The 123,603-nt window shown below is 53.4% G+C and overlaps 11 protein-coding genes and 1 long non-coding RNA gene across 17 annotated transcripts; 7 read left to right on the plus strand and 5 right to left on the minus strand.

The window, feature by feature from the left end:
* Positions 1–7,834: 7,834 nt before the first annotated feature.
* DHDH (dihydrodiol dehydrogenase) lies at positions 7,835–17,824 on the plus strand. Its single transcript, XM_028529680.2, has 7 exons — positions 7,835–7,981; positions 8,362–8,473; positions 9,621–9,784; positions 12,945–13,197; positions 16,139–16,263; positions 17,279–17,432; positions 17,675–17,824. Exons 1-7 carry the CDS (start codon positions 7,892–7,894, stop codon positions 17,782–17,784), a joined length of 1,008 nt encoding a protein of 335 aa, XP_028385481.1. The 5' UTR covers positions 7,835–7,891; the 3' UTR covers positions 17,785–17,824.
* A 6,702-nt stretch (positions 17,825–24,526) lies between these two features.
* BAX (BCL2 associated X, apoptosis regulator) lies at positions 24,527–28,383 on the plus strand. 2 transcript variants are annotated; one of them, XM_028529557.2, is made up of 6 exons: positions 24,527–24,632; positions 25,198–25,249; positions 25,349–25,498; positions 25,866–26,001; positions 27,612–27,716; positions 28,122–28,383. In XM_028529557.2, the coding sequence occupies exons 1-6, from the start codon at positions 24,599–24,601 to the stop codon at positions 28,224–28,226; spliced, it is 582 nt and encodes a 193-aa protein (XP_028385358.1). In that variant the 5' UTR covers positions 24,527–24,598; the 3' UTR covers positions 28,227–28,383. The 2 variants fall into 2 exon arrangements, with proteins under 2 accessions (XP_028385358.1, XP_035868408.1); XM_036012515.1 differs by lacking the exon at positions 25,198–25,249 and having other exon boundaries at positions 24,549–24,632; positions 28,122–28,326.
* A 3,718-nt stretch (positions 28,384–32,101) lies between these two features.
* On the plus strand, positions 32,102–33,607 carry LOC114511166 (ferritin light chain). Its single transcript, XM_028529844.2, has 4 exons — positions 32,102–32,410; positions 32,576–32,722; positions 33,025–33,150; positions 33,320–33,607. The coding sequence occupies exons 1-4, from the start codon at positions 32,309–32,311 to the stop codon at positions 33,470–33,472; spliced, it is 528 nt and encodes a 175-aa protein (XP_028385645.1). The 5' UTR covers positions 32,102–32,308; the 3' UTR covers positions 33,473–33,607.
* Positions 33,608–34,343: 736 nt separating this feature from the next.
* Positions 34,344–46,005, plus strand: LOC118497599. Its single transcript, XR_004900133.1, has 3 exons — positions 34,344–34,354; positions 37,870–37,879; positions 45,934–46,005. It is a non-coding gene; the product is annotated as an uncharacterized LOC118497599 (long non-coding RNA).
* On the plus strand, positions 40,732–42,447 carry LOC114511167 (ferritin light chain-like). Its single transcript, XM_028529845.2, has 4 exons — positions 40,732–41,247; positions 41,414–41,560; positions 41,869–41,994; positions 42,161–42,447. Exons 1-4 carry the CDS (start codon positions 41,146–41,148, stop codon positions 42,311–42,313), a joined length of 528 nt encoding a protein of 175 aa, XP_028385646.1. The 5' UTR covers positions 40,732–41,145; the 3' UTR covers positions 42,314–42,447.
* On the minus strand, positions 43,850–59,044 carry GYS1 (glycogen synthase 1). Of its 2 annotated transcripts, none has more exons than XM_028529577.1 (16): positions 58,688–59,044; positions 57,029–57,210; positions 54,423–54,614; positions 53,412–53,597; positions 53,033–53,177; positions 52,043–52,160; positions 51,660–51,780; positions 51,289–51,395; positions 50,303–50,362; positions 50,133–50,211; positions 48,359–48,472; positions 47,943–48,069; positions 46,699–46,794; positions 46,406–46,569; positions 45,467–45,547; positions 43,850–45,319 (listed from the first exon to the last, which is right to left on the minus strand). In XM_028529577.1, exons 1-16 carry the CDS (start codon positions 58,803–58,805, stop codon positions 44,999–45,001), a joined length of 2,211 nt encoding a protein of 736 aa, XP_028385378.1. In that variant the 5' UTR covers positions 58,806–59,044; the 3' UTR covers positions 43,850–44,998. The 2 variants fall into 2 exon arrangements, with proteins under 2 accessions (XP_028385378.1, XP_028385380.1); XM_028529579.2 differs by having other exon boundaries at positions 44,132–45,319; positions 57,029–57,184; positions 58,688–58,986.
* Positions 59,045–59,233: 189 nt separating this feature from the next.
* RUVBL2 (RuvB like AAA ATPase 2) lies at positions 59,234–74,425 on the plus strand. 2 transcript variants are annotated; one of them, XM_028529494.2, is made up of 15 exons: positions 59,234–59,522; positions 62,875–62,929; positions 64,708–64,763; positions 65,044–65,185; positions 66,760–66,889; positions 67,053–67,119; positions 69,751–69,857; positions 69,950–70,043; positions 70,381–70,504; positions 70,872–70,966; positions 71,058–71,176; positions 73,261–73,380; positions 73,645–73,774; positions 74,078–74,192; positions 74,311–74,425. In XM_028529494.2, the coding sequence occupies exons 1-15, from the start codon at positions 59,511–59,513 to the stop codon at positions 74,334–74,336; spliced, it is 1,392 nt and encodes a 463-aa protein (XP_028385295.1). In that variant the 5' UTR covers positions 59,234–59,510; the 3' UTR covers positions 74,337–74,425. The 2 variants fall into 2 exon arrangements, with proteins under 2 accessions (XP_028385295.1, XP_035868410.1); XM_036012517.1 differs by having other exon boundaries at positions 74,314–74,425.
* Positions 74,426–74,563: 138 nt separating this feature from the next.
* Positions 74,564–75,742, minus strand: LOC114511641 (lutropin subunit beta). The gene is made up of 3 exons (XM_036012854.1): positions 75,632–75,742; positions 75,137–75,322; positions 74,564–74,841 (listed from the first exon to the last, which is right to left on the minus strand). The coding sequence occupies exons 1-3, from the start codon at positions 75,740–75,742 to the stop codon at positions 74,599–74,601; spliced, it is 540 nt and encodes a 179-aa protein (XP_035868747.1). The 3' UTR covers positions 74,564–74,598.
* Positions 75,743–81,879: 6,137 nt separating this feature from the next.
* LOC114510891 lies at positions 81,880–85,065 on the minus strand. The gene is made up of 5 exons (XM_028529395.2): positions 84,681–85,065; positions 84,185–84,385; positions 83,909–84,070; positions 83,090–83,217; positions 81,880–82,599 (listed from the first exon to the last, which is right to left on the minus strand). The coding sequence occupies exons 1-5, from the start codon at positions 84,834–84,836 to the stop codon at positions 82,245–82,247; spliced, it is 1,002 nt and encodes a 333-aa protein (XP_028385196.1). The 5' UTR covers positions 84,837–85,065; the 3' UTR covers positions 81,880–82,244.
* A 1,077-nt stretch (positions 85,066–86,142) lies between these two features.
* Positions 86,143–89,157, minus strand: NTF4 (neurotrophin 4). Of its 2 annotated transcripts, none has more exons than XM_036012519.1 (3): positions 89,024–89,157; positions 88,039–88,162; positions 86,143–87,463 (listed from the first exon to the last, which is right to left on the minus strand). In XM_036012519.1, exon 3 carries the CDS (start codon positions 87,449–87,451, stop codon positions 86,819–86,821), a length of 633 nt encoding a protein of 210 aa, XP_035868412.1. In that variant the 5' UTR covers positions 87,452–87,463; positions 88,039–88,162; positions 89,024–89,157; the 3' UTR covers positions 86,143–86,818. The 2 variants fall into 2 exon arrangements, with proteins under 2 accessions (XP_035868412.1, XP_035868413.1); XM_036012520.1 differs by lacking the exon at positions 89,024–89,157 and adding an exon at positions 88,557–88,719.
* Positions 89,158–90,655: 1,498 nt separating this feature from the next.
* Positions 90,656–96,788, minus strand: KCNA7 (potassium voltage-gated channel subfamily A member 7). The gene is made up of 2 exons (XM_028529915.2): positions 94,790–96,788; positions 90,656–93,802 (listed from the first exon to the last, which is right to left on the minus strand). The coding sequence occupies exons 1-2, from the start codon at positions 95,339–95,341 to the stop codon at positions 92,987–92,989; spliced, it is 1,368 nt and encodes a 455-aa protein (XP_028385716.1). The 5' UTR covers positions 95,342–96,788; the 3' UTR covers positions 90,656–92,986.
* An 8,082-nt stretch (positions 96,789–104,870) lies between these two features.
* SNRNP70 (small nuclear ribonucleoprotein U1 subunit 70) lies at positions 104,871–119,702 on the plus strand. Of its 2 annotated transcripts, none has more exons than XM_028529320.2 (10): positions 104,871–105,100; positions 105,862–106,018; positions 107,633–107,695; positions 107,807–107,861; positions 111,874–111,938; positions 112,100–112,162; positions 112,745–112,826; positions 115,996–116,097; positions 118,723–118,810; positions 118,919–119,702. In XM_028529320.2, the coding sequence occupies exons 2-10, from the start codon at positions 105,872–105,874 to the stop codon at positions 119,544–119,546; spliced, it is 1,293 nt and encodes a 430-aa protein (XP_028385121.1). In that variant the 5' UTR covers positions 104,871–105,100; positions 105,862–105,871; the 3' UTR covers positions 119,547–119,702. The 2 variants fall into 2 exon arrangements, with proteins under 2 accessions (XP_028385121.1, XP_028385120.1); XM_028529319.2 differs by having other exon boundaries at positions 104,873–105,100; positions 118,892–119,702.
* The last annotated feature ends 3,901 nt before the right edge of the window (positions 119,703–123,603 follow it).

A 123,603-nucleotide genomic window follows, 5' to 3' on the forward strand; every position in this document is an offset into this window, starting at 1 on the left:
TGTTGTGTGTGTTGTTTTTTAAGATTTTCTTTTTAGAGAGAAGGGAGGGAGAGAAACAGTGTGTGGTTGCCTCTCATGTGCCCCCCCACCAGGGACCTGGTCTGAAACCCAGGCATGTGCCCTGACCAGGAATTGAACCGGTGACCTGCTTTTTGGGGTGACACCCACCCACTGAGCCACCCACTTCAGGGCTACTATGGGTTTCTGACATGTTGACATCTGGGGCCTTGCAGACACAGGAGGGACTGCCCCTCCCAGAGTTAGCCAGTTGCCGGACATAGTAAACTACTCACCTGCCTCACCTCCTGGGGAGTGAGCCTTTCCTATGCTGACGGACCAGGGTAGAGCTCAGACCCCGAACCCCTGCTCTGCTGGGTTCCCACACACTTGGGCCACACTGACCTGCCCTCACCACCCCGAGCTAGGCACCAGACAACTCAGAACAGCCCCTGCTTTGTGGGGCCTGCAGGAGTGATTCAAACTGGCCAGGCCGGAGCCTGCTTGCAGCTCCTTCCCACAGGAGGGCAGGAAGGCTCTGCCCCACGTTCCCCCCACTCCCAACCAACCCTGGCACCTCCCTGCGTCTCCCTGTGTCACATGCCTGCCCCTCCTCTTGGGAACTGTGAGTGACAAACTATCTTTCCTAAATTTTTGTATTATCCTCACCCAAGGACTTTTTTTTTTCATTGCTTTTTTGAAAGAGGGGGAGGAGGGTGAGAGAGAGAAACATCAACGTGAGAGAGGAACATCCATCAGTTGCTCCCCACAGGTGCCCCAGCCAGAGATCACCGGGAAGCTACATATGTGCTCTGATGGGAATTCGAACCCCCAACCTTTTGATGTAGCAGACAACACTCCAACCACCTGAGGCACCCAGCCAGGGCACAAACTATCTTTTCAATAGCAATTGTCTCCTGACCCATGGGCCTTAGCATACCTGGACAGTAAACCCTGCATTTGTTAAACGTTCTCCCTGTGCGGCTCTGTGGTAAACAGGATAGCAGCTTCTCATGCATATCTGTGTCCCAGTCCCCAGAACCTGCAAATACGGGGCCTTTTACAGCAAAAGGGACTTCGCAGATCTTATTAAATTAAGGGCCTTGAGATGGGGAGATGATACTGGATTAGGATCACTGAGACCGACCCGGTGTAATCTCAAGGACACGCATATGGGGGAGACAAGGGGGTGACAGAGAAGGGCGTGTAACCACACAAGGTCAAAGTGATTCAAGGCCATGGGAGAAGATGTGGGTGCCGTCTAGAAGCTGCAAAAGGCAAGGAAAACAAATCCTTCCCTCAGAGCTTCCAGAAGGAATGCACCCTGACGACCCTGGGGTTTCTGCCCAGTGAGACCCATTTTGAACTTCTGATGTCCAGACGTGTAAAAGGGTAGGTTTGTGTTGTTTGAAGCCATGGAACATGTGATTTGTTACAGCAGCTGCAGGAAACTAACGCACTCTTTCCCCTTATCTCTTCTGGAATCTGTCCCCCCCACCTCCCTTCTCTGAGTCTGCATCCATTCCATTCGCTAAAACATCCTAAACTCTCTCCCATGTGTGTCCTCTCTGTTTTCATGGTCAGAGCTCTGGGCAGTGAGTATGAATACTACTAACTCTCCTAGTATTAACACTACTGCTACTGACCGGTAATTCCTTACAGCAGCAACGGGAAACTAATACATACTAATACATAGTAGCTAACAGTTGTATAGCACGTAGAAAGTAGCAGGTGCCATTCTGAGCACCTTATAGATTATAAATAACAATTAGTTTCATCCTCACAAAACCCCTGTGTGGTCATTACCATCACTGTCCCCACTTTATAGATGAGGCAAATAAGAAAAGCTGAGTGACTTGCCTGAAATCTCCTGGCCAGGAAGAGGCAGAGCCAGGATTTGAACCCTGGCACAGTGGACTCACAATCCTCACTCTGCAGCTCATTCCATGCTACTTTTTGGCAGTGAAACTAAACTCCAAAATCCTGGAGAACAAACGAGTTAATGGATAACCGCTGTGTTCCCCTCCTGGCGTGCTCTCCAGCTTTCCCTTGCACGGTCGACAGTTTATGTGTGACCTTTAACTCCGCAGGTGTTTTTCTGACACTTGAACATGACCCTGCTCCTTCATCGCCTTCCCCCTCCTTCACGCCCCACCGCCTGCAGGGTCGGCTCCTTGACCCTTCACAAACGGCCCAGTCGTCTCCTCTAGGTTCTTCTCCCATGCGCTCCCCTCCCACGCTGGGCCCCGGGTTCTCATTCCGTATAGACCTCGCTTTCTCTCGCGTGGGCTGTTTCCTCTGTCTGAAAGGCCGCCACTCCTTCCAGGCCTGGAAAACCTCCACCGAAATCTTTCAGGCCTTGGCTGGTGTGGCTCAGTAGATGGAGCGCTGCTTTACAAATGGTTCGATTCCCAGCAGGGCACATGCCTGGGTTGCGGGCCAGGTCCCCATTGACGGGCAAGTGAGAGGCAACTGATTACTGTATCTCTTGCACATCAATGTTTCTCCCCCTCTCTTTCTCCCTCCCTTCCCATCTCTCTAAAGATAAATAAATAAAATCTTCTTAAAAAGTCTTTCCAGATGCAGTTTGATAGTCTGCTAATGTGCCCAGTCCTCCCCCGTCCCCAGGCTGGGCTAGAGGTGCCCCCTCGGTGGCCCTGGCACCCCGGAGGGTCCCCACCATCTGGCACAGCTCACCCAGGGCTGCAACTGCCAGAGCAGAATGTTCAACTCCTATTGCGGCTACAACAAAGTATCGAACACTTAACAGGGGTCAGAAGTACAAAACGGTCTTGTTTGTTTAAATCCAAGGTGTGGGGGGATGGGCTGTACTGCCTCTGAAGGTTCTAGGGGACCATCTGTCTCCTTGCTTTCCAGGCTCCATAGGCTGCCTGCGTCCTTAGGCTCACGGCCCCTTCCCCCTGCTGCAAAGTCACGGCGCAGCGCCTCCCAGTCCCTCTGACTCCCCTCTGTGGTCCCCCCTTGTTCTCTGACTCTGACCCTCCTGCCTCCCTCTCCTAAGGGCTTTTGCGATCACACCAAGCCCACCAGATAGTCCAGGGTCATCTCCCCTCCTCAAGGTCCTTCCCTTTATCACACCCGGGAAGTCTCTTTTACAGAGTAAGGTCCCATCTCCACATGGTCTGGTGACTTGGACATGGGTGCCTTTGGGAGGGGGAACTAACATGCCTACCCCGTGTGGTGTCTGTCCCCACACCAGGGGGGCAGGAGTAGGGTGAGGTTCATCTGTGGGTGCCCAGCGGAGCCAAATCAAGAGTCAAATCATGTCCTGGCTGGTGTGGCTCAGTGGATTGACCACCAGTTTGAGAACCAAAGGGTTGCTGGTTCGATTCCCAGTCAGGGCACATGCCTGGTTGCAGGCCAGGTCCTCAGTAGGGGGCGTGTGAGAGTCAACCACACACTTTCTCTCCCTCTCTTTCTCCCTCCTTTCCCCTCTGTCTAAAAATAAATAAATAGTTTTTTTTAAAAAGAGTCAAATTCTTTGCTGAATGAGTATTCATGTGTTCCCATGAATAATGCACACGCTGACAAGAAACTGCACAGATTAGGTCTTTGTCCCTGCTGCTGTGCTAAAAACCCTTCAGTGTCCCCTTGAAGCCCTTCAGGACTTCTCTTCTGCCCACCTCCCCAGCCCCAGCTCCCACCGCCCTTACTCACTGTCTCTTTTCTCAGGCCACGCTGGCCTTCATTTCAGCCCTTAGAACACACCCAGGTCTCTCCCCGCTCCGAGCCCTTGCTCGTGCTGCCACTCCATCGCTGCTCCCCACGCCAGCTGCCCCACTGGCCCGAGAGCTGCACAAAGACATGGAAAGCGTCTGTCTCCATCCTGTTGTGTCCCCAGGACCTGGCATCGGTTAAGATGCTCAATAAATATTTGTGTTCCATCAGGCAGCCTGTCTGCCAAGTGACCCTGGATGCTCTGTCTGGAATTCCTGGCTGTGAGCGGGCTGGCACAGGGCCTTTGGCTCTCGCCGTGACTCCCGCTGCCTCCGAGGTCTGCCGATGGCATTGCTGGCAAGGCCTGTAACGGGCTGCCACCCAAACTCATGCAAGTTAGTACCTGAGCTCAGGCTGTTAGTTAGTTTGTTTGTTTGTTTACTAAATGTTTCCTGCATGGTTTGTCTCCTGAGTTCAGGCTGGTTTTGCTCCACTTCCAACCTCACTGTTCTGCTTGTCTCAAAAAGAGAGCAGGAGAGTTAGAAAGTGGCCCTGGCTGGTGTCGCTCAGTGGACTCAATGCCAGCCTGCAAACCAAAAGGTCACCGGTTCAATCCCCAGTCAGGGCACATGCCTGGGTTGCAGGCCAGGTCCCCATTTAGAGGGTGTGTAAGAGGCAATTGATCAATGTTTCTCTCCGTCTCTTTCTCCCTCCCTTCCCCTTTCTATAAATAAGTAAAATCTTTTTAAAAAGTGAGAGAGATTTAGAAAGCTGGCGTCTTTCCTGAAGTAAAGCCCCACAACACAGCAGGCTGAGCCCCGCCAGGCAGCCCGTGTCAGAAGGCATCACAAAGGCATTGGCCTCTGAATTCCACTTCACGGTCTGTGCCCGCTGTGAATTCCCTGCCTCTCACCCTGGGTCCCAGAAACCCTGTCTTGTATTTAATCCTGTAGTCAGCCTCCCAGGGACAGAAGGCGCCTCCTGACCTGCTGAGCAAAGGGTTCCCGTCACAGGCCAGCGATTTCCCCCACATAATGGTGAATTAAATCGAACACAGCGGACACAGTTTAGTGCCTGGACCGTAGGGCAGGCTAGTTGGGTTTCCATCCCAGCCCACCCGCTTCCTGAATGTGTGACCCTGGGCAAAATCCTTGGAGCAGTCTGTGCCTCCGTTTCCTCCTCTGGGAGAGGAGGAAACACGAAAAGTGAGACTGAAAACACAACAGAGGGTGGCGTGAGAGTCACGTGGGTTTGTACACAGGAAGCCTTTGGAGGAGAGGCAGGCATAGATGGCTGGGTACAAGAGCTTTGTGGAATTGATTCACAGACATGAAAACACACAGCAAAGCACAGAGGAATGGCAAACACTCTTGGACACGCTGCCCGGATTCCCCAAGCCTTAATGTAGTGCCATCATGGCTTCCAATCGCTTTTCTTAAGATATAAAACATAACCCTGGCTGGTGTGGCTCAGTGGATTGAGTGCTGGCCTGCGAACTGAAAGGTCGTGGGTTCGATTCCCAGTCAGGGCGCAAGCCTGGGTTGCAGGCCAGGTTCCCCAGTAGGGGGCGTGTGAGAGGCAACCAACTGATGTTTCTCTCCCTCTCTCCCTCCCTTCCCCTCTCTCTAAGAATAAATAAAAAATTTTTTAAAGATACAAAATGTTGCCTATAGAATGGAAGCCCCTATACCTTTCCCCCATTGACCCTCTTCCTGACCTCAGGGGAAACCACTGTGCTGAACTTGGAAGTTTTTCATTTTCATAAATATTCCCAGTTCTTTATTTAAACAGGAATGCACCTACAAACAGTACAGAATACGCATTTACGTGCAAAAGGGCAGAAACCCGGTGATGTCACGTGCTTTTCACCACCAAGACTGGAGATTCCACGTGAGCACCGTATGGAGTTCATGCACCCATTTTCCTTGCTACACTGTATCCCGTTGCCAGAATTTGCCACAGTTTATCTGCCACTGTTTTGTTACTGATGGCTGTTCCTAGTTCTAAGCTAACATACCCAATGCTCTGGCACAGCTTTGGGGGGTTCTCAAGAGCAGAGACCTCCTGCCCAGGCTAGAAACCGCTGGACCATGCGATATTGCAAAATGATTTTCTCTGGGTACAGGAACTCACTGCCAACAATGTTAAATTATAAGTTCTTAGTTGAAATCATTTAAGAAGTTGCAAAAAAATGGCACAGAGAATTCCTTTGTACCGGACAACCCTACTGCTATCTTAGGTAACTATAGCATGTCCCCAAACCCAGGAATTAATATTGCTACATTATTCAATCTCTTACAGACCAGATTCGGATTTCATCATCACTTCTAAGTTCTGAGGAATGTTGTCAAATATGGAGATTTGAGTACCCATCCTCACAGTCGGGATACAGAACGGTTCCATCCCGCCGAGACACTCCCTTGCGTTACCCCTAAATTATCTGCACCCTCCCCGGGCCTTGTCCAGCTGCAGCAGGTCTGTCCTCCATCACCGTAACTCTGTCACTTCGAGAACGTTCTACAAATGGAATCATACACCAGGCAACCCTTTGAAATTGGTTTATTTTCACTCTCCACAATGCTCTTGAGATTCACTAATGTTGTTGCTTGTATCGATTGCCTACTCCTTATTGCTGAGTGTTGTTTCACTGTATCTATATACCAGTTTGTTTTTCCAGTGGTTGGTTAAGAGACATTTGGGTTGCTTCGGGTTTTAGTTATTATAGATAAAGTTGCTGTGAACATTTGTGTAAAGGATAAATGTCCAGAGCATCCATTTTTGGCTTTTTTTTCTTTTTCTTTAAGAGAGGGAAACATCAATGTGTGGTTGCCTCTCATGGGGCCCCCACTGGGCACCTGGCCCAGGCAGGTGCCCTGACTGGAAATTGAACTGGTGACCCTTTGGTTCATAGGCTGGTGCTCAGTCCACTGAGCCACACCAGCCAGGGCTCTATTTATAAAAATTATTTTCTTTTTTTTTTTCATAGTGGTGATATTGCATACTCCATGCAATCCATTAATTTTTTAAAAATTCTCACCCAAAGATGTTTTTATTGATTTTAGAGGGAGAGGAAGGAAGAGAGAGAGACAAAGAGAAACATTGATGTGAAAGAAAAACACGGAATGGTTGACCCCCCGCCAACCCACACACACCACAACAGGGGATGGAACCCACAACCTCGGTTATGCACCCTGACAGGGAATCGAACCCTCAACTCCCTGGTGAATGGGACAATGTTCCAATCAACCAAGACACCCGACCAGGGCTCCATTAATATGTTCATTCAGCAGTTCGTGTGAACTTGGAACCTGTGAGTCCCTGTGGGAAACTTAGGTCTTAATTAAATGTCCACAAGGGAAGGGAGATGGATACATTCGCTGCAGGTGACAGTGTCCAACTCTCTGCCGATGGACTAAAGAATAATCCACTTGTTATATTCCTTCTGCTAGACCCCGAAGTTCAGTTAATCCCCTTAGCTCTCTACAGGTAGATGCGATTGCGACCTCTGTTTCCCGAAATAGGAAAGTGAGGCTCAGAAAGGAAAACCCCTTGTGCAAAGCAATGCAGCCAGGAAGTGGCAAGGAGGGTTTGGGAATATGCCGGCCAGGTTCCAGGGTTCTTCAGAAGCACTACTGGTTTCTAAAACCACGGACTTTGGAGGCAGTGAGTTTGCAGGTCTTCCTATCTTAGCGGTGAGACCTCGAAAAATATGACCAAGACATTCTGGGTCTGTTTCTCTCTCTGTAAATAGTGGGGGAAGCTGGGGCCGGGGCTACAGTAGGCGTTCTGTACATATTAGTAATTATTATCTTTGCTATTACCATACTTTCTTGCTGGACAAATTCCTAAGCGTATGCAACGTTCTCTGCAAAACAGTGTGGGGGAAGGAGGAAATGGGACAGACCCCCGAGAGTCCAAATGGACAAGAAAGCGCTCGCCCCTTCTGTCACGTGGTTAGAAGTCCAGAGGGGGCGATAGGGTGTTTCTGGTCCCACTCAAAAGGCGGAGCCAACGGTCTGTTCTTCCAATGGGAACGCTGGTATTAGAAGAAACTTCTTGGCGTTAGGAAGGGCGCGCGGGCCCAGTGGCCAATGAGAAGCGTCGTAGGGGCAATGGGGATGGAGAAAGGGGCCCCGCCCCCCGGTGGGCGAGGCCTCCGGGCTTTAATTAACTCCCGCGAGACAGGTGCAGGGTGTTGGGACTCAGGGTTTCCGCGATGGCTGTGCGCTGGGGTATCGTGTCCGCCGGCCTCATCTCCGGCGACTTCACGACCGTGCTGCGGACGCTGCCTCGCTCCGAGCACCAGGTCCGCGCTCCCTCCCGAGTGCTGGCGGCAAGAGCTGGCGGGACTGCTGGGTCTGAGGGTGGAGGGAGTTAGGGCTCCGGACTTCCGAGTCCCCAAGGCAGTGAAACAACGTCTAATTCCCTCCGCACTCCTTTCTCCGCTTCTGTCTTGTGAGCGCGAGTTCCGTGACGTTTGAGACTGAAGAGAAGAAATTTAGCTAGCAGGGGATTTAATAATCGCTTGCCCAGATCTCTCTTTCCCAGGACCCAAGTGTCCATCCTTCGGTCACTTCCTCTCCTAGGACCAAATCCCTCCTCCCCTCCCTTGGGGTATGTAATTTCTGCTTACACCGGGGCCTTCTCCATCTCCTCCCATGCACAAGTCTTTCACTCTTGCCTCAGGTGGTGGCAGTAGCGGCCCGCGACCTGAGCCGGGCCAAGGAGTTTGCACGGAAACACGACATCCCCAAGGCCTATGGGTCCTATGAGGAGCTGGCCAAGGACCCGAACGTGGGTGAGTGACAAGGGCCAGAGGGGCCACGGAGATGCTGCCTCCAGGCGTTTCTTAGGAGATGCAAAGCTCCACAGGATGGGCCAGTCCATTTGGGCTTCTAACTCCCGCTGGGAGGCAGAGCTAAAGGCATAGAGGGGCCCTGCTGGTGTGGCTCAGTGGATTGTGCAATGGACTGTGAAGTAAAGGGTCGCGGGTTCAATTCCCAATCAGGACACATGTCTGGATTGTGGGCTTGGGGGTGTGCGAGAAGCAACCGATGGATGTGTCTCTCGAATGTCAGTGTTTCTCTTCCCTTCTTTCCTCTCTCTAAAAATAAATTGAAAAAAGAGAGAGAGGGAGAGAAACATCAGTTGTCTGTGAATCGAACTGGGGACCTTGTGGTTCACAGGCCAGGACGGGTTTCCCTTTCTTAAGAGACTTGATTCAGGCTTAACTCTGTCCTGTATCCGTGGCTTTGTGTTCCGGAGTGGCCTGGTGGGCAAGCCAGGACAGCGAGGACAGTGTAGCTGTACCTTGAACCCTGGCTCTGGAATTGGGCTGCCTGATGTTTTTCTTGTCTGTTTGCCCTTCTCGATTTTCCTGTGGGATGCCGCTCTATTCAACTGAGCCAGACTGGCCAGGGATCCTTTATTATTATTACTATTAGTATTATTATTATTTTATTCATGTATTTGTAGAGGGAGGGGAAAGAGAGGCAGAGAAACATCAACATGGGAGTTAAACATTGATTGGCTGCCTCTTGCACAACCCCCCCGAAGGGGACCTGGCCCACCACTCAGGCATGTGCCCTGACTGGGCTTTAAACCAATGACCTTTTGGTTTGCGGGATGACACCCAACCCCTAAGACACACTAGCCAGGGCCAAGCCTCCTTGTTTTTAAAATGGGCAAAATAATAGTATCTCCCTCTTGATGTTGTGAGGATTAAATTGTTTGATGTGATTTCAGAGGGCTAGAAATGATTTGAGAAGAGAGTGATGGTAGCGAGTGGTTAGCTCCTTCCCCAAGGGGGACTAGGGTCTGACCGGTGCCTGAGGACTTGGCCCCAGGTTGGGGGGTCCCCGGGATCCTCGGATGCTGGAGGTGAGGCCTGGAGTTCTGGTGCGAGTGCAGCTTCTGATCTCTTGACTTTCTTCCACCCACCCTAGAGGTGGCCTACATTGGCACGCAGCACCCCCAACACAAGGCCGCGGTGTTGTTATGCCTGGCAGCGGGCAAGGCCGTCCTGTGCGAGAAGCCCATGGGCGTGAACGCCGCAGAAGTGCGGGAAATGGTTGCTGAGGCCCGATCCCGAGGCCTCTTCCTTATGGAGGTAAGGGTGGAGGGGCCCTTTGAACACCCAGCACAGCACTTCTTGCCATTACCGGCCATGCTTGCCGGCAGGCTTTTTTGGAGGGACCCAAGGGGAGGGTTTGCCAAGAGTGAAGATGACCGCAAAATGAGCTGGGGATAGGGGTGTGTGCCATGAGGTAGTTGAGCTGTGCCAAGCCATCTCCCTGTGACATCATTCCTGGGTGGGAGACGCTAGGGGCCCTCCGCAAACACGGCCACCAGAAGGGTCATTTGTCAGAGTCTCAGGATAAGATGCCAGCAGGGAAAGTGGCAATGGGTTCGGTCTGCGTGAATTTCCAGGAATACAGGTCAGCTCAGAAGGATCAAGGAACACCCTACCGGCCCTCAAAGTTAAGCAGCCTTTGTTTTTGCTCTCATCAGGGGTGGATATCTATAGGGTCCTTGCAGACTGCTGGTAATTAAATAAATAAACATCTTTTTTAAAAATTGTGGTTTCTCTTTTTTTTAAATTTTATTTATTTATTGAATTTATCTTTTTTAAAATATTTTATTTATTTATTTATTTATTTAAGAGAGGGAAGGAAGGGAGATAGAGAGAGAGAGAAACATCAATGTGCGGTTGCTGGGGGTTATGGCCTGCAACCCAGGAATGTACCCTGGCTGGGAATCGAACCTGGGACACTTTGGTTCCCAGCCCGCGCTCAATCCACTGAGCTACGCCAGCCAGGGCTGAATTTATTTTTTTAATAATCTATTTATTTAATTATTTATTTTTAGAGAGGGAAGGGGGGGAGAGAGAGAGAGAAACATCAATGTGCGGTTGCTGGGGGTTATGGCCTGCAACCCAGGCATGTACCCTGACTGGGAATCGAACCTGCGAAACTTTGGTTCGCAGCCCACGCTCAATCCACTGAGCTGTGCCAGCCAGGGCTTGAATTTATTTTTAGAGGGGAAGGGAGGGAGAAAGAGAAGGAAACATCAATATGTGGTTGCCTCTCGATCGCCCTCTACTGGGGACCTGGCCCAGAATCCAGGCATGTGCCCTGACTGGAAGTCAAACTGGCCACCCTTTGCTTTGCAGTCCAGCACTCAGTCCACTGAGCCACACCAGCCAGGGCAGGGCATGTAGGTTCTGACAGTAACATAGCTGCCTCTTACTTGCCCATTTTCTATTTAACTATCATATGCATAATATTGCTGAGCCTCCCAGACTGTAAAGTTTAGTAAGCCGTGAAGTAGGTTGTCAAGATTTATTATGCTTACTCAGTGCCTTCTGGTTCTCACTGCACCCATCAGTGCTAACATTCCATGAGTTTATTGCTTCCTCATTTTTTATTGGCACTTAATATATACCACATCCATTCCTAGGAACTGAGGACTCATAATGCAGAAGACACGGGCTCAGTTTTCAAGGAGTTCACGGAAACGGGCAATCCCAAGGCTCAGGTGTGGGAACATTTGCGGACATAGTGCTGGGCAGGTGACAGAGCACAGAGGGCCCGGCCCAGTCTGTGGGTCTGCAGGACGGGCAAGCAGGTTTCCTGCTGGCAGGGACTGACCTGAGCCTTAGAGGAAAACTAAGTTGCACGGTTAAATAGGCCAGAGCAGAGAAGCAGAATTAAAACTTAAAATAAGAATGGGCAGCCCTGACTGCTGTGGCTCAGTGGATTGAGTGCTAGCCTATGACCCAGAGGGTTGCTGGTTCAATTCCCAGTCAGGGCACATGCCTGGGTTACAGGCTGGATGCTCAGTAGGGACATCCAGCCTGTAAGAGACAACCACACATCATAACACATGATATTAGGCTGTGGGGAGCCATGTTCCTCTCCCTCTCTTTCTCCCTCCCTTCCCCTCTTTAAAAATAAATAATTTTTTTTAAATGGCAGATTTCATGTATTTACTGAGAACTTGATCTTGGATAGGTCAAGGCTTTAGAGTCAGAGGATACTAGGCTCCAGTTCCTAGCTCTGTGACCTTGGGCAACTAACTGGACTCAGCTGAGCTTCACTTTCCCTGTGTATGAAATGGACTAATGGCAGCTACCTGGGAGGATTCGTTATGCAAAAGCTCTACAGTGTCTTGTGCATAATATATAACCCAACAAGTGGGAGCTGATATTAGGCCATGGGGAGCCATAGAAGGAGGTCATCCCTGGCTGGTGTAGCTCAGTGGATTGAGCCCCAGCCTGCAAACCAAGGGGTTGCCGGTTCGATTCCCAATCAGGGTACATGCCTGGGTTGTGAGTCAGGTCCCCGGTAGGGGGTGTGCCAGAGGCAACCGCACATTGATGTTTCTGTTCCTGACTTTCTACTTCCTTTCCCCTCTCTGTAAAAATAAATAAATAAAATCTTTTAAGAAGAAGAAGGGGATCAGCTCTGGAAAAAGCAAAGATCTGTCTGGGCTCATGTGGGGCTGGGCTGGAGGGGAGAGGCTGAGAGTAAGAGTTTGCTGGGGCTGCCATAACAAATACCACCACAGACTGGGGCCTTAAACAGCACAGGTTTTCCCCTCATACTTCTAGAAGCTAGAAGTTTGACATCAAGGTGTCAGCAGGGTTGCTTTGTCCTGAGGCCTCTCTCCTTGGCTTGTAGGCCACCAACTGCTTCCTCTGCCTTCCCATAGTCTTGGCTCTACATGTGTGTGTCCTCATCGCTCTCCCCCACACGCCCCCTACTGGGGACCTGGCCTGCAACCCAGACATGTGCCCTGACTGGGAATCGAACCAACAACCTCAGGGTTCACAATCTGGCACTCAGTCCACCGAGCCACACCAGCCAGGGCTCCTCATCTCTCCATATAAGGACGCTAGTCCTACTGGATCAGGGCCTGCCCTAATGACCTCATTTTAACCTAATTAAGTCTGTATACTTACCTCTGTTAAACCCCATCACCAGATACACTCATACTGGGCGATACTGGGGGGTTAGGACTTCAACATGAATTTGGTGGGGACCGAATTCAACCCCTAACATTGAGAGGCTGGGGTACTGATGCAGATGAGAGAAGACAAGGCCAGAGCTGGGGACATGGGTGTGGAGGGGAAGGGGGAGGGCCTTGTTTGGAACCTGGGGAACAATGAGTACCCCTCAAGACTGAGCCCTGGAAGGGAGAACTGGTTGGTTAACTTCTGACCCCTTTCCTTCCCTTTCCCACCCTACTGCCTTCCCTCCGGTCTGCAGGCCATCTGGACCCGCTTCTTTCCCGCCGTAGAGGCTCTGAGGGCTTCTGTGGCCCAGGGAGCTCTGGGGGACCTTCGAGTGGCTCGGGCAGAGTTTGGGAAGGACCTCACCCACGTACCGCGGGCTGTAGACTGGGCCCAGGCTGGCGGTGCCCTACTGGACATTGGTATCTACTGCATCCAGTTCATCTCCATGGTCTTTGGGGGGCAGAAGCCAGAGAAGATTTCAGCTGTGGGAAGGCGCCATGAAACAGGTATGTTCCACTGGGGACTACGTGATGGCGATGAGAGTGACCCTCTCTTGCTGGGTGCACTGACTTGGGAACACGTCTCCTAGCCCATGAAAATCTGGCTACACAGCTGCAGAAAATTCTCTCAGGAAGTCGGGATCCAAGTGTAGGCTGCTCTGTGTGATCTTAGCCGAGGAACTCAACTTCTCTGGGTCTTAATTGGTTACTTATAGGTATAATGTCAATAGTAGAGTTGTCATAAGAAATTAATGAGCCCTGCCCTGGCTTGTGTGGCTCGGTGGATTGAGTGCTGGCCTGAGAACCAAAGGGTCGCTGGTTCGATTCCCAGTCAGGGCACATGCCTGGGTTATAGGCCAGGTCCCCGGTAGGGGACACGTGAGAGGCAACCACACATTGATGTTTCTCTCTCTTTCTCCCTCCCTTCCCTTCTCTCTAAAAATAAATAAAGAAAATCTTTTAAAAAACAGAAGAAAGAAAGAAATTAATGAGCCCTGACTGGTGTGGCTCAGTGGATTGGGTGTCATCCTGTAAACGGAAAGTTTATGGATTTGATTCCTGGTCAGGGTGCGTGCCTGGGTTGTGGGCCAGGCCCCCGTTTGGTAATGTGTGGGAGATCAATGTTTCTCTCCCTCTTTTTGTCACCCATCCCCTCTCTCTAAAAATAAGTAAATAAAATTTTAAAACGAAAGAAGGAAGAGAAGAAAGAGAGAAAGTGAGAGAAAGAAGCCCTGGCTGGCGTAGCTCAGTGGATTGAGCGCAGGCTGCAAACCAAAGCATCGCAGGTTCGGTTCCCAGTCAGGGTACATGCCTGGGTTGCAGTCCTCGGCCCCCAGCAACCGCACATTGATGTCTCTCTCTCTCTCTCTCTCTTTCTCCCTCTCTTCCCTCTCTAAAAAAATATAAATAAATAAATAAATAAATCAGTGTTGGAAAAAAAAAGTGAGAGAAAGAAAGGAGCCCTGGCTAGGAAGCTCAGCTGGTTAAAGTGTTGTCCCGATATGCCAAGGTTGCGGATTCAATTCTCAGTCAGGGCACATAAAGAATCAACCAGTGAATGCATCAATAAGTGGAACAACAAATCAGTGTTTCTCTCTCTCTCTCCATTCCTCTTTCAAATACGTCAATGAGTAAATAAATAAGTTTTAAAAAAGAAACGAATGAAGTAACTGTGGAGGCAAATTAAGTAGTTAATAAATATAAAGGATTATTATTTTTTGAAGTCTCAGTTACCGTTGCTGCATGGCAGGCTACCCCAGAACTCAGTAACCTCAGGGAACCATAATTTCTTCGCTTGTGGTTCTGTGGGCTGGTGGTTCGGGCTGGGCTCAGCTGGCTGGTTCACCTGCTGGTCTCACTTGGGTGGCAGCCACCAGCCACCTGTGCCACCAGAGCTGGGTGGTCTAGAAGGCCTCGCTTGTGTCTTACGGGTGTTGGCTGTTGTCTGGAGAGCCTGGTCCTCCTCCACAGGGCGTCTCCAGCTGGCTAGCTCAGGCTTATTCGCATCTTGCGCTCAGCGTTCTGGGTGCAGCAAAAAGCAGGCAGGCCCCAATGTGTTTGTTAACTGCCCCATGGCCCAGAGCCAGCTCAGGTTTGGGGGGGTGGCTGAATAGACTCTTCCTCTGGATGGAAGGAGCTACAGAGGCATATTGCGAAGGGACGCTCATTGGGAAGGAAGATCTGCCATGGCTGTCTTTGGGAATAGAACCACAGAAGGCAACGAATAACCAGGAAAAGAATACTCGGGGTGAAGGTCACCCTTTAGAAAGCTGTTTCAGTCTACTGTCTGGCCAAGTTCTAGGCAAAATAGTAGCTCTAACCACAGATCCCATTTATTGAGGGCCTTCTCTACAATACGGTCACTACAGGAATACGGTCTCTACAGGAATGCGCTCCCTGAGGCCGACGTATTACCGTTGTCCCCATTTTACAGATGAGCACACTGGGCTGCAGAGAGGGGACGTCCCTTGTCTGGGCTCCCATAGCAGATCCAGAAGGAGATCTTGGCCTTACCTGAAACCAGAGAGAGCTGGGCCAGTACGTTCTTCCAGCCACTGCCTGCCCAGTGTGTCCCAGAACGAGGCTAGGACTTTACTGTATCTCATTTTTTAAAATATTTTATTTATTAATTTTTAGAGACAGGGGAAGGGAGGGAGAAGGAGAGGGAGAGAAACATCAGTGTGTGGTTGCCTCTCATGCACCCCCACCGGGGACTCGGCTTGCAACGCAGGCATGTGCCCTGACTGGGAATCGAACCGGTGACCCTTTGGTTCACAGGCTGGCAATCAATCCACTGAGCCACACCAGCTGGGTCTGTATTTCATTTTTAATTAATGCTCACCTCTCTCTTATTGTGATCTAAACAGACTGTTTGGTGTTTTATGCATTCCACATCATTTAATGTAACACTTACAGCAACCCTCTGAAGCAAGTTCTATTATTAGCCTCATTTTAGAGAGGAGGAAATGGATTCTCACACACCTATACAACAACTATTTATAGAGGAAGAAACGAAAGCTCAGAGGGACAAAGTCTCTTTAATTTTTTTTATAATTTATTTGTGTATTTCAGTAACAGCTTACTGAAATAATTCACATGTCATACAATTAATTCATTTAAAATGTATAAATCCATGGCTTTAGTGTATGCACCAAGCTATGCATTTATTGCCAAAACCAATTTTGGAATATTTTCATTACTAAAAAACAAAACAAGTTATATGTACAGCCAGTGGAAATGAATCAAGCAGGGAAGGAATGCTGGAGGGAATGGGGGCACTAGGTGGAAAGGGAAAAAGGGGAGAAAAAATGGGACAGCTATACTAACACAATCAATAAAATATATTTAGCCCTGGCTGGTGTGACGCAATGGATTGAGCGCAGTGGATTGAGTGTTCCATTGAGGCAGAATTTGTGACCAGGCCTGCCCTTGTCCGGCCTCTCCCCAGGTGTGGACGACACAGTCACCGTGCTACTCCAGTACCCAGGAGGCGTCCACGGCAGCTTCACCTGCAGCATCACTGCCCAGCTCTGCAACACGGCCTATGTGAGCGGCACCAAGGGCATGGCCCAGGTGAGGCACCCCCAGCCGAGCTGGGATGGACCCAAGTGTGGGGAACCATCGCCCTCAGCAATGGGCGTGGGCCAGATGTGGCTGCTGGACCTGCACGTGGGCTGGACTGGGCTGAACTGGTCTTTTCCCACACCATTATTAAGGAATCCATCCTCACCCACCAGGCTGTAGAGTGGGGTTTGGACCTCCAGGCTCCTTCCTGAGGGGACCCTATGGGTCTTTCCAAAAGCCTTCAGTCTTCCCTGGCTGGTGTGGCTCAGTGGATTGAGCACCAGACTGCAAACCAAAGCGTTGCCAGTTCGATTCCCAGTTGGGGGCACATGAAAAGCAACCACGCAATGATGTTTCTCTACCCCTCTTTCTCCCTCTCTTTCCTTCTGTCTAAAAAATAAATATTTTTAAAAAATCCTTAAGCCTGAGGAGACACCAGTTCAGAGGGCACTGGTGACCTTTGGAATTGCTTCCAGGACAGGCACTAGGCGTTACCACAGAGCAGTTCCAGCGAGCTTCCTTGGGCCAGGAGATTGGAGAGAAATACTATTCTTAGCAGAAGAATTTGGACTTTGCCCAGGCTGCATCTCTGGATTGTCCATGTTGGCCTACACTTGGGTATGGGAATAGTTTAGGCTTTCCTGGTCTCTGGAGCTAAAAAAAAAAAAAAAGAAAGAAAGAAAAAAGAAAAAGAAAAGGGAAGGAAAAGGCCTCCTAGTGGATAAGAAGGTGGATGCTGGATTGTCTCCAAGGGGAGATGGGAAGGTAAGCAAGCCACCTGCATTAGGCCTACGGATCTGCATCCAGTCAGAGAGGGACTCGCCCCTGGGGACACAAACAGACAGACTTCTAACGTGGTACTGTGCTGCCAGCGAAGGAACCCCCAGCAACGAAGGAACACCTTTAAGGATGGGGGCAGCCAGCCCTTAACCACTGGGTGAGAGCGGGAGGCTCCTGAGCACCATCAGGCAGGGGCCCCCAGAGCCCTGGTGGTGACTGGTGACCACCTCATCTCTCCCTCCAGATCCTTGACCCCTGCTGGTGTCCAACAGAACTGGTGGTGAAGGGGGAACACAAGGAGTTCCCGCTGCCCTCAACCCCAAACAAGGAGTTCCACTTCACAAACGGAGCGGGCATGACTTATGAGGCCAGGCATGTCCGGGAATGCTTGCGAAAGGGTAAGGAGGACAGCGGGGTGCAGAAGATGGGGGATGGCAGGGCAAGCCTGGTAAGGGAGGTGGGACCCTCCCCACTCCTCAGCACTCAAGCAGCTGTTTAGAACTACATCTCCCAGGACCCCCGGGGATATCCTGTGCCTGATCTATATGTTACTGTGCCTCATGGGATTCTGGGAATTGTAGTTTTTTTGGTCTTCGGGAGTATGACAAGAAAGGGTTCCCTCACTGTCCTCTTCCCCTAGGCCTGAAAGAAAGTCCTGTGATTCCCCTGGCGGAGAGTGAGCTCCTGGCTGACATCCTTGAGGAGGTGAGGAAGGCCATTGGAGTCACCTTCCCCCAAGACAAACACTGATGAAAGCCCTAAATAAATAAAGACGTGGCTTCCACAGAGATATTGGCAGTGATGGTTTGGCGGGAGCTGGAGAAAGCCCACCATCTCAGGGGTCACTAGAGAATAAATTTCCTGGATGGAAGTGGTGAGGGGGAGGAAGGCAGGGTCAGGACCACGTTTCCCGCAAGCTCCTGGAGCAAACACCTGTTGCCAGGTCGCCGGTTGGCCCGTGTGGCTTTGGGCAGGAAATAGTGGGTGGGTAGAAGGTGTCGCTAACTGCATTCACCCCTGCCTCTCTGTCATTGTCTCCTCATCAGTAAAGGGGACAGACAGTACTAACCACCCTCTGGTGAGGATTAAGTGGGATGGTACGTGAACAGCCTGTACCACACAGCAGGTTCTCAACACACGTTAGCTGTTGGGCCTTTGCCCGAAGGTTAGGCCTCTCCCATATTGGCCTCCAGAAGCTCCAGGCCTCTGTTAAGGTACAGAGAGTTATTTCAACAGGAAAGAAGGGATTTGCCTTCACAAGTATTTCAATAGCCTTGTTAGCAAAGCCTGGGTCGCATGTCCCTCTGCATAGCAGGGATGAGGGCATTTCCACCCAAATTACCAGCAGTGTAGAGGCCATAAGTAGGTGCTTAGCCAGCCAGTGAGGGTGAACTCTGTGCTCCAGGCAAGATCTAACTTTTCCTGTTTTCAATAGGAGTATAGGTTAGGTTAGCTGCAGTAAGAAACAGCCCCCAAATCTCAGCATAACAAGGGTTGTTGTTGTTGTTGTTGTTGTTTTTTCTCATTCATGTTGTGTACTGGCTGAGGATTCTGAGTGGTATATGTCTGGTACCCAGGCTGACAGAACCATTATAATCTGGAATCTTGCTTGTCACTATGGCCAAGGAAAGAATGCCCTGGAAGTTCTTATACCAACACTTAAATGATCTGACACAGAAATGACATACATAGCCTCTTACAATTTCTTGGCCAAAACTAGGCATATGACCTCAATGAACCAGAGTGGGTCCGGTAAGTGTAATTCTACCAGGTTCCAGAAAGGAAGATGAATATATTGGGTTTATGACACTAATAGCTCACACTTTGAGCCCATAAGCAATTTGGTAGAAATTACAGAACATTGAGAGACTAGACATCATCAAAAGAATTTCCTATTTGCTTGCTATTCTTTTTTTTTAAGATTTTATTTATTTATTTTCCAGGGGCAGGAAGTGAGAGGCCTGAGGGCCAGGGGAAGAGAGGTAGAAAGATATGGAGAGAAACAGCAGTGTGTGGTTGCTTCTCATGTACCCCCTACTGGGGACCTGGCCTGAAACCCAGGCATGTGCCCTCACTGGGAATTGAACCAGCAATTGGACACTCAGTCCAGTGAGCCACACCAGTCAGGACTATTGCTTGCTATTTTTCTGTCCCCTAACACATCATTCACCTACCACCACATTGGTTTCAGCTCTCTGCTTGCTTGGTTTCAATCTTTAATGGAGTGGCAGAGATGGCTAGATGTCCCCTTAAAAATCATTCACCAATGAGAAGGAAGCTACACTGGACACATGGCTGCACAGCTGAAAACTACATCTCCCTGGCTCCCTTGCAGCTAGTTTCTTGCCATGTGACTAGCTTCTGGCCAATGAGGTATGTGCAGCATCTGCGTTATGGCCGTAAAAGGCAAGAAGGGTGGATTCCCTTCCAACCTCTCACTTCCTGCCCCTGGAGTGGGGTGTGATGTTGGGCACTGGTGTGACAGACATCTCACACTGTGAGAAGGGAGCCATGTGTTGTGGATGGTGGAGCCAAAGGCCAGAAGGATAGAAGAAAGACATCACTGTGGAGGTAGGCGTGCCCCGAGGTATGCAGGCTGAATTAGCAAACTGGAGACCCAGAAGAGCTGATGTTTAGTTCCAGTCTGAGCCTGAAGGCCTGAGGGCCAGGAAAGCCATTGGTGTACTTCTCATCTGAAGGCCAGCAACTCAAGACCCAGAAAGAGCCGATGTTTCAGATTGAGTCCAAAAGAAGGAAGCTGATGTCCTAGTTCTAAAGCTGCCAGGCAGAAAGAATTCTTTCTCATTCAGAGGAGGGTCAGCTTTTCCGTTTTATTCAGGCCTTCAACTGATTGGACAAGGCCCACCCACATCAGAGTGTGCAATCTGCTTTATGCAGTCTACAGCTTTAAATGTTAATCTGACCCAGAAACACCCAAAATAAGGTTAGACCAAACATCTGGGCACCCTGTGGCCCAGTCAGGTTGACACATAAAATTAACCATTTCGGTTCCTGACACTGGAGCGTTACAGTAAATATCAGTTGGGGTTGCATATTCTTGGACTGGTACATGAGAGGGAAATGAACTTCTGTGTTGTTTAAACCAGTTTTATTAACTTTTGCTGAAGCAGCACAGCCACATTGCATTTTCCAGAGATGTCTCCTGTCTCCACTCACTTCCCCTCCCCTTGAAATGGAGCGGGCCCACGACTCCCTTGTAGCCATTGGAACTCAGCAGAAGTAATGTCGATGCCGCGTGACTTCTGAGAGGTCAGGAGAAGCTGCAGTTCCCTGTGAACTGAAATACTCTTGAAACCTTCAGCCACCAGGCAAGGGGTTTGGCTTCCCCACAAGCACCAAACTGTGAGGAGACCCAGCCTAAGCTACACAGAGAAGTCATGTGGAAAGCCATGAGGCTCCAGGAAAGTAGATGCTTAATTATGTTCTGATCGAACCCCCGTAGACCTTTTCCAAAGTCATGACCCACAGGCCTATGAAAGATAATAAAGTGATGGTTGTTTTAAGCCACAAAAGTTTGCCAGGCCCACTAGCTCAGTGGGTTGGAGCATTGTCATGATGTGCCAGGTTGCAGGTTTGATCGCTGGGCAGGACACATAGGAGAATCAGCCAATGAATGTACAAATAAGTGGAACAAATCAATGTTAGTCTCTCTCTCTTCCCCTTTCTCCTTCTCTCTAAAATCAGTAAATTTTAAAAATACCAAAAAATAAAAAATAAACCACTGACCTTTGGGCTGATTAGTTACATGGCAGCAGCTAACCGGGAAAACTGGTATCATAACTTTTATGATGTGAGAGATCAATTCATTTTTACGATGACTGAGGGTAACTGGAACCCCCAAATCCTACCCACTGTGCAGCTTGGCAAGTCCATCTCCCTCACAGGGCTGTGACTTCCTCCCCTGTACCTAGGCCGTACTTAACCCAGGTGTATTCATTTTCTATTGCTGAGTAACAGACTCAGTAGCTTAAAGCAGCAATAAATGTCCATTTTCTCACACAATTTCTGAGAGTCAGAAATCCATAAGTGGCTTAGCTGGGTGGTTTTGACTTAAGATCTCTCAGGCGTGCCCTAGCGGGTGTGGCTCAGTGGATCCAATGCTGGCCTGTGGATTGAAAGCTTGCTGATTCGATTCCCAGTCAGGGCACATGCCTAGGTTGCTAGCCAGGTCCCCAGGTGGGGTCTGTGCTACAGGCAACCCATCGATGTATCTCTCCCCACATCAATGTTTCTCTCCTTTTCTCCCTCCCTTCTCCTCTCTCTAAAAAGAAATAAAATCTTTTTAAAAAAAACTCTTGGTTGCCGTCAGGAGGTTGGTGGGCACAGCTGTCATCTGAAGGCTTGACTGGGGCTGGAGCATGCACTTCCAAAGTGGGGTGCTCAGGGGCTGGAGGACTTGGTTCTGTGACATGTGTGTTTCTCCAGAGGATGATGGCACTCAGTGTCCTCATGACATGGCAGCTGCATCCTCATAGCAAGTGGTTCACTAGAGAGCAAGGATGGGTTGCAGTGACTTTTTTTTTTTAAGACTTTGAGAGGCGGAAGGTAGGGAGAAAGAGAGAGCGAAACAGTAATGTGTGAGGAGACATTGATCAGTTGCTTCTCATACGCCCCCTACTGGGGACCTGGCCTGCAACCCAGGAACAGAACCAGCCACCTTCTGGTTTGCAGGCCAGTGCTCAATCAGCCAGGGCCACAGTGACTTTTAATGACCTAATCTTGGCATTACACTCTGTCATTTCCACAATACCCTATTAGTTGCGCTGGTCAGTCCTGTTCAATGTGGGAGGGGCACGGGTACCTGGGGGTAACAATCAGTGGGGCCCATGCTGCAGAAGGGCGTTGCAGTTTTAACACAGCATCTTTATTATTGTAGACAACTTTGACTTCAGAATTATCTGAAAAATGTTCTTCCCTCCACTCATGAGCTGTACTGTTTAAAGGTCTGTGGCTGCATTAAAAACTCTCCCCATTCCATTACTGAGGTAGAGGGAGGGCTAATTCTTTGGGTTCAATTAACAGGCACAGATAAAGCCATCTTCAAAGTTAATAGGAAACAGTCCTGGCTGGTGTGGCTCAATGGATTGAGTACAGGACCCCAAAGTAAAGGGTCGCTGGTTCGAGTCCCAGTCAGGGCACATGCCTGGATTGTGGGGTAGGTCCCCAATAGGGGGCGCATGAGAGGCAACCACACATTGATGTTTTTCTCCCTCCCTTCCCCTCTGTCTAAAAATAAAATCTTAAACATGGTCCCAATATGCCAAGGTTTATGGGTTAGATCCTAGGTCCAGCCACATACAAGAACCAAAGATCACAAATAAGTGGGACAAATTGATGTCTCCCTCTCTATCTTTATTTCTCTCTCCCTCCCTCAACCAATCAATAAAAATTGTAATAGCAAACATCATTTCTCCCAAGACAAGCTCTTTAAAAAAGTTATTTTTATATTTTTAGAGAGAGGGGAAGGAAAGGAGAAAGAGAAAGAGAGAGAAATATGTATCAGTTGCCTCTCACACTCCCTCAGCCAGGGATCTGACCCAAAACCCAGACATATGTCCTAACTGGGAATTCAACTGGTGACCTTTTGGTTCAGAGACTGCATCCTACCCACTGACCCTCACCAGTCTGGGAAAGGTACATTTTCTTACAGAGAAACTTTATTCTCTAAAATCATGCAGTGTTAGAAATTCTATCGGTAAACAGAAAACATCCAAATCTTGCCTGTCTAAGCCATCTGATACAGAGGGGCAGCCTCGATTTCCGACCCGGGGACATAGTTTCAAAGGGTTTCTGGACTACCTAACACTTCTTGTCTGCATTTGTCTTCTAGTTTCCAATGGCAGAGGACCCCCGTTCTTTTTCATGGTCCACATCTGATGTCGACCCTGCTTTGCTCTGAGCCTCTCATCTCATTGTTACCTAAATTCCACACTTCCTCCACATTCTGTAATAACCCTGCCTTCTCCTTGCTTGTCAGGATGCTCTGTGGTTTCTCTTGTGCAGACTCCATCATTGCAATGGGCCCAATAAACTTGACTTTATCACACTGTGTTCCCGCTGATGGTAGGCTGATGGACTGGGGCACCTACAATCCTCAATTGCCATGGCTCCCAGCCACCCTTGGGACACAGATCTCTTCTTCTATATGCCCAAACCCTTCATCATCTGACCCTATTCTACTTTTCTCATCCGAGTTCTTTTTTCTTTTTCTTAAAGATTTTATTTATTCATTTTAGATAGACGGAAAGGGAGGGAGAAAGAGGAGAGAAACACCAATATGTGGTTCCTCTGGTGCGCCCCCTACTGGGGACCTGGCCTGGCCTGCAACCCAGGCATGTACCCTGACTGGGAATCAAACCTGAGACCCTTTGGTTTGCAGGCCGGCACTCAATCCACTGAGCTACACCAGCCGGGCCAATTTCTTTTTTCTTTTTCTTTTTTTTCTAAGATTTTACTTATTTGTTTATTTTTAGAGAGGGAAGGGAGGGAGAAAGAGAGAAAAACATCAATGTGTGGTTGCTGGGGGCCTTGACCTGCAACCCAGGCATGTGCCCTGACTGGGAATGGAACCTGCGACACTTTGGTTCACAGCCCGAGCTCATTCCACTGAGCTACGCCAGCCAGGGTTCAATTCCTTTTTTCTTATTATTTCTTTTTTTAAAGGAGATATAATAATTCCATATAGTAAAGCGCATGGTTTGATGCACTTTATTGTTCTTATGTGTACAGTTAAATTTTTATATTTATTATATTTTATTTATTGATTTTTAGAGAGACATAGATTTGCTGTTACATTTATTTATGTGTGCATTCATTGGTTGCTTCTTGTGTGTGCCCCGACCAGAGATCAAACTGCAACCTTGGCTATGGGGACCACGCTCTAACCTACTGAGCTACCCCGCCAGGGCCAACGAGTTTGCACATATGTGCAGAGGCAGACAATCACCACCCAGATCAAGATATCGCACATTTCAGGCACCCAGGGATCCTCTCAGGGCCGCACCCTGTCCATACCCTGCCAGTGTATCACTAGAGATTAGTTTTGCAAGTTTCAAAGATATTCCTTTTATTTTTCACACAAACACCCATAGTCATTCATAGCCGTTAGTCATCGGGAGACGTCCTGCTTCAGGGAACGCGGTTTTTGCGGTCTGCTGTTCCTGTCCGCTGTCCACTCGATGTCTCTTCTACCCTGGGAGAGTTCAAGTACCCCGGAAACTTCTGAAAAGACTGCAGTGAACGAACGAACGAATGAATGAAAGCTATAGCTGCAATAGAATGGGTGGCCACTGGAATGGCACCACGGGGGGATCCTAAAGGGCAGTAGTGATTGGACGGTCAGGTGACGGTGACCGAGGTAAGTGGTGCGCGAGGCAGGTGGGGCGATGTGAGCCTATGGCTCTGCGGGGCAGAGGCCCACGGCCGCCATTTTGCGGGGCGGTCACGTGAGTGGACGCACGCTCGGCGGGACGCTCACGTGACTGGGGGCGTGCTGCAGCCGCCAGGGCAGACCCGGCGAGAGGCGGCGGAGGGAGCGGCAGTGATGGACGGGTCCGGGGAGCAACCCAGAGACGGGGGTGAGGCTGGAGGCAGACGGGCGGGAGGAGGGCGATCCCCTCGCCGGCCAGCCCCACGATCTCGCCTGCCGGTCTCCGGGCGTGCGTTCTCCCGGCACTCCGGGTCAGAAACTCCCGGATCGGGTGCTGCCAGCCAGCTTCCAGCCCCCTCCTTCCCCGAGGTTCCCCGGTTCTCTGTCCTCCGCACCCCGATCCCTTCCTGGCTGGCGCTCTGGGACCCCCGAGAAGCTGGAGACCCCAGAATACAAACCCCGGGGCAAGCCCGGGCTTGTCGCTGGCACCACTTCCTGGTGGGAGGGGCGCGTCTCCCCTCTGTCCCCTCTGGCCAGGATGCTTTTAAGTGTTCCTTGAGCTTGGTTTCCCGGAAGACTGTAGGATACAGGCCTAGGCTCCCTGTCTCTTTCTCCATCAGGGACTCAAGTTGTCTGGGTTCCCAGTGACTTCGTCTACTAGGGACCCAGAAACCCAGGGCCCCCTAGCATTGTCCTCTATCAGGGGTCCTGAATTACCCCAGTTACCCTAGGGCCCATGAGTCCAGGCACCTCTTCCCTCCTTTCTCCTCTAGGGCCCACCAGCTCTGAGCAGATCATGAAGACAGGGGCCCTTTTACTTCAGGGGTGAGTGTGAGGTCTGATTATTGCAGAGCAGATTTGAGGAGTGACCCCCCCCCCCTCGTTTCTGATTCTGCACCACCCTCCCCTCCATTCCCACTCTAGTTTCATCCGGGATCGAGCAGGGAGAATCGGGGGAGACACACCCGAGCTGGCCCTGGAGCCCAGGGTGCCCCCGGATGCATCCACCAAGAAGCTGAGCGATTGCCTCAAGCGCATCGGAGATGAACTGGACAGTAATGTGGAGCTGCAGAGGTGTGCCTCGCCCCCCTGGGGGCCCAGGAGTCCCAGCTCCCAACTCCCCCTTTCCTTAGGTGCATTGAGTTTGGGGCCCACAGCCCCCATTTCCCTCAGACTCAGGGGTCCAGGGCCCTGCCACTCAACTCAGCAACTCTTCAACTCCCAGCCCTCCCCTCCCCTAGGATCTTGAAACCCTCCGTCAGGGAGGCATTTCCCCCACTTTCCGGAGTGTCCGTCTTGTCCCTTCCCCCCACATTGGCCTGCTGCTTTGTGTTTCAGTGTGTCTTGGGCCTCAGTTTTCTTATCTTTGGTATGGGGTGGATGCCAGAGTCTCCACGCTCTGCCTGGTCCCTCCCCAGCACCGGCTCCCCCTTTCCTGCAGGATGATCGCGGCTGTGGACACAGACTCCCCCCGCGAGGTCTTTTTCCGAGTGGCGTCTGAAATGTTTTCCGATGGCAACTTCAACTGGGGCCGGGTTGTTGCCCTCTTCTACTTCGCCAGCAAACTGGTGCTCAAGGTGTGCAGCTGCAGGGTGCCGGGCCCGGGGGGTCACCCCTCCAGCCTGCCGGGGCCTGGGAGTGGTGAGGTCAACCTCGGTGGCAGCCCACAGGGACCGGAAACAGATAGCTGTCAGAGCCAATTGTCAGCTTCTTCATTTATTCATTCAACAGACATGTGTTGGGCCTACTATGTGCCAGGCCTGTACTCCACACTGAGGACACAGCAATGCGCAAAGGAGGCTAGGTCCCCGCTCTCCAAGAGCCCACTTCAAAGGGCGAGTGCTGAGAGCAGTAAGCTAGGATGATGTGGTTGTGCACAGTGATCAGGAAAGGCTTCTAAGAGGAGGTGGCATTGAAGCCAAAGCTGGAATGACGAGAAAGATGCAGTGATATATGAGGATATCCGGGGAAGGCATGCGGTAGCGGGCACAGCATGTGCAAAGGCCCTGGGGTGAGACCGAGGCCTGGTAGGCCCAGGGCAATGAGGAGCCCCACGTGGTGAGATCAGAGTGAGAAGCAGGCAGAGATGAGGGCAGATCTGGGGGGGGCGTCTTCTGGAGCCCTGGAAGGACTTCAGCTTTACTCTGAGTATGGCAGGGCCACTGGCTGTTTTTAAATAGGAGAGTGAGGTGACCTGATTTAGAAATTTAAAATACTATTCTGAAAAAAAAGAAAGAAAGAAAAATACTCTAGCAAGTGTGGGCAAATGTTCACTGTAGAATCTAGGTTGCCGGCAGATGGTTGTTCGTTGTGAAATTATCTTCACTCCTTTCTCTGAAGATTGTCATGATAAGCTGTTGGGGTGGCGGGGAGCTCTACAAAATGTTCCCGTCATCTTGGGTAGAGAAAGGAATTATGGGGCACAAGGGCCAAAGTGGGGCAGCTGGTGAGAGGCACCTGTCATAGTGTCTGTAAACAGTGACTCACCTGGACTCAGGTGGTAGCACTGAAGGTGGCGAAATAGATTTCTCGATGTCTCTGCAAGACCAAGGTAATGGGGGTTGAGTGTTGGAAGTGAGGGGGACAGTAGTCATGGTTATGGAGGTGCTGTGGATGAGCTGGGGAGGGCAGGCGGGGAGAAGCAGCCAGACAGAGCAGGAAGGAGACGTTAAGGGGGATGGAGAGCAGGCGGCGGCTCTAGAGGGTGTTGAGTCTTACCTGGCCTGCAGGTCAGAAGAGGCTTCCCTGGGGAAGTGACCTTAGACCTGAGCTTTGAGGCTTGAGTGAAGGTTCATTTGGTGGAGGCCCATTTAGGCAGCAGAGTCAGGGTGTGCAAAGGGCCTGGGGCAGGGGGGAGGGTTTGATGGGAATGAAGATAGGAGAACAGGTCAGTGCGCCACAGAAAAGTCATAAATTTGGTTGCTGTTAAGACAGAGCCTTCACACAAGGCCTGTGGGCCAAGCTGTCTGCTTATCTGTGCCTTTTGCCTTATCCCAAGGGTACTAGGGAGCCATGGAAGGTTTGGGAGCAGGGCAGTTGACAGTGGCACAGTCAGGTTTACAATATATGAAGCTCACTCCGACTGGGAGTGGAAAAGAGACCAGGGGGATGTGGGAGGGGAGGCAAGGACTTGGCAGCACAGCCCTGGGGACAAGGCCAGTCCCGAGGCTCGGCCCTCCCTCCGCAGGCCCTGTGCACCAAAGTGCCCGAGCTGATCAGGACCATCATGGGCTGGACGCTGGACTTCCTTCGAGAGCGGCTGCTGGGCTGGATCCAGGACCAGGGTGGTTGGGTGAGGCCCCCAACTCAACCCCTCTCCACACTTCTCTGGGACCCCTGGGCCTTCTCAAGCCCCCCACAGTGGTGCTCCCACCCCATACCCATTTTCAGATCATCACAGGTGGTTTGTAATGCCTTTCCTCACGTCTTATCAATCCTTGATTTAGCTGGAAGCTGCTGACCTTTTTGTGACCTCTGACCTCCCAGTGACCCTTGACCTGACTAGTACTTGTGCCCTCCCTGATGCCTCCACTTCCTCTGGGATCCCTTATGTTCTTTGATAAGCCTTTGATCCCAGCTCTTTACTGCCTGTTAGTCTTAGGCTCTTGTCCCTACTCACGCCCTCTGACCTCCCCCTGTCCCCTCATGTACTGGCCTGTGGCCAAATCTCTGATGTGACTGATGTCCCTGTCCCCAGGACGGCCTCCTCTCCTACTTCGGGACGCCCACGTGGCAGACAGTGACCATCTTCGTGGCGGGAGTGCTCACCGCCTCACTCACCATCTGGAAGAAGATGGGCTGAGGCCAGCAGCTGCCTTGGACTGTGTCTTTTCTGCATAAATTATGGCATTTTTTCCCAGGAGGGGTGGGGATTGGGGGCCAGGGGTCTTTTTCTTACTTTTGTAATTATTGGGGGTTGGGTGGGAAGGAGTGGTTTCGGGAGGGGTCAATAAACCTCTTTCGGGCCACACTCCCCGTGTCTTGAGTCACTGGGCCCCCGCCCCTGGCTGTCACAAGAGACAAAGCCACACGTGCTGACACATTGTTTCTGAGGGTGCCCAGTGCTTTCTGCCGGTTAGTGGCGGGTTAGGTTCTGGCCCTGCCCTCCGGGATCCTGCAGTCCTGGCGGGAACTGGGGTCACTTGACATCACATGTGTCACCACTTAAGGTGTTAACCAGGAAGAGGAGCCAGGGCTGAAGGGCGGTGAGGCAGGGAACAAGGCAGCAGGGGACTGTGTGGGCCTGTGGGGCCTGGAATCCTGCACCGTGTGGAAAGGACTGAGATGGGGCAGGTGGGAGGAGGGGAGCCACCTGGACCTGGGGTGGGGCCCGGGAAGCTACTGAAGTTAGGAAGCTTGAGAGGAGGTTAGGACAAGAGAGTCTGAGGCAGGAGATGGGCCCAAACCTTTGTGGGGGGCCACCACTGGAGACTGACAGGCTGTGGGGCGGGAAGCACAGCTGGAGGAAGAGTTCTGGAGTCCAGGCCAGGTACCACCCGTGGGGGCGTTTCCAGAGAGGAGCAGGCCCCAGGGAAGGTGGTGTGGGGCCAGGCAGGTTTACACATGAAGGGAATTCAGAAGGGCATTTGAATGACATTGTTGGCCCTTTTTGCTAGTTCTGTCTCTTTCTAGGTGCCTGTCCCCTTCATTCTCTGTCTCTGTTCCTCTGTCTCTGTACCAGTCTCTCTGGGTCTGGTCTCCCACCAAGCTCCAGGATCTCCCTGCAAACACAGGATCTTCGTGCTGCAGGTCAGCTCCGTCTCACCCCTCCCTGTTCTACCTGTGAGCACTTTCTTCCCCAGGTGGGGCCAGCCTGAGGCTAAAGGTCTTCAGCAGAGCTGGTCAATGTGTAACTCAGGCCCCACTGTGGCAGTGTGCCTGGGGCCATGGCCCCTCCCCCATGGACAGTCCCCAAAGACAGAGATGTCAGCCAGATAAGATAGCAGTGCAGGGAGCAGAGTCACCGCCTAGAGGGGGGACTATAGGGCCACAGACAACAGCCCAAGGGAACTAAAAAGTAAGACTTGGAGACAAAGCTCACTCCAACTCCAGGCTGCCCTATGGGGCAGGGGGCCAGACTGGGGCAGAGACAGCCAGCCCTGGTTCTCCGGTCCCAGCCACACTGCAGCCCGCCCACCAGGAGATGAGGTCAGCAAGCCCCCCCCCCCCCCCCAACCCCGCCCTGCTGGGGGAGCCCTTTCCCCGAGCTGAGTTCAGCATGACTCAGCACTGCTGCTCTCCTGGCCTCTGGCCCAGACTCCCCTGGAGGACCCCACACCACAGCCCGGCGCCGCTCTTCCCTGCTCAGGGGCCACCCCGCTGGGGCTGCTGAGGCTAGCTCCACTTGCAAAGCAGGCCCTGACCTCTCCCCAGACCCCACAACCTGCTGGCAGCCTCCATTAAGGTCCAGTTCTGTCCTCCCCCCGCCCCACAACAGGGTTCTCCTTGAAGGCCAAGTCCCAGTGTGAGCCAGCCCTGCCTCCCAGACCTGTTTGGACCTTGTACGGTTTTAAAATGTACCTTGATCGAAGACACACATGCCCTCCACAGATCCTAGGGTCCAGGGCCTCTCCTTGCGACTCAGAAGGAGCATGTGCCCTGGCCACCTTGCTCGGTTAGTCAGGGCCGTGTTTGGGTTTACCAAGGTTGCTGGTTCCATCCCTGGTCAGGCACATACAAAAATCCACCCATGAATGCAATAAATTCATGGAACATCTTGTTGATGTAAGAAACAATCAGGTCTGTAGAGAATATTTGTGAGTTTCTTTGAGCCAAACTTATGACAATTGCCGGGGGGGGGGCAAAATCGTAATGGGTTGAGAAAATGCTCCAAAAAATGGCAGTTTTGCACCTTATTTTATACGTTATAATCAAAAGCGACATAACAGGGTTGTATGAACTCCACTGGCAATAGGCAATAGATTAGGGCAGTGGGAGAAAACAAAGCCCTGAAACCTTTGAGGTTGGATAAAAAGTAAAATAATAAACACATACTTTTCTTTAAAAAGATTTATCTTAGAGGGGAAGACAGGGAGAGAAACATCTACTAGTTGCCTCTCATTTGAGCCCCAACTGGGCACAGAACCTGCAGCCCAGGCATGTGCCCAGATGGGGAATCAAACCCGTGACCTTCCATTTGGCGGGAGCAAGCCCAACCACCTGAGCCTCACTGGTCAAGGTGACACAAGCTTCTTTTATGGATACAGGATAGTCCACAGTCAACAAGTAACAGAATGATAACAATGAGGAGACTTCGGTCTCTGCTCCGGTGTCCTGGCTGTGCCCCAGGGGTTTGGAAACTGGGAAGTTACCTGCCATTCCAAAAGTCTGGTATCACAGACCCAAAAAGTCAATAGGAACAATTAAGGTAAAAAAAAAAATTTGGCTTTTGTCAAGGAAGATTCTAGTCTAGAGCAGTGATTGCCAGCTATGACCTGCTTTTAGTTAATAAGTTTTCATTTCAGACCATCCTATGTGGTCATTTGAGGTCTCTGAGTTCGTCAGGCCGCCACACAGGCCTCCCGAGCTGATCAGGGGTTGTGTGTGGCGCCTTTTTGTCTACAAACAGATCGATATTTCTGTTTCTCTTTCTCTCTGTGTCTCTCAAATCAATAAAAAAATAAAAAAATAAAAATTGGAAAAGAAGGAGCATGTGGCAGGCAAGGCAGGGACAACTTCAGAGAGACTGCTTTGGAGTCAAAGAGAATTCCGAGTCTCTGGTCAACCCTTCAAAACAGCCTCCAAGAAACGCAGCCTCAGAGAGACCACAAACTTCCTATACCATTTCATGCCTCCCCGTCTCAGCCTCCAGAAAAAAAATGGACCCCTGAAATAGCTCCAAGGTATTCCAAAGGGCCCCAGGCTGTTTCTAAAGGGCTCTCCAAGCCCCCTTACCTCTGAATTGAACCCCTACTAAGCTTCAAAAAAAACCCCTTTCTTCCTGACTCCTGGGGGTGAGCCCCCAGGCTCTGAAAATAACTGCCCTTTTAATCTTGCAGACCACCTCAAGGGCCTAAAGACCTCCCCCAAGAAACTCAGCAAAATTGATATTCCATCGTGAACATTAAGGCTTAAAAAAAAAAAAAAAAAAAAAAAAAAAAGAGCTCCACCTTGGAGCAAACCCCAGGGCTCCCGCCAATCCATCTTCCAGATCCCGAATGCTCCTGAAGGACAATCTCACTGCCCTGCAGACTTTCCAATGACTCGGGGACCCCTCAGCGCATCCCCCAAAACTCGATAATCTGAAGGTCTCCAAACCTCTGAGAAACCCCAGGACTCCAAAAAAGTCCATGCTCTCATAGACAACTCCAGATCCAAAAAAGCTTTCCTGAGACACCTCAGGGCCAAAGGGTCATCATTTTCAAGGTCTCCCAGTGTCCCCATTAACCTTCCACCTACCAGAGACCCAACCCCCCGGGCCCCCTAACTACCCCCAAAAGCACCAGACCCTTGCACCCAGCCCCTCCCTCACCCCCAATTCCCCATTTCATAACAACCTCGAGCTACGGGCGCGTGACTTCCCCCTACTCTGGGGTGGAGGTGCGGACATCTATCTGCTCTGGATTGGTCACTCCGGGCTCAGGCCCCACCCACCGCCGACGAGGATTGGCTATTTGCTCTCCCTGATCGCACCACCTCTAGGGGACACCAAAGCTATAAAAGAAGCCGCCCCGGCCGCGCCTCTCACAGTGCCATCGGCGGTCCTGGGATCTGTCTCTTGCTTCAACAGGGTTTGGACGGAACAGACCTAGGGACGCCTCTCCCTCCCAACTCCCTTCCACCTTCTTTTTTAGTCACAATCTTCGAAACCACCTCAGCCTTCCTCAGCCTCCGAGACCAGCCGGCACCGTTTTTTCGACCTTAATTCTTCACTGCCGAACAACCATGAGCTCCCAAATTCGCCAGAATTATTCTACCGAGGTGGAGGCGGCGGTCAACCGCCTGGCCAACCTGTATCTGCGGGCCTCCTACACCTACCTCTCTCTGGTAAGGGTCCCCAGGATGCCCCAGGCCCGATGCCCAACAACTGCGCACATCTGGCCTTCTAGGCACGCGCTGGCCTTCTTTGTCCCGCTGGGTAGTCAGAGGGCGGAGTCTGCGCTCCCGGCCTCGCCTCCCGCTAACCCTTGTTTCTGCCAACTCTTCCCGCAGGGCTTCTATTTCGACAGGGACGATGTGGCTCTGCAAGGCGTGGGCCACTTCTTCCGAGAGTTGGCGGAGGAGAAGCGTGAGGGTTCTGAGCGTCTCCTAAAGCTGCAAAACCAGCGCGGTGGCCGCATTCTTCTCCAGGACGTGGCGGTAAATAGTGTGTGGGCCTGTAGACTACATTTCCCAGCAGTCCCTGCGTTCCAGGCGCCCTCACAACGTGGTCTAGGCACCGCGTGGGCTTCTGGGAGGTTTTCAGAGCCCTAAGGGTTCTTTATTGTGGCTGGAAATGTAAGCACAGCTAGTTCTAATCTACAGCAAGGTCTCCTGAGCCGTGTATATTTAGGGGTCTGCGGATGATAGACATCTCTCAGAGCAGGCCCTGTGGGAGAAGGTAGTTTTTAGTCCTCTGCGGGTCTGTGGCCCGTTCTGAACCTTCCCTGTCTCCTGTGTAGAAACCTTCCCAAGATGAGTGGGGTAAAACTCAGGACGCCATGGAAGCAGCCTTGGCCTTGGAGAAGACCCTGAACCAGGCCCTTTTGGATCTGCATGCCCTGGCTTCTACCCGCACAGACCCTCATGTGAGTACCCCTTTTATCCAAGTCTACCATCTTAAGCCCTTCCCTGGAAAGAAGCTTATATCTTCTAAGTCTTGGTCTCATTGGGCGAATTTTCATACTGATAGCGCTTGGAAAACAGTCGCGCTGTTATCTACAAGTGGCAGTGTTTTCTCTCCTTTCCTTCACTCAGGTCTGTGACTTTCTGGAGAACCATTTCCTGGACGAGGAGGTGAAGCTCCTCAAGAAGATGGGCGACCACCTGACTAACATCCGCAGGCTGGGCGGCCCCCAGGCTGGGATGGGAGAGTATCTCTTCGAAAGGCTCACCCTCAAGCACGACTAGGAAGCCTTTGGAGCCCAGAGGCCTTCGAGGGGCCCCTCTGCATCCCCCTGGTGTCTGGCTTTGGCCTGAGCCTGATAACCCTGGAACCCTCTCCCATTGCATTGGACCAAATGGAAACAATAAAGCTTTCTGCAGCAGCTGCTGGTTTTGTGTGTGTGTGTTGTGGGAAATTCCCTGGGATCTGTTTTCCCGAGGCTAACTGGGCCGGCCTGGCAGGGGAAGAGGCCTTTGCTGGCCTGTTCCAAGGTGGGAGCTCCCTGGGGTGTGTGGCAGTAGCCGGTTCTCTCCTTGCCAGGCTAAGGGCTCCACGCAGATGTTGGAGCCCCCACTGAAGGGAGGGCCTAGTTTATTCACAACCTGGGGCTGGTGGCTGGATGCTCACACTGTTACCAGCGTCAGGTAGTAACCATAGGCTTTTAGTGTGTAGCCCAGTGATGTGCCAAAATGCAAGTAGTCTGGCTCTATCCAGGAAGGCTGGGGAGGGTTACCAACCTCTTTGTATGGGTGAGTGGAGGATGTTGGTATGGAAATTGCCCACGGCAGGCAGTGGGCACACCAGAGGTGACCTGCTTCAAGGGCTGCTTGCTCCCTCTTCTCCAGTTCAAGACTCCCAAGTGGCAGAAACAGTCAAGTGATTGCGAGGTGCTGGGAGCACGTGCCGGACAGGAGCTGAGCCAGGGGCTGGGGCCTGCACAGAAACCGGGAAGTGTGACTGGGGCTCATCCAAAGGGGAACCAAGGAAGGGTCCCAGTTACAAAAGGGTGTCAGCTGACCTCTGCCCTTCTCTGCTGTTGCTAGAATTGAAGAGGAAGTGGCTGCTGGACACCTGTTGTTTTGTCCACTCAGCACCCTGCTGCTCCCGCTGTCAGCTGCACTTTGGTGGTGGTGACTGGTGACTCTGAGGGGGACAGGCTGGTGTGTCTGCCACACAGTGCCTAACAGGGTGATCAGCAATGGGAGCTTTTTACTGCCCTGCACAGCAATTGGTTCACAGATGCTTCTGTGACCTAGTTAAGACTACAATTGAAAGGGGAAAATATTTTCCCAAAACAACTCTCCAGGGACAGCATGGTCAAAGGTCAGAAGTCATAGAGCCCTGGAAACGTGCCCTAAGCAAGCACTGTCCAGTAGAACTTTTCGCAATGATGAAAATGTTCTATATCTGCATCCTCCAATAAGGTAGCAGCTACTTATGATTACCGAGCACTTGCTTATTGCTAGTGCGGAGGAATTTAAAGAGCCACACATGCATGGCTCACAGTTTCCCGATGGGTGGTTTCGCAGTGACTCAGCCCCTTTTGATCAGAGAGCGCTTCCCCAAAATTTTTGCCCCTGGCAAGTTATGTCCGCACTAAACAAGACACAGGTGCCTTCCCTTGAAATAAAGTTGGATTCCAGAGCAGCAATCCAAGCATCTCCAGGACAGCAGAAGGAGACCAGGAATCGGGGACCCAGGGTGGGCAGGGGGAGAAATGGGAGATGGAGGGAGGAGAAAGCAGATAGAAGCCAAGAAGAGGGAAGGGTCAGGTGAGAGATCCACCAAACCCTCCCGTCCGGCCAGACCTGGGATTCTCGGGTTGTTGTTTTTTTAAAGATTTTATTTCTTTTCAGAGATGGGGAGGGAAGGAGGAAAAGGAGAGAAACATTGATGTGTGACAGATACAATGATCTGTGGCATCTCACACACTCCCATCTGGGGACCTGGGCCTCACCCCAGGGATGTACCCTGACAAGAATCGAACCAGTGAGTTTTGGGTTTGCTGGTCAGTGCTTAATCCACCAAGCCACACCAGCCAGGGCATGGGATTCTTAACTATAGATGTATTGTTTCATTGTCCACACACACTTCAGTCACTCCCCGCCACTGCAAACCAAGTACATCAGACACAGCACACATAAGGGGCACCTCCCTGTCACCAAAGCTGGGGACAGGGCACAACTCGGGGATAGAAGAGCCTCGAGGTAAAAATGGAAGTTCTAGAACCCAGAGGGCTCAGTTCTAGACCAGGGGAAGGGAGCCAGGATGCAGCATAGTTGTAAGGTTGTAGACTTGCCAGGCGAGACCCCTGAACCCAGTGGTTGCATGTTGGGCCTGGCAGCTGGGGTGTGGCGTTGGAGGACAGCCAGTTCTGTCATCAGCAGTGGGACTCCCTCAAGGGCACCGAAGGAACCTGGAGATACGGGGGAGAACTGGGACTCATGGAAGGAGGAGGGGCTGGTCCAGAAAAAGCCAGCTCGGCAACCAGACCAAGACTGAGTGCTTTCTAGTAGCAGTTTGGAACCAAATGGTTCTGCCGGATTTGCTTGACCTCATTATCCTCTCCCACTTTTACCAAGACCCCCACCTCCCCCCTTCCAGTGCTCAACGACCCAGGCTGAGGCTCCCACGCACAGGAGCACCACCAGGGGGCCCCCTCCACCAGCCAGCGCCCAAAATACACCTGGGAAGACCACAGGGAGGCTCAGGGCTTTGACCCCGTTCTGGCACATCATCTGTGCCTCTCCCACTAGCAGGGAGATGTCTGTCTGGGCTTACTGCCCCCGTTTCCCCCTCTGTTTCTGCATCTGCACTAATTTCTCCCTCGCCGCCTTATTTCTGCACTTCATGTTCGTCCTTCCCACCACAGTCTGTTCCCATCTTTGTTGCCACATTTTTCCTGTCCCTTGCTTAGTTTCTGTAACTGCTGTTCTCTGCCAACGGCTGCCTCCTTTCTCTCCTTATTTCTAAAGACACATTTTGCACATCCTGTCTCTGTGCCTCATGCTGCTATGTTCTTTTTAACATTGTATTTATTTTCGTTTATTTTTAGATTTTACTTGTTTATTTGTGGAGAGAGGGGAAGGGAGGGAGAAGGAGAGGGAAAGAAACATCAGTGTGTGGTTGCCCCTCACACATCCCCCACGGGGGACCTGGCCTGCAACCGAGGCATGTGCCCTGACTGGCAATCGAACTGGAGACCCTACAGTTCGCAGGCTGGACCCAGTCCCCTGAACCACACCAGCCAGGGCTGCCGTGTTTTTAGAATTCACAAAGAATCTCCAGTGGGTTCTAACAGGTTCTAACAGGGTGGTGTTGACTCATCTCCCTCCCCGACATGGGAAGGGCTGGTGGCTGGCTTCTCTCTTTGGAGAGGTTGGGATGCCAGGGGCCTGAGTACTGACCTTTTGCATGAACTCAGCACTTTACTGCATCATTCGCTCAAACCCCACTGAGGTCTGAGGTGCACAAGTGAGCCGTGGGCTGTGCCTTTCAGGGGATGCACATCCACCCGAGCCAAGAACGTCCATCTAACTGTCTCCCTTGGGAGAGCGAGATCCCACAGGGAGGTCCAACTCCCAGCCGAGGCCCTTCCATCTGGGCATCCAGAGACCCTACACCTAACCTGGCAGGGGCAGAGGTCAGGGGTCAGAGAGGGCCCCCCTCAGGGAGCACAGCTTGGTCTGGTTTGGTTAGGGGGCAAGGAGAGCAGGCAGGACTCCAGGGGCCCCCATGTCCCACGCCCTAGTGGCATAGCTGGGGTGTCCAGTGCGTGAGGGGCTGGGGGTCCGCAGGTCTGACCACCCCAAACAAGATGCCTGCTCTGGGTTAGTGTTTGTCCTCACACTGATTCTTCCTTCACCAAGCAGTTCTGGGCCCCAAATATGGGCGAGGCCGTGGGGACAAGGCTGTGAATGGGACACAGTCCTTGTCATCCTGGGACTCAGAGTACAGAGGGCCACCCAGGCAGCTGAGAGGGTGGCAGTGGCTGGAGGTGGGGCTGTCGGCCTGGTCTTGGAGAGGAGTGGAGGGGACTTTCTCACGGGAGGTGGCAGGAGGGACAGAGGAGTGGTTGGTGGAAACCAGGACCACGAGGGCTCTTCTGACATGTCTTCCTTCCTCCACCCCCAGACGGCCACCACCAAGGTCCCAGAGATCCTCGATGTGACGAGGATCGAGTGCATTGGTGAGCCGGCATGGAGCAGGGCGTGACCCTGCCTGTCCTGTGCTCCCCTGCAGAGCCAACCTACCCTGCACCCTGAGAGACATGAGCGGGCACTCCAGCCCCCATCTGGTAGGGGAGGATCCTGAGTCCCCAACAGGGGTCAGAGGGCACCTGGGGCACCACACTGGACCCCAATCCCAGGCTGCAGGCTTTGCCACCCTGTGGGCTTCTGGGAGAACCAGCATCTTGCTTGGCAGTCACAGGAGTGGACAGTTGCTGAGTGCGCTCTAGGTGTGGCTCTGTGCTGAACGTCCCGTCCACCCAGCATGCACTTGGGTGGTGTGAGCTCCCTGCGGGCGGGGATGGGCCTGGCTCATTCCCAGCACGTGACACAGAAAACCACTGAGGGCACGGGTTTGCACCCCGCTGATCCTCGAAGTTGCCCATGAGGTGCAGAGTGTGAGGTCACTCCAGTGTGGCCAGGGTAGCTGAGGCACAGAGCAGTGAGTCATGGGTCCCAGCTCACACTTCGAGAGCGCCTGGGCTCCGGGAACAGGAGTAGGGGTGCAGCGGGGCCGGTGGGGCAGCCTTCACAGAGAGCCTCCCTTCCAGGGAGGAGACTGCACTCATTGCTTCAGATTTGTTCGTTCAGTGCCTCCAAGGCCGGCAGGCCAGGCCTGCCTTACTATATTGTGCTTTGAGGATAATGGCTTTTATAAAAACAATTAAAGGTAAGGCTCACCACAGCTTAAAGATTATGATTTTTCTGAAGGTTTATTGCTATAAAACAGTTAATGTTTTATAGCAGTGAAGTCTTTTTTCATTAAGGGAAGCGTAACACATTGTGATTTTAGCCATGCGCCACTGCACACCTCGTAAACGATGGTGTCGTGAAAGCATTACTTTTATAGCCACAAGGAAGTCAAAACTTTCATGACTCCTTTGTTGGGACACTTGCTTTATTGCACCTTGCTTCATGGCGGTGGTTGGAGCCAATTTTGCCACATCTCCAACTTACGCCTTAAAGGGTTTGTGGGTTTTAGAAGCATGTTGCTGGGTGCCACTTCTGAGCCAAATAGCTCAGGGCTAGGTGCTCTCCGGGTCTCAGTTTCCTTATCTGCCAAATGAGGGTAGAATAGTTCCCCTGCTTCCATAACATGAAGTCCTTCCTGAGCAGGCGCCTATGCTGTGTCCGCACTGCTGGGAGCCCAGGACCCAGCAGACACTAGTGGCACCCAGGAGCTGCCCCAGTCCCTACCCTGGGGGTGCTTGTGGTCTAGTGTGAGGTCGACAGACCTTCTCTTAAATGGCCAGAGACTAAATCTTTACTCTGTTGAAAAGATTCAATCCAGCTGATGCAGGGGGGAAAGCAGCCTCAGACAGTAAGAGGAGACACACACAAAACCCGGAATTTATTTATAAAAAATAGTGTATTCTTAAATGTTGAAAACTCAGTCACCTTCAAAGGACTCTCCATTTGATATAACACACCTATTGAGAGGTTTCTCCACTGCCCAAAACAGTTTTTGAACTCGTCGATTTTGATGCCTTTTAGTGCTTCTGCTGGTTTTTGTTTCCCGTCTTCCACCTTGGCAAAACGTTTCCCTCTGAGGACTTTCTTCATTCAGGGAAACAAAAGAAAGTCACTCAGGGAGATCAGGTGAATAGGGAGGGTGGGGTAGGGGGACCATGCCGTTTCGGGTCAAAAACTGCTGCAAACTCAGCGTGGTGTGGGCAGGTGTGCTCGTAAATCAGCCATCATGAAATGGGCAAACATTTTGCAAGTCTTCAAAACAAAGTTCACTGAAGCCACACACAGCCTCTCCCAACAATGTCCACTGCTTCATCGACACAGATGGGTTCCAGGATACTCACCCGGGGGGAAGCCTAAATAAGAAGGGACCTGCCCTCCAGAAGGCAATTCTGATTTGTGTTTTGGGTGCTGCCTCCTATAAGCACATGGGCGAATCTGTGTTCCAATAAAACTTTGTTTACAGAAACAAGTGGCTGGACCCCAGGCTGTAGTTTCTCCAGACCCGCTCTAGTGTAAAGCAGTGAATCCGGAGTCTACACTCCTCACTGGCTGTGGGTCCTGGGCAACGGACCTGACCTCTCTGAGCCCCTTCTGCACCCATGTTGGTGAGAGCCTGGGGCAGTTACAGAACCCCAGAAGTGCTCCCAGAGTTTAGTAGCATATAGTAACTGTGGTCCTTAGCCTTCCAGGTTAGTCCTGACCGACCCCGTGGTTCACCAGGCCCAGGGACTTGGGTCCAGCTCTGAGGGATTCTGAGAAGAGCCCCTCTCGTTCACTGAGCATTTCATAAGCCCTGCCATCCCTCCAGTGAGGTGGGGACCAGGGTTCGGAGGGGAACCTGTCACCTCGGACACACACTGCTAGGAGCTGGCCAGTAACTGTGTCTCCTGCTTCCCTCTCTGCACACAGGAGCTCACTCCCACATCCGGGGACTGGGGCCGGACGACGCCTCGGAGCCTCGGCAGGTAGAGCTGATCTGGGTGGGCTTATCCACGCAGGATTCACTCCCTCACGTGGAGGAATCTGTACATGGATAGGTAGGGCTTGCTGAGCAATTCTGTGAAGTCTTCTACCTTCCTGCCTCAATGTTCTTGGCACTGGTTTCTATGGGGGTAACCTCGGGTTCCAACAGGGTTGCCTAAGCTCCAGCCTTCACACCCACACTCTGTGTAACAGGAAGAAGAGGAATTGCAATAAGCTTCTACCTCCAGGATGTACCTTTATCCCTTGAGTTTCCCTATGACTACTTCTAAAAAATACCCTTCGAGGCTTCCAAAAACACTCTTCTCCCCGAAACCTGGGGGTGAGCCCCCAGGCTCCAGAACTACTGCCCTTTTAATCTTGCAGACCAATTAATTCAAAGGCTGGAACACCTCCTCCAGAAAGTTTCCAGAAAAATAGGAATTTCATCGTGAATATTAAGGATACAAAAAAAGAAAAAGAAAAAAGAAAAGAAACAAAGAAAAAAAGTAACACCACTTTTGAGTGAATAGTAGGGCTCACTTCCAACCCATCTTCCAGAGAGATGCCCACGTTTCCCGAAGTCCTATCTTACTGTCCTCAAAACTTTCCAACGATCTGTGACCCCTCAGCTCCCAAAGCAAACCCCAGGAATCTGAAGGCCTGGGTGGAGACAACCCCCAAATCCAGCCTACTTCCAGAAACAGCCTCAGAACCACACGATCATTCATTTTCCAGGGCTCCCAGTGTCCCCCTTAATCTCCCACCTACCAGAGTACCCCCAGAACCCCTTGACTACCCCCCAATCAGCACCAGACCCTTGCATCTCCCAATCCCCCATGCCCCCTAATTTCCTTTTTCACAACAGCCTTGAGCTACAAGCCTGTGACTTCCTCACCTCGGGGGCGGGGGGGCATGAGTCTGGGCCTCCTATCTGCTCTGGATCAGTCACTGGGGGCTCTAGGCCCCACGTACCACCAAGGAGAATTGGCCAACTGCACTTCCTGAACACACCACCTCCAGGGGCCCTAATGGCTATAAAGGAAGCTGGGTGGGCCACAGCATCACGGGCATCCGTCTTTTGCTTCTACAAGGTTTGGACGGAACAGACCTAGAGACGTTCCTTCTTCCAGGCTCCGACCACCCTCCAACTTCTTACCCAGTACCACCTTCAAAACCACCTCGGCCATCCTCAGTCTCCGAGGCCACTATCACGTTTTTTTTTTTTTTAACTTAACTCCAAGTAGGAAACGACCATGAGCTCCCAAATTCGTCAGAATTATTCCACCGAAGTGGAGACGGCGGTGAACAGCTTGGCCAACCTGCATCTGCGGGCCTCTTATATCTACCTCTCTCTGGTAAGGGTCCCCAGGATGCCCCAGGCACGAGAGATCAACAACTGCGCACATCTGGCCCTCTAGGCACACGCTGGCTTTCTAGGTCCCACTGGTTAGCGAGAGGGCGGAGTCTGCGCTCCCGGCCTCGCCTCCCGCTAACCCTAGCTTCTGCCATCTCTTTCCGCAGGGCTTCTATTTCGACCGGGACGACGTGGCTCTGCAGGGCGTGGGTCACTTCTTCCGACAGTTGGCCAAAAAGAAGCGCGAAGACGCTGAATGTCTCTTAACGCTGCAAAACCAGCGCGGTGGCCGCATTCTTCTCCAGGATGTGGCGGTAAATAGTGTGTGGGCCTGTAGACTACATTTCCCAGCAGTCCCTTCGTCCCAGGCGCCCTCACAGCGTGATCTAGGCACCGCGTGGTCTTCTGGGAGGTTTTCAGACCCGTAAGGGTTCTTTATTGTGGCTGGAAATATAAGCACAGCCAGTTCTGGGTCTGCATGCAGCAAGGTCTCCCGGGCCGTGTTTATGTAGGGGTCTGTGGATGATAGACATCTCTCAGAGCAGGCCCTGTGGGAGAAAGGAGTTTTTAGTCCTCTGCGGATTCTGTGGCCCGTTCTGAACCTTCCTTGTCTCCTGTGTAGATGCCTTCCAAACCTGAGTGGGGTACAACTCAGGACGCCATGGAAGCAGCCTTGGACTTGGAGAAGAACGTGAACCGGGCCCTTTTGGATCTGCATGCCCTGGCTTCTACCCGCTCAGACCTTTATGTAAGTACCACTTTTATCGAAGTAGTCTACCAGTGCTAAGACCTTCCTTGGAATGAAGGTTATATTCTAAGCCTTAGCGTCATTTGGACACATTTTATATGTGAACATTGTTTCCCAAAGTCACGCTGTGATCTACAAATGGCAGTGTTTTCCTTCCTTCACTCAGGTCTGTGACTTCCTGAAGAACCAGTTCCTGGATGAGGAGTTGAAACTCATCAAAAAGATCGGAAACTACCTAATTAACATCCGCAGGCTGGGCGGCCCCCAGGCTGGGTATGGTGAGTATCTCTTCGAAAGGCTCACCCTCAAACACGACTAGGAAGCTTTTGGAGCCCAGAGGCCTTCAAGGGGCCCCTCTGCATTCCTCTGGTGTCTGGCTTTGGCCTGACCCTCACCCTGGAACCCTCTCCCGTGCATTAAACCAAATGGAAATAAAGCTTTTTGCAGCAGCTGCTGGTTTTGCGTGTGTGCTGTGGGAAAAGCCCTGGGATCTGCTTTCCCGAGGCTAACTGGGCCGGCCTGACGGGGGAAGAGGCCTTTGTTCGTCTGTTCCAAGGTGGGAGCTCCCTGGGGTGTGTTTCAGTAGCCGGTTCTCTCCTAACCAGGCTAAGGGCCCCACCCAGATGTTGGAGCCCCCACTGCAGGAAGGGTCTAGTTTATTCACGACCTGGGGCTGGTGGCTGGAAGCTCAGTTACCAGCATCAGATAGTAACAATAGGCTTTTAGTGTATAGCCTAGTGATATGCCAAAATGCAGGTAGTCTGGCTCTATCCAGGAAGGCTGGGGAGGGTTACCAATCCCTTTGTATGGGTGAGTGGAGGATGTTGGTATGGAAATTGCCCACGGCAAGCAGTGGGCACACCAGAGGTGACCTGCTTCAAGGGCTGCTTGCTCCCTCTTCTCCAGTTCAAGGCTCCCAAGTGGCAGAAACAGTCAAGTGATTGCGAGGTGCTGGGATCACGTGCTGGACAGGAGCTGAGCCAGGGGCTGGGGCCTGCACAGAAACCAGGAAGTGTGACTGGGGCTCAATCATCCAAAGGGGAACCAAGGAAGGGTCCCAGTTACAAAAGGGTGTCAGCTGACCTCTGCCCTTCTCTGCTGTTGCTAGAATTGAAGAGGAAGTGGCTGCTGGACACTTGTTTTGTCCACTCAGCACCCTGCTGCTCCCGCTGTCAGCTGCACTTTGGTGGTGGTGACTGGTGACTCTGAGGGGGACAGGCTGGTGTGTCTGCCACACAGTGCCTAACAGGGTAATCAGCAATGGGAACTTTTTACTGCCCTGCAAAGCAATTTGTTCAGAGATGTTTCTATGACCAATTAAGACTACAGCTGAAAGGAATAATATTTTTTTCTGAAAACAACTCTCCAGGGACAGCATGGTCAAAGGTCAGAGGCCACAGAGCCCTGGAAACGTGCCCTAAGTGACCACTGTCCAGTAGAACTTTTCGCAATGATGAAAATGTTCTGCAGCAGTGCCCTCCAATAAGGTAGCAGCTACTTATGTTACCGAGCACTTGATTATTGCTATTGTGGAGGAATGTACAGAGCCACACACGCATGGCTCACCTCCCAATGGGTTCATTCTTGAAGTGAGAACTCATTCCCCAGATTTTTGCTCCTGGTAAGTTAGGTCCCCACTAAACAAGGCACAGGTGCCTTCCCTTGAAAGAACATTGGATTCCAGAGCAGCAATCCAGGCATCTCCATGACAGCAGAAAGAGACCAGAAATTGGGGACCCAGGGTGGGCAGGGGGAGAAATGGGAGACGGAGGGAGGAGAAAGTGGGTAGAAGCCAAGAAGAGGGAAGGGTTAGGTGAGTGGTCCACCAAACCCTCCCGTCAGAGCAGACCTGAGATTCTTAAATATAGATGTATTGTTTCATTGTCCACACACACTTCAATCACTCCCCCCGACTCCCAACTGCAAACCAAGTGCATCAGACAGCATACGTGAGGGGCACCTCCCTGTCACCAAAGCTGGGGACAGGGCACAGCTCGGGGATAGAAGAGCCTCGAGGTAAAAATGGAAGTTCTAGAACCCAGAGGGCTCAGTTCTAGACCAGGGGAAGGAGACAGGGATGCAGCATAGTGGTAAGGTTGTAGACTTGCCAGGTGAGACCCAGAACCCAGTGGTTGCATGTTGGGCCTGGTGGCTGGGGGGTGTGGCGTTGGAAGACAGCCAGTTCTGTCCTCAGCAGGGGGACTCCCTCGAGGGCATGGAAGGAACCTGGAGATACGGGGGAGAACTGGGACTCAGAAGGAGGGGCTGGTCCAGAAGAGGCCAGCTCGGCAGCCAGACCAAGACTGCGTGTTCTCCAGCAGCAGTGAGGAGCCATGTGGTTCCCTCCTTTGCTCAGCCAAAGTGTAGAAGAGGGGACCGTGGGTGGAGGGACCCTCCAGGCAGAACTGGACACCACAGGGAGGGTCAGCACAGAGGAAACAGGCGTGCTTGTCCTGGAGTCCACGTTCCGGAGTGAAATGGAGGACCTTCTGCATTCAGCACAAGTCCTTTGAAAGAGCTCCAGCTGCGAACGTGATTGTCCCATTGGCTGGGGCAGGGCTTGGTGGCCAGCGCTGGATGCCCCCCACCCCCCTGCCCTTGGCCAGGCTGAGCAGGGCAGGCTCTGCATACTGCAGAATTTGCAAGCTACAAAGGGTTCCAGGAGCCCTAGCCTGGAAGGTTATAGGCTAAGTCTCCTCAAGCCTCTGGCACCATGAGAGCATAATGGCAGATTTCTGGCCTCTGTGATCCAGGCAAGGCCTTGGGAGGCTCAAGGGCACACATTATACATTCTGGAGCCCAAGAAAGGCACCGCATTGTGGATTCTGGAGTGTTGGGCATTCCAAGAGCAGGGCTGAAGGGGCTAGACTATACGGTGGAGGGTGCGGGGCTGTGGACCCCAGAGAAGCTTGGGGGTCTGGAGTAGGGTTTAGGAACAGCGCCATTCCACATCTACCCTCTGGAAGAGAGGGAGGCGGGGCGGACCGGGAGTGTGGGGCGGGACTTAGTTGCGCTCCTCGCCCAGGGAGCTGGCGGGGCTGAGGGGCTCACTGGGAGTGCTGGCTGAGCTGGAGGGGGCGGTGTCTGAGCTGCGCTTGCTGCCGCCCGTGGATGAATTGCAGGAGGAGCGGCGCTGCCACTCCGGGGCACGGATATTGCGCCGGTCCTTGGCGGCCTCCTCTTCCTCGTCATAGCGCTCGCCTTCTTCATTCGGCAGTCGGTCCTGGGGATCATCCTCGTCCTCACTCAGGTGTGGGCTCGAGTGTCGAGACAGCGAGGGTGACGGTGGCACCGAGGCCGGCCGTGGGTAGCGGTACCCCTGGGCCTGTGCGCGTGCGCAGAAGTAAGCACAAACGGCAAAGTGAGCACAGATTCCCACTCCTGCCCAGGCCTTCTGGTTCAAGGGGGAACCCTCCAACACCAGCCCAGGCCCCTAGCTCTGAGCCCTCCAAGGGACCCCTTGCCAACTCACCCTGTCAGCCTCATGGGGCTCGTAGGTGAAGTGTTCTGGAAAGGCCTTGGCCAGTGCCATGTGACGCGCAGACATATAGTACTTCAGGGGAAAAAAATGTGGAGGGGCATTAGGGGTTGGGTGCCCACCTGTCCAGGGAAAGTGGGAGTAGGGGTGTGCACCCTGACCACACCTTTTATGCAGATGAGCACACTCTGCAACATCCTCCACTAGGCCACTAAGGCTTGGGGCCTAAGCCAGCAATGTTCATTTGGTGTACTGTAAAAATTTCTATTTCTATTTTATTTTAATTTTTAGATTGTATTTATTTATTTTTGAGAGAGAGGGGAAGAGAGAGAGAGAGAAACATCTATCAGTTACCTCTCGCACACCCCCAACTAGGGTCCTGGACTGCAACCCAGGCATGTGCTCTGGGTTGCATGTGCCCAGGTGTTGCATGTTTTAAAAATTCTTGCTAGGGCGGCAAGAATTTTTAAAACATGCTATACCTGACTACTCTTAGCCAGGGGCACTGAGGTCTTTTCCTTTAGATTGTCAAACAAATAAATAACAGCCAACACCATAGCTGTGCGGTGTGAATGAATCAAATTTCTACTTTTTTTTGTCAGATTGGCAAAAAATATATTTTTTGATGTGCTGCAGAATTTCTGTAGTTTATGTGAGCCCTGAGAAGAAAATCGCTGAACTAAGCCTATTATCCGCTTTTTCTGGCTCCACCCCTTATGTAGATAGCAGAGCCGGGAATGGACGGCTCAGGTTTCTTTGGCCACACCCTTATGCAAATAGCTTCGGGCCAATGCAGTCTTCCAGCAGAAGTTGATTAATTTCTTAAAGGGACAACAGTCTTTACAAGTATGAGATCGGCTGCCTCTAACCAGAGACACAGAACCGGAAGCGGTATATGCACCAGCATAGGACAGGAAAGGGAGTGAGTTATACCCGGCCTAGGTATTTCCAGTCCAGAAGGTCTGAGAGACGCTCAGTGCGGTTCCGCTGGATGATGCGCTGACGCCGGGTCTGCTGGCAGAAGCTGTAGAGGAAGGAGGTGAGTTGCGAGCAGGAATCGTCCAGGCTGCGGAACCGCCGGTCCAGAATGTAGATGCCTGTGGGGTGCAGGGGCCGGAACTCAGGAAACAGCTAGGGGAAACCTTCCTTCTCCCTGGAATGCTGTTGCACCAGAACCCCTCCTCCCCAGGCCCCCAGGAGTCCCGGATCTCAATCCGGGTGCTGACCGTAAGCTGAGGGGTCTGCGATGTGTTCCTCCATGAAGCAGCCGAAGCCGGAGAGATTGGTGGAGATACTGGGAATGCCCATAACCGTGCACTCGGCTGTGGGAAGGCAAGAGAAAGGCCTACTTAATTTTCCTCTCCTACCAGTTTAAAGCTCAACAAAAGCCTCAACGGCACCCTCTACTGGCGCCTTTAACCAACAGCTGGGCACTGTGCTGAGCAAGTCAGGAGCTGGAAAACCCAGGCTGTGCATTAGACTATTAACAGTCCCTACCTCTTAGAGGGGACGCTCAGAGGCTCAGAAAAAAGAATTCAGTTGCCCCAAGGCCTCGGAATGAGGAAAAATCTGTAGCTGGGCAGTGAGGACGCTAACTTGTTGAACTCTGGGCCAAAGTCTGCTATTCTGCTTAATCCTGACAAGCTATAAGATCCTTTCTCATGCTGGTCATACTGTTTTGGTTGTCATAACTTCACAGTCTGTTTTGACAGGAAGTTGCTATTGCTGGGTACTGAGTAAGCACCATGTTTACTACCTTACCCAGCACTGAGAGATGGTCCAAGGAATTCCTCATACTTCTTATGTAATATCTTTAAAAACCTCTGTGAAGCTACAAAAACAGACACCAAATATAACAGAGCTTGTGGAAAAAACATGGCAGGGACCAGCCACACAAAACCTATGCACCATTTTAACCGTGGATGAATGAAAACTGACAACACTCCTCATTATCATGCAGCATGGTTTATAGGACTTGTTAACTTACTCATAAATTAAGAAATTCTACAGCAAATGTATTTATTTAGCCTTAAAAACAATGAAAGAAGTTTGATCCAAAAGGGCGTGAGGAGAGTTGAGTTTTGGAGACCAGAGCGAGACAGCCAAAAACGAGGGAGAATTACAAATAAGCGGTCCCAACTTGCAGCCAACAGCAGGAAGGAGGAGCCAGCGGGTACTGGGGACAGACAGCTCAGGGAGACGTGGCCACATTCAGTGGTGTTAGTGAACTGTGCATTAACCTGTGGTTATTTCGTGGGGGGGAGGCAAATGTCAGTAGATGGGGGGAAAATCACATGTGAACGGTGACATCAGTCCTCTGGCTACACATCACATGAGCAACTGTGTCACAGAAACACGTGCTGTGGCTGAACAGACTGTAGCCACTGAGTTGGAGCCTCCGAGGGGGCCAGCGCCTTGTTCCAGGATCATGCCCGATCTGATCAGAACCCCGGCGCCATGCCGCACTCACCTGGTGTGTAGCCCCAAGGCTCATAGTAGGAGGGGAAGACCCCGAGGTGGCAGCCACGGACAAACTCCTCGTAGTCCACGGGCAGCAGGGGGCTCGTGGAGGAGAGGAACTCGGGATGGAAAATAATCTGGCAGTGAAAAACAAGGGCTCAGCCCAAGGCACGCTATTTGGCTATTCTCTGGGATCCCAGAGTGGCGCGGAGAGGGTGAAAAACCAGTGTAAAGTCACACAAGTCAGGGGCACGACAATGATTTGAATCCCACCCAATCTGTCTGCCTGCAAAGCTAAGGTTTCTTTCAAGACATAGCAATCCTTTGATAAGCGCACAGGGTAGGGGGTGGGGGAGGGGGGGGATGTGAAGTCCAGGCTCCACCCCCTCCCTGCCAAGGCCAACCCACCCTGAGCGGTGGCCTCACCTTGACCCTGTCAGCACTGCTGTTGAAGAGGCCAATGCGGCGGATGGTGGTCAGGATAGGATCTGAGGAGTCGTCCAGCATATTGTGGGTGCACACAGGGGGGAAAGACTGCCGCTGTAGGGGCCACAAGTGGGGTATGGGTCAGGGCAGGGACACGCTGACCTTGAGAATCCAAGGACACTACAATTCCCATTGGGCTGTGAGGCAACAAGCCTAAGGATTACCAAGAGTTATAGACTTCCTACTTGGCTGTCTGTAAAGGTTCTCTTTTCCTTTTCTAAATATTTTATTTATTCATTTTTAGAGAGAGGAAGGGAGGGAGAAACAGGGAGAGGAACATCAATGTGTGGTTGCCTCTCACGCACCCCCTACTGGGAACTCAGCCCGCAACCCAGGCATGTACCCTGCTGGCACTCAAGCCACTGTACTACAAGAAACTACAATTCCCAGCTGTCTTTGAGGCGGAGCTAGTGTCAATAAGCCCCATGGACTACAGGGAGTTGTAGCTATCTTGTTGTGTATTCTTCGCTCTATTGTCAAAGAAATTCAAAGAAACTTAAACTTCCCCCAGTGGACTGGGCGGGGCCTAGGGGGGAGTGGGCAGCGACTGTGTCCTATACTAGCAAGCTTCAGGAGCTGCTGGAAATCGAAGTTTTCTTATGAAAATCCTGGACTCCTTTCTCTCCATTCCGCAGTTCCCTCCACTTGCACCCCCAACAAAGGCCCAAAGAAAGCACAGTTCCCAAGAGGAAAATTCCCGCTGAATTCTTCCTTTAATTCCCACTGGAGGACGATAGAGCTAGTGTGACAGACATACTGGGGGTGATGCTGGGATGTTCATGCTTTTGCAAATATTCCAGTTTCTCATTAAGAGTTCTGCATGCCTGGCCTGGTTCAGCCCTGGCTGGTGTGGCTGAATGGATTGAGTTCTGGCTTGGGAACCAAAGGATCCCAGGTTCGATTCCCAGTCAGGGCACATGCCTGGGTTGTGGGCCAAGTCCCCAGTAGGGGGTGTGTGAGAGACAATTAGACACTGATGTTTCTTTCTCTTTCTCCCTCTCTTCCCCTTTCTCTAAAAATAAATAAATAAAATCTTTAAAAAAAGAGAGAGAGAGTTCTATACACCTTCAACCTACCAGCTCCAGTGAACCAAGAAACTATAATTCCCAGAAGCCCCAAAGCAGAAACATGCTCAGTGTGGCAGGCTGCCTTAGGGACTACTGGAAATTTGGCCAAAAACAGTTTGTATATTTTGTTTGTGCTACTTGACTGTTTAGGTTTCCATTCCCCAAGAAAAGACTCACCAACCTTGACCACAAGTACTGAAGCCCCTTGACTCCAGAGAAGTGTTGTAGCTGACCTCCTGACTATCCCTGAGGAGGCCCAAGAAAACTACCACACCTATCAGTCCCTGGGGGCAGAGGTGGAGCTGGTATGGCTTTAGGACAGCTGGTTCTCCCTTTGTGGCTGTCCTGACTTTCTTAAGTTCCCCTTCACCAATTGTCCATTGACCCCCAAGGATGCCAAGAAACTACAACTCCCAGCGACCTGTGTGGCAGACTAAGCCACAGGAAGGTAGGCTGCCTGCCTTAATGGCTTCTGGGAATTGAAGTTCTACCAGTCAGCTCACACTGGACCTCAGAATTGATTCCCCTGTAATAGTCACCCAATAAAGCTGACCTCCCAGCAGTCTCTGGGGCCAGAGCTAACATGGCAATCTTCCTCTGGGGCTGTTGGGAGCTGCCGTCCCTCTGCTCTGGGATCTAAACCGTACCTGCGTGGCAAAGATGGCTCTCTTCATCATAGTGAAGTCCTCCTTGTCCAGCATCTTGTTCATGTCTGGGAGGTTCCCCCTGCAGAGTGAGTGGGGGGTATGCATCTGAGAAGGGGTGAAGAGAGGGGTTAGGACCCAGAAGCATGCAGGACTGAGAGTGGGGCACTCACACCAACAAGGATTCGTAAAGCTTCCTTCCAAACTTCTCCTTCACTGTGTTGGCCGTATCCCTGGAAAGAGCAGAACATCACATCACATCAGCTGTGTGTCCAGACATAGGTAGCCTTCCCTCTCTGACCTCCGTGACTCATCAGTCAGATGCAGATAAAAATAGCATCAGCATCAGAGGTTTGCAGGCAGAAGCAGTGCAGCCTTGTCAAAGAGTGCCTGGTGCCCAGCACATGGCGAGCCTTCCGGAAATGTCAGCTATTATTAGAACTTGTCCCAGGCCTGACGGTGCCAATGCTAAGCCCCATTTTATAAAAAGGGACAATTATGTTGAGGGAAGAAAACTTATATACCCAAAGCTAGCAAATAGTGCCACCCCACCACCCCAGGGACATCCCTCTGTTCATGATCCTCCCATGGCTGTGGCCTCATTCTCTGCACTTTGGTGTAGGGCACTCTGGTCCGGCCTCAGTGATCTCCTCACGATCTCTAACACACCTCAGGGCCTTTGCACTTGCTGCTCCCCCAAATACACACAGTGCTTCCCCCCTTATTTCCTCTATGTGTCTCTACCTAATGCCACTCTTAGTGTGGCCTGTCCTGACAACCCTGTCTCATATTCTGTTCCCTGGGCCTACTGTGTGTGCCTGGCACACTCAGGTAACATGCAATGGCTAAGGAAGGAGTTTCAAAGATGAGGAAACTGAGGTTCAGAGAAGGGTAATGGTTTGCCTAAAGGCAGGAAGCCAGCAAGGGTCAGTGGCCTGAGCTGGACCTCGCTGGTTTGGTCTCAGAGTCCTGGTCCTGCTGTCACATTCGTCCTGCCTATGGCTTCTTACTGCCCCGGAGCCAGGGGCGTCTTAAGCAAGGGACTTCACTAGGAAACTCAGTAGAGCAAGTTGATCAGGTTACAGGTGACAAAACAGATCGCAAGAGAAACCCTGGACCCGCTGCCCACAGCTGGGACCCCGGGCTGAGAGCTGCTGACCAGAGCTGCTTGCGCACGGCTTGGCCCTTGAGGGTCTCCACATTGAAATTGTTGGTCCGAGCCGGCATGATGAAAAAGGCGACCACTGTCTGCTCGCTGTTGTTGACCTGCGGCAGAGGCGAGGGGGCTGGTCAGATCACATGGGAGCAGGCAGAGGCCTCCCGCCCTTTCCCGCCAGCCCAAGACAACCAGGACCCTGCCATGCCCCTTTGTGTCGAGGGAAGTTTTACAGGATCAGTTACCAGCCCCCAGGTCTGTAGACTCCTAGACCACACAGGGGATTCCCTATCCCACCTCCCTGGGTCTCTGTTCTTGACAGTATGAACTGATTTTCTTGTCTTCCCTCTGTCCCCCTGCAACCCAGCTCTTACTCTGAGCAGATAGTTGAGCCGGGCCAAGGCCTCCAGGAAGATGTCAGCCCCCTTATTGGAGAACTCGTAGCGGCCCGCGATAAAGAAGTACAGTGTCTTGTCCAAGTTGAAGTCCAGGTGCCTAAGGAAGTCATATTGCAGGGTGACACTGAGACCCTCACTCTCAAACCCTAGCCTCACAACTACACACCCCGGAAGCTGCAGGGCAGAGAACAGCACTGAAAGCTGGAGGCAGCACGGAGATCCCTGAGATCTGTGGTGTTTATTCGATGGGGATCTGAGATCGTTTGGTACTCAGCTGCTGTCCTGGCGTTCAGGAAGTCAGGAAGAGGCTGAGCACCCAACCCCTCCTCTCTGGAGACCTAGGTGTCTGGCCCACGTACCCATAAAAATGGCCCCGCACAAACTCCTGGATTCGGGCCTTGCTCTGAGCATGGAGATTCTGGAACTCATGCATGGCAGAGAACTTCTTCACATTTAGTCCATTGGGGGTCACGATATCTGGGAATGAGGGAGAAGGTTCCCATGTTTCATTTCTTCATTTCTTCATTCAGATCCATGTGGTCGAATGAATAACTGAAGGAGAGACCCTTTTCCTCTAGCAATTTCTTTGTCTCAACAGCTCCTCTGTGAGCTCCCTTGATAACCTAGCTGCCTTGCCACTCAGATGCTTTCTTATTCAATATTTGCTCCTGTTCCCAAGCATAACTAAAACTCCCATCAGCCCCTGCAAATGACTAACCAGGCATTGGTGCTTCTGGGAGTTGTAGTTTTTTGTATGCCCTGTTCTACCCTGAGCTGGAAATGATTAAGCATCTCCCTCCTGCTTGTCCTGTAATATGCCCTCTGCCTTCAAGCCTCTTTTAGGGCCCCAATCATTTTCTATCCTGACAAAAATAAAGCACATCAATGAAAAAATGCAATCCCCATCAGCTCCTGGGACAAAACTCGAGGAACACAGGGACCTGACCAGCCAAAGGCCTTCTGGGAGCTATAGTTCTCATCTTACATACATTGAGAATTGATGCTATATATAGCCTGGGAAAAGTAAGTGTTTCTAACACTGTTTTTTCAAAAACATAATCCAAGGAACCTCCATCCTGTTTCAGAAGACCCATATCTACATAAGCCAATGAAAGAATTTTACAATTTCTGAAATTAGTACCAAAGAAACTATGCTTCCCATTAGCCTCTAGGATGTCCAGGTCACCTTATATTTAGATCACCAACCTAGGGCATTATGGGAGTTATAGTTCTCTGCTCTTGGAAGTAAAAAAATAAAAATAATAATAATAATAATAATAATAATGTGGGCCTTGGCATAGGTAACCAACTACCTCGCTCTTGTCTGGGGATCCCAGCCTGCCACCCACCTGGCTTCCTCTTGAGGAGGTGCTGAGCCTCGATGGCGGTGATCTGGGACACAGTAGCGAAGACATGAGCGCAGTGGGCCGCTGCCCGCTCCATGCAGTAGCGGTGATAGATCTGCCTCTCGCCTGCTTCCTTGTCCACGTTGAACTGGGCAGGAAGAAAGGGCAGTCAGGTTAGAAGAACTGGGCAGAAGTCTGGACGTCCAGGCTCTGGAATCCTCGGGCAGGCTGGAGGCTGGACTCCCGGGTCTGAGGAAGGAGGGCATTGGGGCCTCGGGACTTCTGGGTCCTAAAGAGGAGCTTGATCCCCTCCGGCTTCTCAGACAGCTTTGGGCTGTCCCGAAGAGCTGGTGGCCTCCACCTGGCCACACTCCCAGCTCACCTTCTCCAGGTTGTTGTAGAAGTCCACGGCACCGGCACACAGGTATCGCCCCAGCAGCGTTGCGTGGGTGGTGAAGATCGTAGCCACAGGCAGCCGCCGGGCGCGGCACAGGCAGAGCCCGACGCCCGCCAACCATTCGTGGAAGTGCGCGACCACATGTGGCTTCTCCTCACTCTGGGCCAGGAACTGCGGAGCAACAGGGACAGGGACACTGTCCCAAGGTGGACAAGGAAGCAGGGGGACAGGTAAATCCACCCCACTGCAATCCCTAGAGGACGAGGAACTATATATATTTCGAGGCAGCTGGACCAGGGGACGTCATCCCAGGTGGCTGATGGGATGGGACATGGAGTTATTTTGGCCAACATTGTAAGTCCCAGCAAGGCTGACTTGGAAAGACTGAAGTCTTAGTGTCCCCAGGCTCTGGACAAAATTCCTGGAGACCCTTCCTCTGAATTACCAATAGACTTGCCCTCAGTATTGGCTAAAGGTCTACAATTCCCAGAATGCCCTAGAAGCTGCCAGTTCATACATTGTTTATCCCAAGGCAAGGGAAATAAAGTTTTTTGAGCCTTTTAGAACCTAAAAGGGGGTCAGGACCAAGTTTCTTGGTTCTCAGGTTGGCATTTCCCAAACATCCAGGGTCCCATCAAAGAGCCAAGTCCAACCACTATTAGACTAGAGAACTACAACTCCCAGAATTCCCTGGGCGAGCCCTCCAGCCAGGCCAACCTTCCCAAGAGCTAATTGACTCCAAATTCCTATACTCGGAAAGTTGGAGTAAATAAAGCTGAGGCTGGACTTTCGGCCTCTGAGGAACATCTATGGACATCCATGTTCCCAAAGATAAGACTTTATCCTTGGATTAAGGGACCTACAACTCCCAGCATGCGGCGGAAGAAACCAGTTCTGTAGCCCCCACCCAGACCTCTCTAGCCTGGGACTGATGGCTGTTGTGACTTTGGGCCTGGGGTCAAAAGGAATGCCATGGGCACCGGCAGTGGGGCCTACCTCACCCAGGAACCAGGTGGTGAGGAAGCCAAAAAGGACGGCGTCGTTGGCCTCGCGGTCGTACCAGGGCACCCCGATGCTGCAGGTGTCCCAGAGCTCGCCCTTCCAGCGCTCCAGGGCCCAGGCTGAGGCTCCCACATCCAGGAGCACCACCAGGGGGCCCCCCTCGATCAGCCAGCGCCCAAAATACACCTGGGGAGACCCACAGGGAGGCTCAGGGCTTTGACCCCAGTTTCTGGGGACAGCATCTGTGCCACCAGCCGGGAGATGTCTGTCTGGGCTTACTGCTCCCGTTTCCCCCTCTGTTTCTGCATCTGCAGCTAATTTCTCACCCGCCGCCATATTTCTGTACTTGCTGTTGGTTATTCCCACCACAATCTTTGCATCTCTGTTGTCACATTCTTCCCGTCCCTTGCTTAGTTTCTATGACTGCTGCTATCTCTCACCTGCTGCCTCCTTCCTGTGCTTCTTTTTTTAAAAGAAGATTTTATTTACCTTATTTACTTTTAGAGAGAGGGGAAGGGAGGGAAAAAGAGAGGAAGAGAAACATTGATTGCCTGCCTCTCACACACCCCTAGCTGGGGACATGGCCCACATCCCAGGCATGTGTGCTGACTGGGAATCGAACTGGCAACCTTTAGGTTCGAAGCTGGCACTCAATCCACTGAGCCACACCAGCTATGGCTAATTTTATTATTTTTAAAAAGATTTTTAGAGAGGGGAAGAGAGAGAAACATCGATGTGAGGGAGAAACAGTCATCAGTTGCCTCTAGCACGTCCTCAACTGAGGACCTGGCCCTCAACCCTGGGAATCGAACCAGCAACCTTTCAGTTCATAGGCCAGCGCTCAGCCCAGAGCCACGCTAGCCAGGGCTTGACTTACTTCTAACCCCACATTTTGCAAGTCTTGTTCTGTGCCCCCTGCTGCCTTGTCCCCCCATTCCCAATTATTCCGACCTGCTTGCTGCCATGTTTCTCTCCTCAATCCCCATGATGTTTTCTGCCATGATCTTTTCTCTGTGCTGCTAATTCTTTCCACTGGATGCTTCTTTTGCTGTTCTCACTGTCACATTTCTTCCACCTGTGCCTGTTAGTGACCCTTCCACTATATATTTGTCATCACCTGCCTCCTCTCTCCCCTGCCATTCGGCCCGTGCTGTTCTCTGCAGCCGTGTGATCCGCTCTCTTTCCCCAACCCTGGGCTGCCTTTTTCGACCCACTGCTGTGTTTCTAAACTCACTGTCTCATTTCTCCCCCTGCCACATTTTTCTGGTCTGCTTCTTTTCCTCCCGATTCCATGGCCTAGGTTCTGGGCTTGCTGCCACAGCTCAGCCCAGCTGACGGGCAGTCACCCTGCTCCCCAACCTGGTTTTTCCCAGCCTTGGGAGCCTGACCCCGATGGCCCTCCCCCTCCCAGCTGTTGTCTGCCCTTTTGCTGGGGGGGGCTATTCTTAGGCCCCCAGCACGTGGGGAGCAGCTGCCACAAGGGGTGGGGAGGGCTGGGCTGCCCTAGGGTTTCTTGGGGACACCTCCCGCCTGACTGGGCTCCAGACCCCACCCCAAAGCAGAAGCTGTGAATGAATGAAGAACCACTGTATCTGTCCCCCCCAAGCCCCAACCTGTCTGCCCTTCAGCCCTCTGCCACACAGCCCTGTCCTTGGCCGCAGCCACCTCTCCGTGCTTATCCTTCAGCCCTCATCTGAAGCCCTAGGACTGTCCCCTCCTCTCTTTAATTTCTGGCTCTGTGCACTGAAACTGTCCCCTGGGTCCGCCTGCCAACCTCTCCTCCCTTCATCAGTATTCCATCTTCCTCTCTCTTTTTCTCTCTCCTCTCTGAGAAGAGAGGGCTGCCTCTCTTCTGTGTCTGAACTCTGTCTCTCTCTCTCTACTGCTCTAGTCTCTGGGGGCTGGAGGGGGAACCACCATCACCTTTGGGGACACTCAGTCTCTCTCTCCATCCCTCTCTCCCTTGTCTGCCTGTCCAGCTCACTCCACAAGTGGCACTGTTTATAGCCACAATGATGACGATGATAATAATAACCACAGCGATCATGGCTCATGAAGTGCTAACTTCATGCCAAGAACTGAGCTGAAGACTTCGTCCACTGTTCCATCCTCTCACAGTCCAATCGGGCAGACGCTGTTGGCCAAGGTCACATGGACAGGAAGTCCAGGAGCCAAATCTGAACTTCGGGCTCTGGAACCCCTACTCTGGCCGGCTGCCTCACTCCAAGCCCACCACCCCTGGGTTCTGGCTGGTTGTCTGTCCTTCCTTCTATCTAGCTCTTTTTCTCTCTCTGGGTATGAGGATCTTGGCCTCTTGGGGCCATCTTTTAGTCTGTCTTGTACCGGCTGTCTGTCTGTCTGTTTACCAACATCTGGCAGCTTGGGGTTCACCCACCTCCTCCACGGGGTCCTGTATCTGTCTAAGTGTCCATCACACCTCCTCTCTGCCTGCTTGGGGAAGTACCAGGTCATCCCACCCTTCTGTCTATGCCTCCCTCTTTCCCGGGGGCCATGTCCCCCACTCCACCCCTTCTCCGCCTGCTGTCCCCACCCTGACTGCGGGCTCCCACCTACCTGCCCTCGGCTCAGCCATTTCCCACCTTGCAGCCCTTGCTGTTCATGGAGTCCATTGTCCTCTTCAGAGCCGGGGTCGGGGGCTCGAGCAGCTCCACCTGGGTCCTCACTCCCTGCTCCGTGTACGGTCCCACCAGGTAGTAGTTGTCGCCCCACTCATCTCCTGTCACCTTCGCCTTCGTCTGCAGCACCGTGTAGATGCCACCCACTGTGGGCCCAAGCCCATGAGGACAGGCCCTGGCTGAGGTCCACGTGTCTGGGCCCTGGGGCAGGGTAGGGGGCCATGGGAGGCGCTGGGGGCCTGGACTTCTGGCTTAGACGGAAGGGGGGGACTGGGGGCCCGTCAGAGGGAGGAGGAAATAGGGGCTAGAGGACAGTCCTCCCGGGTCTAAGGGAAAAGAAGGGGGCTAGGGGAGGGGCTTTGAGGGAGGAGGGGGGCTCAGGCCAGACTTCTGAGTCTGAGATAAGGGGCTGGGAGCCTGAGCTCCTGGGTCTGAGGGAATGAGGCGCTGGGGCCCCAAGGAAGACAGACGCTGCCGCGGATGACCAGGACCCATGTTCTCGAGTTCTCAGCTTACAGGAGCTGGGTCTAAATTCTCAGTGAGGCTCCAGTTAGGGCCCTATTCAGCTTCCCACAGCTGCCCAAGGAAAGTTGGAACTGGCATTCCTTGCCCTCCAGAGACTCTGCTAACCTGTTCCCCAGTTTCCTCTCTCCAACTGGGGACACAGGCAGATGGGACCCCGCCACTCCTCTCCAGACCCAGGAGGCTGGGCCCCCAGCGGCCTTGCCTCCTAGAGCCTGGGCCCTGGTGATACACGACTCTGTGTTCACAGGCCCCTCCCATGGTGCAAAACCCAGTCCCTTTCTCTCCCAAGATGCAGCTAAGCAAAATCCCCCACCTCCCTCCCTTCTGAGGAACAAGACCGCCTAGTCTGTGGGTTTCAGGCCCCCGCTGGTTCTCCACACCCAGAACCTCAGGCCCTGTGGAGCCCCGGGCACAGAGATCCAGGGCCCCAGCCACTCCCATCCCAGGGACCAGCCCCTGACCAACTTAGGACTTTCCAGCCTTCCCTCATTCCAGTATCCAAGTGTCTGTGGCCACAGGCTCCTCTCCTTCTAGGAACTCTGAGCTCAGGCCTACAGCTCCTTCAGAGCCTGCGAATTCAGGCCCCCACCTCTGTCCCACTCTAGGATCTAAGATTAGGGCCTTCGGTCCTCTCCCTTCTGTACTCTCAAGTGACCCATTCCCCTGTTCTCCAACCGTGACTTATGTCCCAGGCAGCTCTCTCCCAGATTCGGAGGGCCACAGGTCTGAAACCCAGCCATTTCCCAGTTTTGCACTAAGAAGTGCCAACACCCCATCTCTTTTCCCGTTCAGGACCCAGATCTCTCAGAAACCTCCCGGAGGGACCTAGGAATCTTTCAGATTAGCCCCTCTTTGCTAGGACCCAGGACCGCAGCTTCCAGCCTCCCTTTATCTTAACAGCCAGGAGGCTCATCTCCACCCCTCCACAGCCCGGGAGACATATCCCAGCCCCTCCGCAAGGACACGGGAGTCATAGGTTCCTTGCCCAGAACCCAGGAGTCAGGCTATGTAGCCCCGTCCCCTTATCTAAACTCGAGTCCCCGATCCCCACCCCCAGACTGCCCTTCTCGTCCGGGTCCCGCCGCCTGGCATGCTCACCTTTGTTGGCCACCTCCCAGGCCACTTCGAAGAGCACTGCGTTCTCCAGGTCGAATTCATCCTCCCACTCTTCCAGTCCTGGCAGTGAGGACATGGACAAAGTACGGTTAAGAGGCATGGCGGACGCGGGAAGGGAGTTCCAGGGGCCACAGGTTGGGGCTCCAGAGGTGTCTGCGGAATGCACCCGGTAAGGTGTGGGGCCAGGTAACTGCTGTTCGAAGGGAAGCTTGCAACGCCCTCGTCTTCCTATTGCACGACCGCACCCCCGGACCTAAGCAAGAGGCGGCTGCAGCGTCACTGAGCCCTGTGGGGCCCCTGCAGTAAAATCTTGCAGCCGCCAGGAGGCGGTGCCCGCCCCATCGGCTAGCGCCATTGGTCTGCACCCGGGGGCAGGGCTCCCACGTCTCCTCATTGGTGGACAGCTTAGGGCTTGCTCTGCCCCGCTACCGCCTAGGCGGTCGCTGCGTTAGCCGATTGGCCTTTAGTTCTGTCAATCCGGAGCTGGAGGCCCTCTAAATCGCCGGGAGAGGAAGTGGGTGGAATCAGGAGAGGGAGCGTGGAGGACGTGTGGTTGCTCAAAGAAGTGGGAACAATTTTGCAATCGGCCTCAGCTAGGAGGCTTGGGTAAAAGGAGGAGGAGCCAGGAGGGAACAGGACCAGGAGTATCGGCCTAAAAAGTGACGACTAATCCCCACAAGGAGAGTTTGCATATTTATGAGGAACCACCGAGATCTTTGGAGGATCTGGTAGTCTAGAGGGGCCAGAACGCCTCGTTCTCAGCGCGCTTCCGTTTCCGTTAGGATATTGGCGGTTGGTGAGCATCATGGCAACCGTGGTGAGTATCGGCGTGCTGAGGACGGAGGAGCGAACCCGTTATCCCGAGTCTGAGGGAGGAGCAGCTGGGGGCTAGGACTCCTGGGTCTGAGGGAGCGGGAGGGCAGGGCCCCGGAGTCCTGGGTTCCAGTGGATATTTACGGCCTCATAGGTCAGCTCAGACGGCGACTCCAACTTCCAGTCCTCAGGGCGCAATGACTAGTTCTGCCGTCCTTTGCCCTGAGGTCTGTTGAGGGTTTTAGTGTCTTGGGCTCCAATTAATCCAGGAATTTTAGAATTATTAGTGGTGGGAATGGCAGCTGAGTACTAGGGAGAATCGCAGGCGGGACTTCAGAGCGTGGAGTGGGTTAGTGAATCTTGAACCAAAAGAGTGTTGAGCCCTGGTTGGTGTAGCTCAGTGGAATGAGCGCGGACTGTGAACCAAAAGGGTCGCCTGTTCGATTCCCAGTCCCGGCAGATGCTTGGGTTGCAGGCCGGGTCCCCAGTGATGGGGAGTGGCGTGCGAGAGGTAACCACACATTGATGTTCCTCTCCCTCTCTTTCTCCTACCTTTCCCCTCTCTCTAAAAATGAATTTTAAAAAGAGTTTACATTTAAAAAAAGAAAGTGTTGAAAACTCAGAGGGTCTCAGTTGGAGAAGGGAAAGGGGCTCGGCCCTCCCCTTAGATTTCTAACACCCAGTGTGGCTGCTTAATAAATTATCACTTAAATCTTCAAATGAATGGATGGATGGATGAGTGTGAACTCTGTAAAGGAGAGACCAGTGAACTTGTGGCTGGCGCTGAGTACTCCCTCACATCTGAATGGAGCCCCCCCGCAACTGGCGCGAGCCCCTGACTGGCGCGCCTCGCTGGATTGGGTGTCCTCCTACAATCTGGCTCATCTACCAGGACACAGTCCTGGGTTTCTGGCTGGGTCCCTGCTTGGGGTGAGGGCGAGAGGCAGCCTATCCGTGTTTCTCTGGCACATTCCTGTTGCTCTCCCTCTCTCTCTTAAAGTAAATAAAAATGAAACTTTAAAAAACCCACACACAAATCTGCATGGAGAAGGGATGTGGCCTTAGCTGGGGGGTTGGACTGTGTTCCCATGGTGACTCCAGTGCACCTAGGGGGAAGGGTGGGGTGAGAGTTACTGGGAGGGGTATGAAACTTGAGACTTGCTGTTTCTGTGCTGGTCTCTTGCCTAGGGGGTGGATAGGGAAGCAGAAGAGGAAAGGGCAGTGGCCATACTCTGGAGACCCTTTTCCCATGGGCGTGGATGAAGTATTGGAAGTATGGGGGGGTGAGTGCTGCATTTTAAAATACCCTCTGTTTCCAAGGGGTTCGTGGGCTCCATTGGAGAGGCTTAAGGTGAAAGGCTAGACCTAAGAGGTGGGTCTATTTAGTTGGGATTGCTGAGGGTTGGGATTCTTGGGTGGATTTCTATTTTTGGCCTCAGGTAAAGTCTGATGGGCTGTGTAGGAGTGTGTGTGGGGGTGTTCTCAGGTTTGGGGGCAGTGACCAATGGTCTTGGGTTCCACCTCTGTGGGGGCGGGGAGCGAGTGGGAGGGGCCACAACAACAAGGGAGGAGCCTTGTGACCACATGAATGGAGGTCAGAAAGTCTTACACTCCTGGTTCCAGAGACCCAAGGTTTCCCTTAAGTTGGATGCCTGCATCTCCTCTTATTCTGGTGGAAGGAGAGAGACTTGTGGGGAGGAAGGAAGGAAGGTTGGGGTCAGGTGGCCAAGGAGCAGGGTCAGTGTGGTGGCTTCTTAAGCTTCACTTATTAGATGATACAAAATAGTCCCAAGTATCAGAAAATAATAGAGCCAACACCCAAGAACCCATCACCCAGATTTTTAAAAAAACAGCTTTACTGAGATATAACTCATATCTCATACAATTTACCCATTTAAAAGATGTCATTCATTAGCTTTTAGGACATTCACAGAATTGTTCAGTTTTAGAACATCTTCGGGACCCCAGAAAGAAACCCCACTCCTCTTATGCCCACCCTTCCGTCCTCCCATCCCCCAGCCCTAGGCAGCCACTACTCACCTTTCCCTCTCAGTGGCTTGGCCTGTTCTGGACATTTCATGTCAATGATGTTTTACAACATGTGGTCCTTCGGTCCTTCGTATTTGGCTTCTCTTTATAGCTGAATGATACTCCCATTATATGGCTATACCACACAGTTTTAATTTTTTTATTTTTAAAAGATTTTATTTATTTTTAGAAAGAGGGGAAGGGAGGGGAAAAGAGGGAGAGAAACACTGATGTGAGAGGGAAACATTGATCGGTTGCCTCTTCTACACCCCCGACAGGGGACCGAATCTGCAACTCAGGCATGTGCCCTGAATGGGAATCGAACCAGCAACCTCTCACTTTGCGGGATGACACCCAACCAACTGAGCCACACCGGTCAGGGCTGGTTATAACGTAATTTATTTCTCTGTTCACTAGTGGATAGACATTTTGGAGTTTTTCCACCCTTTGCTTATGAATAATGCTGTTATTAGCATTCACCTGGATCTCCAGTGGGTTCTAATGGACTCCGGTGTTGTTCATTCATCTCCCTCCCCGACATGGGAAGGGCTGGTGGCTGGCTTCTCTCTTTGGAGAGGTTGGGACGCAGGGGGCCTGAGCACTGACCTTTGGAATGAGCTCAGAACTTTACTGCGTTATTCACTCAAACCCCAAACACTGAGGCCTGAGGTGCACAAGTGAGGCTTGGGCTGTGCCTTTCAGGGGACGCACACCCACCCGAGCCAAGAACGTCCATCTAACCATCTCCCTCGGGAGAGTGAGATCCCACAGGGAGGTCCAACTCCCAGCCGAGGCCCTTCCGCCTGGGTACCCAGAGACCCTAGACCTGACCTGGCAGGGTCAGGGGTAAGGGAGGGCCCCCTCAGGGAGCACAGCTTGGTCTGGTTCAGTGAGGGATGGGGAGAGCAGGCAGGACTCCAGGGCCCATATGTCCCACGCCCTAGTGGCAGAGCTGGGGTGTCCAGTGTGGGAGGGGCTGGGGGATCTGCAGGTCCAACCACCCCCAGCAAGATGCCTGCTCTGGGTTAGTATTTGTCCTCACACTGATTCTTCCTTTACCAAGCAGTTCTGGGCCCCAAATATGGGCGAGGCCGTGGGGACAGAGCTTTGAATGGGACACAGTCCTCGTCGTCCTGGGACTCAGAGTGCAGAGGGTCACCCAGGCAGCTGAGAGGGTGGCAGTGGCTGGAGGTGGGGCTGTCGGCCTGGTCTTGGAGAGGAGTGGAGGGGACTTTCTCACGGGAGGTGGCAGGAGGGACAGAGGAGTGGTTGGTGGAAATGGGGACTACGAGGGCTCTTCTGACATGTCTTCCTTCCTTCACTCCCAGACGGCCACCACCAAGGTCCCAGAGATCCGTGATGTGACGAGGATCGAGCGCATTGGTGAGTGGGCATGGAGCAGGGCAGGACCCTGCCTGCCCTGTGCTCCTCTGCAGAGCCAACCTGCCCTGCACCCCGAGAGGCATGAGTGGGTGCTCCAGCTCCCTATCTGGTGGGGGAGGATCCTGAGTCCCCAACTGGGGTCAGAGGGCACCACACTGGACCCCAATCCCAGGCTGCAGGCTTTGCCACCCTGTGGGCTTCTGGGAGAACCAGCATCTTGCTTGGCAGTCACAGGAGTGGACAGTTGCTGAGTGTGTTCTGGGTGTGGCTCTGTGCTGAACGTCCTGTCCACCCAGCATGCACTTGAGCGGTGTGAGCTCCCTGCGGGCCAGGACCCAGCCTGGCTCATTCCCAGCAGGTGACATAGAAAACCACTGAGGGCACGGATTCGCATCCCACTGGTCCTCGCAGTTGCCCATGAGGTGCAGAGTGTGAGGTCATTCCAGTGCAGCCGGGGTAACTGAGATGCAGAGCTGTCAGTCACCAGTCCCGGCTCACACCGCAGGGCACCTGGGCTCCAGGAACAGGAGTTGGGGTGCAGCAGGGCCGGCTGGGCGCAGCCTTCACAGAGAGCCCTCTTTGCAGACCGTGCTCATTGGTTCAGATTTATTCCCTCAGTTCCTGCAAGGCAGGCAGGCCGGGCCTGCCTCGTGAGCTCCTTCACAACACAAAGATGACTTGCTGAAGGGTTAGATGATGGTTAGCCTTTTGTAGCGATAAAGTGTTTTAAAATCAGTTATGTCTAATACATCGTAAGCATTACTTTCATATGCACAGGGAAACAAAATTTCCTACGACTTGTGTTATTGCAGGGGTCTGGACCAATTCCACAGTGTCCCTGAGAGATCCCTTCACAGGCTTGTGGCTACCGACCTGGTTTCTAGAAGCATATTGCTGGGTGCCACTTCTGAGCCAAATAGCTCAGTTAGGTGCTCTCCGGGCCTCAGTTTCCGTATCTGTCAAATGAGGGTAAAATAGTTCCCCTGCTTCAGTAACGTGAAGTCCTTCACATGCAGGCGCCGATGCTGTGTCCGCACTGCTGGGAGCCCAGGACCCAGCAGACACTAGTGGCACCCAGGAGCTGCCCCAGTCCTTGCCCTGGGGGTGCTTGTGGTCTAGTGTGGGGTTGACAGATCTTCTCTTAAAGGGCCAGAGAGTAAATCTTTTCTCTACTGAAAAGATTCAATTCTCCTGTTGCAAGGGGAAAGCAGCTCCAGACAGTACAAGCAAATGGGTGTGTTTGTCCCAATAAATCCTTATTTACAAAAACAAGTGGCTGGACCCCAGGCTGTAGTTTCTCCAGCCCCGCTCTAATGTAAAGCATTGAATCCCAAGTCTGCACTCCTCATTGGCTGTGGATCTTGGGCAACGGACCTGACCTCTCTGAGCCCCTTCTGCACCCATGTTGGTGAGAGCCTGGGGCAGTTACAGAACCCCAGAAGCGCTCCCAGAGTTTAGTAGCTGGGACCACTGTTTCTCGGGGTTACGTGAAAGGAAATGAGAACCTGTGAGGCCGAGCAGGTCAAAGCACATAGTAACTGTGGTCCTTAGCCTTCCAGGTTAGTCCTGACCGACCCCATGGTTCACCAGGCCCAGGGACTCGGGTCCGGCTCTGAGGGATTCTGAGAAGAGCCCCTCTCGTTCACTGAGCATTTCACAAGCCTGCCATCCCTCCAGTGAGGCGGGGATCAGGGTCCGGAGGGGAACCTGTTACCTCGGCCACACACTGCTAGGAGCTGGCCAGTAACTGTGTCTCCTGCTTCCCTGTCTGCACACAGGAGCTCACTCCCACATCCGGGGACTGGGGCTGGACGACGCCTTGGAGCCTCGGCAGGTAGAGCTGATCTGGGTGGGTGGGAAGCCTGCTCTGTGGAGGGCCCCCGGGAGTATGGGGGCTGTTATATTTTTCCAAACCTTTAGCTCTGTATTTATGAAATTCAGCCACATACAGAGTTCTATTGGGCTGAAAAAAAATTGTGGTAGCAAAGGCTTTTTGGCTTTTCCCCGATGTCCCTCCAAACATTTGCTTCCATGTCCTGGGCTGGGAGGTGGTAGAGATGGGGGTGACCCGGCAGGAAGGCAGCTGTTGTGCTCTCTGGCCCCCCACCCCACAGGCCTCCCAGGGCATGGTCGGTCAGCTGGCGGCCCGGCGGGCAGCTGGCGTGGTGCTGGAGATGATCCGGGAAGGGAAGATCGCTGGGCGGGCGGTGCTCATCGCCGGCCAGCCTGGCACTGGGAAGACAGCTATCGCCATGGGTAAGTGACCTCTCAGGATAGGAGCTGTGCTGAGCTCTTCCAGAGAAACCCCCGTGTGAGTCAGGTCCAGATTCAGCCCCTTATAACAGGCACCCCAAAATGGCTGCAGCTTATCCATGCAGGGTTCACTTCCTCATGTGAAGGAATCTGTACATGGGCAGGTAGGGCTTACTGAGCAATTCTGTGAAGTCTTCTACCTTCCTGTCTCAACGTTCTCGGCACTGGTTTCCATGTGGGCATCACCTCGGGTGACGCCCGGTTCCAACAGGTTCCCTAACAGGGTTAGGTTCCAACAGGGACGCCTAAGCTCCAGTCTTCTCATCCATACTCCACGTAATAGGAAAAAGAAAGGAATTGCAATAAAGTTCTACTTCCTAGATGTAGCTCCCTTTAAGCACTTGACTTGGGGGTCCCACACACTTTTGCTCATATTTTACCAACTAGATTTAGAGAGATACATTAATGGGCTGCATGCACCCAACTGGGCACCTGCCCTGCAGCCCAGCTAAGTGCCTGACTGAGATTCGATCTGGCGACCTTTCAGTTCGCAGGCCGGTGCTCAACCCTCGGAGCCACACCAGCCCGAGCAATTTTTTTATATTTAATTTAATAACATGAGGGTTCTGGAACTAAGGAAGAAGGAGAAGATGGGCATCCAGTAGATAATCAGCGGTCTCTTTTGCATTCCACTAGTGATTTAAGATGTTTTTACACATAACTGCCCATCATCCTCCTTGTTGAACTCCTGTCGTCCTTCCGAAGCCTATTCCAGTGTCTCTTCCTCATTAGACCCTTCCCCCAGCCTCCTCCCCTCCCACTCACTCCCACCTGTGTGTCCTGATGGAGAGGTCAGGCAGGCAGTGCAGTGGGAGCTGGGTTTTTGGCTGAGACGAGGCAGCGCTCACACGGATGCCCTGGTGTGCCAGGCCCTGGGCAGACGCTGGGGACACAGAGATGAGGAAGACCCAGGTCCTGGCTTTAAGGAGTGTCCTGTCTGGGGAGAGGGTGGTTGACACAGTTTCTTCCAGGGTGACGCGTGCTGTGTGGATAGAGGAGGGCGGGAGAAGCTTCACAGATATGTCAGGTCCTGAGCTGGGACTTGCAGGCTGTCCGGAAATGTCCCAGACAGACCACAGGGAGCAGGATGTCCAGGTGCAGAGCGTGGCACCCCTAAGAAGGTGACCAGGAGGTATTGCCACCACTCACTGGTCAGGAGGGTTCTGTGACTCCTGCCTGTGGGACTCAGCTCAGAGCTGATCCCTGGAGAGGGGCTGCCGGGTGGGGAGCTCGGGTCTTGCGGTCGCTGGGGACACAGCCCTGCGGTCACCTGCCAGCTGTGGGCCTCACCCCATAGAGCAGGCCTGGCCCTCCGCTGGTAAGATTGTAGGCTCATAAAGTCCTCCCCTCTAGGACAGTGCAGGCTTCTAATGCGGCGTGCTGTTGAGGCCTGTGTCCCTGGCTTTCTTTGCGTCACCCTATCTTCGCACAGCAGGAAGAGCTGGTGTCCCCCAGAGTCAGTGTCGGGACCTGGTGCCAGGGTCGCTCCCCATCCACCCAAACTGCCTCCTCCCCAGGCATGGCGCAGGCCCTGGGCCCCGACACCCCGTTCACAGCCATCGCGGGCAGCGAGATCTTCTCCTTGGAAATGAGCAAGACAGAAGCGCTAACGCAGGCCTTCCGCAGGTCCATCGGCGTTCGCATCAAGTAAGCACGGGGTGCGGTGCGGGAGTGGGGGTGGGGCGGCTCCTGGTGGTCTCCGGGCAACCCCTGTCCTGGCCCCTTGTCCTGTGCCCAAGAGCTCGTGTGAGATAGAGATTCCCAAGAGCCCAAGTGTCAGGCGCTCTCCTCAGATCTGCTCTCTGGCTAGGGAGGAGACAGAGATCATCGAAGGGGAGGTGGTGGAGATCCAGATCGATCGGCCAGCCACAGGGACGGTGAGTCGGTGCCCAAGTCCGGGCCACCTACAGGCTGGGGGGTGGTCAGGGTGTCAAGTGTGAGCTGAGGTCTGAATCCCGTGGAATGTTCCAGCCTCAGATGGGAGCACCTGCCTGCCTGCAGTAGGGGGTCACTAATCAAAGGAGCCATTGATTGATTTGTGAGGGACACCATGGCGGCAAAAACCAAGTGGTGGAGTAAGCGGAGGTCTGGGGGCCATTCACAGCAGATTGCTGAAGGGCCGCAGCCCCGGCCATGGGGCACCTGCCCAACGCAGTACTGAAAGCTGAAGACTTTTTTGTTGTAAAGTAAAACAAATGCAAAGTAACATGTAAAAGAAGCATGTAGTCTAATAAATTATCATAAACCAAATACCCTTATAACCACCACCAAGACCAAAAACTAGAACTTTGCCAGCCCCATGTCCCTTCCCCCTTTTTCCAACACTGCCCAGGTCTGCCCACAGAGGTCGCCTCCCTCACGGTTATTGTGTCTTTACTTTTGCTTAGTTTTCTTTCCAGCTGCAAATGGCCCATTGTTAAAACTGCAGCTCTCTGGAGTCTGTTCTCATGGTCTGGTCTCCCCTTCATCTCTTTTTTTTTTTTTTTTTTTAAGATTTTTTATTTAGTTAGTTTTAGGCAGAAGAAGGGAGAGAAACATCACTGTGTGGTTGCCTCTCGAATGTCCCCCTACTGGGGACCTGACCCCCAACCCAGACATGTGCCCTGACTGGGAATCGAACCAGTGACCCTTTGGTTCGCAGGTGGGCACTCAATCCATTGAGCCATACCAGCCAGGGCCTCTTTTTTTTTTTTTTTTTTTTTTTGCCTAACAATATCTGTCAGTCTTTCTTTTGAATTGAGGTAAAATTATGTAACATAAAATTTACCATTAACCATTTTATTTATTTATTTATTTTTAAAGATTTTATTTATTTTTAGAGAGAGGGGAAGGAAAGGAGAAAGAGAGGGAGGGAGAGAAAGAAACATCAATGTATGGTTGCCTCTTATGCACCCCCTACTGGGGACCTGACTTGGCCTGCAACCCAGGCATGTCAGGGAATCAAACTGGCATGGAATCAAACTGGCGACCCTCTGGTTCACAGGCCTGCGCTCAGTCCATAACACCTACACCAGCCAGGGCACCGTTAACCATTTTAAAATCACTCTCCCTCCCTCCTGTCCCTAGCCCTGGTCACCACGAATCTGGCTTCTGTCTGTGGATTTGCCGATTCTGGGGATTGCCTGTGACTGGGATCTTACAGTCTGGCTTCTTCCACCTGGCTGGTGTGTTTGAGGTCCACCCATGTTTGTAGTTCTCTCATAAGTATTAAGTTGCAGCTGCTGGTAAATGCTAAATAAAAGGAAATTCAAGCATGCTTCAAGCCCATTGACCTGACACGTGGTCACCTTCTCTCTCTATCTTGTCGCATCGACAACACTCCTCCCTATCCGCTGTTCGTTTTCAGTGGGGATGGAACTGACGTGCGTGATGACATTGCCTCACATTTTAACACCTGTAAACAGCCTCCAAAATTCACACCATTTATTGGCAATTAAATTCTGAATTTAAAAAATGTAGTAGAACTTGGAGTGATGAGGCACAAAGTACAATATACACATGATATACTATAGAATTGAATGCATGAAACTTACATAATTTTTATTAAACGTAATAAAGCCGTGCCTCAATATAAAAAAATAAACAAAGGTATAGTGAGCTATTTAAATATAGGGAAAGCTATTTATTCTTTAAATTAAATTCCGATTACAGAAATCCATGGGTACATCCTCCCTTTAAAAATGAAAAAGTCACCCTGGCTGGTGTGGCTCAGTGGATTGAGTGCTGGCCTATAAAACACAAGGTCAGGTCGCTGGTTCAATTTCCAGTCAGGGCACATGCCTGGGTTGCGGGCCAGGTCCCCAGTACAGGGCACGTGAGAGGCAACCACACATTGATATTTCTCTCCCTCTCTTTCTCCTTCTCTTCCCCTCTCTCTAAAAATCAATCAATGAATTCTTTGGGGAAAAAAATTAAAAACACAAGCTCCCTTTAACTTCCCCAGTGCCAGCCCTCTTGTCCGGCTACCCGTGCCTGCAAAAGGTGCAGAAGCCCACAGTGGAAACAATGCAGGAAAACGAGAGGTGGTTGGGTGGCTGGGGGAAACCTAGGAAGTGTTGGTGGCTTCTCTTGTGGGGTGACAGGTGGCATTTTTGTTTTCTTTGCTGTGTTTAGCTTAGCTCTGTTGTCTGGGTTTTTGATTGACACCGCCCCCCCCCCCCCAAAAAAAGAAAACACCTTTTATTTGGGTATAAAAGAGGAATGTCATCTGAGTCCAGGCCCCCTTGACCATTTCATGGGATCCAAGGCCTGTGTTGTTTTGTCTGTTTACTGGGTTTTTCACAATAGCTTTGTTGAGGTGCAATCGACATCCAAGAAGCTGCTGACGTTAAACATTTTAGGGGTTAAGTTGTGACAGTTGTGTGTACCCGTGAAGCTGCCGCCATGGTTGTGGCAGTGATTGCACCCCTCCCCCCTCAAGGCTTTCCCGCATCTGCCTGTTTTGAAGCTGTGCTGGGGAGACCCCAGGACCCTCACTGAGCCCTTGCCTGGTATGTCACCCCTTTCAGGGCTCCAAGGTGGGCAAGCTGACCCTCAAGACCACAGAGATGGAGACCATATACGACTTGGGCACCAAGATGATCGAGTCCCTGACCAAGGACAAGGTCCAGGCCGGGTGAGCGGTGTGGGGGCCGCAGCAGATGCCCAGGGTGCGGGGGGCATCTCGGGTGCCTCCCTCCCCTCACCCCTGCCCTCCTTCCCCTGCAGGGACGTGATCACCATTGACAAGGCCACGGGCAAGATCTCTAAACTTGGCCGTTCCTTCACCCGCGCCCGAGACTATGACGCCATGGGCTCTCAGGTGCGGTGGGGCGCTGGGGACCCCCTGACTGCAGGCACCAGATTGTTCCCCCAGGTCCCCTGTCACCCATCCCTGTGTCCCCAGTATTCCTCGTTCTCCTCAGTATGCTCCAGGATGGGGAGGCCCCTCCGCTTGGTACTGAGTTTGTGGTTTGGGAGGTCCCCAGGGACCCCCGAATCCTGGAGTGCTCTTGATGACCTCTTGGGCCTGGGGTTTCCAGGCTACCCCCATCTAGATTCCCAGCTCCTCTCCAGGGTGCCCCAGGCTCCCACACACAGAGCCCCTTTGGGCCCCCCTTCATGTTCTCCTCTGCCCTTGTCTCCGCCCCGCCCCGCAGACCAAGTTCGTGCAGTGCCCAGATGGGGAGCTGCAGAAGCGCAAGGAGGTGGTGCACACCGTGTCCCTGCACGAGATCGATGTCATCAACTCCCGCACCCAGGGCTTCCTGGCCCTCTTCTCGGGTGAGGCCCTGCCGTCCCCCCTCATGCACCCTCCACACATGTCCGTCCTCCCATACAGTCCTCTTCCCCTACCCGGGGCTTCCTCAGTCCCTGTTGGCTGTCACATGCTTTCTCCCTCCTCCTCTGTTGCTGAGTCCCTGTCAGGCCATCTGATGGCGGCACAGCCCTGTCCTCTCTCCCTTCTGAGGTCCCTCCTCCTCTCCGGGGACATTTCAGACTCCTGGCCCTCCTGGCCCTCTGCCACTCCAGATTTGGTCTCCCTTCCCTCGGTCCCTGGTGCCTCATCTTCCTCCTTCACCCACCTCTGGCCCCCGGATCCCTGTTTCCACTCTGACAGCCTCCCTCACACCCCCCCTGCCTCCTACAGGCGACACAGGGGAGATCAAGTCAGAAGTCCGAGAGCAGATAAATGCCAAGGTGGCCGAGTGGCGTGAGGAGGGCAAGGCGGAGATCATACCTGGAGTGCGTACTGGGCATGGCGGCTTGGGATGAGCAGCAGTGGGAGAAGAGGGGCCCCGGACGTGGGTGTGACGCTCCCCCTGGTGGCCCCCAGGTGCTGTTCATTGACGAGGTCCACATGCTGGACATCGAGAGTTTCTCCTTCCTCAACCGGGCCCTGGAGAGTGACATGGCGCCTGTCCTCATCATGGCCACCAACCGCGGCATCACCCGGTGAGCTGGTGGGTGGGGCCCCAGGGTAAACAGGGGCGTTTGCCGCGCACCCTGGGTGGAAGGGGTGGGCCTGGCTGCTGTGGCAGCCTGCCCACAGGGGCCATGACTCAGAGGGGCTGCACTTCTCCCTCAGGGTGGGCGTGCGGTCAGAGTCGGAAGGCAGCTCTGCTCCATAAGGAAGCCCAGCGACCGAGGTTTCTGTCTTAAGGGTATAGTTTCTCAGGCTGTGTGCCGAGGCACCCAGGGCACTGCATAAAGCCCAGAATTCCGAGGGGTGGTTTCGGTGGTGGCAGAAGGATGCACAGGGGCGTGTGTTGCACACTGATTAGCCCACTACAATGAGGTCTCGGACCCAACTCCTTAATCCGTGAGGTGGAGCTTAGTGTTTTTTTCTGTCCTGAGGACACCATGGGGAAGTCCTGAAACAGGAAGGGCACCGAGCTCTGATAAAGCTTGGGAGCCTCTGCCCTGGGGTGTCGCCAGCGCCCCGGGCCCTGCTTTCCTCCCAGCTGGCTCTCTCCCCCACCTCACCTGCGTTGCCCTTCAGAGGAAGGGAGAAGGAAGTGGGGAGCAAACAGCGCCCCCGTGTTGTCCCCGGCAGGGGCCCAGAGGCTGTACCCAGCACTGCCACTGAGACCCATTTTCCTGCCCCACTCAGGGTCTTGGCTGTGCCCCATGGCACAGGAGGCCGGGGACTATCATCTCCAGTGCTGTAGTGTCATGCCAGCTGACACTGCCTGGTGGGACTGGTCACCACCATGGGGAAGAGAGGGGCGCGGCCACCGGGAGCGAGGCAGACTTTTCCCAGATAAACTGCTCAGAGCCTCAGCGGAGGCTCAGGGCATAGATATTGTCTCAGCCCCTTTACAAATGGCCGCCAGGCCTGGTGACGTGCGCAGGGCAGATGTAGGGTCTGACCTCCAGAGGACTGGGCACCAGAAGAGACCTGCTGAGAGTGTGTGTGTGGCGGCTGCAGCTCAGGGCGTGGGAGCAGCGCTCGGGCACCTCACCCCTCCTTTCCCGCAGATTGTGTCTGTGGGTCTGCTTCCTCGCTACAATGCACCTGCGCAGACAAGGCGCTGCTCTGCCTTCCGCTGTCAGTTCGAGTGCTGTGGACAGGTGTCCTGTTCGTGATCTCTTCCGTGCCACATCTGTCACATTCAGTGCCTTTTGTTGGCGGTTTTGTTGTATAAAACGGCCCCTAGTTGTCCCATGTCCCTCAGCCCCTAAAGGTCGGGATGCACCTTTCAGAGAAGGTGAGCTTCGTCAGGGCACGAGTTACACACAGGTGACTGTGAGTTTGATGGATAGGAGTCAGTAACATGCATTAAATAACCTGGCTTTAAACAGAAGCACAGGTGCACGCCACCCCCGCCAGGAGCACACCCACGCCTTCCCCCTCCTCTTCCCCCTACAGACACTCATCTCCTAAATGCTGAGGGTCCCCACAAGACTTGCAGCCAGGGGAGCCGTGGGCAGCGGCAGCCCGTCCTGGGCTCACCCCCTGCACCCGTCCCCAAGGCCCCTTTCCTCTGACTCTCCAGTAAGACAAGGCAGCCCGGCCCAGGTGCTCCTGCTGCTGCTTCTGTGCTAAGCCCTTCCTTGTTTCACTGTGCCCTGCTTTACTCTAAAAACAAAAACAGAAGCACATCAAACCAGGCAATATACTGGGTGACAAAATATTGTGAAGGGGGCAGGCTCACAAGAACCTAACTGCGTGTTTCCCTGGGACCAGGGGTTCAGTGGCTGCTGACTGAGTCTTCACCCCATTTTATAGAACATAACTCCCACCGATAATGAATTCTAGCGCCCGCTGTGTGCGACGGCCTGCGCTGGGCCAGGGGCGGCAGGGACCGGGTCCTTGAAGCAGTAATCCCAGATGCAGCTCTCCAGCTGGGTGGGAATGACGCAGCGGGCCATGCGGCCAGGCACTGACGTCAGCGCCAAGCTGAAGGTCAAGTGGTGTTTGGCCCAGTGAGTGGGCCGCAGTGGCGGAGGTGGGAGGGGAGACTCCAGGTAAGAGGAGCGAAGAACCAGGTTCCCGGAGCACCCCACTGACAGCCCTCCCTCCCCCTATTCCATAGCATCCGGGGAACCAGCTACCAGAGCCCCCACGGCATCCCCATCGACCTGCTTGACCGATTGCTGATCGTCTCTACCTCTCCCTACAGTGAGAAGGACACGAAGCAGATCCTCCGCATCCGGTGCGGAGGCGGCCAGATGGTGGCCTGAGGGGCGGGGCCAGGCCGGAGCCCACCCTGTTTGCCAAATGGGGACCTTGAGATCTTGGGGGGTGATGACTGTCCCAAACAGTCTGGGTCTGGAAGAAGTAGGGCCAGGCAACCTGGCGGTGGCCTCTGATACTAGGTGGGGGTCCCTGTGGGGAAGGGGGTCGGGGGAGGCAGGACACCCAGGGCTTGCTGCAGTCAGAGGCCCGCCCAGTCTGAGCCCCTCACACCTGCCTGCAGGTGCGAGGAGGAGGACGTGGAGATGAGTGAGGACGCCTACACAGTGCTGACCCGCATCGGGCTGGAGACCTCCCTGCGCTACGCCATCCAGCTCATCACGGCTGCCAGCCTGGTGTGCCGGAAACGCAAGGTTGGCCCACTGCTCCAAGGGCTTTGGGTTGTCGCATGTAGTCTGGGAACGCATGTGTTCAGAGGCAGGGAACTTGGGTCCCTTGGGTTATTTCCTTGTCTCCCGGCCTGACACGGGGTGGGCGCTCCGTGGCTGTGGACCGTAACCTGATACCAAGTCCATCTCACTGAGGGAGGGAGAGCTCAGGCCTACAGCCCACAGGTGGCAGAGGTGGGGTTTGCACCCAGGCACTGTGGCCCCAGTGTCCCTGTCCTGACCCTTCTCCCGGGAGGGGCCCCGCTGAGGCTCCCTGTCCCCCTCTAGGGCACGGAGGTGCAGGTAGACGACATCAAGCGAGTCTACTCGCTCTTCCTGGATGAGTCGCGCTCCACGCAGTACATGAAGGAGTACCAGGACGCCTTCCTCTTCAACGAGCTCAGTGAGTGTCTGACTCCCTGCCCCCCAGCCCCCCCGCCCCCCCAGCCCCAGTGTTGCTGGACAGCTCAGGCCCCAGCCTCTGGGCCGCAGTGACCCCATCGCATTTCTTCTCCCCGCAGAAGGCGAGACCATGGACACCTCCTGAGCTGAGCTCCCCTCCCGCCTCACCCCTCCTCCCTGTTTTCTACCAGAGTTCTGACACTGTGACTTTGTATAAAATTATTCTGAAACTGGGCCCACCGTGTGTGTGTTGTGCGCGCACACCCAAAACTCAAAGAAAGGCCGCCCCAGGGTATGGTTTGAGAAGCCTTTATTGGGAGGGGTGGACACGGGAGCAGCTCATCTGCCAGTTCCCGGAGCAGGAGCTGGAGCTGGGATGGGTGTGGGGAGCTGGGGGCAGGGCACTCTTAGAGAAAGACGAGGTCTGGGAGGGTAGGGTGGTCACAGGCCAAGGGTTGGGGTCTGGGACCCCCACAATCGGAGCTGCTGAGGCGGCAGGGCCCACAGCGACAGCTGATGGCCACAGGGAAGGAGACCATTGGGTCCACGCCACGCGGGCAGCCGGGGAGCCGGACAGAGGCGAACCTGAGCTCGTGGTAGGTGCACACGGGCTGGGGCACAGGTGGCAGGAGGGCTGGCAGCACCCGCACCTGGAGGCCGGGACGGGGCCTCTGCTCAGGGCCCTCGCCTGGTCTCCCCGCTGCCCCCCACGAATATCAGACTCCCGTGTTCCTGAGACCCTCTGTATTCTCCCTCCCACACACCCAACTCTAACTCCAGTTCCCCACCACCAGGTGGTGGGTGGGGGGAGGGCAGGCCACATTTCCACCTTACTGCCACAGCCCCTCAGTGGACCAGGAGCTGCAGGGTCCACCCTAGCGCCGAGCTGGCAGCACCTGCCCTCCAGCCAGCAGGGCTTGTCCCCGCCCACTCTGCGCAGCTTACCATGCTGGGGCAGTAGCCGGCACAGATGCTGGTGGTGAAGGTGATGCAGACCGGGCAGGCTTCTTTCTCGGCAGCCAGGGTGGCGTTGATGGGCCGGCACAGCGGCCTCGGTGGCTCCTTGGATGCCTGCACCCCACCCGCGCTCAGCAGCAGCCACAACAGCAGCCCCTGGAGTGAGGCGCTGGCTCAGGGCCAGCCTCAGATGTCTGCCCCAGATGCTACCCTCCTGTTCCCCGCATGTGCACTCAGGGACCCAGCTTCCCTGCCTGTCGGCTTCCATTCCAGGCCACCCCTCTGCTTTGATCCTCTGTCCCGATGCACGGGGACCCCAGATACCCGTGCTCGGACCCCGCCCCACTGCACCCCTCTCCCAGCAGGAAGCCTGCTGGCTACCCACACCCCCCCAGAAAGAGACCTCCTTCACCAGGTCACAGGACTCTTGGCAACTGTGTCCTGGGTGGGGTGGCGAGGGACTTGGAGGCCCTTCAGCCTTACCTGGAGCATCTCCATCCTCAGTGCCTCCCTGTGGACTCTACCTGGTTTTATACCTGCAGGGGGTTTTATGCCTGTGGGGGCGGGCAGCAAGGCCACTGGGGGCGGCGGCATGGCGGGTAACCTGGACACTAATCTCCTCGGGGGCGAGGGACAAGGCCAGGGAGGTGCAGTGGTGGCTAAATGTAGCCCCCCCTCCCCCCGTTCCCTGAGCGACTTGGCACCAAGAAGCAGGAGACACCCTAGGTGACAACTGACTCTGCAGACTCGGCCCTCGGGTGCCAAAGAGGGCGTGTTGGGGGCCCAGGAAAGGGGACAGGAAGCCCTGGGCTGTGCTAGCAGGTTGCATAGCCCTGTCACTGCCTGTATGGGAGGGGGGTCCTGGGGGAGGCCAGAGTTCACAATCCTGGAATGCTGATTGTGGAAGCCTCCACCCTGCCCCACTGAAAGCCAGGGTCCAACCTCACAGGAGGGCTCAGCTTCAATATTGCATCCTGTGACCAGGAAGCGGGTGGCCTGCACCCAGATATCCCCCATGCAGGGATTTAGCGGGAGCACCCTGTCCCCCACACTCAGGCCCCCAGAAACCAGGGTGCCAGGGCTGACCCAGCAAACAGCAGCAGTGTAGACCCCACATGGGGTTGTGCTGGACACGGCCCTCCCAACACTCGCGGTGGAAGGCAGGCCAGAGGGCCCCTGGCCAGAAGGAACATGTATGGCTTTGGAAACGGATCATAGCTCTCTCATCTCCTTTTGTGAGAGGCTTCTTGTCCCGTGTGACTGCTTCTTAACCTTTTCTCTTTGCACAAACACACTGAGGGAATGTGGTTTAGTCACTCACAAGGCACGTGCCCCCATTGTCGGGACTCCGGAAAGCCCGTCCTGCTTCGTGGATCTGCTGTGCGTGGTGTGCCCTGTAATGTGCGTTAAAGGCTGTGTCTGCTCCACGCGGCCCTCCGTGTGGGTTTTCCGGTTTATCAGAAGGAGCAATAGAGATCCCCAGGCTCAACCTCCTGCATTACAATTGGCATAATCATCGGTAGGATTTGGATACACCAAAAACTCCCTGCATGGAGTCGACTGTGGGTGACGTCGTGCAGGGTGAGGGGATACCAGGAGGAATCCCGGGCTGGCCAGCAGATTCTCCGTGGTATTTGACACATGGGGACCGCCATGGAATGGGGGTAAGTGGGGAGCACCCCTGAAACTCGTGATGCCTCCTACAAGCCTTGCAACATATGGGAGAGCAGTGCACCCCCGGCGGGGAAAAGAAAGACCTTCGCCACATAGCCGCCCCTGTGGGCTGGTTAATGTCCACTGCATTATGGAGGGCCACAGAGACAGAGAGAGGCGGAGGAGCATGCTGTGCATTCAGAAGAGGAAACTAGAAAAGGAACACGTGTCTCCTAATGGCAGACAGTAAAGACGTCCTAGGAAGACAATTAGAACAGGCACCAATTACAGGACTCAGCGTGCCGCTTTGCCAGGGCCCAGGGGCGACGACTGGCACCCACTCGTATACGGCGACCGCGTCTCCGTCTGACTGGAATCCTCAGAAGTGGGATCCTACGGCTGAATGCGAAAGTGATTCAGACTGAGAGATTTTTTAAAAAACATTTATTTACTTATTTATTTTTAGAGAGGGGAAAGGAAGGAGAAAAAGAGGGAGAGAAACTCAGTGTGTGGTTGCCTCTGGCATGCCCCCTACTGGGGACCTGGCCCACAACCCAGACATGTGCCCTGACACTGGAATCCAACCTGCTGTATCAGCCAGGATAGTCGGAGACATCTTAATAGATGTGAGCGGGGAGGTCGTAGAGAGAGAAGAAGAGAAATTTGTGGCTCATCTGATTATGACTGAGAAGATGAAGACCCACAGCCACGGGTGCCGCAGGGCGCTCCAGTGCCACCTCGCACACCACCTCTGTCCCAGCCCCTACACCCCTGCGGAGCTAGTAGAGCTGGCTACTGAGCTCAGACAGAAAGGGTGCGAATCCATCACAGGGTTGCTAGTGAGGCTGTGGGATAGAGGGGCTGGTGGCATTTTGCTTACAGGGGATGAATTGAAACACATGTCCACTGTCACCCCCCATCCCTCCTTGAGGCAAAGGATTCTCGGGCTGGAGCCCAAGCCGACCACACAGCTGCTCTCCTCATGTGGCTAATGGCTGGCTATAGGGCGGCGTGGCCCGATGAAGAGGAATCTACCCTCTAACCCGAGCCAGACCAGTTGACTAGAACTCCAGCAGTTCAACCAGGAACGAGGCACGCGGCATGCTGTCTATAACCCATGGTCCAATGGGCCAGATATGGGAAGATTTCCCACCAGATGAGGGACCAGGCTGTGCAAACAGCATCCTTGGCTTACTCTGGCACCTTGCTCTCTATCTTGTCCACCAAAGTGGGTGAGGTTTTTTTAATATTTAAGATTTTCTTTATTTATTTTCTAAGAGAGGAGAGAGGGGAAGGGTGGGAGAAAGAGAGAGAGAGAAACATCAATGTGTGGTTGTCTCTCATGCGCCCTCTGCTGAGGACCCGGTCTGCAACCCAGGCATGTGCCCTGACTGGGAATCGAACCAGTGACCCTTTGGTTCACAGGCCACAACACTGAGCCACCCCAGCCAGGGCCAAGGTGGGTGATTTTATACAAGAAGTGGCACAGATGTTGCCGACGCAGGGGAAGTCAAGCTACTGAGGCAAGAGAAAGGAAGAAGTCGGGTAGAAGAGAAGGACCGAGGAAGGAAAACAGAGAACCCAACTGTGACGTGAGCAGGAAGGGCCAGCGAAAGGGACGCACAAACAACTGTGCAGTGACCTGGGACCAGCCAGGTAGACAAAGACAGACAGACAAGAAGCCTACCCGCATTCCTGTAAGTCCGTGGCAGCAACCAAAACCTGAGCAAACGTTCCAGCCCCATCGTGACACCTGCCGTCTGAACGTTGGACTGGACGCCGTTGACTGGAGTGGTCGACTAGTGCCCCCAGGGCCAATGCCCATGCTCAGCTGACTTCACTGCTGCCTCCCTAGTGGAGCTGCCTCCGGCCTGTCCAGAGGGTGCTCCATGGGGAGGGGTCTTTGTGTAGGGGGTTGTCCGGGGGACCCGCTTACGAGGACCCAGTGGGGACCAGAGGCCACGTGCAGAACTTGCTATTCCCTGGTCCCCAAAGAATGCACACAGTGCCGGCTTTAGCTGATACTGGTGCAGAGTGTGCTCTCATGTACAATGACCCAGAGAGATTTAGGGGACCCACAACTGCCATTGACAGCTACAGAGGACAGTCCATTCGGGTGCAGGCTGTGACACTGACTCTTGCAATAGGGTGTTCACCACCACGCCACTACAAGGTGAACGTTTCCCCTATCCCCAAGGATGTTGGAGGAATTGGCATTTAGCGGGCATGCGCCTACACACCACTGTAGGGGGAGTTTTGCCTCCAAATAAGGGTTACAAAGGACGTTTTGAGGGGGGTGCCAGACACCCCCCCCATGTCACTTCCCACTCCCCGTAGAATAGTGGCCACCAAACAATGCTGCCTTAGGAGACCAGGGAGACCACAGAAGAACTGGCTAAGGTGAATGTCATCACACCGGCCCACAGCCCCGAAAACTCACCTGTGGGCCTAGCCAAAGGTGGGGGTGGAGGTGGGGTGGGGAGCTTGGTGCATGCCTGCAGATTACAGAGAACTAAATAAGGTGACCCTCCCTCTCTTTGCAGCCGTGCCTAACGCCGCCAGCCTCCTGGACCAGCTCAGCCATGAGTTGGGCACGTACTGTTATGTATTAGGTTGAGCTAATGCCTTTTCCTCTACCAATATTGATCCCGAAAGCCAGGGCCAGTGTGCCTTCACCTGGGAAGGCCGCCAGTGGACATTTAGTGTCCTGCCTCAAGGTTACCTGCATGGCCCAACTGTTTTCTGCAGCCTCGTGGCTGAAGACTCAGCTGCATGGGCTGTACCATCCTCTGTGAGATTGTGCCATTACTTTGATGATATTGTGCTGACCTCTGACTCTCTCTGAGTTAGAACATGCCGCTCTGCAGCTGTGGGCCCACCCGCAGGGTGGAGGATGGGTGGTCAATTCCAACAAAAGCCAGAGACCTGGATTGTCTGTCAAATTCCTGGTTATCATTTGGTCAGGAAAGACAAAGGTGATGCCTGCTGTTTTGGTAGATGAGATTCAGCTGTGGCTGGTGTGGCTCAGTGGATTGAATGCCAGCCTACCAACCAAAGGGTCACTGGTTCGATTTCCAGTCACGGCACATGCCTGGGTTGTGGGCCAGGTCCCCAGTAGGGGCCATGTGAATGTCAACCACACATTGATGTTTTTCTCCCTCTCTTTCTCCCTCCCTTCCCCTCTGTCTAAAAATAAATAAAATCTTAAAAAAAAATTCAACCTTTTTCCATCCCACAGAACCTGAAGCAATTATAGGAATTTCAGGTACTGGCGGGCTTTCGTAATACACTTAGCTCAGCTAGTGCACCCCCTTTCCTGCTTTGCCCACAGAGTAGCCACTGGGATTGGGGGGAAGAGCATGACCAGGGCTTTGAGGCTGCTAAGCAAGCGGTAACAACCATATAAGCACTGGGGGTCACACATTAACCTCGGGCGTGTGATCTGGATGTCCACGTCACCCCTGGAGTCTATGCCTGGGCCTCTGGCAACAGCAAGGGTGCACCAAGGCGCCCCTGGCTTCTGGTCCCAGCTCTGGGAGGGGGTATAGGCCTGATATGGCCCGTTAGAACAAGTGAACACTGTTTACCAGGCTCTCCTGGCCTCGGAGGCCACTCCTGGACCGGCTGAGGCTTGAGCCCAGAGCCCATACTACCTATCCCATCGCTGGAGGGGACAGGACTTGGCAAACCGGCCCACGAGCTCAGCAGCACAGATGGCCCCTCTGACTGAGCAGAGTGCACATCTCCCACAGAAAAACAAACTAGCCATGAGCCCTCTCAGCCAGGAATTGCAGCAGCTCCTGGGCCCAGTTACTTACCAAGACATGGGCACGGAGGTCGAGCTCTTCTTCCCGCTCCTGGGCCTACTATTAACGAGGGACAAGCCCCTGTGCCTGAGGACACCCAGTATATTGGTGGTTCCTACCGGGGCCAGCCGCCCACCTAGAGGGCAGAGGCCTACCAGCCCAGCACGGATGGTGTGTGTATGGAAGGTGGCTCCAGACGAAGTAGCCAATGGGCTGAATTGAGAACCTTCTGGAGAGTCAGAGCCCGAGAACCTGGGCCGGTGACCATGCACACAGACAGCTGGGTGGTGTACACAGGACTGACCCTGGTGGCAGCGAGACGATCGGCAAGTGGCTGGAAAACCCCTGTGGGGCAGGGCCTATAGAAGGACATCTATGAGCATAGTCTGGAAATGGTGATAACGCTTTACCAAGACGACGGACGTCAGCCTCTCCGCAGCCCGGACAATGCCCAGCCGATGACCTGGCACGCCCCCGCTATTGGAAGAGGCTCCAGTAAAGACACGGCCAAGTGCCTCCGTGAAAGATGCGCCGTGCAAGACAGGAGACTTTATGGGAAGGGCTAGAGGCTTGGGGTCTGCTGCTCCATCACTCTGATCTGTGCAGAGGAGCACCCTCATTGCTGCCCCTTCAAGATACGGGTGGCCTGTGACAGGGGAACACCCCCCGACCCGCTGGCAGGTGGACCACGTTGGACCCCTGCCACCACCTAAGGCTCATGCTGTGCCCTGGCATGCGTGAACATGACTCCTGGCCTGCCGCAAGCAGACCCGTGCAAGCGGGCCACCCAAGGCCTAATGTAGCTCTGTGCCACCTATGGGACCCCGGATATCATAGAGAGCAACCAAGGCACCCATCTCATGGGACATCGGGTACAGGAAAAGGCCGGCGCCCTCAGTAGAGATTGGAGGGCCCCTCTGCCATCAGGCCCCTCCCACCTCACTGAAAGGTACAGCAGCCTCCTGAAAGAGGCAGGTTGGCTGGAGGGCCCCTGGCCAGAAGGAATGTGTTTGGCTTTGTAAATGGACTGTAATCCCCTCCTTATCTCCTTTTGGGAGAGGCTTCTTGCTCTGTGTGACTGACTGCTTCTAGACCCTTTCTCTCTGAGAGTACACACTGAGGGAATGTAGTTTAGAGAGTCACGAGCAAGGCACAGGCCCCCTCTGTCTGGGACCCCTTCAAACACGTCTCGGACTCAGGGACGCGTGGTCCCTCCATCTGCCGCCACTGGTGCTCCCTGTACTGTGAACTATAAAAGCTACATCTGCGCCATCCAATCCTCCCTAGGGTTTTTTTTTGTTGTTTATCTGATGTAGTGGTCGAGCTCCTGGGCCTCGACGCTGCTTTACACTGTCATTGACAAAGATAAGCTCAGCCCCATATGCCACCAAGGGCACCTCCCACCCGCTGACCCACATCCCAAAGTACGTATTCCCCGCCCACCACCGCCTCTATAATCCTGTGTGGCTCGCCCCGCCCACCGCCCAGTGGGTGTGCCCCAAGCCCTGTCCCGTCCCACTTGATGGGTGGGGTTCCCAAGCTCAGTCCCGCCTACTGTGTGCTCAGATGCTGTCTTCCAGGGTAGGCTCAGACTCCGCCCAGGGGGAGCTGTCTGCGGGCGGGGCTGGTGCTGCAGCTCAGACGAGAGCCGGCTTCCAACTGCCGTAGTTGGAGTACTCGGTGCGGTAGGCTTGCGGCATGCTGTAGATGCCGGGCACAGGCTTCCAGTGGGGGCCTCCCCAGGGAAGCTCCAGAGGGCAAAAGCGATCAAGCCGGCGGATCGGGTGCAGTGGGGCGCTGTAGGATTCCTGAACCAGAGGTAGCGCCCCGCGGTGCGGCACAGCAGGCGTCACCGGGCGGGCACGGGGCACACGGATCCGAGAGGAGGGCGGACAGAGCGGCTGCTGCGGGCCGTGGCCCCACGCCTTGGGAGTCTCCTCGAAGTTCCAGTAGTTCAGCGAGCCCTTGCCGGGGTATCCAAGCAACTCCTTCCTGTTGGGGGAGGCAGGGTGGGGAGAGCACAGCTGAACCCTCTGGAGGCGTCTGAGGATTCAGACCTCGGGGCCTGAGGACGCAGCAGAACGGAACCCTCCTGCGTTGTGAGGAGTCCGGGGCCTCCTCACACTTAGAATGGGGCTGGGGACTCCTAGCCTGGATTCTTGGGCGCTGGAGGTACGTTAGCGCCGGGAAGTTTTTCGCAACTTTGGGATGGAGTATCTGGGGACTCGCATGCCAAAGGAGCTCCGCCCCACTCCGGCAGGGCCCTGCTCCTAGATCCAGAACTGGCTCCTGGGCCCTCCGCAGGCTTCGTTGTCCTGAGGCTTGACGCTTAAGAATACCTGGGCGCCAAAAAAAGGCAGGGTCTGGGGTCCGACCTTCTGGTTCTAAGTCAGAGAGGGGGAGCTGACAACAGGGGCCTAGGCGTTCCACCAGCCTCCGCGGGGCTGGGCGGGGGTTATTGCGGATGGAAACCCAGGCTCACTTTGAGTAGGCCCGGAAGTCCCGGGCTGAGGTGGACAGATAGAACTGGTGGCGGTCCAGGATGCTCTGGTCGGGTCCTGTGAAAGGCTGGCCGACTAGCTTGGGGTTCTTCATCCAGGGGAGCAGAGCCTGAGGGGGGTCGGGCAGGAGGAATGCCCCAAAGAGATTTCATATCCCTTTCAAAGCCTTGGGTCCCAGACTGAGAACTCCTCTTCCTTCAGACTCAACAGCCTTTCTGGACCCGGCCTTCACACCCGCCCCCAGAATCACAAGCCTTCCTGACCAATTGATGCCAGCCCACGTTCGCTTTGCTCCCCAAATCAGAACCCTTACTAGGGTCACTCTGATCCCGAACACTTTCTGCCTGTCATAGAAAAGAAAGCCAAGCCCCCCAGACTTACACTTCCCTTGTCCTGAAGCTGGAATTGAGCCACACCTTGGCCGACAAGTCCTCCTAGCTTCATCCCTTCCCAGAAAGCCTAGCCCGCCTCTGGCTCCCCCAGAATATCCAAGACCAATGTTCTGCCTGGATCCGCCCCAGCCTCAGAAACCGCCTCAGCATTTGCTAGTTGCGGCCCCTAGCCTCATAGCTGGGATTTAGGGTCTTCAGTCCCCATGTCCAAATGGCGAAGCCCCTTCTCCTTATTCCTTACTCTCCTAATTTCACCCCAGAGCCTTTAGCCACGCCTCCAGGCTAAAAATTCCTTCTCACCCCGCCCCAGCGTCTCAGTCTGGTCCCTGGCGTATACTTCGGCCCTTCTGACCCGCCCCAGGAGCTCCAAGCTCTGTCTGCCCGTGCCCGCGTGGTTTTCTCCGCTACCTGAGAAGGGCCCCCGCAGTGGTGGTCCGCCGGCGCCGGGGGCTGGAGCGCGACGTAGCCGGTGACACTCCGGTCCAGGTCGGGCCAGCCGGAGTACTGCGCCCTCGCCTCGCTGCACTGGCACTTTGTGATCAGAGGGAGGCGCCAGCTGTGGTGTCTGAGCTGCGGGAAGGCGATGCGGGCACCCAACGTGGAGGTTCCCGGGACGGAACTGCGGTCCTCGGCCCTGTCCCCCCCCCACCCCCCTCCACGGACCTGGGCATCCTAGAACCTCACCTTTTCCCCTAAATCCTTGATCCCTATAATCCGCATGGGGTCCGCAGGTTCTGGGGCCCTGGGCTGCGCGTACGGCCCGCCGTAGGTCTTGGGCACAAAAGCCGAGCCAGAAGTCGTCTCCCATCTGTTGATGACCTCGTCGAAAGCCCCGATGTGCAAACCCTGCTTTGCGGCTGGGGGCAAGGGCTCCGCCTCGGCGGACTGGGCAGAAGGCGCGGGACGTCAGCTACAAAAACTCAGGCGCCTGGCCCACCAGCCTTGACCTCCCCGCGTCGGTCCCCAGCCCTTCCCGCTCTCCCGTTCCAGGCATCCAGGTTCCCTGGCCTTTCCTCCACGGACCCAGAACTCAGAGACGCTCCTGCTTCAGTTAGGAGTCCAAGCCACCGATCCCCCTTTCTTTCAGCAAGGTGTCTGGACCTTTGGGCCCCTCCTCCTTCAGACACAGGAGTCTGGACTTCCAGGCTCCTCTTGGTGAGGAACCTAGGGGTCCTCTCACCTGGAAGGTGGGCGGAGGGAAGGGCGCGGGTGGGATAATATGGTGGGCCACGCCACTGCTGGTGAGATGCCACTTGGGCCAGCATCCAGGCAGCTCCGTCCCGGAGATGGGGGGCCTGGGAGGGCCACAGCGCAGAGCTAGGGTCTGGCTGGCCATGATCCCTCCCCCTCCCCATAGCCAAGCAGGAGGTTTGTTGTTGCTGTTGCCCTAGGTGACAGAACCCGCCCTGGCTGAATCCAGCCAATGGAGGGCCTGCCGGCGGGTGGGTGGGTACTGTGAGAAAAAGTCCCCGGCACCGGGCACCGAGGGACAGGGACTTGGACAAAGAGGGCAGAGACCCCAAGAGGACCACAGAAACTTAGAGAGGTTGCGGGGGGCGCACCCAGACAGAAGGGCAGACTCGGGAAACAAGGGAAGGGGAATCAAAAGTCCAATTTTAGAGTTTTAGAGACACCCCTGGTGTGGGGGTGGGCGGGGGGGGGGGGGGACCAAAGAGGGCACAGCAGAGAGGGAGACAGAAACCAGAGCGGAAGTGGTCAAAGACCTAGGGAGCAGGGAACAGTCCGGGCAGAGACCCAGAGGGAGAGGCGGGTAGAGACCACCCAGCACATCAGGAAATCCGTGAGAAACACTCTCAGCCCCCATTCCTGTAGGGTCCCGGCCCTCGCAGCAGCCCGCTCCCTCAGCCAGGCCTGTCTACCTGAGGCTAACGATTTCCCGCGGGCCGTCCCTCCCTCCCTACGTGTGCAGCGTCAGCGTCAGTGTCCGCTTTGTCTGCCCTGCTGCCTTTGATTTGGCTGAAAATTTCCACCTGGACACAGGGGCGGGCAGAGCGGGAGAAATACCCAGGGAAGGACTAAGCCACAAAGCCAGTGGTGGGGGTGCGGAAAGAGCTTTGACGAATAAGAAGAAATACAAGAATGGGTGAGAGACAGTGACTAAGAAACAGAGACAGAAAAAGAGCTCCTGTCCCAGAGACATGAGATGGGGAAGCGGCAAAAGAAAGAAAGAGAGACCAGAACTGCAGACCTGGGACAGAGATGCAGCCTCAGAGGCCGCCCCACCCTTCTCCCCAGGGGCCCAGTCTGTGATGGTGCCGGATCTCTATGCCCTCAGCCCAGAGCTGGCTCTCTAATAAAGCCTGTGTGTTGGTAACAGTGTGAAGCTGTGGAGTGGGAATACGTGATGGGGTGCCCTGAGGATGGGGGGTCTGCCCCTGACTTCTCTGGTCACTGCCTCGCTTTAAAGATCTTTTGGCTGAGGCCCCTGGCTCCTTGGCCCCACTAACTCATCCTGCCGACCCATTCTGTAGACAGGGAACACTGAAACTGCCTTCTGGCCCCCTCACTCAGGTTTCTAGGGTCCCCACCCCTGTTGGGTTGTTCTGGCCTATCAGTGTCCAAATGACCCCTGATCCTCTCCAGGGGTCAGGCCAGTGGGTCAGAACCTCATGGCCTCCTCAAGCTGGACAATGTTAGTGTTTATTTCTTTCCCAATGTGGGGTAAAGGTCGAGACAGGGAAGGGTGGTGGAAACCTGACTCTAAGTCCCCACCAGGGCCAAATTCTCTAGCATCCTGACCTCCTATCTTGCATACCTACTGTGACAGGTAGGTCATATCACAAAACAGAGCATTCTTGCCCCATCTGACCTAGTTAACTTCCCATTCGAATCCTAGCTTCCAGCCAGTTGCTCACACATTCCAGTTTTTATGCTCCCCAACTGACTCCTTAGCACAGTCCCTCCCTGTCACTCTCTCCAGGATGGGCGAGGTGATGTCCCCTGAGATCACATAGTCAGCAACTTAGAAGCCACAGGCCTCCAGGGTTAAGTCCACCAAGCTGATGTGACAAGTCGTATATTAGAGCTGACAAACAGCAGGCAGTCAGAAAACACGGGCTGTCATCATCATCATCACCCTCGGGTTCACAGGAGGACTCCTATTCATCCTTCAAAACCCTATTTGGTTTTGCTTCGTACAAATTGTACAGATTGAGCTCTCAAAATCAGAGAGCCATGATTTTTGTGACCATTGAACCAGTTCCCAAAACAAGGCCCAGAGCAGCCAAGTCACGCCTGAGGTCCCTTGGCAACCTGCTCTCTTTCTTCCTCTGTGGGTCCAGTTCCTAGGCACGGGCCTCAGGCCCGGCCAGTCCGGCTGAGGAGTGTGCAGACACAGGCCGTGTCGATTCGGATCCATCGCCAGCCCACACGGCCCTGAGCATCGGTGGTCAATGCCCGCACATAGGACTGCTTGGCCTTACACTCGGACACCCAGTGCCTCCGGTCCACGCCCCGGCAGCCCCCTCCGCCTGCACCGGGACCACCTTCCCCTGTGTTGTCAGCCTTGCAGCGGGTCTCAAAGAAATACTGGCGGAGGGGACTGCCGCCAGCCGCAGGCACCTCGCCCAGCACCTCCACCTCGCGCCCACGCAGGTCCACAGCCGTCCGGCGGTCTGTCACCCAGCTGCTGACAGCATCGCACACAGCCAGCTCTCCCCGGCGACTCGCGGGTGCTGTCTCGCTCACCCCTCGCCGAGTGCGGTTAGCAGGGCTGCCTGGGGGCTCCCCGAAGGCCCCAGCCTCCAGCAGGAAGAGCAAAGGGGGGCCTGAGGGGGCACCCCTGGACAGTACTACTCGGGGGGACAGGAGGTCCCACTCAGGGGCTGGAAATGCGGGCAATGGCGAGGGCGGGGGGTGGGGTTCCACTGGAACACAGGGGAGGAGGCTGAGGAGGAGGATGGGGAGGGACCATGAGGGGTGGGGGAGCATCTCGCTGAACACCTGAGGGGGAGAGGAAAGCTGGAGTTAGAGAAGAGGGTAACAACTGGGGGGGCCTGCATGGCAGAACCACAGGGGGGCCTTTGTTCTAGAACCTCGGGGGACCCTGTGTCCTAGGATTGGATAATGTCTACCTTCCAGATTCTTCTACTCCTATTACTACTAATAATTATAATTATTCTACTACTGTTACTAATAATAGCCAGCAATTAGGGAAATACAGGCTCAGAGAGGTTAGCAACTTGTACCAGGTCACACAGCCAGCAAATGCCAGAACTGGGACCCCGGTCTGAGCAACTGCACCCTGCCACACTGCCTCCGAAACCCCAAGGGACCCTAAGTCCCACAGCCTGGAGGAGGTCTGAGGTCCCGAAACTCTGAGAAAAGCCAGTCCTGGAATTCTAGGGTGACCCAACTTCAGCTCCAGTCACAAGGCAAGACAAGTCAGGCAGGGCCTCGGTTTCCCTGGCTGTGACAGTGACCTGGGGCTGGGAGATGCAGGCGGAGGTGTGGGGATACTGCATGTTCTCTACAACATTCTGGAAGCCTGTGGTTCTGGGAAAGGGTGGTTACCGGACCTGTCAGCACCTACTCCACCTCCGAGCTTCCGGGCTGGGGGCCCCCAGGCTCCAGGGGGCCCCTGGGGGGGACACAGGCGGCCCCCTCCTTCCTGACATCTCAGTAGAGGGAGGGGGCAACTACCTAGGGGAAGAAGGGAAGCGGCAGGTTATACAGGCAGGTTGGGGGAAGGGGCCTGAACCCCTGACGCTCCCCTTCCAGGGTTCCTTTTAAAGTGTAGGGTACCCGAGAGTCGAGGCCACGCCCCCTTTCCAGAGGCCTCCTTCCCTGCGCAGGTGATGGCTCCTGGCTGCGATGGAAAGCAGATGGGGGAGGAGAGGGGAGGGGCGAGGCTGGAAAAGATTACATCCTCCTCGGCCCATTCATCTCTCAGACAGGGTGGGGGTGGGGCTGGGCTGGACACCCGGGTACCTGAGGGCCCACACTCAAGAAGCCCTGGGTCCCCGAGGCTGCTTACTGGAATGTTTTCCCCACACGGGACAGGCCAGGGCCCGTCCAAGACTCCTGCTGCGCATACCTGGAGAGGCTGCCTGCCCTGGCTGCGAGATGAGGAGTGGGAAGGTGGGGTGTGAAGAGGGGCGCGCACGGGACCAGGAGTGTAGGTCCCCAGCTGCCTCTTCCCTCAGACCCGGAGTCCTGGGTCTCGGCTGCCTGGCCCCTTGGTGGCTAGACCCCCCGGCCCCTCCCTCAGCAGCAGGAGTCCAGGCCCCCGAATTCCTCCTCCCTCAGACCCAGGAGTTCTGAAGTTCAGGGCCCCTCCTCCCCAGGCACTCAGAAACACGGACTCGCAAAAGATTCGGGCTGACTGTCCGGACCCTTGAGACCCCTCCGGGGGAACCCGCCGCTCTTCCGAGATGTTTCTCTCCTGCCTCAGTTTCCTCCGCCAAGCCCCGCCCCTGACGGCCCCGCCCACGTCCCTCCCTACCCGGGGGCAGGGCGACCCGGACGCCGGAATCCCGCAGGAGGAGGCGCCGAGGCTCTTACCTGGGGCGCCCTCCTCGGCTCCCTTGGCTGCCCCTGGCGCGGCGGCACCTCCTCCTCCTGCTCGTCGGCTGCAGGGACGCGCGCTCGCCCGCCGGCTCCTCGCTGCACACGCTCCGGAGGGCCCGGGTCGGGGGCGGGGGCGGGGCGGCGCCGGACGGCGGAGGAGGGGCCGGGGGATCCCGCCTTCTACACGCGGGCCGGGACCTTGGAAGCCCGGCCTGGCTCGCTCAGCCCTCCGCCCGCCTCGGTCTCAGGAGTCCGGGCCCCCGGCCCCTCCTCCCTGTGCTCCGGGAGTGGAGACCCCCAGCGTCTCCTCCCTCAGACCCAGGAATCCAGGCCCCCAGGCCCCTCCTCCCTCGGACCGGGGAGTGGGAACCCCCATTCCCCCTCCTCCCTCAGACCCAGGAATCCGAGCGCCCAGCCCCTCCTCTCTCGGACCCGTGAGTCTGGGCTTGGGATTCCTTTGCATTCTCTTGCCAGTGAAGTGTCAATCCCCAGGCAGATTCCCACCCTCTGCTCTCATCCTCTTTCCCAGGAGCTCAGGGCCAGACATTAACCAGCTGGACTTGGGCAGTGATAAGGCCCCAGGCCGGGGAGACAGTGAATGCGGGGGGCTCTCCCACGAGGGCTTCTCTCCTGGAATTTCCTGGGTGGGGTCTGGGGAGAGGGTCTTGTCCTGAGCTCAGATAAGAGAACGTCAAGGTATTGTAGGACTCGGAGATGGATATGGTTTGGGGACAGAATGACCTTAGAGAAAGAAAGTCAGTAGTGACAGACGAAGGGAGGCGGGTGAAAGGCACAGAAACGGGGAGGAAAAGGGGACAGAGTCCAAGGGAAATAGGGGGACAGAAAGTCAGAGAGAGAGAGAAGACACAGACCCAAAGAGGAGACAGACACCTGGAGAGATGGGGCCAGAGCCCAGAAGGGGGACAGAGCCCCAGAGAGACAGTCAGAGACCCTAGACAGCGACATGGGAGCTGGAGTCTGGGACAGTCCTGTCTCAGGGCCCTCCCCTGAGTTATTTTCAGGAGGGAAGTTGACACTTGCCTTCTGGGGGGAGGGCATCCCATACCCCTCCCTCCTAAATATAGCATGGCAAGGGGGCAGGAAGGGTGTCCCCGATGAGGGTGTTCCCCTCTCCTCTGCCCCATCACAGCCAAGGCAACACAGAATGCAGACACAGTTGTTTCTTGGGGCGGGGGAGGGGCACTTCCCAGGCCTCCAGTGTCCAGTGGAGTCATCTCCCTGACCTCTCCACACTCCTCCCTCTCCCCGTCCCGTAGCACCCAGCACGGCCCGTTCCTGCTAGAGGCAGCCTGTGCAACACCCCGGCTCCAGCCGGATGGCCCGGGAGAGGAAGCAGAGAGGAGTCACTGGGCAGCAGTTTCTGTCCCCCTCTCCCCAGGTCTCTGTACCCCCACCCCCATCTCTGCTCCCCCTCTGGATCTCTGACACCTCCCCCCCCCATCCTGTGGGTCTTCATCCTCCCCCTGGGTCTCTGAGCCCCTCCCTGTCCGCTGCCCTCCTCTCGTCTGCCCACCCCCCCATCCCCATGGGTGTCTCTTTTTGCCGCTGTCCCGCGTCCTCTCCATGGGCCTCGGCTCCTCTCTGCCTGTGCCTCCTCCTCTTTGGGCCTCTCTGTGCGGCACTCTGTGCCTGCCTTTACGCCTCTGCCTGGGTCTGCCACCCCTGGGGGGCCTGTCTCCGTTCCTGTCTCCAGGTGTGCCTTTCTCTCCGTTTCCAAGCAAAGTGACCACCTAAAGGTTATGTGATTTCCGACCTTTATCGAACTCTTCCCGCAGTCAGTGCCTTCTCCTATCTCTCTGCGTGAAGAAGTAGTTGGGTTAAGTCAGGGGTGCCACACAGAGCGTCTTGCCACATTCTGAGTCACCCGTTCCCTTCTGATGGGTCAGCCTGGTGCCTCTAAGTAAGATTTCATTTGATCAAAAAAGAAGGGGGGGTTGTTATCGCTAAAAATAACAACAACCACACTGTGTAAACCACTGGGGTTTTAATAAATTAATACGAGTAAAGTATTTGAATGATGCCTGGCACACAGGAAGCCCTGTATGTGTTAGCGATTTCCCCCTCCCCCTCCTCCAAATGCCCTCTGTATGGAAAGACCCCACCCAATGTTTGGCTTCGTGACCTTGGGTGATGCCCTCCCCTCTGAGCCTCGGTTTCCTTGTCTGTGGGGCTGTTTGGACTCAGGAGGTCTTGTGCATGCCAAGAGGAGGACGAGACACGTGGGGCCAGGCAGACGGCCATGAGCCCTGGCCCCTGGTGACAGTGACGGGCTGCCTGACCTTGGAAAGCCACTCTCATGCTCTTAAGACTCAGGTTTCGCCCGGTTCATCTGACAGTGTTCTCGGGCCTCGGGAAGATGGGGCGGCATGCCCCAGTTTGGGATTCTGTGGAATGGAGACTGCGTCTCTCTCAGGCTCAGCAGCACTGACTTGTTCCACCATTTTCTCCTCTGGTTCTTTCTCTCGGGCACTCTGGTCTGCCTCCAGCTCTGGGTGCGTGTGTGCGCGCGCTCTCTCTCTCTGTCTCTCTCTCTCTCTCTTTCTCTCTCTCTCTCTGTGCCTGATACCCCGCTCTGGGTCTCCATGCCCCACTCTTGGTCTCTGTCTCCCTCTCGATTTGGGTTTCTGCCCCCTTCCCTCTGGGTCTTTGTCTCCTCCTTTCTGAGTCTCTGCTCCTCACTCTGTGTGTCTTTCTTCCCTCTACTTTGGGCTTTTTTCTCTTCTTTGAGTCTCTGTCCTTCCCTAGGTCTCTGTCCCCCCCCCCCACCCCCCGCCATGTCTAGACAAAGTGCAGACACTGTCCCCCTCCCTCCACCTTCCCTGGTGGCTCTGACGTCCATGTCTGGAAGCAAAACTGTAGGCAAGGACAGAGAGCAAGAAGGTTTTCATGGCAAAATAAAACAGGTGTGCAGTAAGCAGAAGGTTCAGTTGTCTCCCAGACTCCACCATAGCCCCTTCGCTCCCTGATACACGACTCCTCCCCAGTGCCGATGCCCCTGGGTGCTGGTGTTGCCACTTCATCCAGAACAAACCCACATGGCCCCAGGGAGTTCACACATACAGGCCAACTCCACCCAACGTTCCTACCGGACCCACGATGGCAAATTCAGTGCAGCTCACCTCGGCCTGACCCTATGAACTGGCCCCGTGAGACCCCCATGGTCCTACAACTCCATACGGCTCAGGTCCGTGTAGCCCTGGAAGCATCCAGCCACACAATGCTGCACAGTTCAACTCAACAGCACCCTGCGAGATTCCTGTGGTCAGACCTTCCCACCCAACTGATGCTGATGTGACATAGAAAGCTCACATTCTATCCCTTTGCCTCTGTGTATTCCTACATGACTCACAAGTTCGCAGAACCTAAAATAACACAGCCCCAGAAGAATCACAAAGCCACACACTTTCCAACATGTCTCAACTCTGCAACAGTATGTGCAAGCACGCAATCAGTCAGTCCCAACAATGCTCTGGGTGGCCACCTCACTGAACCCACCATGGCCCTAGGGGACTCATAAAACCCACAGAATCCTGCGCGAGGCAGTCAGACAAGACTCACTTAGATTCACAACCCAGCCCGACCTGACCCAACCCAACCTGACGGAGAACAAAGAAACTCACAAAACTACGTGACCGGCTCTATTTCAACGCTACCCCAAAGGTTCCACAGCCTTGCGAAAACCAACGCAAAAGAAACTGATGTAGCTTCTCCCTCAGCTCAGCATAACCCACCACCATTCGCTGCCACCTAAGGAGGGACCTACAGAGGTACCAAACCGCAACTCAGGACCCAATAAAAAGACTCAGCATTCCTCAGCTCATTGCCACTTAACCTAGTTCTTCCTAAACCCAACCCCCTTCCCCTCCACCCTTCCCTGCCTCCCCCCTCACCCCTCCCTCCACAGAAATGTGAGGTCCTGCTGGCCTCAACTTGCTCTCACACTGCAGTGACCATGTGTTTTCCCGGGGGCGGCCAGAGCGGAGGTGCTAGCTCGGGCACCTCTCCATCCACTAATCCCCCGTTGACCTTGCCCTCCAGGGGGCCACAGGGCTGCGTGTCCACGTGGCTGTACATTCCGGCCTCTTCACCCTCTGTCTCTCGGTGGTAAAAGTAGCTGAAGTTGGAGACAATGACCGGCACAGGCAGGGAAATGGTCAGCACACCAGCAATAGCGCACAGAGAGCCCACGATCTTGCCGCCCACGGTGACTGGTGCCATGTCCCCATAGCCAACGGTGGTCATGGTGACCACCGCCCACCAGAAGGACTCAGGGATGCTGGTGAAATAGGAGTCTTCCCGGTCGACCTCGGCGAAGTAGACGGCGCTGGAAAAGAGGACCACGCCGATGAAGAGGAAGAAGATAAGGAGGCCCAGCTCGCGCATGGAGGCCCGCAGCGTCTGGCCCAGGATCTGCAGGCCCTTGGAGTGCCGTGACAGCTTGAAGATGCGGAAGACGCGCACCAGCCGGATGACTCGCAGGATGGCCAAGGACATGGCGGGCTGACCCACGCCCCGCTGCCGGGCCAGCTCAGTGCCCAGAGCCACAAAGTAGGGCAAGATGGCCACGAAATCAATGAGGTTCATCACGTTCTTGAAGAAGACTGTCTTGCTCGGGCAAACCAACAGACGCACCAGCAGCTCGAAGGAGAACCAGCAGATGCACAGTGTCTCCACCACAAAAAAAGGGTCGTCGAAGGGCATGCGAGCTGGGGGTCCAGGTGCAGGGCTGGAGCCGTTCAGCCGACTGGGGAGCTGCAAGAAGGAAGGGCTTCAGGGAGGACCACGCCAGGGCTGGGGCACCCTGGAACGGCCGTGATCGTTGTTGAAATATCCAACTACTGCTCTACAAATTGGCCAACAGCTGCTGTCCCCAAGGCCACCAGGGATCCAGCTGTCACAGACTCTTTCCCAGGACCCCAGGGAGGGCTGATTCTGTGGTCCCTCATTCTTGACTGGTGGGGCCTCCTGAAATGATGTCTAGTGAGGTTCAACCTCATCCATTCCAAAGCCTTCCCCCAGCATGGGTTTTCGAGGCAGGGAGGGTCCCTAATGTGGCCCCACTGGCTTGTGCCCTGCCCTCCCAAACCAAGCCGAGCCCAGACTGTAATGGTTAAAGACCTTTCTGCCTGCCAAACCCCTCCTCTCACAGCTCCCAGCCCAATTTTCTTTAGGATGGATACCTCCTACCCTGGCCCTGAGGACCCACCACTATCTCCAATTACCTCAGCCGTTTTCTCCAGGCCGGACTCTCACCACCTCCGGGCCATCCTTCCCGCACAGACCCCACATTTTGCAGGCTCTCCTCCCATCCCCAGCTTTGATTTCTTAAGGTACCTGTATCCCTCTCCTGCCTTGCTCAAGCCAGGTTCCTCACCTAGCTTAATCCTGCCTTCTGATAGGGCAGGTCCTTCTATTCAGACCCTCAGGCCCCGCCCCCTTAAATCATACCTTCAGCGCCCCCATATTTTGATGGTGGAGTCCCTGACAGGCCCTGTCCCTGGGTCAGTTGCTCATTCCTCAAAGCCCCTTGTCCCACCTTTGAATGGTCGGGTCCTCCCACCAGACCCCAATGCCCCGCCCACTCAACCAGACCCTACCTTCCTGATAGGTCCCGCCTCCCACGGGCCCTTAATCTGATTTTGATTGGCCAGACCCCCATAGTCTCCGCCCATTTCCTCTCAAACCCCGCCTCCCTCCGCTGAGGCCCCGCCTCTCTCCCCTGAGGCCTCGCCTCCTCACCGGTCCCGCTGCAGCCACCGCGGCTAGCGGCTTGTCGCGGTCGTCGCGGAAATCCGGCAGCGTCTCGAGGCAGAAGACGACAATGGAGACGAGGATGACGAGCACAGAGACGACGGCGAGCACGCGCGCGGCCTGCGAGCTCTCGGGGAACTCGAAGAGCAGCCAGAGCTGGCGAGCGAAGGCGCGGCTGGGCAGGGGCCGCTCCGGCGGCACCGGGCAGCCCTCGTCCTCGCGCAGGCGCGCCAAGGCCGCCGCGCCCAGCCCGTAGAAGGCCACCTCCTCCAGGAAGACGTCGAGCGGCACGTGCGCCGGCCGCCGAAGCCGGCCGCCGGACTGGTAGTAGTAGAGCACGGCGTCGAAGCTGGGCCGGTGCCGGTCGAAGAAGTATTCGCGGCGCGCGCCGTCGTAGAAGCGGCTGCGGCGCGCCGGGTCCCCGAGCAGCGTGTCTGGGAAGCGGCTCAGGGTGCGCGCCCGCGTCTCGAACCGCAACCCGGCCACGTTGAGGACCAGCCGCTCGCAGCAGCCGCAGGGCGGCGGGCACCGCGGCTCCATGGCGCGCGCAGCCCCGGCGACCCGCGGACGGACGTGTGGCCCCGACGCCCGACCCGGCCCGGCCCCACCTCGGCCGCCGCCGCCGCCGCCCCAGCCCGGTGTCCGATGTCCACGCGTAAAAATAGCCCGGCCCTCCGGCCAGGGCGCGGGGGAGGGGGCGCCGTGACCCCGGCGGGGCAGAGGGCAGCCGCGCGCCCTCTGCCGGGGCGCCCGCCTTTCCCCCCCGCAGCCACCCGCGAGCTACGCTCTCTCCGTGTCTATTCCGCTTTCTGGTCCCCTTTCCCTCCGCCTGTCCGTAGCCCAGGGTCTCTGTCTCTGCGGGTTTCCATGTTTGTCCCTCGTCTGCCTGCCTGCCTGTCTTCTGTCTTTCTTAAATGAGTATCTGAGACCCTGGGTTGGAGTCACAAATTTCCACCCATTTCTCTCATTCTCTGCATCTGGCTTTGCCCTTGATCTTGGTCAGGGATGCATCTCTGAGTGTCTCTAGGCGGCAATTATCTCAGGGTTCGCCGTCCTGGGGGACTCCCCTGGTGTCTCCAGTCTCCGTCTTTGTTTTGAATCTTGTTTCTTGGGAGTCTGTCTCTGTTTACCTGTTGTGTCCCTTGGTCTCTGTCTCTCCCCTCTGTCCGGGTGACTCTGCTTGTTTTTCTGGGTCTCTTCCCTCTCGTTCTCTCTTAGTCTTCTGTATGGATCTCTGCCTGTGGGTTTCTCTGGGGCGCCCCTTTGGGTCTTTTTCTTTCCCTGAATTACTACTAGTCTCTGTGTCAGGGCCTCTGGAGGACTCGGGGTCTCTGGAGTCATCTCTCTGAATTTCTCTGACCATCAGTCTTAGGTGAGCTCCACCACTCTCTCCCCTGTGGTTTGCCTGGTCCTGGGCCCCTCCAGCAGCTGCAAACCACGAACATGCGCACCCCTCACCCGGCGCCCTCGCTGGGGTCTCTCCCGGGGTCTCCACTTGGGTTCTTTGCTAGATATGCGGAGACCCAGGGAGACCTGAGCTATAGCCTTGAATGATGCCAAAGACAGCAGGGCTTGCCAGGAACAGGTGGGGGTGGGCTGGGGAGACGTTGCAGGGTCACTCGAAGAGACCAAAGGACAGACAGAGGATGGCCTTCCAGCCGCTGGTGTCCTGTGACATCGCGTAAAAATAGCTCCATCGGTTGGGCTTGGCGGGACCCGGGGTGGCGGTGGGGGGTAGGAGGTGGGATTGGTTACCTGGACTCCTGGGAATGCGGTCCCGGGCGCCCTCTGCTGGGAAAGTGGAGAGAGACAGTAAAGGTTATCACCCGCTACGAATCCCCGCACTCAACGCTTTCTCTTCTGTTTACGATTTCTTTCTAGGATGCCATGTCACTCGTCATCTGGATTGCTGTGTCCCGCTCTCTGGGTCTCTCTCCTCCCTCTCTCTGTATCTGTCGTTCTCTTTCGTGGCTCTTGACCCTCCTTGGTCTCTGGATCTCTGGATCTCTGTCCTCTCATCTCTCTGGTCTTTTCTCTCCCTTTCTCTCTGGTCTCTGTCTCCTTTCTCTCTCCTTTGTTTCTCTCACTCTCCAAGTCCCCTGAAGACTGTGAACTGGCCCCTGCCTCCTCCCTTCGGCCCTGCCTCTTACACCTGCCTGCCACTGGGCCTGAAGGTGGGTGCTCCTCCTTGCCACTTCTAGGTGATACTCCCTCTGCTGCTTTGAAGCCCAAGCAATTCATGCTCACCCCTCTCACCCTTCCCTAATGAACTCCCCTTTCCCTTCCGGCCTCTTCTGCTCAGTCAGGGAAGATTCCAAATCCTGGCTCCCTGTCCGTCTCTCTGAAACACTGTCACAATGCTTAGTAATTACAGTAGTCCCATCGACGATCCTGCTAAAACCTGGCCTGTGCTGGATTATCTTTTCCCAAAAGGATCTTATTTCTCATTTTACAAGGCAATCCAGAGCCTTACCATACTGTATCTAGAGGAGTCCTTGCCAGTTCCTTTTGGGAACCACTCCCCTGGCCGCACCCCCCCCCCCCCCCCCCCCCCCGCCCCAGGCCACCAACAGACTGTCTCTGAAGGAAAGCCTTGTCATTTCCAAGGTGGGGACATAAAAGGCAACTTTCCGACCCACTGTTTTCCTTGGGACAGCTCTGCAGGTCAGATGGCCAGGGCTCTGGCTGATATGAGCGAGCCACCTTGGAAGCACTCTTGCTCCAGCCTGGCTATGCCCACTGATGCTTTTGGAGCAGGGATAAGGCCCGCCCCCCTCCCCCAATCTCTGTCCACACTGAAGACTTGGGAGATTGCAGAGGCAAAGTTCCCTTTTCATGACATCATATTGGGGACATGAGGGTGATATAGCCTCTCCTTTTTTTTTTTTTTTTAAGATTTTATTTATTTATTTTTAGAAAGGGGAAGGGAGGGAGAAAGAAAGAGAGAAACATAGGTTGCTTCTCATGTGGCCCCACTGGGGACCTAGCCTGCAACCCAAGCATGTGCCCTGACTGGGAATCAAACCTGCGATGCTTTGGTTTGCAGCCCGAGCTCAATCCACTGAGCTATGCCAGCCAGGGCTCTTTTTTTTTTTTTTAGAATTTTGCTTATTTTTAGAACGAGGTTAGGGGAGGGAGAAAGAGAGGGAGAGAAACATCTATTGGTTGTCTTGCACGCCCTCTACTGGGGACCTGGCCTGCAATCCAACATGTGCCTGATTAGAAATTGAACCTATGACTTTTTTAAAAAAACCCTTTTAGTGTGTGTGTATGTGTGTGTGTGTGTGTGTTAAAGATTTTATTACCCTGGCTGGTGTGGCTCATGGACTGAGCACCAGCCTGTGAACCAAAAGCCCACTGGGAGGGAGAGAAACGTCGATGTGCGAGAGATACATCCATCATCATTTGCCTCTTGTACACCCCCAACCGGGGACCTGGCCGAAACCCAGGCATGTCCCCTGACCAGGAATCAAACCGGCGACCTTTCAGCAGAGCCTGGAGACCTTTGGGTTTGTAGGACATTGCCCAGACCACTGAGCCACACTGGACAGGGTTGATATGTCCTCTCAAAGATGAGTTCAGCTCTGACTGGTGTGGCTCAGTGGATTGAGCACCGGCTGTGAACTGAAGGGCTGCTGGTTCAATTCCCAGTCAGGGCACATGCCTGGGTTGCAGGCCAGGTCCCCAGTGGTGGCCACATGACAAGCAACCACACATTGGTGTTTTTCTCCCTCTCTCCCTCCCTTCTCCTCTCTCTAAAAATAAATAACTAAAATTTTTTAAAAAGTGGGTTCACTTTGATCACTTGCTTAGAGTTGTGCCTGCTGGGTTTCTCCACTGTAAAGTTATTATTTTTCCCCCTTGTAATTAATGAATATTTGGGGGAACCATCTGTTTTGTTCAGTCAAGTATATCGAGGTTTAATTTACATACAATAAAATTTACCCTTTATAGTGTACACTTCTGGGAGTCCTGGCAAGTGAATACAGTCGTGTAAGTGTACTACAATCAAAATACTGTATTATTCGAACTATAAGATGCACTTTTTTACCACATTTTTTGCTTCAAATTTTTTTCCCTATTTCCCTCCTCTAAAACCCAGGCGTGTCTACTTTTCAGACCATAAGATGTACCCAGGTTTTAGAGGACAAAAATAAGAAAAAAATTTTTGAAGCAAAAAATGTGGTAAAAAAGTGTGTCTTATCGTCTGAAAAATATGGTAGACAACAGCTCTGTCACTCTGCAAAGTTGCCATCTTCCCTTTGTAGCCCGTGCCCCTCCTTGCAGCTGTTGGCAACTACTGGCTCTTCTCTCCTTCGGTTCTGCTTCCAAAATGGGAAACAAATGAAACTGTAAGTACGTAGCCATCAAATATGGCTTCTTTCACTCAGCATAAGGTGTTGAAGATTCACTCCTACTGTGTGTATCAGTTCTGTTCTTAATTCCCGGCAGCATTCCAAGGCATGGTTGGGTGCCCATTTGTTTATCCATTCACTGTACAATGGGCTTAAACATCACACTTCACTTGTGATGATTTTGAATGAAGCTGATGTAAATATCCTTGTACATGTTTTTGTGTGAACACGAGTTTTTGGGTCTCTAAGTCACCAACCGTGGGCTTTCTGGGGTGTATGATAGGTGTATGCTTAACTTTTTGCCATCAGCCGTTGTGTTATAAGACTTTCTATCTTATATCTTTTCTATCTTATTAAATAAAAACAAACCTTCCTCAACGCTGCTCTCCTATCCTGCTACTGTTATCTCTCTCTGCTCCCTTTGTAGCAAAACTTCTCCAAGGAATTTCCCTACTTGATGTCTCCACTTCACTGAGGCCTGTGGGTGCCAAACCTCAGTCCTTACCTTTTCGCATTCTTCGGGAGCATGGGACACGGTGAACGCTGCCTTTTACAGGGGCTGCTGCCTCCTTTCTAAAATAATTTTTATTTTTTAAGAAACTTCGCTGATTTGAGAAAGTGAGAGAGAGAAATGTCAATTTCTTTTATGTGCCCAGATCAGGGATTGAACTCACAACCTTGACATAACAGGACAGTGCTCTAACCAACTGAGCTACCTGGCTAGGGCTCTGCTGCCTCTTTCCCCTTCCTCTTCTTCTTCCTCCTCCCCTTCCTTTTACACTTTTTCTCCTCCTCCTCCTCCTTTTCCTCCTCTTTAATAATCCTCACCCAAGGATATATTTCCTGATTTGAAAGAGAGAGAAGGGGGGGGGGGGGGGGGGGGGGGAAGGGAGAGAGAGGGAGAGAGAGAAACAGCACTGTAAAAGAAGAAACATCATGAAGAAGTATCGATCAGTTTTCTCCCCTACACGCCCGGACCAGGGATTGAACCCATAACCATTTGGTGTACCAGATGACACTCCGACCAACTGAGACACCCGGCCAGGGCTGCCTCTCTTTTGAAGTGCTTTCTTTCTTGGCTTTCTGGACATCCCATTCCCATAGTTTTCTTTCCTATTTAATCTCTCTTGCTAACTTTTCTTGCTTGGTCTGAGCTCTAAATGCTGGAGCACCCTGGACATCAGCTCCAAGGCTTCTTCCCTTCTACATGCCCTTTCACTTCCTAGGTGAGTTCGTCAGTCATGTGGCTTCCAAGACCATCTGCAGGCCAGTGACTCCCAGGTCTAGGTTTCCAGCCCGAAACTCCTCTGAGATCACCATATACCCCAACCTTCAGTCCCTCAGCTCCACGGGAGCATCCAGTAGGCCTCTCAGAATGTCCAAGCCACAACTTCTCGGTGACCGCAGCCTTCCCCCAGTCTCCCCTTTCTATGTCAATAGTGCCATCAATGACCCAGCAGCACGTTGTACAAATCTAAGTATGAGATTTATTATTAAGGGAAGATTAGCTTCCTTTTAAAGTTTCCTTTAAACTTGTTATTTTGAAGTCATTTTTGGGCCCTGGCTGATGTGGCTCAGTGGATTGAGCACCAGCTTGCTAACCAGAGGGTTGCTGGTTTGATTCCCAGTCAGGGCACATGACTGAGTTGTGGGCCAGGTCCCCAGTAGGGGGCGCTCAAAAAGCAACCACATATTGACGTATCTCCCTCCCCTCTCTCTAAAAGTAAGTAAATAAAATATATATATATTTTTAAAGAAATCATTTCGGACTTACTGAAATGTTGCAAAAATTGTACAGCTCTCCCATATAGCTTTCAACCACCTTCTGCCAATGCCAATTTCTTACATAACTGTAGCACATCAGTATAATACTATTAACCAATAATACTGTATACCTTATTTGAATTGTGGCAGTTTCCCATGAATGTTCTTTTTTGGGTCTTAGAATCTAATCCAGGATCCTCTCAAGGTGTTATTATTTTTTAATTTTTATTTATATTTAGAGAGAGGAAGGAAAGGAGAGAAACATCAATGTGTGGTTGCTTCTTGTGTGCCCCCTAGTGGGGACTTGGCCTGCAACCCAGGCATGTGCCCTGACTGGGAATCGAACTGGCGACACTTTGGTTCGCAGCCCATGCTCAATCCATTGAGCTACACCAGCCAGGGCACAAGGAGTTATTTTTAACTTCACTTTTTAATATATACTCTGATTACACTCCTGTTGCAACCGAATAAGGGAGCTCAACCTTCACAATACATCTCAAATCCCACCAATGCTTCCTGCCCCACTGCCACAGTATTGGTTCAAGCTACCATTTCTTCTCTGGAAATTGTAGACCCCTGACCATTTATCTCCCTGTTACCCCTTCATGCCTCCCCTGAATTTTTTCTGTCTATAGCCATTGAAGTGACCTTTTTTTTATAGTTGATTAAAGTTCTTCTTTTTTAAAAAGATTTTATTTATTTAGTTTTAGAGAGGGAAGGGAGGGAGAAAGAGAGAGAAACATCAATGTGCAGTTGCTGGGGGCCGTGGTCTGCAACTCAGGCATGTACCCTGACTGGGAATTGAACCTGCGACACTTTGGTTTGCAGCCCGCGCTCAATCCACTGAGCTACACCAGCCAGGTCTTTGAAGTGACCTTTTAAACATGTAAATTAGGTGTGTCCTTCTCCTGGTCAAAACACTTGAGTTACTTTCTATTTCATTTCCAAGGAAATCTTCCCTCTCCCCCATGTAACACTTGGTTCAGGCAGGGACCAGCAGTGGCTGCTATAATAACGGTTGGGAACATAAGGTTTGCACAGTGGAAAGGTCTCACGGCTGAGATGAGCAAGGGGAAAATGCACCTTTACAAGGAGAGATCTCACAGTTAGGTCCTTGACTGGATGCCCAAACTCAGCATCCTAATGGTGGGACCGTATGACATTATACACCTCCAGATGTGATGCAATGTGAACTCCATGGTATTGTCCCTTTTAAAGGCAAAACGGGTGTGGGACAAATGGAACAACAGGAGGGAACAATCACAAATGTACAGTGGGGGACACGCTACTGGAAGCTGGTCTGAACTCTGGGAAAAACCAACAATGTCATGGAGGAAAAAAGTGTGTGCAGGTGTGTTGCCTGTAAATTAAAACATACTAAGGAGACAAGACAACCAAATACAATGTGTGAACCTTGATTAGCTCCTAGTTTGACTTAAAACAAAATATTCTTGGGGCAACTGGGAAAATCTGAGTAGGAGTCGGTTAAACTTTCTGAGGGGTTAAAATAATTTTGTGGTTATTGAGGAGAATGTCTTTTCAAAAGATTTTTACTTATTTTATTTTTAGAGAAGGGAAGGAATGGAGAAAGAGAGAGAGAGAGATATCACTGTGTGGTTGACTCTCACGTAGCCCCCACCGGGGACCTGGCCTGCAACCCAGGCATGTGCCCTAGACCAGGAATTGAACTGGTGACACTTTGATTTGCAGCCCACCTTCAATCCACTGAGCCATGCCAGCCAGGATGAATGCCTTTTTTAAAAATATATATTTTATTTATTTTTAGAGAGAAAGGGAGGGAGGGAGAAAGAGAGGGAGAGAAACATCAATGTGTGGTTGCCTCTCACGTGCCCCCCCACTGGGGACCTGGCCTGTATCCCAGGCATGTGCTGACTAGGAATCAAATGAGCAACCCTTTGGTTCACAGCCTGCGCTCAATCACCTGAGCTACACCAGCCAGGGCAGGAGAATGTCTTTACTCTTAGAAGACTGCCCTGATGGGTGTAGCTCAGTGGATTGAGTGCTGGCCTGTGAACCAAAGGGTTGCCGCCCAGTTGAAGCCCAGTCAGGGCACATACCTGGGTTGAGGGCCAGGTTCCCAGCAGGGGGCGCGTGAGAGGCAACCACACATTGATATTTCTCTCAACCTTTCTCCTTCCTTTACCCTCTTACTAAAAAGTAAATAAATAAAATCTTAAAAAGAAAAGAAGATACATGCTGAAGCATTTAGAGGTAAAGTGCTGCAGCAATTTCCTTTCAAATTGTACAGAAAAATATACATTATTAAGGCAGGGTTGGCTTTATTTTCTTTACATTTTTTATTTTTCAGTATCTTTAGAATTACAAAAAACACCCCCCCAAAAAAACTAATTCAAAGTTCCAAGTACATAGCTAAATAAAGCAAATATGTCAAAATGTTTTTAAAAGTATGTGCCCTTATATGTTTCTTGAAACATAAAAATATTCATTTGAATTTTGTAATAATTACTGTAGGTATTATTAGTGTGTAAGTATTATTTTTTATAAAGATTTTATTTATTAGAGAGAGGGGAAGGGACAGAGAAAGAGAGGAAGAGAAACATCAATGTGTGGTTGCCTTTTGCATGGCCCCCACCAGGAACCTGTCCCAGAACCCAAGCATGTGCCCCAGCTGGGAATTGAACCAGCAACACTTTGGCTCAGAGGCCAACGCTCAATCAACTGAGCTACACCAGTCGGGTGTGTATAAGTATTATTAAATAGGCAAGTGAATCTACGCATGAAAGTTAAAATACAACATTTAACTCCTGCCTTGACCAGGTAGCTCAGCTGGTTAGAATGTCATCCTCATATACCAGCATTGCAGGTTGGATTCCCGGTCAGGGAACATACAAGAATCAACCAATGAATGCTTCAATAAGTGGAACAAATCGATGTTTCTCTCAATACATAAAATTTTTTTTCAAAACACTCCTCGTTAAAAAAAAAAATTAACTCTCTCCGGGACTACAGGGCCCTAAATAACATGGCTGCTAGCCATGATCTCTGATTTCTTGGCTAAAGTGGGATTCTTGCCACTGTCCTAAATCAGGACCTTTGCACCTGCTGTTAACCCTGCCCAGCTCTTTGTTCAAATGTCACCTCTTCAAAAAAGATTTCCACTAACCCCCTTTCTAAAATAGTCCCAGCCCTGGCTGGTGTGGCCCAGTGGATTGAGTGTCCGCCTGCAAACCAAAAAGGTATGGGATCCATTCCCAGTCAGGACACATGCCTATGTCGGGGGCCAGGTCCCCAGTGGGGGGCGCTGGAGAGGCAACCACACATTGATGTTCCTCTTAATTTCTTTTTCCCTCCCCATAAAAATAAATAAAATCTTTAACAAAATAAAATAGTCCCGCCTTCACTGCCTATGCCCTTACTCTGCTCTACTTTTCTTTAACATGCAGGCCACTATCGGAAATTATATTTATTATTTTAAATGCCTTTATTTCTCTGCCATACGATGTAAGCTCTAATAAGGAAAAGTCTTTGCTTTAGTCACATGCTATATTCCCAGAGCCCAAATAGTGCCTAGCATACGTCATGTACTCAGGGAACAGTTATCGATTTAATATGTGAGACATCAAAGTTACTCCACTATTCACATAGGGACTCTTTGCCAGAAGGCGGAGGGGTACATCGAACTACTTGATACAAGCATGCGCGAAAGATCCGGGAAGTGTGTTTGGGGAATGGGGCGGAGCATCCAGAAGAGTCTCGCGAACCGAAGCGGTTGGAGTCCAAATCGCGAGGTGAAGGGGGCAATGCTCGTCATGGAGCGCGCGTGCGCACTGCGGAATCTAATCGGCCGCAGCAAAGGATTTTAAGGAGTCCGAAGGCGGGGCAGTGCCCTCGCGCTTGCGCACTGTTCACGTCGGCACCGGGTCCCGGTGTGTCGGTAGTTCTCGGCTAGCGCGGCGCGTGCGCAGTGTGGCGGCGGAGGGATTTGAGACCGGTTCCACCTCTTGCTACTGTCGTGAGCCGTGGCCGCGCGGGCTCCTCAGCAGCGGCCTGGTGCGCGCGCTGGGCGGGCGACGAAGGCACACGGACGTGAACGCCGCTGGAGTCGAAGCCAGAGCAATAGTCCCTGCTGCTGAGGGGCCGTCGCAGCCGCCGCGAGTCCCCGGACCGTCTCCAGGTCGAGGAGGGTGCCGCGCGGCGGGTGAGTGTGACTGAGTGGCCTTACCGGGTGCGGGGCTGCTACCGAGAAGCCGCGGCGATGGGCCCCGGTATCGTCCCCGCGGCCGGGCCGCTTTCCGCGCCACCGCCGCAGCCACAGCACCTTTCTGCACCCCTTACCCAGAGTCCTTTGGGTACTTACGCCCTCTTCCTAAAGCCCTCCCGCTGTCCCTTACCCACAGGCCCTTGCGGTGTGTTGCCTTTTTCTTCCCCTCTCCGCTGCGTCCTAGACCCTTACCCATAATTCCTTTCGCCTTTGGGGGGCCTAGATCTATTACCCACAAGCCTCTGGCTTGAGGGTTTTGCTAATGATGACCCTCTCCGACTCATCGCAGCACTTCCTGCGACCTTTGCCTTGTTCTCCTGCGTATGAGACCACCAGCCGCCACTGCTGTAGACCGCCCTCGCCAGCTTCCTTGATTCCCCCCATAAACCTCCAGGGAACATCTCAGCCCCACAGCTATTTTGCTCAGGATTCTGAGACTTAACTACTCAGAAACCCTTTTTCAGTTTTCGTTTCTTTTACAGGCCTTGTCGTCCCGCCCACAGCTCTCTCCCAAGAACTTGCTTTCTCATTCAGATTTGCAGCTTTTCTTTGACATAGGATCACTCTGTGCCCTTACAGAAACTTTTAATACTAAGGCCGTGCCCCTATTACCCTCTTTTCTTGGGAGTCAGGGGATTGTAGGGGTTTGATCTCTAGTGGCGTAAGCTAACATAAAGCTGGTTCGCTTTTGCTCTCAGACTTGGCAAGATGACTCAGTTCCTGCCTCCCAACCTTCTGGCCCTTTTTGCTCCCCGTGACCCCATCCCATATCTGCCACCCCTGGAGAAATTGCCCCATGAAAAACACCACAATCAACCTTACTGTGGCATCGCGCCCTACATCCGAGAGTTTGAGGTGAGTTTACTGGTTTGGGTTCTGCAGGTTGGGGGCAGTGGTCCTGGATTTGGTAGTCCAGTCTCTGGCCGTTTTCTGGCTTTGTGATTTAAGCAGGTGATTTATTCTTTCTGATCCTGGGTTTCCCTTTCTTAATGGGGTTGAAAATATATCCCTTGTAGGGTTTTTGTGAACATTCAGTAACTAGCAGTTGAGTGTTCAGGCTCTGCAGTCAGGTGGTTCTTGGCACACCCACTTCGTTTATCAGCTTTGTGACCTTGGACAAATGGTGTATACTCTTCATGCGGTTGTTTTTGTTTGTTTTTTCACTTTTAGCAAAGGGATAAAATTATTTTGCTCAGAATGTTGATGGGGTATTAACTACAAAGTGTATGATGTGGGGATTAGTAATCTCCAAATATAGACGTTTGTTATTGTATTTGCCATTTTTGACACTAATAGGGTGATGTTCATAAGGGGTTAGCACCGTGCAATGGGGTAGTTGAGACCACGGGCTTCAGAATAGCAGCTCTGCGCCTTCGGGATGAACACGAATATACAGCATAGGTCCCTGAGCCTCACTTGTTTTCATTTGTAAATTCAGGCTAACAACATCCACCTCTTCAGGGGCATCAGAGCCTGCCTGAGAGGTGCTGGCACGCAGTCAGAAGATGAAAGAGGGAAGTTCAGGCATGGAAGAGGAAAAGGCAGCAGGAGAGGAGAAAGCTGCAGAGCTTACGTTAGTTGGGGAGATACCAGAAGATGGGCTCTGTTGTAGGATTTGCCACCCTTGGTGAACTGGCACTTGGGGAATGTTATTAGCCAGTTAAACTAATGTAATGGCTGCAGGCCAGTGGCACCCTTTGGTGATATGGCCGTGTGCCAGTTACTGTTTAATGAGTGGTTGGTGAGGCCCCCTGGGCTTGTCCAGTTATCTGTCTCTGAGTGCTGCAGTGTCGGTCCTTTTGCTTCAGGCTTGGTCCAGATTTCCATCTCTGGTAAAGGAAAGATCCATTGCAGGTTGATGCTTTTGATAAGCACAAAAGAATTATTGTTTTTTAAATCCTCACCCGAGGACATGTTTATTGATCTTTTTAGAGAGAGAGGAAAAAGGAGAGAGAGAGAGACAGAAAAAGACAGAAGCATCAATTTGTTGCTTCCTTTATGCACCCTGACTGGAGTTGAACCCGCAACGTTTTGGGTATATGGCATGATGCTCCAACCAACTGAGCCACCCAGCCAGGGCCAAAAGAATTATTTTAAATTTTCTTGCATTTTTAAAGAAAGGGTACGAAATAGAAGATACAGATTTCTATTATTAGGTTCTGTAGGTATAGAAAGTCCCCTGTTGGATTGCTCTGACGTTTCTGAATACAACTTATTCCTGATTTCTGTGTTCCTCCTGTCACAAAGCAGTGACAGTTTGCTGATGGCGCTGGTCCGTGAGCCAGGCTTTAATCTGCTCCCCTCCCCCCCGCATTCACTGGTCTGGGAACTGCCCTTGTTTGCCTGCTTGTGTGTGTGTGGTGGGGGAGGGGGGACTGCGTGGCTGAGATGCTTATTATTTTCTGGATGGGTGTCCCTTGCCATTTCCCCCAGTCCCTCCCACCCTGTCACCTCTCTTCTTGTTCCTAGGACCCTCGAGATGCCCCTCCCCCAACACGAGCCGAAACTCGGGAGGAACGCATGGAGAGGAAGGTATGTGATTTTTGCCTTGTGGTCTTAGTCTTTTTTGCCTCTTTCTCTGGGGTGTTCCTTGATATCAGGGCTCTTCTATCCGTATTTAATTGTCTACCTTTCTCCTGACAGAGGCGGGAAAAGATTGAGCGGCGACAGCAGGAAGTGGAGACAGAGCTCAAAATGTGTAAGTCTCCGCTCTTCCCACATCTCTTCTCCTTCAAACCCTTACATGTTTCTCTCCTCCACATCAACCCCAGGACCCTATTTTGGGAAAGTGGGGTTGTCGGTTCACTTTTTAGTCCCCACCTTTTGTCAAGCACTATGTTTGCTTTGAACACTGAAGCGGGAGAGTGTGGAGTAAGGGCTGGCAGTGTGGGACCTGGGGCTCCACACTGTAGGGGAGTGTCCTTGGCGGGACTGCTGCAGCCCAGCTGGGCCTCACAGGCAAAGGCAGTGAGGTCCCGGCTGGAGAGGTAGCTCTGGCTCCACCTGAGCTCCCTGACCCTTGGGCTGGGGTGTGCCATCCCTTCCAGGTACTAGAATTGGGAGCATGGGGACTGGTAGATAATAGATAATAGTCATTAACTGGATTTCACAACCTCAGATGGCCCTTTGTTAGAGCAAACTCCTCTTCCCCCCACCTTGGATGCTAAACGCTCCGAGTCCTGATGCAAGTTGGTCACTTTGTCTGCAGAGGGATTCACTGATAAATAACCATCTCTACACTTTCGCCTCACAGGTGCTCCAAGAAGGCAGGGATTGGGTGGGATCTGCCCCTCATTGTGCCCCAGCTCGTATAGGGCGCGGTGCACAGAAGCGTTGGCAGCAGCTAACTTGGGAGTCTTTTGGGTCTCCTGCTAGGGCATAGGCCTGGCTGGCTGACCCATGTGAGTTTTAATCCTGTCTCTGCCACTTACAGCCATCTGACCTTAAATAAATCACTTCTCTCCTTGGAAGTTGTTTTCAACACTTTAAACATGGGATCCTGGCATGCTGAAGGATGCTGTGAAAGTGCAATTAGCCAAATTCAGAATGTGGGAAATTGTATAGGATAAACTTGTAATCCAGTTTCTTTTCCTTTTTCTTTTTAAAGATTCTTATTTTTAGAGAGAAGGGGAGGGAGAGAGACAGAGAGGGAGAGAAATATTGATATGCAAGAGAAAGATTGGTTAGTTGCTTCTTGCCTATCCCCAACTGGGGACCTGGCCTGCGACCCAGGCAGGTGCTTGACTGGGAATCGAACTAGCAACCTGTCATTTTGCATTCCTGGCACTCTATCCACTGAACCACACCAGCCAGGGCTGCAGTTTCTTTAATAAATAAATGACAAGGAAGGGGCACGGGCACGGAGTGGCCATATGGATTAAAGTTTCAAAAGGCATATCAACCAAATAAGTGTGAAACTTCTTTGAATCCTGATATAAATGAGCTAACTTAAAACTCATGTTTATGAGCCAACATAAACGTGAGTTTTGAAACAGTTGAGGACTGGACAGGGGGTTTTAGGTTAAGGAATTAATGTCAACTTTTGACGATGTACTAACAGTACTGTGGTTATGACTTTTAAAAAAGTCTTTATTGGAAACTAAAGTGATATATCTGGGGTTTGATTTAAAATACTCTAGTGAAACCCTGGCTGGTGTGGCTCAGTGGATTGAATGCTGGCCTGTGAACCAAAGGGTTGCCAGTTCGATTCCCAGTCAGGGCACATGCCTGGGTTGTGGGCTAGGTCCCCAGTAGGGGGTGCGTGAGAGACAACTGCCCACTGATGTTTCTCTCTCTCTTTCTCTCTCCCTTCTCTGTCTAAAAGTAAATAAATAAAAACCATTTTAAAACACCATGGTGGGGTGAGGTGGGGGGTAGAGCTAAAATAAGTGTAGCTGTGTGAGGATAATTGAAGCTGGTTCATAAAGGTTCAATGTGCTGTTCTCTGCCTCCTCTAGTGTTCGCAATCCTCCAGGGTAGAAAAGAGGAGAATGGGCCAAGTGCAGTAGGGCTTCTCTGCCCCCTGAGAATGTCTGTCCCCAGCTCCAGAGGCTTGCCGTGCCTCTTCACAGTTCCAGCTGCTGTGTGCGGGGACCTTGCTGAGCACCTGTCGTGCATCGTGTTACTGCTTTCTTACAGCTTCCACGGGCAACAGGGGTTATTACTTCCGGTTTTAAACTGAAGAAAATGGAGGCTTGTCAGGGCTGTGCGTTCCGAGAGTCGGAGGCCTGAGCTACTTTCTCTGCCATCTGAAAGTCCGATGAGGTTTCATCTCCACAGTCCAGTTCTTTGAGCCCCTGCTCTGGGCTGCTACCTAATAGTCCCTATCACAAAGGGTTTCCCACAGGGAGGGTTGCCTGCAGAATGGAGTTCAGTGGGCGGGTGGGCGCATGCCCGTGTGCATGCTGATTGGGGAGACTGCTGGCCAGCTTCTTGGCCACCTTCTTTCAGCTGAGGTGTTCTTTCTTCAGTAGCGTGCATGCTGTTGGCTCAGCTGTGCTAGCTTTTACTGTTAGTTCTACTCTGGGCCCCTTGGGGGAGCTAGAATTACAGGCTGATGCAGTGTGCCTGGGTGGTTCCCTCTTCCTGGCCGCCAGTCAGGAAGCTTGGCCGTCTGCTGTTTGGCCTTCATATACTGATCACAGGCAGTGATCAGTGGTCCTGTGGAAGCGTTCCTGTCATGACCTGCTAGACCACTTACTGCCTGGTGTTGGCAGGTGTATTTCCTGCTGCTGCGCTAACACCCTCCCTTGGGTCAGATGTTGTCATCTGAGGGCTTTCCTGACCGTCTCATGAAAACCCTTCATCTCTCTGTCATCATCTGTTAGAACTAGACATTTTCTACTTTCCGTGTTCACCACCAGCCTCCTTCCATTAGTGTCATGAGCTGTGAGAGCACAGGGAGCTTTTTGTCTTGGTCGCTGTTGGATCCTGGAACCTAGGACAGCTTGAGGCACATGCAAGTGCTTAACAAACACCTGTTGGGTGAAGGGGCAAAATCGATCCTGTGCAGGCTGAGAGACCTGCGGATGGGAAATTACAGCCCGGAGGGTGTGGTTTGGTAGGCGCAGAGATGGAGTTGTACCATCAGTTTCCAGGTAGTCAGTCATTCGATTTAGGCTGTTTTGTGCCTTTTAAGAAATCCCCTAAAATTATTTGGGATTTAGTTTGTGTTTGCAGCCAAACCCTCTCAGAGAAAGCAGATCTTTGTTTCTTTGGCTTCTTGCAAAACCCCCAAACTACCATCCTGAGAAGCTAGTGCCTTGGGGTTCAGCACAGGAGCCTGCCGGAGCGCCTGGGTTGTAAAGTCAACACACTCCTCCTGCACACCCCTCTTCCGTGCCTCAGCATCCTCTTTGTTTCCATTTGTAAAGCAATAGTGCATAATTCTCAGTCTCCAGCACAGCATCCTGTATTATGTGTTCACCATTAATATCATTCCTCTTTATGTTCTCCTAGAATATGGCGAGTACCCTGTATTGTAGAAGAACCGCCTTCTCTGTGCAGTGGGTGGGGTGCTCTGGGGCCCTGGCAGGAGTGGGGCCATTGTATGTGCCGGGGCCAACATTCTGGGTGAAAAGGATTTCTTCCCAGGCTTAACCCATCAGCATCCCCTCTGCAATTGGTTTTGTAATAGAATCTGGCTCTTCTCTGTGGAGGTGGTTATTCCTCAGTGGGCTTGTGGTAGCAACGCTGAGGGTAAAAATCTGATTGGCCTCGTGAGCTTCAGTAGTTGCAGCCTGGGGTTCTTCCCTGAGATCCCAGGGCTTGAATTCTGCTAAGCTCCCCCTCCTGGATCTCAGGTTTCCCTATGGGCTGCAGTTTTGGGCTGTGCCAGTGGGTGGCAGTGTGGCCCTTTCAGCTAGGGAGGAAGCTCAGCCCTCCTGGATCAGGCTGCCTCTTCAGAGATGTCCAGTCAAGTTTAGTTCCTCGCAGCTGGGAGGGATGGGGCCTTCAGATGTGTAGGTTCGAAGTGGCAGGCCAGCACCCATCCTGTCAGCCTGAAGTCAGCCTTGTCCCCTACTCATATCAGCCTAAATCAGCCACTTGGATAAAGGCTGCTATGCTTCAGGGAAACCAGGGTCAGGGACATGCCAAGGTCACCAACAGTTTTCTTCCTTGTAATGGGCCTCTGCCTGTCTGTCTGTATCTGTCTTGTGATGTGAGACTGTTGATACCTCATACTTAGAAATTCTCTTCTCCCTGCACAGGGGACCCTCACAATGATCCCAATGCTCAGGGTGATGCCTTCAAGACTCTCTTTGTGGCTAGAGTGGTGAGTCCGAAGTCCTGGAGCCCCAGAGGGGTCTGGGGCCTGAGCTGCTGAGGGCTTGGGTATAGGGCAGAGGGTGGTAGGCTGGGTCCCAGGATGTTCTGAGGGGACAGCTTTGAGACAGCTCACTTCTCCTACTTAACCCTGTATCTCTCTGTTTGTAGAACTACGATACAACAGAATCCAAGCTCCGGAGAGAGTTTGAAGTGTATGGACCCATCAAAAGAGTGAGTGGACTAGGGCCGGGGTATCTGAAGTGGGGAAAGTGGAGGGAGGGAGAAGGGTAGCTCCCAGCCCCTTGGACACAGTGCCTCAGCCCACAGGGCCAACTTTGGGGAGCAGGAGAAAATTTGAGTAGTGACGACTGCTTGTTGCTTTAGATTGGGGGTGGACACACTATAGACTGACATTTGTAAAAACATCTTACTGATATCCAGCCAGGCCCTTATGTTTGCTGTCGTCGGTGGCTGCCGTTGCTGTAAGGCAGAGTTCTCTGAGCTGGAAATACTTGCTGTCTGACTCTAGTGTCAGAGGCAGGCTTTATATTTAACTGATACTCATTCATTTGTTTACAAATCATGTGAATACTCAGGGCAGTAGTGAGGGCTTGAGGATACTATGCACATACATTGCTAGGCCCAGCGCCAGTAGTGTATCAGTCACTCTGGGCTCTTGCAGGATAGAGACAGGGTCTGAGGCATCTCTCTCGGGTGTAACCCAACCCAGGGCCTGGCACCCGGGCTGTGTGATTGATGGGGTGAGTTAGCTCCTGTGCCAGAGCTAACCCTGCCCCGTGGCCCACCCCCCAGATACACATGGTGTACAGTAAGCGGTCAGGGAAACCCCGAGGCTACGCCTTCATCGAGTATGAACATGAGCGAGATATGCATTGTGAGTACCTCCCACCTGAGCCTGGCCCTCTGACCCTCTCTCTGCTGCCCTGGCCCCTTCCCGTTGTCTGTCCCCACTTCCCATCCTGCCAAACCTGACATTAGCAATGTCTCTTCTCCTCCCTGTGTTTCTGATATATCTTTTTTTTTTTATATACGTGTTTTTTAAAAAACAAAAACCAAAATTCCCCACAACGTGTGTGTGTGTGTGTGTGAACCCGGGGAGGTAAGTGTCACACGTTGGACCTCGGGGCAAGGAGGGAACAGGGTGGGGGCTGGGGTCAGCTGGAGGTGGGGGGAGGGGTCGGAGTTTGGGGGAGCCTTTCCCCGTTTCCCCCACTGGAGTTGGGGGCAGCCAGGTTGGGATGAGGACTGGCCTTTGAACCAGCCTCCTCTTCCCTCCAGCAGAGCTGGGGCTGGGCCCACCCAACCCTTCACCTCCCCACCCCTGGCCCCCCACCCTGTTTCTCAGCTGGCAGTGGGCTGGTAGGCGTGTTCAGCGCCTGTGCCCACAACTCCAAAGCCCCCTTTAAAGCTGCGGCGGCGTCCACATGGGCAGGGATGGGTGGGTGGGGGCGGGCATGGCTGCGGCGTGTCCAGGGGCCGCCATATTAATTGACTGTTCTTATTGTCACTGCAGCCACCACGCAGCTGGCTTGCAGCTGATGCTTACGCTCCCCTTACAACACCTCAGTGTATGGTTGGTATAAGGGTTTGTATCATGGGTAAGATCACTCAGCACTGCACACCAGCCCAGCTTAGCCAGGCAGCTCAGGAGCAGCGAGGTGTCCCTTCTCCCATCCCCAGACACCCCTTCAGTCTCCCCGCACCCAGAACCTTTTCCTTGTTTGGGTGCCCTCTGTCCCTCCTGACCCATATGTTCTCCGCTAATCTTGCTGATCCCCGGAGGGGAAGGATGAATCCTGATGGGAAAGGCAGCTGGTCCCTCTAGTCGGGCTCCATCCAACCGCCGACTGACCTGGCTTCATGACATTAGTGGTGAGGTGGTGGGAATGCTGAAGAGGGGGTGCACAATGGCCAGGGCTCCCTGTGGAACCCTGCAGCCCTTTGCTCCCTGCCCCCATGCCTTCTGCGGGGCTGTCACTGCGGTGGCCCTGGAAACTCTTTTCAGTTGCTAGATTTGGGGTGCTCTGCCCCATTTCTGTCTTCCTTATGGCTGAGGCCTCTCAAAGGGCTGTGGTGCCCAGCCACTCTCCAGAGTGCATGGAAATAGGGATTGGGGAGTGGGAGGACTCGAGTGACAGGCCGTGAACAGCTGAAGGTGTTGCAGATTTTACTTCAGACCCTTCCACTCTCTAGAGACCTAGGAGAGAGAGAGAGAGAGAGAAGCCTAGAAGTACACACGTTACACGTTTTCCTTGCTGTTACTCTGGGGTTGGGCCTCTTCTGGGGTTTGGGGTAATGAACCAGAGCAGGGCTCCTTTGCTTGACTTCCCGGTCCGTAAAATTCCTTCCCTGAATACCTTCCTCTGGGCTCGGGGGCCAAGTGGCCCCTCCTGAGGTCACGGGCAGCACTCCATCTCCTGGACCCCCGAGGCTGTCCCTTGTGTGCCAGCCTTTGGGCTGAAGTAGGTGGTGGGAGGGAGTGTGGAGTTCGAGGTGGAAAAGTCATTCCTTGTGCCGAGGGGGGCGGGGCGTGTGCCTCGTCCCGAATGGACTTAACAGGGAAATGGTGAGGGTGGACAGGTGTGCCAAGGCCTCCCCAGCCTTCTCTGTAAATTTAAGCAACATGGGCCCAGGGCTTTTCAGCTCCCAGACTTGGTGTTAATCTTTGTGTCCCCCCCTTTGAGGCCTCCTTGAGGTTTCTTTGGGGTCCACCACTTCCCTCTGCCTGTCTTCAGGTGGTGCAGGAGATGTGGTTCTCCCTTTCTGTGGTTCCCTAGAACCTCCCCCATTTCCCTGCCCTGTAGCTTTAGCTCACCCCATGGTGGTGGGTGGGGGGTTGGTGCGCGTGCTCAGGTAAGCTTGGGGGCTCCAGGTAAGCGGTCCCGTGTCCCCCCCCGGGAAGCCCGCCTCCTCGCCAGGCCCCCAGGAGTTGCCGAGCCCCCCCCATCCCGCTCGGTTTGGACACCCGCAAGGCCGGCATCGGTAAATGGCACCTTTTTCTCTTCCTCTGGTTGTTATTTGGGGGGGAGCGGGCTGGGGCGGGGCAGGGTATTGTGGTTGGTTGAGGACAACCCCCTAGGCCAGGGCTGAGGGTGGGAAATGGACTTTTTTGGCCTTCCCTAAAGCCCCCGTGTAAGACAGGCCAGGGGACTGGGCCTGCCCTTTGCTGTGCCCTGTCAGAGAGCGGGATCATGCCTGCCTGCATCTCCCCCTCTACTCCCCATCCTTCCTGAGGGGCTCAGGCTGGGGTTGGCCACCCAGCGCGTGTTGAGCTGGGGGTGTGGAGGGAGAGATGGGGTGGAGCCCGGGGTTGGGTGGCAGAGTCAGTCGTCTCAGGTAAGGCAGGAGTGTTCAGTAGCACCGCACGTCTCCCACGCCTCCCTCCACTTTCCCTCTTCCCCACCTTTTGTACGGGGCCTCTCCAGGCCCCCCGGGAGCATCATAACTTGCCCTACTGCTCCCTGCCATCCTAAAGATTACTCCCATCCCTTCTGGTTCATTTTCTGTTCTGATGTCTGTTCCCTCCTTACTCACCCCCACACACACACAAAAATAAAACAAAAACAAAAGATTGGTGTGAACGGGGGTGCGGAGCCACCCAGCGGGGCCTCCTCCCCAGCGTGATGCGCTAGGGTGCATGCCTGGGGTTGTGGAGGAGCCCTCCACCACAGCAGAGTCCAGCCTTAAGTTAACCTCGGTTTCTTTGCAGCGACTTCGGCCGCCTTGGCGGGAGGGGGCTGCTCTGTCATTCTGGAGTAGGAAGGGCCTGGGAGCCCAAGGGGTGGCAATTGGGCATGGTCTTGCCCCCAATGGTGATTGGGGGTTGATGAGGGAGCCGGTGCTAGGACGGAGCAGGCCCCTCCCTGGTTTGGGAGAGGGTCGGTCTGGCTGTCAGTTGCCTGGCTGTCTGGTGGGCGTGCGTGTGCGAGAGTGAGTACCTTGACAGGGTGGATGGGGATGCGGCTGCTGCGGAGCTGGGCCCTGTCCTGACTAGAGGACCCTCTGGGGATTCCTCCCCTCCCCCCTCCCCACATCTGTTGCAGCCGCTTACAAGCACGCAGATGGCAAGAAGATTGATGGCAGGAGAGTCCTTGTGGATGTGGAGAGGGGCCGAACCGTGAAGGGCTGGAGGCCCCGGCGACTAGGTGAGTGCATCCTGCCCGCACCGGGCTCTGCGTTCTGTGCATGGTGGCTTTGTTCTCCCCGCATCCTTCTGCATCTACTTCTGCTTTCTGTCTTCTCCCCCTCTCCTCGCTGCCCTGCAGCTGCTCCCATTTTTCTCCCTCTCTGGCTCATCCTCCTTTCATGACCGTCATATGGCTGGTGTCTGTCTTCTCATTCTGGGTTCCCCAGTAGGAACAGGAGCACTAGCCTGGAGAGGTCAGTCTGGGACCAGATGCCAGCTTACTGTTTACCAGCCGATGGCTGGCTCTTCCCTCTTCCTTTCTTAATTTTTCCACCCTGGAAAGGAGGAATAATCTCAGAGTTCACTGAGCTCAGCATCAGATGCCCAGGTTGGCAAGTGACACGGGTGAGCCTAGTAAATGTCACTTTTTAGCCACATACTCTCTGCACTTGCTTGTTGATTTGTTTATTCATTGATACCGAGAACGGCTATTGGACCACCAGCTGTGCTGTGTGCAAGGCTCCTCTAGTGCAGAGCAAGGCACACAGAGCTGCCCTCGGAGCCTCCTGCATTTAGTCCCCCTCACTGCCTGTAATTGTCATTCACCGTATCAGTCAAGGTCAGTTTGTTTGCAAATATCAGAAGTACATTTGAGCTTCCTAAAGTACAGAGGGGCCTTGTCAGTATAGGAGTGTCTTTTGGAGCCCAGACACATGATGCCAGTGGCCCTTGGGAGGATCTGGTAGCTGGACCCTAAAGCTCTCAAGAGCTGCCTGTGGCACTTGTACAGCTCGCTTCTGCCTTGTCCGCTGTCTGCGCAGACTGGGCTTCTCTGTGTCTCCCCGCATTGACCCAGTGTGGTATTCACCAACTGGCCACTTTACATACGGTCCTGAGTGGATTGCCATGCTTTGGGGTGGGTGGGTCTGATTGGCTCAGCACTGAGCCTGGACCTGGAGCTGAGGTCCTGCCATCCAAACATGACTGTTGAAGACTGACTCTTGTGAGGGTGAGCAACAGCTCTTAGAGAAGGTGGCCTTCTCTGGGCAGACGCCCCAAGTGGGTCCTGTGCCTTCTGCTCTTGTTCTTGCCCCTCCAGCCTGCTGTTGGCACTCGTGACTTGCCTGAGCTGGGTAGACCCCACACTCATCTGCTGAGTCTCTGGACTTGAGAGGCAGGTTCTTCCTTGCCCTCTGGCTTCTCTGGGTGTTGTAGATTCTTCAGAGCCTGCTATTGTCTCTTGTCGTGGAATCCTGGGATCCCAGAATCTTCTAGTTTGGTTGGCATTCAGACTTTCTAATGGTGATACCCACTATATCCTGACTCACTGGACACATAAACACGCATACCATCCAAATGAGTTTTATGAAACAGTAATTCTCTTTTGTATAGGCAGTGCATACTAGTGTTATGTACTGTATTCTGTTGATTTATTGGTTTTTTTAATATACTGGTTGCAACTCGTCAAATTGATGATTGATACACTGCTGGGTCGGGACCTGAAAATGAAAACAAAAAACCCAACTAGCCTATTGTACCCCATACCTGTAACTTACCAGGTGCCTGTCAGTTGCCTGTGTCTATTTGAGTATCTCTGATAGCCAAGCAGCCTCTTTCCTTTTTTCGCCCTCTCTGCTGAGTCATGCCTCCTGTCAAGCGCCAGCCCGGCTCACTGACGTTTTCTTCCAGGCAGCGAGGTACAGAAGAGTGCATGGAGTCAGTTGGGAGTCACGTCCCAGCCCTGCACCTTCCTTGCCATGTCACCGTGGGCAAGTGGCTCTGTCTGAGTCTGTTTCCCCATTTGAAGAACAGGACTGCCCGCTGCCCCTCAGGGTTGTCCTGTCAGTCAGCTGGCTCCTGCACATGCACGTAATGTCCTGGGTGCTGTGCCCGTGCTGGCCACAGCACACAAAGCTGTACAGGCCTGGCTCTCCTGCAGCATTACCGGCTGCCAGGAGAGGAAGGTATTAATGAACTCACACACGTACATGCAGAGTTTGAAACCGCAGTTGGAGCTCCAAGAAGGAACTGCATGTTGGCATATGGTCTGAGTGTATAGTGAAGAACGGCTTCACCTGCTGGGTCAGGGCTGGCTGGCTGCCTGAGGAAGTGATGTTTGGGCTAACATGGGATGGGTGAGCAGGAGTCAGTGAGACAAGGAAGGGCACGGAGAGTATGAGGAGATGGACAGAATGCCTTGAACATGATGATCTGGAGCCCTTGCCGTGGAAGAGTGGGAGGGGCCTGCTCCTGCAGGTGCTCGCAGCCACTGCACAGGGAGTTTGGGCTGTCAGCAGCGGGGAGGCTTTGAGGCAGATCATGTTTTCAACTGGCTAGATCACTGTGGCTTCAGGTGTGCATGAGAACAAGGTTGGAGGGAGGCTGTGTGCAGTACACACTGGTTAGGGGCGTGACCTCGGGAGCCTGATTCCAGGCGGTTCCCAGCTAGCACTTTGCAGAAATCATCTGATCTCTGTGAAGTGTGTTGTCACGTTAAGAGCATGCTGGCAGAATGTCCTCATAGTACTTGGGCCCCATAGACACCAGCAGGAAGGGCATCCTTCCCTTTGCTTTTCGATGCTGCTTGTTTTCTATCCCTCATCCCTGCACAGGATGACCCTTTGTTCCTCTGCCCCACCTCCAGGAGGTGGCCTTGGTGGTACCAGAAGAGGTGGGGCTGACGTGAATATCCGGCATTCTGGCCGGGACGATACCTCCCGCTATGATGAGAGGTAAGATTAGGCAGTGGTTTCCTGGGAAGGGGGTGGTCACGTGGGGGAGCCCAGCCACACACATCTGCCCACCTCATCCAGGCCGGGCCCCTCCCCGCTTCCACACAGGGACCGGGATCGGGACCGAGAGCGGGAGCGCAGGGAGAGAAGCCGCGAGCGAGACAAGGAGCGAGAACGGCGACGCTCCCGCTCTCGGGACCGGCGGCGGCGCTCGCGGAGTCGAGACAAGGATGAGCGGCGACGATCCAGGGAACGTAGCAAGGACAAGGACCGGGAACGGAAGCGGCGAAGCAGCCGAAGTCGTGAGCGGGCTCGACGGGAACGGGAACGCAAGGAGGAGCTGCGTGGTGGCGGAGGTGGTGGCGGTGACATGGCAGAGCCCTCTGAGGCTGGTGATGCACCTCCTGACGATGGGCCTCCTGGGGAGCTGGGTCCAGATGGCCCTGATGGCTCAGAGGAGAAGGGCCGGGATCGTGATCGGGAACGACGTCGCAGCCACCGGAGTGAGCGGGATCGGCGCCGGGACCGAGACCGAGACAGGGATCGCGAGCACAAGCGTGGGGAGCGGGGTGGTGAACGAGGCAGGGATGAGGCTCGAGGTGGGGGTGGGGGTGGCCAGGACAACGGGCTGGAGGGTCTCGGCAATGACAGCCGAGACATATACATGGAGTCTGAGGGAGGCGACGGATATCTTGCTCCAGAGAACGGGTATTTGATGGAGGCTGCACCTGAGTGAGGAGGCCTCATCTATTTGGACGTGTTCCTACCCACCCCTTGCTGTCATCCTCTACCCCCAGCCTCCTTGGTTACCACCTAAGTTTTGCCAGCCAAGGGTAGGAGTCTCATTTGTTCTGGTTCCTTGGATTTAAAAATAAAATTAATTTCCTGTTAATGGGCACTTTGGTTTCTTCACTGCTCTTAATGTCTTCGCTGGAAGTTTGCCTTCTGACTTGTTCGCCCTGCTTTGGTCTGTGTTCCAGGGCATGCCTGCTCCAGCTCTGTGGCCTCAAGCTAGGGATGCCCCAGCACACCAGAGCTGTTGAAAGTGGGAGAGGAGGAGCTCTGTAAAGGCCCTTAATCCCTTTGTAGCCTCCCCGCACCCCCTGTTTTTAACCTCTTCCATGTATAACCTTAACTTCTGGGCTCTTCATACCCCTAGCTTGTGGGGGTCAGGGGCAGGTGGGCTCCAGGCATTTGATTACTCAGTGGGGGCTGTGAATTTGAAAGCATGAAGGGGAAGCTTTGTCTGAATTGGAGAGCTGAGAGAGGGTGAAGAAATGAAAGGAGAATAAGACACGAAGATGGGAAGACTGGGTGGAGCAGGAAGGCCACACAGGGCCAGGATGGAGAACTGCCTACAGTGCATGGTGGCAGCTTCACCATTTGTCTTCCTTGCTACTTCCTAATGACAGCAGAGTAATCATAAGAAACAGAAGAGCTTCCAGCAACTTGAGATTTCAGCACATTTCTGGATAGAAGATTAAGGAGGACAATGGTGAGAACACTTCAGTCTGATGGCCCCTTGAGAAGGAAGCCAGTCACCTTTGCAGGATCCTAGAGGCTCAAGGTTGAAACTCCAGGTATAAGAAGGATAGGGAACGAGGTGGACTTTCAACACAACAGCAGCCCTTTGTTTCAGTACTCCACGTGCCTGAGGGCTGGACTTTTCCTGACGAGGATATACAAGCCCAGACCTGCTTGGGTGTTCCAGAAGTTTCTCAGCCTAAAAAAAAACCTGACATGACCCAGAGGCAGTGTGTCAGTTACAAGGATCCTAGTATGCTTTCTAGCTACCTTGGTATTCATAAACATACAACGAAAAGTCACAGGCATTTGAAAAAATCCTACAACATGAGTCTACAAGATACATTAAAAAAAAAAACAAAAAACTGGTCCTGGCAGAAATAACTTAGGGAATAAAAAGAAAACTTAATGACACGGATTAGTATATTTTTATAGACATCTCATATGTTGCAATTAGACTTCTGGAATTGGCTGTGGAGAATAGCCCATTTTATACTAGTTTGGCCCAATCTAGTTATAAAGACTGCACAGAAGATATGAAACAACTTGGGGAAAGCATTGGAGGGCAACCAATGTAGGTGAGACTCGAGGCAGTTGATCCCTAAGGAGAAGAAAGCACACAGATGAATTTATCTACCTGACTTCTCTGACATTTAACGTGAGGTGGTAGACTCTGAAAGTGGCAGTCACCCACAGGACTGAGTTCACAGAAGTTGGGCCAGACTGCTGGGGTGTGGGGGCCATTGGGCCTCCAAGTCTGTATACAGTCGTCTTGTTGAGGTATACTCCAACTAGTAAGTTGTGCGTTTTCATCACAAGACCCAAGGTGCTTGGGAGAAAGGAATAGTGAAAACTAAGGAGCTAAGAGATCACCATAGCCATGGAATTCTTGGGGAGAGAGGTTGGGGTTCAAGGCCTGCCATCACAAATGGCTGTGCTAGAGATCCCCAGAGTGCCACAATATTGGAGTAAGGCTGCCAGTGAAATACGCCAGGCCTCATAAAGATTGAGGTTATTTGTCTGCCAGAAGGAAATAACTGCAAGTTATCCTTTAGAGTCTGATTTTTACTACACAATGCTCAGCATCTAGTCATTATCAGGCATGTCGGAGGATTGGAGTTACTGAAAACCAAGAGAAAAAAAGAGGCCACAGAAACACCCAGGCATGATTACGATGTTGGAGTTACCAAAGACTGAGCTACATGCTCACAAAATAAGGCAAAGGTGGAGAATTTTCACAGTCCTGGAATCTTAAGTGAAAATTTTAGAACTGGAAATGGACTAAATTAAGAACTTAGTAGGTGCATTTGGTAGTTGATTAGATAAGCTGACACATTCTTGTTAACGCTACAAGTGCTAGGGGAATGAAAATTAGATGAAAAGAAGAACAATCTAATGATCTTTTTAGGAACTTAACTGAGAACATACTTCAAAGTGAGGGATTTGAAAGAGAACAACCCAGTTCAGCATAATCACGGAGAAAGTTCTAGGATGGCAGTTTTCTAGAGAGATCCAGATTGCGGTCAGAGGACTGAAGTTTCCGAGGAGTTTCAGGTCTAAAAGACTGATACTGATGGGTGTCAGACTCATTTTCACTGGGGGCCACATCATCCTTACGGTTGCCTTCAAAGGGCTGAATGTCATCTTAGGACTGTATAAATGTAACTACTTAACAGGCGAGAGCTCAGCGCTGCTGCTGGGTAGAAACAAGATGGATCTCTGGGTTTGGCCCGCGGGCCTTGTATGTGCCACCTGTGCAGTAAGGTATCTGTTGTGATGGAGAGTTGGAAAGAAATGAGAATGTAGTGAAAGAAAGAAAAGTAGGTAGAAGTCACACCAGGGGTGGGGAAGCTGTTCAAGAAAAAAAAAATATCACAGAACACTGCCTGGGTTCTACAGTAAATTAAGTACGATACTTAAGACATAAATGTAAGCATTTTATTGATTAATCTCAAAACTGGTACCATAAAGCTACCGTGGGGAAAGGTTATAAGAGCAGAAAATCAATATGTAACATTACTAACAACTAAAATGAATAATTTGAGAAGTAACAAGTTATGTAGATACAGAAGGAACTACCAGTTTAAACATCTATTAAATTGTTGCCTCTTGTAGTTGGTTGAGTTAGGACTGGCTGGTGCTTTTCAATATTAGCCCTTCTGCATTACTTGATTTTGTTTTTAAAATCAAGTTAAGTATCCCTGGCTGGTGTGGCTCAGTGGGTTGAGCGCCATCCTGTGAACTGAAGGGTCGATTCCCAGTTGGGGCACATGCCTGAGTTGCAGGCCAGGTCCTCAGTTGTGGGGCCTGCAAGAGGCAGCTAGCTGATGCTTCTCTTGCACATTGATGTTTGTCTAAAAAAATAAATCTTGTTAAAAATCAAGTGGAATTTTTGTTAAAATGTGGGGTGGGGGGGAGTTCTGTGAAGGAGAGAGGGACAGATAAACTTGCATACTTCCTCTGGCTTTGCGAAAGCCCGCTTCTGGATGCCATACCTGCATCCAGCCAGTGGTGGGGCAGTCTCGTCTGTATTTCCTGTTTCTTTGGTCCCTCTAGAGCATCTGATACAGCCTCCTACTTTCTTTTTAAAAACTTTTCTTATGGTTTTTCTCACCTGATTTTCCTCCTCTTTCCTGGCCATTGTTTGCCCTCTTTCCAACTTGAAATGTTAGGAGTTTTGCTGACTCAACAGTCCTAGGCCCTCTTCACTCTGCAGTCTTGCCTCCAGCATTCCTGTCCACTCCTACCGTTTTATTTTCCACCTTTGCCCAAATTCAAATTCTCAAAAATGGTGGCAGGCCTTGAGTACTGGACAAGGTTCCTCAAGTTCAAAATGTCCAATGTCTCTCTAGCACAGACGACCTGAGTAGAAGGCTCCACAGGCGCCTTAATTCCCCTCCCCCACCTCCCAGTCCTCACATACACTTAGTCACCAAGGCTTGTCCGGACATTTCCAAATCTGTCCATCCACCCTCCATGCTTCTACCCTGGTCCCAGCCATCAAGGGATAGCCTCCTACCTTCTCCCCTGCCTCCACTTCTGCTCGCATCCATGGTCTTCAACTACACATTTGAATGATCACATTTTACTCTTCGGAGTTACCATCGTTCAAAATCCCCAACATGCCAGCGCGAACCCTCCAGTCCGTGTGGAAACTATCCTGCCCACCTCTCCACCGCTACAAACCACTGCAGTCCTCGCTCTGCTGTCTAGCTCCTCGCCCAGCTACGTGGGCTCTTTTGCCTGGAAAGTAACCCACATCCCACCTC

The sequence above is a fragment of the Phyllostomus discolor genome, chromosome 12, assembly GCF_004126475.2.
Source record: "Phyllostomus discolor isolate MPI-MPIP mPhyDis1 chromosome 12, mPhyDis1.pri.v3, whole genome shotgun sequence".
Taxonomy (NCBI): domain Eukaryota; kingdom Metazoa; phylum Chordata; class Mammalia; order Chiroptera; family Phyllostomidae; genus Phyllostomus; species Phyllostomus discolor.

Coding starts and splice junctions, on each gene's coding strand:
- LOC114511167 (XM_028529845.2), top strand. CDS start 41,146: ATGAGCTCCCAAATTCGTCAGAATTATTCCACCGAAGTGGAGACGGCG. Junction 41,248..41,413: donor CTTATATCTACCTCTCTCTG/GTAAGGGTCCCC, acceptor CTCTTTCCGCAG/GGCTTCTATTTCGACCGGGA. Junction 41,995..42,160: donor CTACCCGCTCAGACCTTTAT/GTAAGTACCACT, acceptor TCCTTCACTCAG/GTCTGTGACTTCCTGAAGAA.
- LOC114511166 (XM_028529844.2), top strand. CDS start 32,309: ATGAGCTCCCAAATTCGCCAGAATTATTCTACCGAGGTGGAGGCGGCG. Junction 32,723..33,024: donor TTCTTCTCCAGGACGTGGCG/GTAAATAGTGTG, acceptor TCTCCTGTGTAG/AAACCTTCCCAAGATGAGTG. Junction 33,151..33,319: donor CTACCCGCACAGACCCTCAT/GTGAGTACCCCT, acceptor TCCTTCACTCAG/GTCTGTGACTTTCTGGAGAA.
- GYS1 (XM_028529577.1), bottom strand. CDS start 58,805: ATGCCTCTTAACCGTACTTTGTCCATGTCCTCACTGCCAGGACTGGAA. Junction 53,598..54,422: donor CCACCTGGTTCCTGGGTGAG/GTAGGCCCCACT, acceptor GTTGCTCCGCAG/TTCCTGGCCCAGAGTGAGGA. Junction 48,473..50,132: donor GAGCCATCTTTGCCACGCAG/GTACGGTTTAGA, acceptor TGGCCCCTACAG/CGGCAGTCTTTCCCCCCTGT.
- LOC114511641 (XM_036012854.1), bottom strand. CDS start 75,742: ATGCCGCCGCCCCCAGTGGCCTTGCTGCCCGCCCCCACAGGCATAAAA. Junction 75,323..75,631: donor TGAGGATGGAGATGCTCCAG/GTAAGGCTGAAG, acceptor GGCTGGCCCTGA/GCCAGCGCCTCACTCCAGGG. Junction 74,842..75,136: donor CCGGCTACTGCCCCAGCATG/GTAAGCTGCGCA, acceptor CCCGGCCTCCAG/GTGCGGGTGCTGCCAGCCCT.
- BAX (XM_028529557.2), top strand. CDS start 24,599: ATGGACGGGTCCGGGGAGCAACCCAGAGACGGGG. Junction 25,250..25,348: donor GGGGCCCTTTTACTTCAGGG/GTGAGTGTGAGG, acceptor TTCCCACTCTAG/TTTCATCCGGGATCGAGCAG. Junction 25,499..25,865: donor AGTAATGTGGAGCTGCAGAG/GTGTGCCTCGCC, acceptor CCTTTCCTGCAG/GATGATCGCGGCTGTGGACA.
- LOC114510891 (XM_028529395.2), bottom strand. CDS start 84,836: ATGGCCAGCCAGACCCTAGCTCTGCGCTGTGGCCCTCCCAGGCCCCCC. Junction 84,386..84,680: donor TCCCTCCGCCCACCTTCCAG/GTGAGAGGACCC, acceptor CCTTCTGCCCAG/TCCGCCGAGGCGGAGCCCTT. Junction 82,600..83,089: donor GACTTCCGGGCCTACTCAAA/GTGAGCCTGGGT, acceptor CTCCCCCAACAG/GAAGGAGTTGCTTGGATACC.
- RUVBL2 (XM_028529494.2), top strand. Junction 67,120..69,750: donor ATCGGCCAGCCACAGGGACG/GTGAGTCGGTGC, acceptor CACCCCTTTCAG/GGCTCCAAGGTGGGCAAGCT. Junction 73,381..73,644: donor AAGCAGATCCTCCGCATCCG/GTGCGGAGGCGG, acceptor ACCTGCCTGCAG/GTGCGAGGAGGAGGACGTGG.
- NTF4 (XM_036012519.1), bottom strand. CDS start 87,451: ATGCTCCCCCACCCCTCATGGTCCCTCCCCATCCTCCTCCTCAGCCTC.
- KCNA7 (XM_028529915.2), bottom strand. CDS start 95,341: ATGGAGCCGCGGTGCCCGCCGCCCTGCGGCTGCTGCGAGCGGCTGGTC. Junction 93,803..94,789: donor CGGTGGCTGCAGCGGGACCG/GTGAGGAGGCGA, acceptor TCCTTCTTGCAG/CTCCCCAGTCGGCTGAACGG.
- DHDH (XM_028529680.2), top strand. CDS start 7,892: ATGGCTGTGCGCTGGGGTATCGTGTCCGCCGGCCTCATCTCCGGCGAC. Junction 13,198..16,138: donor GGGAAGGCGCCATGAAACAG/GTATGTTCCACT, acceptor GCCTCTCCCCAG/GTGTGGACGACACAGTCACC. Junction 16,264..17,278: donor GCACCAAGGGCATGGCCCAG/GTGAGGCACCCC, acceptor CTCTCCCTCCAG/ATCCTTGACCCCTGCTGGTG.
- SNRNP70 (XM_028529319.2), top strand. CDS start 105,872: ATGACTCAGTTCCTGCCTCCCAACCTTCTGGCCCTTTTTGCTCCCCGT. Junction 106,019..107,632: donor CCTACATCCGAGAGTTTGAG/GTGAGTTTACTG, acceptor TCTTGTTCCTAG/GACCCTCGAGATGCCCCTCC. Junction 111,939..112,099: donor CTCTCTTTGTGGCTAGAGTG/GTGAGTCCGAAG, acceptor CTCTGTTTGTAG/AACTACGATACAACAGAATC.